We start from the raw sequence: 121,896 nt of genomic DNA, 5'->3' as shown, positions 1-121,896 counted from the left end.
GTGTGGGTTTGAATCTGTGACTCAATCCAAAATATTATTAGAATTCGTATTCCTAAGAGAGTTATCCCAGCTTGTTTGTTGTTTAACGCCGCACTCAGCAATATTCCAGCTATTATGCGGCAGTCTGTAAATTATCGAGTCTGGACCAGACAATCCAGTGATTGACATCATGAGCATTGATCCACACAGTTGGGATAGATGTCATGCATCAACCAAGTCACCGTGCCTCACCACCCGATCCCGTTACTCACCTCTTACGACAAGCATAGTCGCCTTTTACGGCAAGCCTGGGTTGCGGAAAACTATTCTGACCCGGATCTTCACTGGTCGTTATCCCATCTATAATGGTTGATTGTGTGTTATTGTGCCCTGAGACATTGTGGTTCATATCAGTCATGGGTTTGTCTGGCCCAGACTTAATCTTTTACAGGCCACAGTGATACATGCGGAATATATACTACTCAAAAGAAGTTAAAGAACACCCATTCTTTCATATTACTATAGTTAATCTCGCATGCCAAGACAGATTAACTATAGTAATATGAAAGAATCGGGTGTTCTTTAACTTCTTTTGAGTAGTATATTTAGGTGTTGTGTGAAACAACACACTAACAGCACTCGAGCAACTTGTAAGCATTTTTTAGGCCTACTTGCACGAGAACAGAAACCAGTGGAAAACTGCTTGTCACCTGCAGCTGTGACACATTGGGAAGGAAGGTACATGTGAAACTTGGGATGATTCACAGCAACTTGAAAATAACCTTGTCAAGAAAACATTGTTCCAAGTTCAGTAGACAGCCTTCAAAAATCACAAACAAGCAACATGGAGCTGGTTATTTAAATATTTTTATTTGGTATTCATGCTGTGATATTAAACTCTCAAAAACATAAATATGTGCCCCCCATTCATCGTGGGTGCAGCAGTAGAACCATGTACACCATGTTTGAGAGATGGACAACGAATATACAGTGTCATATATACAAAACGCTTTGTACATGAGACAAATTTTCCAATCACAGCATTGTATCAGAAGCATTCTTGAACTGAATCATGATTTTACTTTGGATTACTTGCTTAACGAGGCTGCTAACCCAAAATAAAACTTAGAAAGTATCTGTTAATTTCAGTTATGGAAAAAAATCAAAGCAGGCCAAAATAGAAGGAAGCAGCCCTTTGAACTGACATTCAAAAACAATTTGTCGTACATGTAATTATTTTTCTTTATTTCCCTCAATCGACAATACTTTAAGGGGATCACTTTAAGAGGAATATCATTTTTCATTCTTATTTCATTTTGAATATCGTCTGCTTTGGGAAAACAATTATGTAATCAAAATGATGAAAAAAAGAAGCCCTTTGTAAACGTAAAGATTCTACCACAGCTGTTTCATCATGTTCACATGACCGAGTAATTTTTATATCTACATTTGTAGAGGATCTGCTGAAGAAAATGATGGAAAGGAACTGTGTACAAATCATATTTTTCTGATACAATATTTCCATGACAATGGCACTTATGAGGATTAATCAGGTGGATTTGCTTTCACATTTCAAAAACGGCAAACTGATGTAAATGCTATTTTGAGTCAATACTTCAAAATTATAACAGAAGGTGACATTTCCCCCCATTCGATTCTCTCAGACTTAGACATCTACATAGAAATAACTAAAAATGCAATATGCTGACTCATCACTTGATAATTTTGTCTGTGTACAACAGGGGCAGTCGGGTATTGGTGAAATATATAACTTCATAATCCTTCCACTTTTATACTAGTTTAACAGTGCTAATGGATAAATCAATGTCATTTAATACAAACTCTGAGCTCCAAATACTGAATCAACAGTCAAAAATAAAAAAAATACCAAAGAAGACTCATTAATATTTTCTTAGCCAACTTTCGTTGAAAAAAAGAGTTGGCAGTCTAAAACAAAAGAACAATAAATAAACAGGCTTTTTTTCTGTTATATGCAAGTTAGAATTGATCACATATTTACACAAATACTCAAAAATTGTTTTAGTGTTGACAAAATATTTTCTTCAAAGTGATGATATATCAACAGATATATACCCATAAATCTGTTATTGATGAAAGAAATGATTTTGTTTGAATTTTTCAAACTTTTCATATAGGGTCAAAATACAAACCAAGAGTGCAAGCAGGCGTGCCCAGCTATAACAGTTGACATACACACCCAAACAGGAAGTAGAATAGAACTTGAAACAGTACAGCTTCAACAAGGATAGCACATGAGTAAAACAAGCTAATGTTGAACACACAAACTTCACAGAGAAACGTAACAAGTGTTTTCCACTGTCAACAATAACGTTGGCAGTTCACATAATTTGTAATTCCAGACGAGAGGAAGGCTATGCAAAGATATATACCGGGTATATTTATATATATCCATCCTGAAGAAGGATATAAGGATATTAACAACGACTTAAAACAAACTGCTACACAAAAGATTCATGTGCTCTCCTTATATGGTGCAATGTCAAACACACAAACGCCACAGACATGTAACAAGTGTTTTCCATGCATGGATGGAAAAAAATTGAAGACTTAAATTTCTATAACAAAAGAGTTGGCAGTTATGTTATTTTGTAATTCCAGGCAAGAAGAAGACCATGCAAGTATATATATCCATTGTGACATAATAAGACAAAGGTCATTTCTTAACAAACAACTCTAAAGAAACAGCTTCACAAAAGATTTATGTGGTCTCCTTATATGGTGCTTGTACAGAGTACAATTGAGACAAGGTTAGTGCTCAATAAAGATGGATAAAATATTTTAGCATATATTTTTTAGATATATACCAGTTTTTCAATGAAACATCTTGGCGGTTGATATGCTGTTTATACCCCATTTCTGGTCTTGTTGCCATGGTAGATTTGTTACAATTGTGTTGAAAAGTGTAGGCTTCTCTCCTCTACTCACTAGGGACCAACAAAGCCCGTAACATTCATATGCTATTTGCATAGTTACCAAGACAAATGGCCAGACACACACTTTACTATGGACACATAAGGAAGGCACACACCCTGTTATCATTGACCAATATAATCATCAACAATGGCAAGTCTTGTTTTCAAATGGCCATAATGTCAAAGGCAAATGTTTCCTTGACAATCAAGATTAAAAACCACATTAATATGTCATTGTTATCGCCATGCCATGGATCCATGTCGCATCAAGGTCTTAACTTTGAAATATGGCAATAACGTTTTGTTTGAAATTGGCAAGTCTGTATTCCTAAAAGTAGTCATTTTGAAAATACAACCAATAATCTGTACGAAAAAGTCAAATTATGTAAGTATCTGATTTGACATGTTGATCATGCAGGTAACAAACGAATACCTAGCACTATTTCCTTTGTACTGAATCAGTTGAGCAAATACTAAGTTCAACCTGAGGTAAAGGAAGACCTATCGGTGGACAAGGAAACTGATTGGGAACAAGGGTCACATGTTCATTCTTTAACAAAGGCCTCACTGAAAAAAGAACAGAATATTCCATGAAGAGAGGGACCAGTTATTTATGAAAAGCAAGTAGGGTGTTATATATAATAATACCCTACCACATGTGTATTATGTCTTTGCTAGTACTCCCCAAATGCTTGTCCACTTTGTGTGATGACCATGAGAGGGGGAGCTTCGGGATTCCTTAATTAAAAGAGGTTCACAATTTGTAACTTGTTTTAGGGAGAGGTGGAGAGAGTATCCATCTTGTCATTCGTAACTGGAATAACACACACACTGAACTTTTGATTTGTTTGTGGTTTGTTATCCAGCCTATTCAAATTGAAAACAATAACACAAACACTGAACTTTTGATTTGTTTGTGGTATGTTATCCAGTCTATACATATTGAAAACAATAACACAGCGACTATTAGTACAAAGTCTGGGTACGGCATGAGCCTGTAAACAGTCCTTGGTGTCTACATATTTACAGTTATACACTGAGTGAACAGATTGCAGATGGGAATTCCCATAGAAGTTTGTGAGAAGGCAAGTGGACAGGGATATGACACAGGTGTGTTGCATAAAGCAATTGATATCACAATGGCAGCACGGGAGGAATATGTACATCCAATATAAGTAGCACCTCGAGCCAATGTCTGGCATAAGAAACTTGCAGAAGTGGTGATTGTGAGAATTCATTTTAACAAATGTATAAAACTCAGAATGATCGTAGCACTACGATTTCTTTATACCAGCAATGCTCAGCAATATTCCAGCTATATGACGGCGGTCTGTAAATAACTGAGTCTGGACCAGATAATACAGTGATTGACATCATGAGCATCGAACCACGCAATTGGGATACGATGACACATATCAACCAAGTCAGCGAGCCTGACCACCCAATCCCGATAGTCGCCTCTTACGACAAGCATAGTTGCCTTTTATGGCAAACATGGGTTGCTGAAGACCTATTCTACCCTGGATCTTCAAAGGTACTTTGAGTGCTACAAATATTTTAAGAGTATAAGCACTAAGATGGCTTTGTGCAAGAGGACCCAGCTGATAAATTGTAGGACTCAGATCAGTGGCATATTTTGAGGGTATCTATGGAAACTCTTACTCAGTGACAAAAACAAACTTTCTAGTCCATTAGTCCTTATAAATACAACATATTCAATAATCCTTAAATATCGCAAATTTATATTGCTATAATACTATGACATTTCCACAAGCTATTCACTTTTGATTCTGCATAAATATCACCATCCTCAAAATATTTCTGACCTAAATGAAACAAAACCCTGCTGAAGGGCTAAGACAGACAAGAAGAAAACAAGGAATTACAATAAAACGGGTGGCATCCCTTAGCAACAGATGTATTGATGATATTGACTTGGGAAGGATGTTACATGACAATGGTAGTGCCCATTTTATCAGGAACTGAACGATCTGCCAGATTAGAGACTGTCACTGTGCGAACATACTCCCCAGGGAGCTGAGTATGAAATTTGAGTGCACACTGATTCAAAGACGGTGGCAATACTAATGTAATGCCGTGAGCATTCACTTGGTGAATAAAATCTGGTACATAATAAATGGACTTATTTTTATTATTGAGATTTTGGGAGAATATTACAATAGCTGCTTACTCTGTGACGTCCCACCTCATATCATCCCATGGGGGTGGACAATACAGCACGACTGGTGGGAGACTTCATACCTTCAACCCAGCTGGGGTAGCAAGCCTGTAATCCACTTCCCCATTTTGATAGATTAACAAGCGATTCCATTTAATGTTTCCACAATGCGATGGCTTTGAACTTCTGCAAGTTTCTCAAATATAAATATTACCACACCCACCAATCATATAAATTTCTATATTTACAGCTGCACCATATGAAACAGATTGCTGTAGTACCAATTCCTGCCCTGTTGCCTGTCTTAGATACCCTTTGATTGGTTGAATGGCCAGCAGTTACATATCTTCCCATTTGGTATAACACCCTTATATCCCTGGTACATGTATTAAGCAAGGTTAACGATTAGTGGGTGTGGTTGTTATACATTCTTATTTACTCTCGCACATATACACATGTTCTCATACATTCTCAAACACACATTGGTACAATCTTGGCTACGTATTATTGAGGAATATAACCAATAAAACCAATACATATATGAGACATAATCCATGTTTAGAGAGAGATGATGTGGCTGCTGAATGATCTGTTGTGGGCGTATCTGAAACAGGTAAAGATCATTTCAAATAATGTGATGTCCATCCTACTGACAAAAATAAAGAGGTGTTTGACAGAATCTGGGTGAAGTGTAATTTGAGGTTATAAATATCTTAATGCTTACAGCATCCATATTCACCAGGCCATTTTTTGCAGCATTTTGGTAATAAATGATCGTAACGCTTACAGCATCAATATTCATCAAAACTTTCCAAAACTAGATATTAACAGAACCTATTAGCATTTTGGTAATAAATGATCATAATGCTTACAACATCCATATTTCTTGGAACCATAATGGCAGAGACCTAGACAGAAGCTAGCAGCATATAGGGTAATAAATGATCGTAATGCTTACAGCATCCATATTCATCAGAGCCATCCTGGCAGTCAAGGAGCCCGTCACATCGCTTGTGGTGGGCCAGACACTCTGTACCACTTGCACAGAGAAACCCATCTTCACATCGCGGAGATGGCCCGGGGCTGCTCACATCTGTGAACAAACAACAAGTAAATAAAACAATAAAAGACTCGCACAAAGAGCAAAAATCATCAGACATCTGTTTATTGTTTCAGAAAGAACTTTCCCCCCTCGTCAAACGAGGTAATATGGGCCATAAGGTCAGTAGCAACTAAGGAATTTTTGTGAAATATTATGATACATTACTCTTTCACTATCAAACGCATCTCACATATTCATATATATTATGGCGTGTTTGATAGTAAAGAATATAATTTCATCATTTTAATCAGAACTTCCTGTGGTAGTATTGTGCTACCAATAACTTTGCTACACATCACATCAATGTTTCAGATTCCTAGACAGCAGTTTCTATTTCATCTTTAAAAAAGCCCAAACGTAAATATTTATTTTAATGCCACAAATATAATAATCCCTGAACGACTCTGACACTATACATCCTACTACAGTTTCAGGTCTTCTTATCATCAGTTTTGGTGAAAAAGAAGGACATCTCAAGATTTCATTTGGACCTTTGGTTCCGGTGAGCAAAAGTGTGTTATATTTCGTAGCACAACTTTAATCATATGATGGATAGTGTTATCGATGCGATAAACCAATCTAATAAACTTGGTATCACGATCCGATAAATATGCAAATTGCAGGAAGTATGTTTAAGCCCCATACATCAATGGAATGTCTGCTTGATCAATGAATTATTGTCTGACGTTCCAAAATAAGTTTAGACAGGGTTTCTCAGTGTGTGGGTGTTTCTGTGTACAAATATGGCTGCAAATCAGTTGGCACTACATTATATGATAAATGGGGCATTTCATTTAAATATTGTATTCATGTGCAGCTATTAAAGTTATTTCATTGAGTTAAAAGAAATCATATGATAAAGAGATTATTATCCTCGTGTGTTTCCGTATTATACATACTGATATCAAATATTAGGAATAAGAAATATATATTACAATTTTAATAATAATGATATCTATGAAATGGAAACACACTTAAATAATAATCTATTTATAAAATAAATTATATATATCTGTGGCAATTACTAACCCATAAAAGGCATGGACCATTTGAAACTCAATCTCCACAGAGCTGAAACAGACAAATCCACTATTATGACAAGGAGACATTATTAGGGTGTGGTCTATTGATGCATTGCAAGAGTACCTGACCTGATGGGGCTACAATAGACAGTTGATTTTTCTTTTTATAACCACACTCAGCAATATTTCAGCTATGTGACGACTGCCTGATAATACCGGTAATATCTGGTGATTGATATGAGGAACGATCCATGCCATCTGGGCACGATGACACATACCGTAATCAACCAAGTCACTGAGCCTGAGTCATCTTGTATAACCAGCATAGGTTACTGGGGACCAATTGTAACCCGGATTCTCAAGCGGGAATGGACAGATAAAACACTACTAGTTGGGTTTGATACCACCAAGACTATCAATGTAATGGGATGACACAACACTAACAAGAAAACTAAACTTTTAATGTGTTGCATCAACATGGCGGCAAACTCTTTGTTATCAGATTAAATTTACTATAAAATCGTTTCCCCAAAAAATATTTAACATGCTGTGAACTCCCACTGTGAACTCCAAAAGGCTGAGTATATGTCTGATTGAGATCAAAACAAGGATTTATCTTTTTATGAATCAGGAGTGAAAATGGCAAAAGAATCTAATATCTTGAAAATTACATTGTTAATTCAAATTTAAATATGAACATATTTCAATGAGATAAAAAAGTAATTCAGAATGTTATATCGATTCATATAGAAGAAAAACAAAATTATAGTTCAAATGCATTATTCACTAGTACCACTTTTATATGTTTCACCATTGTTTTTGCAGTTTTGCATACTGAGTTCATAAACACTGCTGGAAAACCATGGCATAAGGGTGGTAGACTATTCAGGGTTTCTATTGCCGATGTAACTATAAATATTCACTCACTCACACACTATTCAGGGTTTCCCTTTCATTATTGTGACAAACACATTTTATGAATTCAGGGGTTTCATAAGCTATACAACATAATGGGAATGTGGAAAAACAATTACACCAAACATGACTTGTCAAACAGAATTGTAGACAAAATCCGAAATGCATGAATTTCCTAAACAATTACCCATATACTCCAATGTCCCCAGATTTTTAACGGAACTGTTAAAAATAGACCACAGCGGCCTGGTGATAACCAGCGCCCCTACTGAGTACTTTACCATTTTCGTTTATTTAATATGTGGGTATCCATTCAGACCATGTATTACGAGGTTCGCTGACTTGGTTGATGCATGTCATTGTATCCCAATTGCAAGGATCGACGCTCACGATGTCAATCACTGGATTGTCTGGTCCAGACTCGATTATTTGCAGATCACCGTCATATAGCGGGGACATTGCTGTGTGCGGTGTTAAACAAAAACACAACAAAAAACATCTTTACTTCTCGCAACCAATTGCAATCTACTGTTTCAAGAATGCCTGATTGCTGATTACATGCACATATATACTGAACAAAGAAAAGTTAGGATCATGAATATTTTGGGGGATATTTTTTGGTCATGAAGAATGAACAAACAATTTCATAGCAATACAAAAACATTCATAGTCCCGAACTATTTTGTTCAGTATATTATGTGTAGTACATGTATTGTCTTAAATAGGTACATACCCATGGGGCTATCATAATTCAACTACAGAGTTCCCTCGCGATTGCGCTCTTCAAAACAGCGCTAACTCGGTCATAGCGCTCGGTAAAGCATAGCTCCCAAAATTTACTTACATTTTTCAAATGACACAATGTTTTCCCCATCTCAAAAAACATTATCAGCTGATCACTGTGAGCACGTAACACCGGAAATATCCAGTTAACAAATCCGAACTGAAGTAAGCATTTAATCCACTGTACCAGTGTAAACTGTGGATCCTGATGCTTGTGTTCCCCTACCTGAGACTGAGCAGTCCAGTGCCGGACTCTCGTCCGAGTTGTCACCACAGTGGTCGATGCCATCACACATCAGTTCCTGGGCAATACACATCAGATTCTGACACAGATATTCGAAGTAGCCAGGACAACTGCCACCTGAACAAAAGGGAATTGTGTAAATCTACAAGGTCAATTTACAGAAGTAAGTGTTCCAACTTCATTTCATAATAATGATAAGATTGTATATTTCTGGAAGAAACATTTAATTCTACAGAGCTGTGAGAGCTAAACAATGTTAACAGATGCTGGAAACAGATTTCAGGAACAGATCCTGGAAACAGAGCCATGAATAGATCAAGGGAACGGGAGAACAGCACATTGACAAATTACAGACTGTAGTTCCCTGTTGTATTGAATGGACTCTTCTGTTGCACGTGAAATGCCAACTGTTCCAAACGTGGTGTTCACACTGACAGAGCTCCAGATAACTGTTTGAGCAATTGAGTTTTTACTCTAAGGTTTCTATTTTAATTTGGGTTATTACATTTTTAACTGGGCAACCAATATTTTTTCACTCATCTATTCATCACTCTATTGGGTTTTTCCCAAAATTAGTGAACATTTAAAGATATAAAAAAAAAATGAAATAATGTTTTAGATGTATATAACTATTCTAAATATATAGGCTTGACTCTGAAAGTAAATTAGCTTGTAATTGTGTTTCGGAAATTAGATCCATTGTACGCATGCTGAAAAAGCTTCATGGGGTATTTACACGTGCTGTTTTTATACATTTGAGTTTTTCATTAAATGCATGCGTTTCTGTACGCAAGTTAATTGAAAGTAACAGGGTTTTGAATATATTTTTGGGGGGGTGGGGTGGGGGTATTTTACGCAAATACGCTGCTTATCTGATGCTCTGCACTGATATTGCTTAAGTGGCTTAGCAGTAACTCAATTACTGTGACCTACCTGCAGATATATTTTTGACGGCTGTGAATATAAAAGAGAGTTTATCTGTTGAATAGAAGCCTCCACGAAGTCGGATGTAGAGGCCCTGCCCGGAGGTGTAGAACGTCTGGGCGTAGGTCAGGTTTTTGGCTGTGTATTTGTGTTTGATTGGGCTCAGTGATGTCGTCCCCTGACGAATCTCAAGGCTGTTGACTTTTCCATACTGTAGCCAACCTGTAGAACCAAGAACGTCAATGAAAAAAGTAGAACTAACAGAATTGACTCAAGGCCATACTTGAACCGCTTGCGGTTTCACTGTAAAGAAATTATTATTAAAGTCACATTTGTCTTAAAGAGGTTATTGAAATAAGTTTTCTAGGATACTGTTCAATGGAAGACATGAAGCATGTATACTGGTGCAGTTTGTTGCAATGTAGTAGTCGAAGCGTGGATGATGCCAAGAATCATGTCAAGGTTATCTCCCTTGAATAATGAAAACCCACCAAATTGTGTTTGACGGGAGGTAGAGAGGTTTTGCTTAGAAACTGGTAGTCATCTCAACCTTCTACTCACTGCAAATTGGGGGCACGGGTGGCCCAGTCGTCTAAGGCGCCGGGATTCGCTGTGCAGAGTTGCGTCCCTTGGGCACGCCAGAAACCTATGATTGTGGGTTCGAATCCTGGTTCACTCTGATTATGTTCCTACGTTTGTCAGCACCATACCCGTGCTCGTGGGTTTCACCGAAGTGATAAATGTCTGAGACCTACATCACTTAGGGCTTTCCTCCCACATTAAGCTGACACGCTGTGATATAACTGGAATAATGTTAAAAGCGACATTAAACCCAACTCACTCACTCACTCACTGCAAATTAATTACAGGGTTCAACATTAACACGAGTCTGATAGTCTGAGACAAGCAAAACTCAGGAAGGTCTACTGACATTTCCTTGTGGACAACCACTTTTACCATCAGTAAATTGCAACTCTGTAACAAAATCACTTTTGTCGTCTAAAAAAAAGAAACTTCTAATACTGAATTAGGCTCTCATAGTGAAGACATGTTACTCAAATCACCATCACCAATTCAGACTGACATTGCTGCCACTCACCATCTCCCAGAAGGACCTCCCTCATCCTAAGCATGACTCCATCTGGTCTGTCTTCTCCGGGGTGTCTCTTGATAATCCACACACAGTCGAAGAAGTTGGGCTGGCCCGGATGTAACATTGACCCAGTGAAGTCGATCATACCTCCCGATCTCATTGCATACTTTCTACTGCAGTCTGTGATTGGCTTATCTGGCCAGTCCTTCTCTGCAAATAACCATCACTAGTTTGAGAGCAGATATATGATCAACGCGATTAGGATAGACAATCCTAACATCATGACGAGAGGACAGTCATTCAAGACAGAGAACAAATGAGATCAGAACAGTGCGGACAAACGAAATCAGGATAGAAAAGACAAGACAAGGTGAGACCAGACAAGATTCCAGCTATGTGACGGCCATCTGTAAATAATCGAGTCCAGACCAGACTTTCCAGTGATCGATATCATGAGCATCGATCCACGCAATTGGGATACAATGATATGCATCAACCAAGTCAGCGAGCCTGACCACCCGATCATGTTGGTTGCCTCTTACGACAAACATAATCACCTTTTACGGCAAGCATTGGTTGCTGAAGACCTATTCTGACCCGGATCTTTACGGATCTTGAGACAATAGGGTTTTTATGAGCACCATGACCATGCTCATATACCCCATTATTTCTCTCATTATGGTTTCTTTGTATCAACCATAGGTTTTACATCAATAGACTATTCTCTATTCTATTCTATTCTAGGTTGTAGGTGTATTATACACCTACACTTTGCATATGCTGTCAATATGAAGGTTATTGTAGTTAAAGCTTTGTTACAATTCCAAAGTGAATCAAATCAAAGTAGGATGACATGTAAACATTCTATCCTGTCACACAAATTGAAGCTGTTTGTCCTGATCCTTAACCACTGCTATTAACTCTCGGTCATGGGGACTCAGAAGAGAAAGAATCATTTAGAAACTATTCACGTCTAAGATTTTTGTGAGTGAGTATTTATGTCCTTTTCTGCTACTTTTGTCTGCGGTGATATGCAAACATTGCATCACATGTAACAAGTAACTGAACGTTTTTTCAGAAAATGAGCTGAACTTGCAGAGTTCCATCCCTTAACGAGGCACTCACCTGAGATAAACTGGTACGCAGCCTTGAACCCGGAATATTCACAGCAGCCTTTCGGGTTGACTCCTGTGTCGAACACAATGACCAGCGTGCTGGAGTCGGACACAAGCACAGGGCGCTTCTTCCGATCCAGCACCACAGAGGGGGACTTGGTGGATAACCCATCGTACAGCTGCAAGGGAACAAAGAGACGGTTGAATATTGTTGTTGTAGACCTTATGTGTAACCCTTAGTCGCAAGAGATTACAGTCCACGGGTTGGTGAGAATATCAGTTTATTCAGTTGAAGGCATAAAGAAGACGCTCCCTGTGTGTGACACGAGAGTGTAACATGCCTTCTGCCAGTCATCTCATTCGACAGTCACATGACCCTTGATTACTTGATGCTCAATCCATTGCTGTGCAGTGCAGGTGTGTGTGCAGCATAATACAGTCGTGCCTCGTTTATACGGACACTTGCGTCATTTCACAATTCGTCCGTATAAACGAATTTCCGTATAACTGAAACCAGCTTCTTACTGGAAGAGTTACTTCCCTTCAATTATGCAACTCATGACAGATGACAGAACAAACAGATACATCCACTCAATCTTTATTCATACACGTTTCAAAAAGTCTGTCATGGAAGTTTGAACTTTACCACATTTTGAGGTTTGAATTTTAAACAATAATGTGTCACTTGGTTAATTGACTTCTCACGAATCAAAGGATTACCACCAGCGGAAGGATTACCACCAGCGGAAGTGTATTGTACGGATAAATGAGACAATTTTGTGTGCATTTCAGTGTTTTGTGTATGAAAATGACCGTCCGGTTCCGGAATCTGAATTTCCGTATATACGGGTAAATTTATATAGTAATTATTTCGTTTTGAATGAAAATCGTCCGGGAACCAAGGTTTCCGGATATCTGAAGTCCGTATAAGCGGGGCACGACTGTATTAGCAATGGCAGGTGAGAAAGGGATTTGAATTGAAAGGTATACTAATTGGCTAACAAGAGGTAAACCTAATGATGAGCAAACAATAGAACAAAACACCCTTGGAAGTAAAATAGACATATAACAATATCTTAAACAGCATCATCTAGTGAGTGAGTGAGTGAGTTGAGTTTAACGCGGCTTTTAACAGTATTCCAGTTATATCACGGCGTGTCAGCTTAATGTGGGAGGAAAGCCCAAAGTGATGCAGGTCTTAGACGTTTACCACTTCGGTGAAACCCACGAGCACGGGTATGGTGCTGACAAACCTAGAAACATAATCGGGGCGAACCGGGATTCGAACCCACAATCATAGGTTTCTGGCATGCCCAAGGGACGCAACTCTGCACAGTGAATCACGGCGCCTTAGACGACTGGGCCACCCGTGCCCCCTCATCATCTAGTGTCTGTGACAGATCATATGATATTCTGGGATGTAAATAATCAAAACTGTCCTAGAAAATGCTTGAAAAAGATAATTCTGCTTCAGTCTGCCAAGTCTTTTTAAGATGATATTAAACAGCATAATCTATCACATCAAACACACATGTTTGAAGAAACAGTAGGGCCCTGGGTGAGAATAGGTCCCCTTGTTTGTTATAAGAGATGACTAAGGAACTACTTTCAATCGTCTTACATTAAGAGACTATCTACTTATTTTCACAATAAGTTTAGATAGGTGTTTCTGAAACCGTTTTCCTTTTTACAATTCAACTGAAACCTTATATATGTGTTTTTTTTATATTTTAAATTCATATAAGTTGACATGACAAATATTAAAAATGATTTTGATCTTCCAATATTCCTGAATCATGTTACACTTTTGTTCTGTGTTAAATCTGTTTAATGAATTACTGTCATAGCAAGCTAGATGTAGACGCGTTCCAAGGGAAATAACTCTTCAAGGTTTGCATGACAGACATCTTGTTACCAAGGAGTGAGCAATGCATCATTGCTGGTTTAAACAACTAATTGTAATTAAAATATTGCCATCGCGAAGTAGCTCACCTCAATATATAGTAACAGTTTCAACAGACATCTAAAAAACATTGCTGTCAAATCTATAACATACATAATTATAGAAATATTCATATATTTTCTGCATAGATATTGACATCTTCCTGAGGCAAGTGAGTTAACTGACTATAAAAGTCCAGTTTCCACCCTTGGCGAAATAGGCTGGTATTATGGAGTTACATTTTGGCTGGACTAACGAGTTTATGCATAGTCCAATCAAAATCGCGCACTGAAATCGAAATCCGGTTCGTAAAGTGTCATGCAGACTTCGGTAGACTGCAGGATTTGCAAAGCATGTGCACCGCTAACTCGTTGTCAACAGATATTTTCTAAATCTTTTCATGCTTTTAATCAAGGTGCTCATGTGATTTGATGCACTTCGCGATGTAAGACTCGTTTTATCACAATATAGATGTGGATTTCTATCTAAAGATGTCCTCAGTCAGGTTTAGAATCCTCACCTTAATCCAACCTTACACTAATCCAATCACACACCCAAAAGCACCGCTTTTTAGCGCTGAGTGAAGTACTTCTGCAAAAACAATACATGCACGCTGGCTCGTGTCAACCTTTGGCGCAGTCGCTAAGAACAAAGGGTAGCGTTTGTCTGGACTTGCAGGTGTGATCAGTGATGACATAAGTGAGTAGAACTCTTGTCTTGACCCCAGCAGTGACAATTCACAAGATGTAATTAGTGTTTGAATGACATTGTTTATATACTTTATATACAAGTGATGCTCAATAAACAGTGGTGTGGAATACATCAGCGTATGTCTCAGTTGGTATTTTTGCTATCCAAAATGTCTTATTGTTGATATGAATGCGATGTTTAAAAAATGCGAGCAAAGACCACTCCCATTTAATTCACGCTCGCATTAATTTCAAGTTAATTTTACAGTATATTGTCATTGTACGAAGAAACATGCATGCCAAACTTCAGCTTCCCCAGTCCAGTAGATTCAGAGAAGATGTTTACATGGGCAGGAATACATTTTGAGAGAAATGAAGAGTAATGTCAAGTGCTAAGGTCAAATCAAGGTCAACATGTCAAACATCACTAAAAATGCAGCATATATGTTGAACCAAACCCCTGATATTGAACAGAAATGGCTGAGTAATGGCAATAAAAGTGCTCTTCAATTGGCTGCCATGGCATCACTGCTCTGGTGGTTTCTGACAAGTTGTTAACCGACACCAGCATTGCCTTAGGACCGCTAGCCTTGCTCCAAGGCTGTAGTGAAAGACAAGTCCATCAAAGTGTTGTAATTCTATCCTAAATAGGCAAGTCTAGATAAGAGGATGCCTGACTTTTATGGGGACAACTTGTTCTTATAATTTATATAATCTAGAAATTATGACTTAAACTAGTAATTATTGCCTTAGAGACTTGTGCAAGTCTAAAAGACCACAGATCCAGGCCACAACATAAGCTCATGCTGAGTCAGGTGAGCTAAGACAGGATGCCACTGCTACACATAGCTACATAAATCAACACATGTCATCCTTTCTCGATTTCTGACATATTGAAGATATATACATCTGATAGAAAGATTACGATATTACTGTCAATTTAGATGCAGGTGGCATGTTCAAACTTGCCGGTTCCAAACAAACCTCTGATAAATCACAAACCCTTGCCCTCAAATTGGGCTTATCAGATACAAGTGATAAAAAACATAACACTTCTTATCGGTCACATCAAAAGCCAACAAATCAAAGCCATAATTATGTTTATAGAGTGAAATTTCGTGTGAAGTTGTTTGTTTATTCAACACTATAAGGAACACATTAGCTGTAGATTCAACAAGCATGACTCCCTGATGGAGGGCGAGGTCATTCTTTAATAAGATTGGCATGATCATCGCCTCATTAATGGGGGTGTTATCAAGAAGCTGAATTGTAAATCACTTGATGTCGAAAAACATGAAATCTAAAAGATATTTTACGTAAATACTTAAGTTTACAGAAGTTTTTAAACTTTGGGCGCTTATCAACATGTGTTACTGACATTGAGATGTCTGCAGATAAGACATGTTCACACTACAAAACTATTCACTTAAATACTCATTCGGGCTAAATGCTGTTCCTGCTACTATATTCATGTAACAGAGTGAGTGAGTGAGTTTGGTTTTACGCCGCTTTTAGCAATATTCCAGCAATATCACGGCAGGGGACACCAGAAATGGGCTTCACACATTGTACCCATGTCGGGATTCGAACCCTGGTCTTTGGCGTGACGAGCGAACGCTTTAACCGCTAGGCTACCCGACCGCCCCTCATGTAACGGAGAGTTTTACACTGCTTCTAGCAATAGTCCAGCTACATCACTGTTGGAGGACACCACAAAGGGGCTTCGCACCTTGTACCCATATGGGAATTCAAACCCAGGTCTCTGGCATGGTGAGCCAACACCTTTACCACCAGGCTACCACACTGCCTCCATTCATGTAATAGAATGAGTGAGTGATGTTTTACGCCACTTTTAGCAATATTCCAGCAATATCATGGCCGGGGTACACCAGAAATGGGCTTCACACATTGTACCCATGTGGAGAATCAAACCTAGGACTTTGACATGATGAGCAACCCCTTATCCAGGATGCCACTGTCCTTATCTAATAGAGGACAAAAGGATGGAGAAAAGATGGCTTTGATTTAAAATCACATATTGGGCCTGAATAGTGAGTGACAATATTGCTTTATGCTAATCAGCACTATTACCATTATATCACGCCTGTAAATAGTCAAAAGTGAACCATGCAAACCAGTGGTTGATAGCATAAGCAACAAGAAAAAATAGTGAGCATGGCTCACAAATACCCCCGACCCGCCTAGTGTGTCAGCAGTTTCAAATTAAATAGCTAGGATAGGGTTAGGGTTTAAAAAATTTAAAAAAATGGAAAATTAATAAAAACAATTTCTTTCTTTTGACTGCACCCCTCCATATGACACAGATTATATGTACTAAGTTTGAGATGAATCCACTGAATAGTTTAAGAGAAATCGCACGGACAAAGTTTTCGGACGGACGTTAGGGTTTGAAAAATTCATAAAATATGGAAAATTAATAAAAAACATTTTTTTCTTTTGACTGCACCCCTCCACATGACACAGATTATATGTGCTAAGTTTGAGATGAATTCACTGAATAGTTTAAGAGAAATTGCGCGGACAAAGTTTTCGGACGGATGGACAGACGGAACCTAACATGCACAACAGGTATAACTATATACCCCCCACCTTTTTAGGCCAGGGGTATAACAAACCATGTCATCAGGGTCCAATGACAAACTATCTGGCAGGTCACACCCTGTAACCTCCTCCACCTCACTGAAGTCAGTTCCAGTAACTAGCATGGTACCAGGGATGTTAGTCTGTCTTACAGACCCTGGTACAAATATATCAACTAAAGCCCATGCAAGTCTATAATGTTTGGCAAGTCTAGATTACTGCAGTATCAGGATGAAGAGAATCACTGGGCTCCCTTTTTATTATATTTTTATTAAGATAACTGAACAACTGTTTTTTCTGTACGATATGTTCATTTCAGAGACTATATGTTAGTCTCCAGGGATGTATTTTGGCACCCCTGTGGGGACATCACCAAGACCACACTTTCTGGGTTTTTATCACAACAAGCACCTGTCACTCCCAAAGCCTCACTTGACCTCACTAGACAAACATTTTCTGGAGCTTTATCAAAACAAGCACCTGTCCCATCCAAGACCTTACTAGACCACCCTTTCTGGGACTTCATCCAAACAAGCACCAACCATTACAAGACTCTGATCTCTCTGGAGCTGTACTGAAACAAGCACCTGCAGTCCTCACCTTGACCACACTCTCTGGTGCGATATCCCAGTCGTCAAACGTGAGTCGGACATGGCCATAGGGGTCCAGGTTCTGTATCATGTAGGTAAACGTCTCCCCATTCAAGGCATATCCTTTTGGAAAATTTGGCGACATCACTCGGCCTATGGTGGTGCCATACTCTGCTACAATCCCTTGACGTAGCTCATTCTTGTCTGCAGGGTGAAAGTGGGAAAATTACTGTCTATAGAAAAATAGAAATAACAATTTCCAGGAACTCCATTAATGGAGTAATGGCATGAAAATAACAGACCAAAAATCATACTTAATCGGAAAATCTTAAAGTATTTCTGGGTATTTGCAATGTAGGGTTCAAAGGTCATAATAAAAGGATAAACAATATGGGAACAACTAAAAGATGTTAAATCACAAAATAACAGCATGAATATTTCATAACAATGGCCCGTAGCAGGGGCAAAAAAACCGGAATAAGATGGGGAATTTATCTTATGCTACTAAAACCATTATACAGCATATCAAATTTCATAATGGCTAATAATTACATTTTCAAATTGTCTGCAATGGTGACCAAGTTTAATATTGCTCAGGTAATGTGTGAGCACACCTTAGATGCCACAATTGCTGGGACATATGGAGATGTAAAAAAATTAAGAATGACTGATGGATGTTTTTTTGTTTGTTAGTTGTTTAACACAATATTCTAGCTATATGACAGCGGTCTGTAAATAATCGAGTCCGGACCAGACAAACCAGTGATAGACATCATGACCATTGATCCATGCAATTGGGATATGATGACATTCAGCGAGCCTGACCACCCTCTTATGGGTGCCTCTTATGACAAGCATGTCGCTTTTTTATGACAAGCATGGGCTGCTGAAGACCTATTCTAACCCGGATCTTCACGGGTCGACTGATAGATGGACAAAGAGACAAGTGATATCATGAGCATCGATCGATGATAACCTGCATTACCAAGTCAGGGAGCCTGACCAACCGAGCTTCTTACAACAAACATAGGTGCCTCTTACGGCAAGCATGGGCTGCTGAAGACCTTTTCTAACCCGGATCTTCACGGGTCGACTGATGGGTGGACAAAGAGACAAAGTGATATGATACCAGTAGCTAAAAGCTACAAACGACATTTCAGCTGTATCTCCTTAATGTGAAGTAGAAATTTGTTTTGGGGATTCAGCTAAAGCTTTGGATGCCAAAACATGGTTGAAGAATGTGTGATTTATGGATGAAAAGTTCCTAAAGCATTATAACACTGTTCCCAAGATATTTCATATAGTGGTTATCTTCCAGAATTACAGAGGCAATAAATAAACAGCCACATGAAGAGCAAAAGGCAATAACATCTCCGTCTTATCTGCTCAAACTTCCATTTCAAGTTGTAAAAATACCATCAACAGTTCTTAAATAAGTTTTAGAAATCCTGCAAAAAACTTCACAAATGAGGTCAGGTCCTTGATGAAAGTGAAGTCTATTTGTGAACAAAAATGATAGCCACTTGAATTTTTACATTTACAAATACTTAAAAAATGTGATACTATGTTTTGTTTGAATATAAAACTACACACAACTACAGTTGTAGTTTAGTATCTACCAGCAGTGATGTTGTGGTGTTCGAAATGTGCCTCTGTTCACCCAGTAGTGAGTGGGTACCCGGTAGGATGAGATGGCAATGTGACTGTTAACCTTCTAGTGCCTCACAGGCAACTTGGGTTGTATACTCCCCAGTGAGCAGAGAATGAAAACGCTTTGACCGGGGTAATAATAATGGAGTGCCATCAGCATTCACATGGTGAATGGTCACTGGTGAATCATATATGGACTTATTATTATTACTACAGGGATCTACTTTGGCTTAGAGTCCTGGGGATACTCAGTAATCAAATTTGGGAGTCCCACACATTAAAATGGGGGTCCCAGGGTGATACCGTATTCGACGTAATAAGCACCTATGGCGATATTTGCTAATATATTGGCTAGTGAACAATCCCAATTAGCACCCCTTCAAATGTACACAAGACTAAATTATTCATGTATATTACATATGTTATATGCATCCTTAATTGTGGGAAATTAAATTCTGGAAAAATATATCTGTCGTATAAAAACATTTCAGGCTGTCAGCATAAACCATGGAATTAACGATCTTTCAACTCTGTTGTTTTTCACCGATATAATATTCTAATAAGAGCCCCCTATTTCTAGTTTTGAGAGGACCCTGGGTGCTTATTATGTCGAATACGGTAACTGTACCAACAAAAAACAAAATACAAAGTGTGTTCGATCACTTATGCTGACTACAAGTGGGGATTTCCTTGTTAGAACTGAAGCTCAGTGATGTAATGTTGTAAATCTGACATAGACTGTGCAAACATTGATAACATAATAAACAAATAACATTGTTAACGTGTCAAATCAAAACCACAAAATTATTTGGTGTTTTCTTTGATCTGCCAAACCAAAAGTTCATAATTTCATGAGCTATTTGTTTGGTTCCCCCTTAGTGAATTAGTAATTAAACTAGACAAAAAGTGAGCAGGGCTCACTAACTCCTACATATTTCCAAGTTCTAAACATGAAAAAAAGAAATATTTTCTCTGAAAATCCACTTATCGAAATCAAACCTTGCACTGCACCATTCCTATTGGTACAGAAACTGTACTTCCAGTTTGAAAAGAATCCATGAAAAAAGATTTTAAGTTAAAGGTTGCACAAATGTTGAAGCAATAAAATATCCAAATTCAAAACAAGAAAAATATCATATATTTTTTTCCAGAAAATACACATATCAAAATTAACCTCTGCACTGCACCTCTTCTATTAGTATCGAAACTGCTCCCTAAATTTGAAAAGAATCCATGAAGTAGTTTTCATGTTATAGGTCAAACAAATGTTTAAGTAAACAAATGAAAAAGGCCGTATTTTGTCAGAAAATCCGAATATTGAAATCAAACTTCGCACTGCACCTCTCCTATAGGTATAAAAAGTGTTCAAGTTTGAAAAGAATCTGTGTAGTAGTTTTCAAGTTATAGGTGGCACAATAAAATGTTGTCCTCGGAAGGGTGGATGGACGGAATTCCTATAACTATATATAAAACTATATACCCTTTTAGGTCAGGGGTATAATGTTTCTTGAAAGTAAGTTGTGTAGAGGTAGCAATATACTCTTAACTCTCTATACTTCTCTCGCTCTCTCTTCCCCCCCCCCCCCCCAATATTTTAAGAATTTCTACTTTTTTATTTCAACCACCTGCGCCTTAGCCTTTTAAAATACTAGACATATCAACTAGACAGCACCTCACACTCCTAGTCTATGTTCATGTGTATCAAATTGAATGAGCGCTGTTGTTGATCATAAGAGTGAGTGAGTATGGTTTTACGCCGCTTTTAGCAATATTCCAGCAATATAATGGCGGGGACACCAGAAATGGGCTTCACACATTGTACCCATGTCGGGAATAGAACCCGAGTATTTAACCACAAGGCTACCCGATCGCACTGTTGTTCATAAGAATGTGGGCCATTGGCCCAAATTCACAGCATACAATTGGTCCAACTATGCAAGGTAAGAACTTGGTGTAGTTTAAGAAATACAGAACATTTGGATATATCCTAAGATTTTTGGCATGATAAATGTACATAGCAAGGTTTTTAATTACCTTCACAATGGATAACAAATTTGTTTTGTACATATCTTTCTTGTAACATACTGTATTTAATAAACAAATCAATATAAAATGGTACTCATCCTCCACAACATTTGCATTACAGTACAAGCAAATCCTTTCATGTCTTGGAATATTTTAGTACCATTGCGTTTCTATGGGCAATGGAACGGAACTGGGACAAAGCTATTCTAAATTTTGCAATGGTAATTTGCTTCAGATATAATTCATCATTGAGAAGTGGTTTAAAAGAGGAATAAATTAGTATTTTAGAATTGTTTGACAATGAAGATGCCAGTCCTGTTCTAAAGCACAATTAAGTCTTATAAATTCTGAAATACACGCTTCTCGTAATGGAACATTTTGAGCTTGAGTGAAGCAAGTATAATCAATTTTTCCCCAACCCATGTATAGGCTACGTCTCCACTGTGTGATATAGGCTAGATCTATACAATCCCGTACTTACCTAATATAGAAAATGAAACTTGGAATTTTTGAGCTGTATCTGTTGTTCCATTTGCCATACAATGTGAAAGTTTGAGATGTGCTGATATGGAAACATAGGTGTTTCCCTCATCCGAGTCGTAGTACATATTCTCTGTGATGGCATTGTACGGGTTGTCAACTTCATGGAGGTATAGGTGGTCACACCTACAATGAAATAAACACATATATAAAACAGAGCAAAGAGAGCAATGTCAGATACACCAGCACACACAGAGCATTGTCACAGATACACCAGCACACCCAGAGCACTGTCACGGATACACCAGCACACCCAGAGCATTGTCACAGATTCACCAGCACACCCAGAGCATTGTCACAGATACACCAGCACACCCAGAGCATTGTCACAGATACACCAGCACACCCAGAGCATTGTCACAGATACACCAGCACACCTAGAGCATTGTCACAGATACACCAGCACACCCAGAGCACTGTCACAGATACACCAGCACACCCAGAGCATTGTCACAGATACACCAGCACACCTAGAGCATTGTCACAGATACACCAGCACACCCAGAGCAATGTCACAGATACACCAGCACACCCAGAGCATTGTCACAGATACACCAGCACACCCAGAGCATTGTCACAGATACACCAGCACACCCAGAGCATTGTCACAGATACACCAGCACACCCAGAGCACTGTCACCGATACACCAGCACACCCAGAGCATTGTCACAGATATACCAGCACACCCAGAGCAATGTCACAGATACACCAGCACACCCAGAGCATTGTCACAGATACACCAGCACACCCAGAGCACTGTCACAGATACACCATCACACCCAGAGCATTGTCACAGATACACCAGCACACAAAGAGCATTGTCACAGATATACCAATATGCCTAGAGTATTGACACACCTATTCTGAAACTAAGTAACCCGTACCATGACATTAACCTTATTAGGCCTAAGTGTAGTTTATGCTCAGTCATTCAAACAATTCAAGTACCAGGGATACTCTTATATACAAACAGTATAGTTCATATAGTAATATAATACATTTCTTGTTTGCTCTCAAGATTGTCTTATCCATAACATTCTTTTTATTTTTAAGCACTGTCAACAACCTACTTCTCAACTCGTTTTCTCAAAATTCAAAACCTGTCCTCTCACTGGACTTTTTGCACCTTTGTGGGCGGAACCGAACAGGTCAAGTGCTTCATTAGAATCACAATTACTTAAGTATATCTGTAAACTACTAAAAAAATTAAATAACAAAAACAAGATCTTCCCTACAAAGTCCTTTTGAACAAAAATATGAGAAACAAGCATAAATAACTGAGGTATGTTTTGTAACTGCTTAGAGATCAATAGGGGGACACTTGGAAAATGACAATCCTCATTTTATAATATGAGCTCATTTCACCAGCATGAACATCAGACCTTTACTGCTACTAAAACAACAAAGAATTCACCAAATATTGTAAATTTTACACTGTTTGAAGAGTGTAACAAAGTATTTCTAACACAACACACATCCTGGTAGATATTTGTGTTAAACAACATCACGCCATGACCCACATGGCTTGATTACTTAACATTGCTCACTTTCACAGGCCTGGTAATGGTTACTGTGGATGCTGCTGAGAGCATCAGCTGACTCAATAACACCAAAGATTAAAACAATGTCTGCTGCCATCACAAGGTGAGTCTGTGGAATGCACCAGCTGCCCTAATAAATAGGCTGTAAATGTGCCACCCTCATAACGCCTGACTGGGGAATATCACTCAAGGAATAATGGTCATGAAACATCTCAGTCGGGAAATAACACTGTAACAGCATTGGAATCTCAATGTTGTTACTTCAATGGGATGTTAACTGCAAAATTAATTGTCCGTAATATTTGTCTTGACAAAATAATAATTATCACCCACCACTTCAAAATAAATTTTGTTTTAGGGTCCACTGGTCATATTTCCTGATTATGTTAGAGGTGTAATATTTAACTGTGCAAAATAACACTTGGACCTTTTGAATATGCTTTTATATTGATAATGAACACTTAAATTTATCCATGATATATACACAAATATTATTGTATTGTTATTGCATGTAACTTGTTGACAGTGTATATCAATATTATTATCATTTAACAGTCTTTAAGGGTCAACAGTGTACAAATTTGAACATACTGAATGTAATCTTCAACTCTATATTTAAATAGTATATTTAAGGTATATATTTAAAAATCATTGCACGAATATATATTTTCAAATATTGCAAAAAAGCTCAAGTTTACATGCTTATTACATCTGATGTAAAAATGAAAAGTTTGTATTGCATTGAAGTCGAAGGCCTTTCTGTTCAAGTTCATATCCCAATTGCGTAGATCGATACTCATGATGTCAATCACTGGATTGTCTGGACCAGACATAATTACTGACAGGCCACCATCATATAGTTAGAATATTGCCGAATGTGGCGTTAAACAAACAAACAAAGACTTCAGAAAATCCATATTCTTGTTGGTAGTCATATGATTCCACTTTTCAAAATAAATGCGTCCCTAACAAAATGGACTGCCTCTGTGGTCTAGTGGATGGAATATCTGCCCAGAGAGAGGACGGTTGGATAGTTTGATTCCCCGACACATGTTAAAAGATGGTACTTGTTGTTGCCCTGCCTATTGTTCAGCATTAATAATATACTTAGTCAAATTAAAAACTTCACATTTTTAGAAGTAATCCCATATATGATATACAACGGACAAATATATCAGAGAAGGTAATTTTTAATCTTTAATGTCCAAAGAAGGATTTTAATTAACGGTGGTAACCATAATTTGTTCCAAGCACCTACGGTATTCGGTAATAACATCAACAGTTTAAATCATAAGTCCCAAGCACGAGAATCTGATGGCACACAAGTTCAGTAGCGTGTATGGCCACCATGTGCGTTGACAACTGCCACACAACGCCTCCGCATGGACCTTGTGATGCTTGTGAACACATGATTGGGAAGACGACACCATTGTTGCTGCAAAATGGTGCCAAGATCTTGCGAACTCTGTGGTTGGTTCTGGAGAGTGCGCAGACTTCTGCCAAGAGCATCCCAGACGTGTTCGATGGGATTGAGGTCGGGAGACCTTGACGGCCAGTCCATGACGTTGACTCCCGCATTCTGAAGGGAATTTCTTGTCAAAATTGCTGTCTGGGGTCTGGCATTGTCGTGTTGGAAGATCAAAGGGGGTCCAAGTGCTGCCATAAAAGGCAGAAGTTCTGGTGCCAGTACCTGGTCGCGGTAAGCAGCAGCTTTGAGGTTGCCACGGATGACAAGAAGCCTGGAACGTGCATTGTCACAGAAAGCACCCCACACCATGACACTTCCACCTCGAAATCTGTCAACTTCCTGTACACAACACTAGGCGTAACATTCATGACGGCGCCTCCACACCCTCGCCCTACCATCAGCAAATCGAAGATTAAATAGGGATTCATCACTGAAGACGACTTGATTCCAATCCCTCTGAGTCCATCGTAAGTGTCACTGTGCCCACAATTGATGTTGACGTCTGTGTAATTGAGTCAGAATCGGCGTGCAGTAGGGCCGTCGTGCTTGAAGGTGAGCAATTCTCAGATGGTTTCGAACAGTTTGCGCACTCAGTCTACCCCTAAATAGTTCATTCATGGTTGATGTAGCCGTCAAAAATCGGTTACGGAGGTGACGAAAGACAATCTGCCGATCCTCTGCATGTGACGTCACACGTGGTCGACCTGGCCGAGGGCGATCAGCGCGGTGGTACCCGTTTGCTGAAGACGCGCCTGTAAATCATAAACAGTCCGTCGACTACAACCCATCGTCCATGCGACTTCAGCTACGGACGTTCCCGTCTGCAACATGCCGATGGCACATTCACGTTGCTCATTTAAAAGGCTTGGCATGACAAATGGCCGTAAAGACTTTTGTTTTCTTGTGTTTTTTAATTTTTTTTAATGATCCGAGTATGGCTGAAAACATGTGCGGTATTAAGGCCACGTGACCAGTTGCATGTGAAAAAACAGTTTTGCTACTATAGCGCTGTGCACATGATTTTGATCGATTCACCTGCACAAAAACGGGAGTTATCTGAAGACAATACGTGGCCATTACTGTTTAAATACACAATATGGGCCCACAATGATAACTGGTCAAAATGTTAAAATTTTAGGATTGTGAAGTTTTTAATTTGGTTCAGTATATTAAGGGAATAAAACTAGCACTGGACGGCTCGGGGTCAGTACACCGTGTTTGAGTGGGGTGTTTATAATACTAAAACTGCAGCCTGGTATCTCAGTGGGCTAGCACTATAAAAACTAATACAAGCAGCCACACACACTTTCACCTCACCCGAACCTAATGATAAGGTCTGTGCCCACTCACCAGGCCTCAAAGTTTAAATTTTTACCAAGTAGCCATATGACTACAAGTATATTTTTCCAGGTAGCCAGTGGTAAAATCAAGACGCCAAGCCAATATTGAAGGTAGCCAAAAGCATTTGAAATTATCTTTTATCAAATGACTAATAAGATATGTACATGCTTATAGCACTAGTCTTGGAATTGAATATTAGTGGAAACTGTACTTGATTTTTGTTACTTGTGACTTAAACAATAATGCAATTTATGTTACTAGATTATATAGGTATATCCTTGCTTATCCACTGAGCATTGTCAACTAAAATAAAGTACCAATTACATTAATATTTATGTATTTCAGTTCACTGTCGACTTTAGGAGGAATTATAGAGCAATCATTAGCAGATGTGTTTTCCAAGATCAGCTGTTATTTAATTTTGTGTCTACAGATGTGTAGCAATAGAATTTAGTTGCCACAAGATATTTTTCAAGGTAGTCATTTAGCTACCTCTGAATTTTGGACAGTAGGCAACCTGAAATTAAGGTCGCATTGGTGACTGTTTTAGTCGCAACTTTGAGGTCTGCTCACAGGTCATTAAGATCATCAAGAATGAGGTAGAACATGAACACATGAGCTCCAAGAATTAAAAATACTCCATTCCTTTATTTCCCAACTGTGCAATACAATACCATTAATCTTCTAAGAGGAAGTAATCAGGAAACTCTTTCAATTCCGTTCAAAGTGGTAAACAAGAGTCCCTGTTACACAGCCAGTGCTGATTGAGCTGTCAAACTGGGTTTGAGTGCACATCATAAATTTTAAGAATGCCTGATGAATCTGTGTGTTGAGAAGCCCCAATTACTTCCCCAGCAGGATGCCGACAATAACCCTCTCCAGGTGATTACCCAGCCATGGGCTGAAGCACCTGTCTCCAAATTTACCACACAACTTGACACCATATCTCTTGCTTCCAAAAACACCCAATACCTTCCATCATAAAATGTTAATCTCTTGCTAACATACACACCATATCCCTTGCTTTCAGACACCAACCCTTGCTTCCAAAGACACACAATTCCTTGTTTCCAAAGAGACCTTAGCCCTTGCTTCCAAAGAAACTATAACCTATGGTTCCAAAGGCATCAAATCCTGCTTCCAAAGGCACAATAGTCCTTATTTTCAAAGACACCATAGCCCTTTCTACCAAGCCACCGTAACCTTTGCATCGAAATACACCACCATTGTTTCCAAAGACACCAACCCTTGCTTGTACGGTAAATATACCATCCCTTGTTTCCAAAGACACCAACCCTTGCTTGTACGGTAAATATATCATCCCTTGTTTCCAAATACAGCCAACCCTTACTTCTTAAAACACCAACCCGGTCTTCTAAACCCGCCCTTACTTTTAACACACCAACCTTTGCTTACAAAGACACCAATCCTTACTTTTAAACACACTGACCCTTACTTCTGAACACACTGACCCTTACTTCTAAACACACTGACCCTTACTTCTGAACACACAGACCCTTACTTCTGAACACACAGACCCATACTTCTGAATACACAGACCCATACTTCTAAACACACTGACCCTTACTTCTGAACACACTGACCCTTACTTCTAAACACACTGACCCTTACTTCTAAACACACAGACCCTTACTTCTAAACACACTGACCCTTACTTCTGAACACACTGACCTTTACTTCTAAACACACAGACCCATACTTCTAAACACACTGACCCTTACTTCTGAACACACTGACCCTTACTTCTAAACACACTGACCCTTACTTCTGAACACAATGACCCTTACTTCTGAACACACTGACCCTTACTTCTAAACACACTGACCCATACTTCTGAATACACAGACCCATACTTCTAAACACACTGACCCTTACTTCTAAACACACTGACCCATACTTCTAAACACACTGACCCATACTTCTAAACACACAGACCCTTACTTCATAACACTTCACTCCCTATATTTCCACAATGTTCCTCATGTCAAGTCTTCCCTTACCCCCACCCCGAGACCTGTCCTCCCTCCCTCCCTCCCATTCCTCATGTATAATCCATAGCATGGTGGCCTCCTAAAGAGAGAGACATTAATGTTTCAGGGAGCTGGTAAAGCCAGCATAAAGCGGGAGGGTAGAGCAGTGTGCTGAGAGATGTACATTACCAGCTTGTAGCACTCCCATCACTCACTACGCAGGTACAGTCACGGAGGCATGAATGGAAGACAACCATATAATATTCAAGGGACAATCTTTGTTCGAGACAGAACATTTGAAAGGGAGCGCCAAAGAAACATCTTTGGTCCCATCTTCATTATTGTTTAGGGCATCAAGGGTGAACAAAGTGTTTTGGAGTGAGTGAGTTGTGTTTAACGCTGCTTTTAACAGTATTCCAGTTATATACCAGCGTGTCAGCTTAACGCGGGAGAAAACCACAAAGTGATGCAGGTCTTAGAGGTTTACCACTTCAGTGAAACCCACGAGCACGGGTATGGTGCTGACAAACCTAGAAACATAATCGGGGCGAACCGGGATTCAAACCCACAATCATAGGTTTCTGGAGTGTCCAAGGGAAGCAACTCTGAACAGCAAATAGCGAAGCCTTAGACGACAAAGTTACTTTTGTTCCAGTATGTATTTGAACTATAATTTTTTCAACTGAAACTCTTCAGAATATTAATGGTTGGTTGGTCCCTTAGACTGACACATTGTACGGAAATATGCAAGTATTAATTTTTTTATAAATGCAATAAAGGAACCTAGAGTCTCTTAGAGCAGAAAATGAGGATGGTAATAATTAATTCAATAAAAAATCTGAGAAAATATTAAAACAGTTTTTTTGACTAATCAACAATGTCAGTATCAACACTGAAATTTATCAGTGATGTTCTGACATTACTGAAACATAATCAATCATAAAAAGCCACGCCACCATGCAGTAAGGGAGACAAATCTGAAAGTTGGACACAACTTGTGCGATATTCTCCATGTGTAGGCAATTAACACTTCCCATGCCTCTTGTTGACAGAAATAGCTGTGGAGCTGTGTAAATTAGGAGGCTTTTTGCCTTAAGTGCTTCAATAATTAGGGGTTAAATCTACAGGGGCTGATCCCTGGGGAGAAAATCAGTGGGTGTCTGTGTTTATACACGGTTTTATTGTCCATCTGTCATAACCTCTAGTAGTCACACCATCTAAAGTTGATCCCTTCCATATTGCAAGCTCAGTGCTACAGTTGCGATACTCTATAGTCTGGAACAGGTAATTTAAGGTACCGACGTTTACTACAATATCTGAAAAACTATCGGACCTACTCCAGTCAAAGTTGGTATGAGATTAGTAAACAGTCATACATAACTGGATATTACATTTAATGACAATCGGTGCATGAATAATCTGACTATTTAGCTATCACTATATTTCATCACTGGGCCATATGACACAGTTGAACCAATCAACTCAACTCGAAAGGGTGCACGGGAATCATGTGCGCACAAATACGGTGTTAGCGTTGGGCGTCTCAACGTGCGTGATTCCCGAGAACCTTTTCGAGTTGACTTGATTGGTTCAACTGTGTCATGTGGCCCTGTGACGCAGGGGTAGGATTATGCAGATGGCCGTTTCAATGAATGCTCGTTCCACCCGTGACGAACAGATCTGGTTGTTGATGAAATAAAGTTTTTCCTCCCTTGAACCTTTCGAAACTGAATAAGTGCTCCAGATAATTGTTCAACAACATGAGTACACGACTGGTCATTATCAGAAGTGATAAGTACTAGACATACTTTTTTAAACCAATAGGGGCTGTCGGATAGCCTAGTGGTTAAAGCGTCATGGGTAAATGACGACATGGGTACAATGTGTGAAGCCCATTTCTGGTGTCGCCCGCCGTGATATTGCTGGAATATTGCTAAAAGCTGCTTAAAACCATACTCACTCACTTTTTAACTAATAAGTACCGTATTGCTGTTTGTAGAACTGACGAGTACAAGTATGATATTGCACCGCCATCATTCAAAGACCTTGTGCTGTACATTCAGATTTTGGTGCCAAACTAACGTAACTATACCAAAGACTAGAGAATTTGAGTGAGTCATTAGCCAATGTCAATGCAGTATTTGGAAGAAATCCATTTGCTGCTGACACAAATTGATGCATTTCCGATTTAAGAGGAAGGTAATGCCTGATATGGCAAACGAGAAGTTAAATGATGAAGAGTGAGTGAGTGAGTATGGTTTTATTGCCATATTCCTGCAATATCATGGGAGGGACACCTGAAATGAGCTTCATTGTAGCCATGTAGGGTATCGAACCCACATCTTTGGCGTGACAAGCGAACGCTTTAACCACTGGGCTACCCATCACCCTGTTTTAAAGAATGTTCTTTACAGTAAATAGACAAGGTAGAGTAGCAATTAATCACTAGCGAGTTACGTCCGTGCATTTGATATATTTGTAATTTGAAATCCTTCCAAGTTTTCATCCATACAATACGATACGGCATCCACCCAACTGACCTTTACACACTGCAGAATTAATTTCCAAGACCAGTTGAAGACATGTATTCATATCTCCATGGACAACAGGGCCCATGCAGAATTAATTTCCAAGACCAGTTGAAGACATGTATTCATATCTCCATGGACAACAGGGTCTCAATTCACACCAGTTCAGCACTGTATAGATCAAATCAAGTTAAAGACTATGAGCATGTCAGTCAAAACAAGATTGCATAAGGAGACCTGATTTCCTGGACACTTACAATACCAAGGATCAAGAATCTTACTGTACAAGAACTCCCATTAGTGACAGGGTACAAACATAGGTCATGTATATGGCACAGAGATAAGAACATGGCAAATGAATATCCCTAACATAAAAGCATGAAAAGATGAATGTGTCTCTCAGATCCTTGAGAATAAATGAAAATTTAATCCAACTCAAGTCTAGAATGATTAGGGAAGTGTAGATTGCCTCATTGCTAGGCCATTGAGCATTGTTCTGAGCATTTGGATTTTAGTTTGTGTTTTGTAGATATATATTTTTCAGTAAGATAACTTTATTTTTGTGACTAAATGTGATTCCAGATTCCAGGGGGCCTGAATACGTTGATCCCCAGCAATCTACATACTGGCTGTCAGAGATCCTTGAACCCCTGGAGGTCTGAATTCCTTGATCCCCAGCAATCTACACACCTTGAACACTGGCTATCAGAAATCCTAGAATCCCTGGAGGCCTGAATTCCTTGACTCTTTAGCACTCTCCGTTGCTTGACCTCTGTCAGACCTTAATTCTTCCTACGATCAGCAAAATTCCAGTAACCACTGTCGACATTGGCTCTGATGGACAGTTACAGAGGTATGTACCAATCCTTCAGTGTTACACCATGGCCATCATAGCCAGTTAGGTAGTAACAAACTGTTATTTCCCTACCAAGTCAGGCTCTGGTCAGATAATTAACCCGACAAGGTACAAATAACAGTATTAGTGAATAATTCCCATTGATGAAAAGTAGTGGTCAGTGAAGATTAAGGAAGGGTTTCTTCTCCTAATGGCATGCCTCAGTCGCTCGTGTTGTGTTATTTGAATTCCCTGTCAGGTTTAACAAGGCTAATTAAGTGCAAGACCGGATAATAAAGGAGTAATTTGCCAGTTAATACCACACATTCCATACAGTCTCTCTATGGCCAACTAGAGACTAGAAAGAGGTGTAATAACTTAACATATTTACTGCTTGGCTAGTTACTGTAACTTCTTTACAAACAGATGGGATAACTAGGTTTTGTATGAAGCAAAAATAGAGTGTATATTGTAACTCCTTCTTGAAATCAAAACCTAAATGATATAATCTTATAATGTTTACTCAAAAAGTTACTTAATTCATTTCAGTTATTCTTACTAAAACGTCCTATAGTTTACACTTATTGAAACCATAAGAATATTTTTAGATGATTGAAAAGTTAGTCTACATATATGCAGGACAGGTATGTCAAAAAAGAATTGTTTCAGTATATATTTTTATATACATTATCCATTTTCCCTGACAACTTCAGAAGTCACAAAAAATTCTGCTATACAAGTGAAATTATGTTTTTAGGTTATCGGAAACACAAGCATAATTTTGTTTTGCCGAAAACGCTGATGTCTGTACCAGATGACACACATCCATCACAGACAATGATTCAGACTCTTTCCCTGTGCACTGACTACACCTTGTACTTCATGCCCTGAAACAGTTTCCATGGTGTAGTAGATGGAGCGGCTGCCTGGAGTGGAAGGTTGGGAGTTTGATCCCCTAAAAGAAGTTACAAGATGGTACTTGTTAGCCTAGCTGCTGTTCAGCATTAGGACTGGCCACTCCAAGGGTCAGAAGAATATGTCTTAGTGAGGCATCAATGTTGAACTGCAGGATATGAGTGAAATAATCTTGAGTGCAAAGTTAAACCCCACTCCACCTCTGTTCACCACCTCATGCCCTCAAACTTCACGACCAATTACGTGGTGTATTGGATAGAGCATCAGCCTGGATAGTACAAGGTCTGTGGCTGGATCCCTGGCCAAGTCATACCAAAAGACATTAAGAGATGGTACTTGTTGTTACCCTGCCTGCCATTCGGCATTAAGGGGCTAAAACAAGAACTGGTTGGTTCAGAGTCTGTATTCTGTGTCTGAGTAGGGTATCTATGTTAAACAGTGGCATGGTATCTCACTGGGCTAATACTATAAAACTGGCATCCATCCGGACAAGCAGTCACACACACATGTGAAGGCATGTCGATATATAAGTACAATAATCTTGGACGCGACGTTAAACTCCATTTCACCTCGCCTCACCTAAAACCCAAACCTTTCTGCCAAGTTCGGCACTCTTTATAACCCTGACAGTCGATTTACTGAAGCATATTGTAAGTGGCACATGCAGGGTTAAGTAGGGCTCATCTCTGACTAAAGTGGCACACACAGGGTTAAGGAGAGCCACTCTGCCTGACAGGTGTCAAAACAAGTCAGACATTCTGTGAGCCCTGTCAGTACACACCAACCACCTGGGCTGTGTGTAGTGGAGAATGTACCACTGGTTGCACAGATTCTTTCACACCATTGTATAACATCACTGAAACACGTGGGGTAGAGGAGCTGAAACAAATGTGAGATGGAACACTAATTACAGAATCCCTTCACCCAAAGCAGACCTAACACATAAAGTGGGTTGTCAATTTTCTTCAGCCAAGCTTGAGATAACAAACAAGATTTCAGAATATCTTATGTTGCTTCTGATCGCCAGGGGTCAGTGACCCTTGTATTAACCCTCCATTTCTGAGCAAAATTGATTCGTTGGCATGGATTTTGTTGGAGACAAAGGGTCTCAGGATATTAACATGATTTTACTTCCAATTTTTATAAGACATCCTCATGTTTCACTACTAATATCTTTTCCTAATTATTCCAGACATGTTGAAAAAGGAGTCTTTCAATGTCCTAAAACATGGACTAAGTTGAAACCTTGTATAGACTGTATACTGTGACTCTGAGCCAACCAGTCCTTGTTTTTAAGCCCCTTAATGCAGAGCACCTGGGTGCCGTTGTACAAAGAAATCTTAGCGCTAAGGTGATCATAACACCCATACCTTCACACAGACTTTTGACAGTTGTAACGCTAAGGTTGTTTTGTACAACTTCACCGAGGCAAGGTGACAACAAGTATTGGGTACCATCTTTTAACGTCTTTTGATATGATGTGGCTTGAGATCGAACCACCGACCTTCATCTCTCCGAGCAGATGCACTACCACTAGACCACAGAAGCAGTCTGTTACCATAATTGATAAGAGAGGAATATTGAAAGGATATTGAGAGAATAATAGCAATTACCATGAATACTCTTAACATAGACTGATGACATGTGATTTGAAGACATGTGTGTATTAGTTGGGCAATGACAACCAGTGGTTGATAGCATGAGCAACGGGCCAAGCAGTTGGAATATAATGACAACCAGTGGTTGACAGCATGAACAACAGACAAAGCAGTTGGAATAAATGACCAGTGGTTGATGGCAAGAGCAATGGACAAAACAGTTAGAATCTATGACCAGTGGTTGATGGCATGAGCAATGGACCAAGCAGTTGGAATATATGACCAGTGGTTGATGGCATGAGCAACAGACAAAGCAGTTGGAATCTATGACCAGTGGTTGATGGCATGAGCAATGGACCAAGTGGTTGGGATATATGACCAGTGGTTGATGGCATGAGCAATGGACCAAGCAGTTGGAATATATGACCAGTGGTTGATGGCAAGAGCAACAGACAAAGCAGTTGAGATCTATGACCAGTGGTTGATGGCATGAGCAATGGACCAAGCAGTTGGAATATATGACCAGTGGTTGATGGCATGAGCAACAGACAAAGCAGTTGGAATATATGACCAGTGGTTGATGGCATGAGCAATGGACCAAGCAGTTGGAATATATGACCAGTGGTTGATGGCATGAGCAACGGACCATGCAAATGGGGTATGATGACAATCAGGTCATACATTGTTACTATCTATCCGGATCTATGTCACATAGCAATCTTAGCACTATGACTTACTTAGTGTGTTTATAGAATAAGTAAAAACAGGTAAATGTTATAACAGTTTCATCTTCCACCGGTGTCACTAACAAGCACCTAACATCGCATCATCATATTGTTCCCAAGTAACTACAAAAATGCTGTTAGTTCCCTTCTTTCTTTACTTAATCATATACACCATACACATAGTCCTACTAAACATTCATGTGAATCACATCCATCGACAATTGATGTACACAGATGACAATAACAATTACATACAATATAATTCCTCCCAATGAAAATTGACTGTTTAATCTATTGTGGCCTAACATATAGGGTGTCCCATGGTACCATTGTAATCCTAACTCATGCTTTGGAAAGGAAGCTGCAAGTTTCTATACTCTGACATTTGTACAACAATGTTGTGAGGATAGGAGATAGTACAGTACTGTGTGTGTCTGACTGATAACCTTTAGAAACAACATGCAACACTGTTATCAACTCCTTCTGTTACTTTTATTTCATAGCAAACATTATGGTTACCTTTGCCATTTCCTCCTGCCATAACATAAATATAACACACCGCTTTACCATTTCTTTCGGGCATTAACCAATAACACATCAATTTGCCATTTTGCACGGGGATTATCATACAACAATTCACCTTACCAAATCGCACCAGGAATAACATAAATATATTTCACTTCACTTTACCTTCTATTTAGTGACTGACATATGATACTGTTCATCACTTCACTGTATTTCTTACAAGGAATAACATTCGCATCACCTCACTTCAGTGTTGTGTACAGGAAATATATCTTGCATTTCCATTACTCCTAGGGCAAAATAGAAAAAAGCATAGGATATTATGCCTAACCTGGACAATGACAAAAAGCCTTGCTGACTCATTTCTATGCAGGGGTAGTCGTGACATGCTGATGCACTGCTATTCCTTCTGAATGTCACAGGGAAAACATTTCTCATTTCGTGTAATAATGAGTGCTGTGTGAGAGATTGGGTTTAACGCTGCTTTTAACAGTATTCCAGTTATAGCGCGGCATGTCAGCTTAATGTGGGAGGAAAGCTCGAAGTATTGCAGGTCTCAAATGTCTACCACTTCGGTGAAACCCACAAGCAAGGGTATGGTGCTGACAAACCTAGAAACATATCAGGGCGAACCAGGATTCGAACCCACAATCATAGGTTTCTGGTGTGCCCAAGGGAAGCAACTCTGCACAGCGAATCGCCCAGTGGGCCACCGGTGCCCCAATAATGAGTGGTGACCTACATATACAATCCCATATTCTAGAGTGGGTATTCTATTAATTAAGCTAAGCTTAATGAAATAAACAAACTGAAAATGTTATGTTGTAAGATCAGATCTTTGAAATAAAACCTCAATAATGAAATACAATGTATGATTTAGAAGCAAACTTCTTGGTTAAAGTTCCTTTATGATGATTGTCATAGTACATCTATTTAACTGAAGTTCTGATGAGGAAAGTACTCCAAGTGGAATCCTAGCTAGCACTGACCATTAACAGTGCAAACAAGGAATTGTCCAGAACCAGGGAACAGCATAAGGTTCCCCCGCGTAATTGTTCCAGAAATTGCTGGAAAAGCATAATTTTTCCAAAAGTTTCACAAAACAAATAATAATCATTCACTGAACATGTTGGATGCTCTGAAAAATAATATATTGTGGGTCCAAAAAGAGTTTTGTTTTGTTCTTCCTTTCAGACAGAAGATGACAAATCCCCCAGCCCCCACAATAGCAAAAGGCACCACTTCAGCCCCTGGTTAATACTTGTACCAAGTTTGGATGAAAAATCTTTATTAGCACAGCTAGATAGTGCAAGCAAGACCTTGTCACAGTACATGGCAACATCATATTAGCACAGCTAGATAGTGCTCGCAAGACCTTATCACAGTCCAATGGGAACAGCATATTAGCTCAGCTAGATAGTGCAAGCAAGACCTTATCATAGTCCAATGGGAACAGCATATCAGCACAACTAGATAGTGCAAGCAAGGCCTTATCATAGTCCAATGGGAACAGCATATTAGCACAGCTAGATAGTGCAAGCAAGACCTTGTCACAGTACATGGCAACAGCATATTAGCACAGCTAGATAGTGCAAGCAAGGCCTTATGATAGTCCAATGGGAACAGCATATTAGCTCAGCTAGCTGGTGCAAGCAAGACCTTGTCACAGTCCATGGCAACAGCATAACGCAGCTAGCCGGTGCAAGCAAGACCTTGTCACAGTCCATGGCAACAGCATAATGCAGCTAGCTGGTGCAAGCAAGACCTTGTCACAGTACATAGCAACAGCATATTAACACAGCTAGCCAGTACAAGCAAGACCTTGTCACAGTACATAGCATAAGAATATTAACACAGCTAGCCAGTACAAGCAAGACCGTGTCACAGTCCATGGCAACAGCATAACGCAGCTAGCCAGTACAAGCAAGACCTTGTCACAGTCCATGGCAACAGCATAATGCAGCTAGCTGGTGCAAGCAAGACCTTGTCACAGTCCATGGCAACAGCATAACGCAGCTAGCCGGTGCAAGCAAGACCTTGTCACAGTACATGGCAACAGCATAACGCAGCTAGCCAGTACAAGCAAGACCGTGTCACAGTCCATGGCAACAGCATAACGCAGCTAGCCAGTACAAGCAAGACCTTGTCACAGTACATGGCAACAGCATAACACAGTTAGCCAGTACAAGCAAGACCTTGTCACAGTCCATGGCAACAGCATAACGCAGCTAGCCAGTACAAGCAAGACCTTGTCACAGTACATGGCAACAGCATAACGCAGCTAGCTGGTGCAAGCAAGACCTTGTCACAGTCCATGGCAACAGCATAACGCAGCTAGCCAGTACAAGCAAGACCTTGTCACAGTCCATGGCAACAGCATAACGCAGCTAGCCGGTGCAAGCAAGACCTTGTCACAGTCCATGGCAACAGCATAACACAGCTAGCCGGTGCAAGCAAGACCTTGTCACAGTACATAGCAACAGCATAACACAGCTAGCCGGTGCAAGCAAGACCGTGTCACAGTACATGGCAACAGCATAACGCAGCTAGCTGGTGCAAGCAAGACCTTGTCACAGTCCATGGCAACAGCATAACGCAGCTAGCTGGTGCAAGCAAGACCTTGTCACAGTACATGGCAACAGCATAACACAGCTAGCTGGTGCAAGCAAGACCTTGTCACAGTACATGGCAACAGCATAACACAGCTAGCCAGTACAAGCAAGACCTTGTCACAGTACATGGCAACAGCATATTAACACAGTTAGCCAGTACAAGCAAGACCTTGTCACAGTACATGGCAACAGCATAACACAGTTAGCCAGTACAAGCAAGACCTTGTCACAGTCCATGGCAACAGCATAACGCAGCTAGCCGGTGCAAGCAAGACCTTGTCACAGTACATGGCAACAGCATAACGCAGCTAGCTGGTGCAAGCAAGACCTTGTCACAGTCCATGGCAACAGCATAACGCAGCTAGCCAGTGCAAGCAAGACCTTGTCACAGTACATGGCAACAGCATAACGCAGCTAGCCGGTACAAGGAAGACCTTGTCACAGTACATGGCAACAGCATAACGCAGCTAGCCAGTACAAGCAAGACCGTGTCACAGTCCATGGCAACAGCATAACGCAGCTAGCCGGTGCAAGCATGACCTTGTCACAGTACATGGCAACAGCATAACGCAGCTAGCTGGTGCAAGCATGACCTTGTCACAGTACATGGCAACAGCATATTAGCACAGCTAGCCAGTACAAGCAAGACCTTGTCACAGTACATGGCAACAGCATAACGCAGCTAGCCGGTACAAGGAAGACCTTGTCACAGTACATGGCAACAGCATAACGCAGCTAGCTGGTGCAAGCATGACCTTGTCACAGTACATGGCAACAGCATATTAGCACAGCTAGCCAGTACAAGCAAGACCTTGTCACAGTCCACAGCAACAGCATAACGCAGCTAGCCAGTACAAGCAAGACCTTGTCACAGTACATGGCAGCAGCATAACGCAGCTAGCCAGTACAAGCAAGACCTTGTCACAGTCCATGGCAACAGCATAACGCAGCTAGCCAGTACAAGCAAGACCTTGTCACAGTCCATGGCAACAGCATATTAACTAAGCCAAACCTATGTCATAGTTACCAAAAGTGACAAAGATAAAAGAAATTAATGATTTATTTCTGTAGCTATAAGGTATTCTCGCAATACACACAAATACACAGCTAGTTATCCTTTCAACAACCTCACTTATCACTTACTATGACTGTAACAGCTGAAATACTGTATTAAAAAGTAAAATGTGTAACAATTTATGATGAAACTGAGCATTTCATTTGAGTAGCGCTTCAGAGCTTCACAACTCTGGAAACTCAGAATTTGGGTTGATTTGAAAACTGAGGGCTCAAATGACATGCTGAAACAAGGTTTCAGACATACAGACCAACACAAGGTTCCGGATGGGTCCATGCTTCTCCTTGGTATTTCTTGCATTTAGATGGTTCATAAGTTAGTTATACATTATTCCTCTGTTTTAGTTGAGAAGGCCCTGAGACTTGTCCTGCGCTCACAGTTTTACATCTTCCACCAAAGCCAAGGAGTCATGTCTTAACTTAAAAAGTATGACCAGTCACATGCCTTCAGGACATTGAAAGGCTGTTGTTCAACATGTCCTGAATAATTTCGAAAGACTATTAGTAGTGAAACAGAGGAATGTTTGATCAGTATTGGGCCTGTCAGCGATAATGTCCTGATAAGACTTAATGGTGGTATGGAGCTATTATTGGGTAAGGATTTGCCATCAGCTGTCCTTGGACTACAAGATATCAGAAACCACAAGTCCCTCCAGCTATTCTGGCAATGATGTAAAAGAGGTATGGTATTTGCTGGAATTATCAAATAGTTATCATTGTTATAATGTTATATAATTCTAAGAATACTACCTCTATTACACCCACCTTCCCCAATTATCTGCATCCAGTTAGATGTTGGGTATTTGGAAATAATTGAGATTTTCCTGCCTCGCCAATGCTCAGAACAATGGTGGAGGAAAACTATTATCCACACAACTAGTTTGGAGCAGCTGACAATGAAGAGTACTTCTGTTGAAGATTCATAGATTTTTATAGTGTGATGACAGGATTATGGCAATGATTTAAAAGAAGTATGGTATTCGCAGGAATGAAGGTGTTATTTTCATAACCATATATATATATTCTTCTACATGCAACAAAAAGTGTGGATTAAACTTGAAATTAAGTGGTCTAGTGTGGTATTCATGTAAGCTATTGATATTTTGAAATGTCATTGGACAGGGTCACTGCATATCATAGCAAGAGCCAGTCTAAGGCCTTGATCCAGGGCACATGGCATGCAGTAGTCATTCAGTGCAGTTATCAGTCAGTGTGTTAAAACGGATATCACTGGGGTTCCTAATAACTTTGGATGTTTTCTCACAAAACACCCGTGTGTGTGATTGATGGGGGTAAACAGCCTGAAAGGAGGTGATCCCTGTATGAAGGGCAAGGTAGAAAATGTCTAGGGTAAATTGAATCAAAGTTCTAACACCTTCACTAACACAAGCCCAGAAAGTTATAAGGAACAGCAAATAACGTTAATTGTGTGAGGTACAGGAACTTCAATCCTGGACCGTATCTCACCTTCAAGTAAACTAGCTATTGCACTGTCAGCTTCCGTAATAGCTGCCTGGCCGAAGACGGGCTGTTTTCGTCTTGAGCAGTTAACTTTTAGACAATGCACATCTGATGGTCGTGTTGATTTTAGAGTGAGTGAGTGAGTGAGTGAGTGAGTGAGTGAGTGAGTGAGTGAGTGAATATTGTTTAACGCCGCTTTTAGCAATGTTGATTTTTTAAATTGTATATGTAAAATATGAATAAAAATTTGGACAGGAAGTCTGGCCTCATGCTATATATGATTTTTTCCACCTAAGGCAGTTTTGCAATAATAACTTTGATAAAATATATCATTCGGCTGTCTGGTTAGATATTCTGTGAATATTGAACATTGGCAGTGTGGAAGTGACATCATCAACTAAGCTGTATCAACATCTCTAGGAATAAGAAAACTAGTCACAACACTACCTGGAAAACCGTTTCCTAGAAAGTAATTTATCATAAGTTAGCTCTGGTGGATATATTTATGGGTGTAAAAAAAGATGACCTCTGATTCTCACACTAACCCCCATCCCCATATTATAAACCTACTGCCACTGTCGTCTCTTGTAATGTAGTTATCTTGCTGTCTCACAGTCACCTTGTGAGAAGTAAAACTATCAAGTGAGGCCTGCTTGGATGTTTTACATGTGAATTGTAAGACCTGCTTGGATGTTTTACATGTGAATTGTAAGACCTGCTTGGATGTTTTACATGTGAATTGTAAGACCTGCTTGGATGTCTTACATGTGAATTGTAAGACCTGCTTGGATGTTTTACATGTGAATTGTAAGACCTGCTTGGATGTTTTACATGTGAATTGTAAGACCTGCTTGGGTGTTTTACATGTGAAGTGTAAGACCTGCTTGGATGTTTTACATGTGAATTGTAAGACCTGCTTGGATGTTTTACATGTGAATTGTAAGACCTGCTTGGGTGTTTTACATGTGAATTGTAAGACCTGCTTGGGTGTTTTACATGTGAATTGTAAGACCTGCTTGGATGTTTTACATGTGAATTGTAAGACCTGCTTGGATGTTTTACATGTGAATTGTAAGACCTGCTTGGGTGTTTTACATGTGAATTGTAAGACCTGCTTGAATGTCTTACATGTGAGTTGTAAGACCTGCTTGGATGTTTTACATGTGAGTTGTAAGACCTGCTTGGGTGTTTTACATGTGAATTGTAAGACCTGCTTGGATGTTTTACATGTGAATTGTAAGACCTGCTTGGGTGTTTTACATGTGAAGTGTAAGACCTGCTTGGATGTTTTACATGTGAATTGTAAGACCTGCTTGGATGTTTTACATGTGAATTGTAAGACCTGCTTGGGTGTTTTACATGTGAATTGTAAGACCTGCTTGGGTGTTTTACATGTGAATTGTAAGACCTGCTTGGATGTTTTACATGTGAATTGTAAGACCTGCTTGGATGTTTTACATGTGAATTGTAAGACCTGCTTGGGTGTTTTACATGTGAATTGTAAGACCTGCTTGAATGTCTTACATGTGAGTTGTAAGACCTGCTTGGATGTTTTACATGTGAGTTGTAAGACCTGCTTGGGTGTTTTACATGTGAATTGTAAGACCTGCTTGGGTGTTTTACATGTGAATTGTAAGACCTGCTTGGATGTTTTACATGTGAATTGTAAGACCTGCTTGGATGTTTTACATGTGAATTGTAAGACCTGCTTGGATGTTTTACATGTGAATTGTAAGACCTGCTTGGATGTTTTACATGTGAATTGTAAGACCTGCTTGGATGTTTTACATGTGAATTGTAAGACCTGCTTGGATGTTTTACATGTGAATTGTAAGACCTGCTTGGATGTTTTACATGTGAAGTGTAAGACCTGCTTGGGTGTTTTACATGTGAATTGTAAGACCTGCTTGGATGTTTTACATGTGAATATTGTAAGACCTGCTTGGGTGTTTTACATGTGAATTGTAAGACCTGCTTGGATGTTTTACATGTGAATTGTAAGACCTGCTTGGATGTTTTACATGTGAATTGTAAGACCTGCTTGGATGTTTTACATGTGAATTGTAAGACCTGCTTGGATGTTTTACATGTGAATATTGTAAGACCTGCTTGGATGTTTTACATGTGAATATTGTAAGACCTGCTTGGATGTTTTACATGTGAATTGTAAGACCTGCTTGGGTGTTTTACATGTGAATTGTAAGACCTGCTTGGATGTTTTACATGTGAATTGTAAGACCTGCTTGGATGTTTTACATGTGAATTGTAAGACCTGCTTGGATGTTTTACATGTGAATTGTAAGACCTGCTTGGATGTTTTACATGTGAATTGTAAGACCTGCTTGGATGTTTTACATGTGAATTGTAAGACCTGCTTGGATGTTTTACATGTGAATTGTAAGACCTGCTTGGGTGTTTTACATGTGAATTGTAAGACCTGCTTGGATGTTTTACATGTGAATTGTAAGACCTGCTTGGATGTTTTACATGTGAAGTGTAAGACCTGCTTGGATGTTTTACATGTGAATTGTAAGACCTGCTTGGATGTTTTACATGTGAATTGTAAGACCTGCTTGGATGTTTTACATGTGAATTGTAAGACCTGCTTGGGTGTTTTACATGTGAATTGTAAGACCTGCTTGGATGTTTTACATGTGAATTGTAAGACCTGCTTGGATGTTTTACATGTGAATTGTAAGACCTGCTTGGGTGTTTTACATGTGAATTGTGAGACCTGCTTGGATGTTTTACATGTGAATTGTAAGACCTGCTTGGGTGTTTTAAATGTGAATTGTGAGACCTTCTTGGGTGTTTTAAATGTGAATTGTGAGACCTGCTTGGATGTTTTACATGTGAGTTGTAAGTCCTGCTTGTTTGTTTTACATGTGAATTGTAAGACCTAGGTTTCACAGTTGAATTGTATAAACAATGTTGATTTCATAATGGTTAAAAGTCACAATTTTATAAAATGAATTGAACCTGCAACCTCACACATCATGTTTAGTATTGCAACCCACTATTTTCCCCCTGAGCCACAGGGGCAGGTGATGAAAAAGGGTGTTCACTCTTACATGACACCGATGCTGTCAACGGATTTGTTTCACACAGCGATTACTGTATTGTTTCGACCCGTGAAGATTCCGGGGGAGAATAGGTCTTCAGCAACCCATGCTTGCCGTAAAAGGTGACTATGCTTGTTGTAAAAGGCGACTAACGGGATCGGGTGGTCAGGCTGGCTGACATGGTTGATGCATGTCATCAATCCCAATTGCGTGGATCGATGCTCACGATATTAATCACTGGATTGTCTGGTCCAGACTTGATTCTTTACAGACCGCCGTCAAATAGCTGGAATATTGCTGAGTGCGGCGTAATACAACCAACCAACTGTATTGTTTCTTTCTTGCATTTAGATAGTTCATAAGGCAGTTAGTTATACACTATTCCTTGGAGAAGGCCCTAAGACTTGTCCTGCGCTCGTAGTTTAACATCTTCGCATCATAGCCGAGTTGTGTTTTAACTTAAAGGATCACTAGTCACATGCCTTCATGATGGACAGGCTTTTTCGTTTGTTTGTCTTCAATGGTGACCAAAGCTGGAAGCGGGTTTTCGTGTTGAGCGGCGTGCACACTGGGTGTTATAAATATGATATAGTACAGCACTACTGTTATTGTTTGTTTTCATCTGATGGCAGGGTGATCATGAATTTTGTTGTTGCAAATTTACGCGTTGTAGACAAAATGTGCGCGCAGGTTTTACGTTTCTATTCTCAATATACGTAAAACATATTGACATTAATTCTGAAATAAGGATGAAGGCAGTTTTGGAAGAATCTAGAAGAAGCTACGAGTTTTGATATCAAGTAAAGTAGCATGCATCCGTGACACACCTATTTCAAGTAATAAATCGACTGTCAACTCATTATAATAACTTCTAGAGAAATGTACTTACCCTGGAATGCATTTATTACTAGTCTGGGGTGTTGTAACAGTGGTGACAGTCTCATTGCATGATGGGAAGTCTATCTCAGTGAATTTTAATCGTATTTTACAGGTGCTACAAGCTCGTATCTGCACCTCACACCAGGATCCTTGGAAGGATTTCGTAGAGTATGCCTCGGGGTATCCAGGTGAGGCGATATGGCCGGAGTCTCCCTTTTCTGCACGCACAACGATGTTGCGACGACCTTTGTTACAGTAGAATGTTCCTAGAAAAAGAGGACCACAGCTGCGCTTAAGAATACATCTGAGAAACACACAGCAATAAATCACTAGGCTCCATCGCAAGATATTTGAGGGTGGAATTAGCCTTACAAATGTGCACTTTTTGAATAACGTTTTTTTCCTTTTGGCTATGCTTTATTGGACAGTATCTGTTTGCTTAAACACATAATCTCTCCCAATAGAGCACTGAGTAATGGACAAAAGAAGATATCAGTGTCAAACTGGCATGTAACAGGGCCCTTGCAAGTAGCATTCTCGGAGACAGAATGTCTAAACAATGCAATGGAACTTTTTCACACCTACATTCAAACAACAGGGTGGCCCTGTCTGGCCTACAGGAAATGTCAAATGTTCAAATGGCTGCTAACCGGCCATTTTTTTAATACTTTGACTAGATGAAATATACATTATTATGGCCAAAATGAGTGAAAAAGCTGATTTTTCAAACTTCAAGAGAAAATCTTATGACTGCCAAGTCTGAAAATTGTGACATTTTAGCCTTACTTCATTTAGTGTAGTTATAACATGGGAAATCCCAGTTGGTTTTGAAATGAATTAGATGTATCATTCATATGAACCCATCTGATAATGTTCATTATAGTAGTGGGACGATATGTGCACCGATGCATCAATGGATCACGATATTTTACTACTCGATGCAAGTATCGATCACACTCACACATAAAGTACAAATTATCAATTCTTACCTTAACTGTTTGCTTTAATGACTGTTACACTTTACAATTAATCATGAACATAAGAAGTGAAAATGTAAATATTTTTATCCATTGTGCCACACTTGACATAGCCAGCTGTAAATCGTCAGTGTGCCAGATATTTGGCCATCAGGTCTATGTAAAAGATGGCTGACGTACATCAGATAAGAGCACATGCATGTATCATGATTCTTATCGGATCGTGAGCAAGATATCGTGATATGTATCGGATCGCACGGTTGGTGTATCGTCCCAGCCCTAGTTCATAATGACTTGGAAACATTTTCCTCCTTTATCAAATAAGCCATACCGTATTCGACGAAATTAGCGCCCAGGGCGCTCTCAAAATTAGAAATAGGGGGCTCTTATTAGAATATTATTTTGGTGAAAAAAGAGAGTTGAAAGATAAATTTTGTGGTTTATGCTGACAGCCTGAAATGTTTATATACGCTAGATATATTTTTCTGGAATTTAATTGCCCATAATTAAGGGTGCATATAACACACGAGTGCGTATTATACGCGAATAAATAAGTCTTTCGTACATTGAACAATCAGAAGGGGTGCTAATTGGGATTGTTCACTAGCTAATATATTAGCAAATATCGCCGTGGGCGCTTATTAGAGCGGGGCGCTTATTACGTCGCATACGGTATCCCTCGAGCCCAAAAGGCCGAACCTCGTTCTTAACCAAACTGCCATGCATTACTGTTCACATGAAAAGATGTTTAAGAGTTTGGAGAATTCCCAATATTCGGTCCCAAATTTGCAGCAATTGTCAGTAAAAAATTCCCAAATTAGAATGAAAAATTCCCATTTAATGTTAATAAACAGTTATAACAAATATGGATTTGGGGAGTATTTCACTGATACAAGGAACAAAAAAGAGGAAATGGCATTTTTTGTATTAAATGTAATTGCAAAATACCTGTACAGGAAATATTTAGTTTGGAAATGCAGATAAATCCCTGACGATCAACAAAACATGACAACTTGTATATCAAAATCACAACGAGAAACTCATATGATAAAGAGCAGGCATATTATAAAATTATGCCTTTTCTATATGTAAATAAAAGTGTGTTTTTTAAATAAATAAAATAATAACTAAATCTTTCTTTTACCTTTATGTATTCCATTCTCAAGTGCCAGAATCTGACTGAACACAAAGATCAGCGACACTGGCTGGGATAAACCTGAAACAGGAAAAATGATCCATCAATAATCAGTCTTACAGAACCCAGAGCACATACCTATATGTAATAAAACAACCATCCCAATTCCTTTCTCATCCCATATTCATACAGCCCTAGTGGCCCAAACACTTCCACTTTTCGGCTCTCCGACATTAACAATCTTAAAGCCTTGATCCTAATTACTCAAGGGGATTATTTTTTTAATCAAACCTTATACATAACTCTATTGCAGTATTAATCTAATATATTAATAATGGTTTACTGTTATACATCTAGTTCAAAATAAGATCTTTGCTGAACAGATTTTCCAATACACTTTCTTCTCATGACATGTCTCCATAAGAATGCTAAAAAAAACCAAAAAAACTAAAAATAAATACAAAATTATATCAAACCCATTTTAACAAAACGGTAATATAAGCTGGTATGTCTCTTTGTCAGAAAAAAATCTGTGAAAAAAAAATATCCATATCTCAGCAGATCCTTAACATCAGTTCAAAAGAAATTGGCCCGTTCTGAACTGCCACTAAAAGTGTGATGAACAGAAAACAAATTAAACCATAAATTATGAAACTTGATCCCATAATCCACAAATCAATGATCACCTGTTGTCTACAAATCAATCTTGTAAAATCCAAATAATCATTTCATAATCTTAAATTACAAAACCTCCTGAATCCATTCATCGATACAATCTTGGCTATTTCTACAAACAAGTCAATGTGCCGGTGTGTACAATCATAATTAGTCTTACATCACTGCTGTTTGCCCAATCCATGTGTGTGGCTGAAATAACAGCATGCCAAACCTGGAATCTGTATAAATCAATCAAACAGCATACTTGCCTAATCAGTGTTTATTATCCATGTGCCATTCATCATGGCCCAGGAATTTATATCTGTAGTTCAAGATGTATATTACCTAGAGACCTGTGACATAACCCATATATTGACTAGAGTGACATAACCCATATATTGACTAGAGAGGTATGTTCTATTCTGTCATGCAGCAGCCAAAGCCTGAATGGTAATGCCAGGCATTATGTCTGCAGCTATTTAAAGTTTTAAATCTAACCATCCAGCTAAATCTTCAGGCACTGAAGTCTTGAACTCAACTGTCATAGTTCCTTATACTATATTTGCCATCACCAAGGTCTTGAATAATATCCAGTGTTCACAGTCAGTTTCAACTAAAGAGTTCTTGGTCTCTTTAGGGATGAGTATTGGAGGTTTAAAGTGTATCACAATATTTTGCGAAACACAAGGCCGTATTGTGATACGAATCACGATGTATTGTATAATTATACACTTTAAATTCAGCAGCAATCTGATACATTAAGATATGAATTGAAGTTCATAAATGGAACAAAACAAGATGCTGGTACAACATGATGCTTATTCAGTCAATAAATACCCAGCCATCTTGCGGCCCTGAATGCATGCTGCCGGGCAGTGAAGGCATTGGGCAAGAAAATAACATTAAAAAATCACTATTTGACGTCATCTGATATATCGAGCATGAAAGAATTACATTGTGATACATATTGTGAAAAGAATGGACCTCAATTTACCAATATACCGATAATACCACACACCCCTAATCTCTATACATTGAATGCTAGGAGTCCTTTTCTTTATACATTAAATGTGAGGGGTCTTTAAATCATTCTAAGAGTTACATTTTCACTTTTTCTTCCATTCAATGAATCTTCCACCCAATCGTCCTTAATGAAAATGAAATGTGGTTGTGTATAACTCACAGAAGTCAAATGAGGCCTACTCCTAGCATGAACTATGTGACCCATGAAGACCCAGGGTAGAATAGGTCTTCAGCAAACCATGCTTGACATAAAAGGCGACTATGCTTGTCGTAAGAGGCAACTAACGGGATCGAGTAGTCAGGCTCGCATATCACTTTGTCTGTTTGTCCATCCATCAGTTGACCCATGAAGACCTCGGTTAGAATAGGTCTTCAGCAACTCAAATGGCACTGAGGTCTTGAAATTTTATTAGATCATCTAACATAAAACTATGCCCATTGGTGTCAAGGTCTTTTGACTACCAACTAGGCTGTGTCCCCTGCTGCCAACTTTCAGATCTGGTAGACCATCAAGTAATATAATTTCCACTGTGCAAAGGTCTTGAATCAGCTAGACCACCAAGGCAGAATATGTCCACTACTGCCAACGTTCGGATCAGAAAGACCACTAAGCAAGATCATGTCCACTGTGCCAGGTATTGAGTGAGTGAGTGAGTGAGTTGCATTTAAGGCCACTTTTACAGTTATACCACGGCGTGTCAGCTTAATGTGAGAGGAAAGCCCTAAGTGATGCAGGTCTCAGTCGTTTACCACTTTGGTGAAACCCACGAGCATGGGTATGGTGCTGACAAACCTTAAAAAAAACATAATCGGGGTGAACTGGGATTCGACCCAACAATCATAGGTATCAGGCATGCGCAATGGAAGCAACTCTGCACAGCAAATCACAGCCTTAGACAACTGGGCCAGCCAAGGTATTGAACCATCTAGACTACCAAGGCAGACTAAATCCGCTACTGCCAATTTAGGATCAGATAGATCTCCAAGCAATATTCTTTCCACTGTGCCAAGGTCTTTGATCAACAAACCATCAACCTGTAAACGATACACAGCAACCACGATACATGGCATTTGATATGATAAAAGAGAATTCAATCCATGTTTCTAATTGAATAAAAGAATAACCTATGTCCAACAAATCATTGTGCTATAATTCTGACATATCAAGGTGCCAAGGTCCTGGATCAGATAGATCATTAAGCTATACCATGTCAACCATGCCAATGTCTTGGATATGATAGACAATCAAGCAATACCATGTCCACTGGCATCAAGGTCAGGTAGATCATCAAGCAATACCATGTCTACTGGCATCAAGGTCAGGTAGATCATCAAGCAATACCATGTCCAGTGGCATCAAGGTCAGGTAGATCATCAAGTCATACCATGTCTACTGGCATCAAGGTCAGGTAGATCATCAAGCAATACCATGTCCAGTGGCATCAAGGTCAGGTAGATCATCAAGCAATACCATGTTCACTGGCATCAAGGTCTTGGATCAGATAGACCATCAAGCAATACCATGTCTACTGGCATCAAGGTCAGGTAGGCCATCAAGCAATACCACATCCACTGGCACCAAGGTCAGGTAGGCCATCAAGCAATACCATGTCCAGTGGCATCAAGGTCAGGTAGATCATCAAGCAATACCATGTCCGCTGGCATCAAGGTCAGGTAGACCATCAAGAAATACCATGTTCACTGGAATCAAGGGCAGGTGGACCATCAAGCATTACCATGTCCGCTGGCATCAAGGTCAGGTAGATCATCAAGCAATACCATGTCCACTGGCACCAAGGTCAGATAGATCATCAAGCAATACCATGTCCACTGGCATCAAGGTCAGGTAGGCCATCAAGCAATACCATGTCCGCTGGCATCAAGGTCAGGTAGATCATCAAGCAATACCATGTCCAGTGGCATCAAGGTCGGGTAGATCATCAAGCAATACCATGTTCACTGGCATCAAGGTCAGGTAGATCATCAAGCAATACCATGTCCAGTGGCAACAAGGTCAGGTAGACCATCAAGCAATACCATGTCCACTGGCATCAAGGTCAGGTAGACCATCAAGAAATACCATGTTCACTGGAATCAAGGGCAGGTGGACCATCAAGCAATACCATGTCCGCTTGCATCAAGGTCAGGTAGATCATCAAGCAATACCATGTTCACTGGCATCAAGGTCTTGGATCAGATAGACCATCAAGCAATACCATGTCCACTGGTACCAAGGTCAGATAGACCATCAAACAATACCATGTTCACTGGCATCAAGGTCTTGAATCAGATAGACCATCAAGAAATACCATGTCCACTGGCATCAAGGCCAGGTAGTCCATCAAGCAATACCATGTCCACTGGCATCAAAGTACAATTGCCAGACTTTGTTTTATTCTGAAAAATATCAAAAACTTGATATATAACCTTGTTAAACTGTAAATCTTCTGAACTGTATTCGGAAAACTTGAAGAAATGTTCCTAATAATTACATGGGTCCCATCTGTGTTCCATGTTTATCAAATGTTGGCCAAGTAGCTAATGCAACCCTAGTAACACTGAAGACCAAAGGTTTGATTTCCCAAAGGAGCACAATATGTAAAGCCCATTTTTGTTTTTTTTATGAATTGCTGGAATATTCGTAAAAGGTGTGCAAGTCACTCATCCACTTACCCACTCCAGATGCTACAGAACGTTTCACTAACATAGGGACATGCACGTGTCTGCACCATGTGTACACAGGGGTCATACACAATCAGTCACAGGTTACACTAATTACATTATGCATAGTCTGATTATAAGGTCAATTTGATGCAACTTTTGAAGGCCTGACTCGATAAGCCCTGCGTCCATGCATGTCTCAAACGTTATGGAGAGTTCTCTCCCAGCTCCCACACAGTAGGGATGTTAATGCTTTGAGGCACTTGTCTGAGTACAAGTGTCTGTGCCTAACCTTTAAATCTAATACCCAAACAGTCCTTCTGCATCATTTCAGAGGTTTTAATTGGCACATGTGGACTCTTATTAGCTAAGCCTACTGGACTGAAATAATTTTAATAGAGTAGCTTTCGATTAGTGGATGAAGTCACCCACTGAGTGTTGTGACCATTCTGGTACTTCTGTGAATCAAATCAAACATGCTTCTTCAAACAAACTAGCTCAACTTTTGACTAATTTCATATTAAAAGTTGAAAAGTAATTAAAGAAATAATAAAGAGTAACTTCTACACATAGAAGGAAAATGGGTAGACAGGTAGTAAAACCCTTCTCATGAAATGGATGCTGCCATCAACACATGTCAGTCTGTGCACTTCCTGTAGGTAGGTACAAAAAGAAGGAATACATGAAGAGATTCATTAAGGAACTGATCAAGTGATCCTTGATATGATGTTTCAGTATGTCCCTTGCGTAGTGTTCATATTGAAACAAGATCTTAATACTGCATTTGGGCGGTTTTTGAATGGGGGTCCAAATAAATTCAATGTTTCAGTGAGCCCTGTGTTTATATTAATGGTAATTTTTAAGTATGCCCTTGTATGCAAGGGTGTCTGAAGATCATACTCTAAAGGGACCCTGCTCTTCAAAATGGGAATGCTACAAACACAAGTTATAGTCAATAATGTTCAGCTTTATGTTGCCTTCAAATACTGAATCAGTACTAAAGCAATGAAAATGTAGAACACAAAGTTTTCTCTGAAAAAACAAAACAGATTAAACGTTGTGTTTGTGATGGGTGCCACCGGTGGGGTAGGATACGCTCACCTTTTCAGAACACTCTGAACACTCTGGTTTTAGCAAAAAGTAAAACAGGGGGGGTACATTAAACACAGTTTTTTATTTGATAGACAGTTGTTTATATCTGAAGGTGTCATAAAGTCCCAGGAACTAACTGAATATCATAATCACATTAATCAATACTCCACTCCTCAAGCAATAAACAAACTTGGAGAAGGAGGACATAAGATAAGATTATATCATATCTTCCTTAAAACTGGTAAACTGATAAACTATCTTCCTCCAAACTAGCCATTCCCATCAACCAACAGTGATTAAATAGTAGATGTGTTCTTAATGCACTTAGAGCTCATTAGTTTCAACATCTCCTTCACATCCCCAGAAGTGTCGGGCGATAAACTGTAGACAAATAATCTACCTGTGTGATAAAATCTCGTATCTGGAGGTGGTAATGTTCCAGCTATGCCCATGTCACAACACAGGCGATAAGACCATAAACTAAGTCAATAAGGGAGGGTTGCTGCTGCATGCTTCAACTTGGTTTGTGCCTGTCTTGTTTGTTGGTTGTTTGTTTAACACCCCACTCAGCAATCTTCCAGCTATATGACGACGGTCTGTAAATAATCGAGTCTGGACCAATCCAATGATTGACATCATGAGCATCGATCCACACAATTGGGTTGGTTTGGTTTGTTACTTTACACTGCACTCAGCAATCTTCCAGCTATATGACGATGGTCTGTAAAAAATCAAGTCTGGACCAATCCAGTGATTGACATCATGAGTATCGATCCACACAATTGGGTTGGTTGGTTTGTTATTTTACGCCGCACTCAGCAATATTCCAGCTATATGACTGCGGTCGGTAAATATTCAAGTCTGGACCAGACAATTCAGCAATTGACATCATGAGTACGATCCACGCAGTTGGGATATGATGACATGCATCTACCAAGTCAGCGAGTCTGACCACCCGACCCTGTTAGTCTCCTCTTACAACAAGCATAGTCACCTTTTACATCAAGCATGGATTGCTGAAGACCTGTTCTACCCTGGATCTTCATGGGTCTTGTGCCTATCTATTTCACCATTGAATGACAACACTGTTGTGTATGACAGCAAACAGTTACAATGTAAAACATTGTAATATGTTAACAAGTCCATATACAAAACCAAACCAATGAACAGAGGATGTTCACTTCCATATTTAGAAAGTTTCCTTCAACAATCAAGCTGGACTCACATCAAGTCTCTTAAATGAAAATATTTCACAGGAAAAACAGATGCGAAATTATCTTAATCAAATATAATAAAAAGGAGCCCAGAGATTCTCTCCATTTTCAGAAGCTGCAGTTATTTAGACTTGCACGGGCTGGGTTGGATAGGTTTGTTTCAGGGCCTATATGACAGACTACAATTTAGCATAAACAAGGACTGAAGAAAATACAATTGAATAAGCATGCTTTTATAATTCATAGGATAAAATTATATTGCAATGTGCAACTTCAGCCACAAAGGGAAGGTCAGACTAAAACATACTGATATTAATGCGGCATGCGCCAAACCATCCAGAATTATGAAAAGCAGGGTTACATATAACAAGTCATAAGTCATCTCTCTCTCTCTCTCATGTCTTGGGGGGGAAGATGTTTTGGCCAAGATTGATATCACAAAGTGAAACCTACTCAGTTCCCATGATTCCTCCTTCCTCCTCTTCATCACAAGGTTAATCCTTTTCGGTAGACACAACACTAACAAAAGATCAGGAAGATATCTTGCAGAGATCCGTGTTAATCCAGGCGCAACAACATTGACCACACCTGTCTGACATCGCAACTTCTACAACATGTCGACACAGAGTGTAGCAAATCCACCAGCGTATCTAACACCACTGGTATTTCTTATGTTTGGGTTCCCTACGGAACAGAAGGCTTGCTTGCACTGTAGGGCCCAAACTTCACTGTAAAGTGATTAGTTGCGGTTGAAATAAAACCTGTATTTCAAATACTGCCACAGAGTCCTACTCACCGAGACTGTTGGAGCTGAACATATGGCCAATGGTTTACACACAGACCGATGGTGCAGGCTATTTTGTCTCTATACAAAATCCATGTACAAGCGACAATCTGTGATGCGAAAAAGAGCATGTCAAAATAGGATGAACTTAGGTTCCATATGTATTTCGGTGCAGAAAGAACTGGGAAATCGGCTGGTTTATCATGAAAATCTGGATTTGAGTGTGATAAATGGGCAGAAGATTTCCTAGAAAATTGATGGCAATTATTTCATTCCACACTGATGCAACGTGCATCTCACCGTAATGAAGCTGAACACCTGGTAGAGTCCTGGGTGGTGCTCACAGCCTGGTCATATGGTAACACTAATAATGCTTAACATCTAACTTATCAGCCATCGTGGAAAAAACAGCAACCAACACAAAAAGTAACACTAAAAATATGAACAAATGGATCTATAGTTACATTGTATAGCTCTCATTTGGTTGAAAGCATGCGAGCATACAAGCATAGTGGCTTTATGGGTTGCATAGCACTGACTGCTTCAACAGACTGTCCAACATAAATCAGGTCTTTCAAATACTGTAGGACCTTGTTGAACAGGGCAGTGTGGTTGACATTTTAGAAACAGGATCATAGGCAATACCGATCTATTTTCTTGTTTTATTCACCCTAAAACTAAATATTGTTTTTCGAAGATGGTGATTTATTGAAAACATGCTCTTCTGTTTATATGTCTTTTTGTTAAAACTTTTATTTCATGTGTTTAGATAATCCTAGGTCATATAAAAAATATTTTGTATTGGTATGTTGTATTGATCCTGACTTATTATGGTGAAGGTGAGGTGAGGTGAAATTTGGTTTAACGTCGCGTCCAAGATTATTGCACTTATATAGCGACGTGTGACTTATTATGTATCTGATTACTAGTATATAGTTTATAGACTACTGTCACTGTCTTTACTGTTTCTACCTTTGCGGAATATATTATCTTCTATCTTGAATCTTTCAACAGGTACTTTTTAAGGCATCAACCTCAAATCAAACTGACAACTTTTTTGATATTTCTTAACTTCTGATAATTGATGAAGAAATACATGAAACTAAAATTAAACTAGACTTGATTCATTAGGGATGTTTATTGCCAGTACATTACCCAGTGACTGTATGTATCAATGCATTGGTTGTATTGACGCCCACAGCCTAAACCCGACATTATCAAATAGCAGCTGACCTCTACTGCGTTCAGAAATACATTAAGAAGCAAAACAAAAAATAAGAGAAAAAGAATAAAAAGTTGTTTATGCATGCACCTTTTCATAAAAAAGTTTCCATTCCAGAAAAATTGGCTGTTTGCTGCACGGGACCCCCAGCATTGTGAGTTACAATGCAAAAACTTTTTTTTTCATATTTAGCCAAATCACAATCATAAACAAACTGAATGTTTACATACCGGTTAATCTATTTGTTTTTCAGGGACCATTTAAGAGCTGATATATATTTCTTAAATTGGCTGCGGTAACATCTTCATGAGATTAGCCGTCTCAACACTGCAGACAAGTTTCTAACAACTTAAATACGGAGATGATCTATGTTATTCGAACACGTCTAGAAAAACAGAAAAAGTAAAGGGTAGGTTAAATAGGGACATCATCAGGAGGAGAGATGCAATTTAACAACTAAAGTGTGCACAGTGAGTGTTGTTTCTCTAAGCAAAGAAACCCTGAGAATTTTCCGAAACGCTGAAGACTCAATAGGCCATTTAACTGTTCAATAATTACCTAGATTTCCTGCAGGCACCATGCTAAGGGAAAGGTGCTTTGTCTGCTCTGAAGCAAGCACCTGCTGTCTCTCTCTATGTAAATGGTTCAGAGATGACCGGTAGGGGCAGGTATAAAGATCAGTGACATTTGTACATGTGAGGAAGCTACCTATATACTATACACACTCCAGCTGTAGGCAATAGACAAAAGGCCTAGACTGTAGGGGGCAGGTACTGTGGATACACACCGTCAGACACTAGGTTCTTGTTGGGGCAACAGCTTACTTTGACTACACTACCACACGGCTAAATCACTGGAGCTCCTTCAGTAATGAGCCTGCCATTTGCTTTAGAAAAACAGCCATTTCTCTAAACGCATAACCTAGTGCAATTGACATAGTAGCTCTGAGATGATTGTGTTTGCTTTCCTGAGTGATCTTCTACATGTTCGTTTGCCAAAGAGATGGTAAACAAACAATAAGCAACACAACATGTAATTTCAACATGTTTTGAAAAAATACATACAATCTAATTATGATGTTAATAATACAAATAATATACTGGTAATAACAAAGGTATTCCATCAACAACACACTTCAGGTCAATTTGATAGATAATACAACAGAAAAACCATTGCATGTTTTTATCTGCCAGTTACTCCAGTGAACACAGATGCTGTCATGTTTCTTGGGCGATGTTGTCATCTGCACAGAGTGCTGTGTAATAACTTGTGCTTGTATGACATCTTGCCCACCTGCTTTTGTTTGTGTTTTGTTTGTTTGTTGCTTAAAGCCGCATTCAGCAATATTCCAGCTATATGACAGCAATCTGTAAATAATCTGATAAGACCAGACAATCCAGTGATTGTCAAAACAGTACATATTCACATAAGGTTTGGCACCACTTTGCCAAATGGAATTGAATTCTACAATTTTTAAAGAATACCGCTCGTTAGTAATTTCCCATGTCAAGTTAATAAAAAAGAACCAAGATGACTTGACCACTGTTGTTCCTTTGGGTTTTCTAGTATGCTCGTAATACAAATTAAACGTGTCCTCAAACAGTACCTAATGAGTGAACCAGAGACAAACACTTTCAAAGCCAAGTCGTACATCCTAGTGGTTTAAGTTGCAGACTACACACCTAGAAAGGCAACTCAGTAGGTCCACACACGGAACTGGAATAACAATCCCAACTATATTTATACACCAACACCTATCCACAACCCTCAATAGCTTCTGACATTTAAATAAAAAGTCATAATGAAATTGCAAGAAAGTCCGTCTCATGAATCATCTGGCTGATGACGGCAGTGTTTACAACACTCTTCATGCACAGAAACCTCTACATCAACATTGTTGGACTGTATCCATTTAACTAACGATCCTCCCTAATTACTACACAGCTACCCCTCGCACACCTCTGAAGGTGATTGGCAGCCAACAGGCGGAACACATTACCAGGGATGTTTTTATTTCATGTCCGACTTGGTTACTGAAGAGGAGAAAACATGTCGGCACAAATCCCTCATACTTCTCTAATTCCTTTCGGCCATGTCACAGAATCAAGACACCTACATGAAAAAATCAGTTCATTTCGGTTCCAGTTTTATCTCTTCAATGTTAAATCTAAAAGAAGACTTTTTGATTGTTATAGATGCATTTTCCTGCTGTTTAACCATTCTCAATCACTCACTGTAAATTGCAGTTGTGATTGTTTAGGTCTAAAGGAAGCTATATCTATCAATTTGGGGTAATGGTCCTGAAGAAGTTGATCTTTGAACTTTTTATACTCAAATACATGGAATAATTCCATTTAAATTAAAAACAGAGAAAATAAATCCAATATGCCTCCTTCCTCCTAGTTTAACTACAATTGATTTGAAGCTTCAGTTTCGATAAAGAGAGAAAAATATCATGATATATAACTAAGGGCACTTCATTAACGTTGCAAAATCAAAGGTTGGGGTTCCAATAATATTTACAAAAGGGTGGCAATATATTTCTGGCCGGAAAACCTGACAAACAAATACTTAGAGAATGTATTGTAAACTTCAGTAACATTACCACAGCTTGACTCTTGGCACTACTCTTTCAGTCACATACTGTGACATGTCTACCGACGTATCACAATGCTTTGACTTCCCGTCTGTAGTCACAATAGTGGTGTGTACTTCAGAACAAAAGATTACAAAGACCCCTTCATTTAATCTAGAGATGTCAGTCTGAATAATGCTTACAGGATATCTGCCTGCACGATTTTATTGTGTCTCACTGAAGAGGCTCAAGCTTTATAGTGAAAGATATGGTTTGAGTACATACAGCAAACACACCTGCAGACCTACAACAACTTTCACTTCTCCCTGAATCTGCCTTTTCAACCTACGGAAACTATTATGCTCAACAGATGCCACATCACAAATAATTTCCGTTATAATCAAAGAGTCCGAGTTAGTTTTTGTCATTGTGTCATGGTAGAATGGCGGTGAACCAAGAGTTGTGTCAGTAGTACAGGAACAGCCAGAATGTTGGTGAATGAGCTGCCAAATATTGCAATGATTGCAGTATGTTCTGTTTTCATTCATGTTCAATTATTGGGTAAGGATATGAATTTATGGATGAACAACTTCTTTATTACAATTAAGAACGACGTTTCGGTGTAGGTTCTAACACTGTTATCAAGCAAGTCAAACGGTGTTAGAACCTACACCAAAACGTTGCTTTTAATTGTAATAAAAAAGTTGTTCATTCATAAATTCTTATCCTTACTTAGTACTCCAATTTCTAAATGCTTATCAAAGAAGTTCAATTATTGGCCCTAATCTTCACCCAAAAAATCTTTTAATACATTGGTAACAAAATCCAAAATATCCCAAGAGTGATAATATTGCTATCAGTATTCTCATACAAATACATTATCAGAAATTGTTTGTTTGTTTTTTGTTTAACACAGCTCTCAGCTATATTCCAGCTATATGACGGCGGTCTGTAAATAATCGAGTCTGGACCAGGCAATCCTGTGATCGGCATCATGAGCATCAATCCATGCAATTGGGATCGATGACATGCAACCAAGACTGCGAGCCTGACCACCTGATCCCATTAGTCACCTCTTACGACAAGCATAGTCACCTTTTACGGCAAGCATGGGTTGCTGAAGACCTATTCTACCCCGGATCTTCACGGGTCACGTTATCAGAAGACTCACTGTCCTGCTATATCAATATTTCAAGTTTTGATGACAGTCCTCCCACTTCCTATTCTCTGGTGAGGGCTGTATGTAGATGGAGACACGAGTGCGTTACAGAGCCTTGCAAATATAGTACCATATCCAAATGTCTTTCCCATGCTTGATCACCTGCCTTCTAGAATTCCCATGGGCTACATACCTCACCGACTTGTTCACTTAATTGAAAATGTGATACTTGGTTCCCATATTGAAATATTTATACTAAAAAGGCAAACATTTTTATTGTAGAGATCAAAAAGAAATTGCTTTTCTGGGTCAAAACATCAAACACAACATGGAGGTCCACAATACATGCTAGGGGGTACCTACAAAGTCTTCAGCTGTTCCCCCGTGTTCCTGCTTTGGCCAAATACTACTCACGCTACATCTTGATATGATTAAACACGCTGATCGTCGCAACATGATAGATGTAATATTTGTACAAGGATAAAAAAATCATTTGTGTAACTTTTTGAGCTGTTTGTATGTATGAGAGATGAGAACCTTCCTCCATTTTGTTTGCTTTGGGAATTGAAGCAGTACTTTCAATATGTAAAATGGATGTCTTTGAAGGAAAGTTAAGTCATTGGATAAACAAGAATTAATTGAATATGACGAATGGAAGGCAATGTAAATATACCCTGAGGGAGGCTCCTTGTAAATTTGCTCTGACTATATGGGCTTTATTTTACTCAGGAGTCAAGATAATTAATGTAACACTTGTTCGTATGATCTTAAATGTACACATCGGCTCGATACAGTACTTGGATTAGGCATCTGTTTGTATCTAGCTTACTATATTGACATTACAGTCACTGGTCATTGGCTAGTCCAGTCTAGGAGTCACTCAACAAAAACCTGCTTGAGTGGTACACTGAGAAGACTTTCACATGATAGACAAGGTTGAAACAAATTATTCTTATTCAGCAGACCATAAATATTTTTGAAAAAATAAAATCAGAAAAACTCTGAATGACAATCCATGCCAGAGGGCACAGTGATGATTGTTTGGTCGCTTGTTCATGTAACGCTGCACTGTAATATTCCAGCCATGATGGGAGACGATAACATGCATCAACCAAGTCAACCCAATCCTGTTAGTCGCTTCTTACGACAAGCATGGGTTACTAAAGATCAGCACCGTGAAGATCCGGGTTAGATCCATGCTCACCGTGACCATGCTTGTCGTAAGAGGCAACTAATGGGATCAGATGGTCAGGCTCAATGACTTGGTTGATGCATGTCATTATATCACAACCGCGTGGATTGATGCTTATGACATCCATCACTGGATGTCTCGTCCAGACTCAATTATTTACAGACTGCTATCATATGGCTGGAATATTGCTGAGTGTGGAGTTTAACAAAAAATATAATGTCACCGACCATCCGATGTGACTGAGAAACTTTTTACATTGCATTACCAAATTTTCAGCCTTTACAACAAAAACAATAAATTGCACCTCAGCAACATAGTTAATATCAAGTTTTGTGATGAAAGGACAGACAACTTTGCATAATGACATCGGACACATCAAACCCAGTTCTAATCCCCAAGGGCTGGTACTAAATGTCAATATGCATGTGAATAACAAGGGCACATAATGAACTAAGTTGGAAGTTCCCCTGGAGTATGTTTGATCAGAGTTGAAGTATGGGAGTACTATAAGAGTCATGGTGCTAAGATCCTTCCATGGAAAGTGTCCATGATCTTAACTTTGAACACATAAGAGCAGCAAATCATTTAAACATGCAGGGTATGGAGACAGCTCACTAATAAATCCTCACCCTCCAGCTGTCAGTACTCTTACAGTGAGTAATTTAAGTTAGACTTAACGCTCTTTCAACTGTATGTTTTGTTAACACATGTCAGTTTGTTTGTTTGTTGTTTGACACCGCACTCAGCAATATTGCAACTATATGAGGGCGGTCTGTAAATAATAGAGTCGGGATCAGACAATCCAGTGATTGACATCATGAGCATTGATCCACGCAATTGGGATACAATGAGATGTATCAACCAAGTCAGCCAGTCTGACCACCCGATCCTGTTAGTTGCCTCTAACTTTGAGAACTTTCTCTAATATAGATTATGCTTTCATACCTCCCCCTGGCAAGTCCCATAAGCTGTTCTCATTAACAAACAATGTGATAACAACATAGACGTAAATAAAGATATGCCAAGATTAAAGTGGTATAGGCCGAATATGCTATTCTAAATACAATTCGTTTATACAGCCATAAAACAGCTTAAACAGTTACATTTGATAAGGATTGAAAGTATATATGACTGTCAAGATTAATTTATATGAATAATAGTATTTACTTTTCTCACAAACATATGTCATGCGATTTCTCACTACTGTGAAATGAGTGGGGGGAATCCCAAAAATCTTTCTTTGCCCGGGGCACTTAAAAACACTGACAAAGAGAGGCGTTTACTTAAACCATACAAACACGTAGTGCATTAGTGAACAAAACTTTGTTCAAACATTGATGAAACGTGAATTATTTGATAATAGTTACATAGGCAATCACATACCCTTTCCACCCTGCTGTTTTCTGTAAAAACAATCTGCATTATATAAAAGAAAATGTTGACTGTGATGTATATTTTCAGTCTATATAGGGGATGCATATAACCAAGTCAACAGGCCTGATCACCCGATCCCATTAGTCACCTCTTGCTTGGCCAGGTTGCTGAAGACCATCGATTCATAGCATTGCTATCATGTATGATGTATACATATCTGTACCAGGACAAGTATATTGTTTGTATTTTAGTGTCGCCCTTTTTCCAAGGCATATCATTTATGTATTATTACACACATCTTCCAAGACCAAGACACCAGGGACGTAACTCTTTGCTAGAATTGTATTTCTGCCTCATTCAGACTGCTGACTAAACGAGACTTAAATCTCAGTCCCACGCAAGTCTGAATTAGACAGATTCCACTCCAAGGTAAAACATGAAAAATACATTTTCAGAGAATTTCAGTACATTAAGTTTGAGTGTGCATGTGATGGTTACTCAACTGCCAATTGGACCAGTCTGGAGCTTATATCCACTTCTCAGCTTTTGATAGTATGTTCTGGGCATCCAGGGGGAGATTGGTAAGGGTAACTGGTTGCTAGGAGATGTCACGTGAATAGTATTAGATATTGCCTAGACACTCACATATTTTCAACTTCATTAGAGTTGAATATATACTTGTGTACATTTCAATATTGCTCTGGAAGTCTCTCAATAAATATATCCGAAAACTCCCAAGCAAGTCTACAATATTTGGTTAAAGTTCCAGGAAATGAGGGGCGGTCAGGAAGCCTCATGGTTAAGCGTTAGCTCGTCATGCCGAAGACCCAGGTTCGATTCCCGACATGGGTACTATGTGTGAAGCCCATTTCTGGTTTTCCCCTGCTGTAAGATTGCCGGAATGTTGCTAAAAGTGACATAAAACCATACAAACTCACACACTCCAGGAAATGAAGGGATTATATGGTCTCCTTAATATAACACATTAAAAGTCAACCTACTTAATTTCTGAGAGTGAAGTGTGTGGGAGGGAGTAGGAAGCCATACAGTCCCACTTTGAGAGCATAGAACACCAACAATGGGCTCCAAGTACTCACCTGGAAACTAGAGCTAAGGTCTCCTGTGTGGACAGTACTTGAGTTGACGTGTGTCATTAGGTGGTGAACATTTACAAGCTGCATAATCTTGCCTTTAACAGACAGTTGAGGGTCAAGCACATTTCAGTGACTTTAGAAGAACAATACTTTGAACAAATTTCAGTTGTATCACAAGGTGGAAGCTTAATGTGAGGGAAGACCAAAAGTAATGCATTTAACTGTGACAGCTTCTAGCATCACATCAAACATGTGATATTATAATAGCCATAATTACACAGTTGCCATAATTACATCGCTGACGACTGCCTCCATGGTCTAGTGGAGAGTGAGTGAGTGAGTGAGTGAGTGAGTGAGGTTTTACTCAGCTTATAGCAATTTTCCAGCAATATCACTTGAGGGGACACCAGAAATGGGTTTCATATATTGTACCCATGTCGGAAATCAAACCCCGGTCTTTGGCGTTTTGGGCGAACGCTTTAACCACTAGGCTACCCGACCGCCCCGTCTACTGGAGACAGAATCTGCACAGAAAACGGAAGGTTGGTGGCTGGATTCCTGTTAGCATCATGCCATAAGATCTTAAAGATGGTACATGTTGTAACTCTGCTGTTTGTTGTTTAACGTTGCACTCAGCAATATTCCAGCTATACGACGGCGGTCTGTAAATATTCAAGTCTGGACCAGACTATGCAGTGATTGACATCATGAGCATCGATCCATGCAATTGGGATACGATGACATGCGTCAACCAAGTCAGCAAGCCTTGTCATCTGATCCTGTTAGTCGCCTCTTACGACAAGCATAGTCACCTTTTACGGCAAGCATGGGTTCCTGAAGACCTATTCTACCCCAGATCTTCACTGGTCTCTAACTCTGCCTCGTCATTGGCATTAAGGGGCTAAAACAAGGACTTGCAGTCAGTATAGTACTGTGTCTGAGTAGGGTGTCCATGTTAAACTGCAGCATGGTGTCTGATTGGGCTAGCACTATGAAACCCGGACTAGTATGGACTGGTATGATTACACGCATGCACAATCATACACATCGCTGTAGTGCAATAATCTACATTCACATGATCTCCCTTCACACAGCTGACACCTAAAACAGAATTCTTTCCTGAAATAAACTGCTCATCGTGAAGATTACCATAGGACTAGTAAAAATTAAAGAAATTTGGAAGGTCTGGTGACTAATAAGAGCTATTTTCCAATATTGACCTTCAAATCAGATGCTAAAAAACTTGTTAGATTCCGGCTATAATACGACCCACTTCTTCCCCCGATATAGACTAACATTTAGTCTCTGAAATCTTATATTACATAATATCCTTCTTGACTCTAAAAATAAAAATAAATTCCCTACACTGATTTGTGGAATAGAGCTAGCATGATCTGGCTAGACTTGCTTTTGTATGCATTTCTAGATTATTATTTTTTCATAAAATAAATATATTCCACGGTCATGGTGCAGGACTAACCCCGATACTATGTCTTTAAAACATGTTACTCTGTCTCACAGTCCCTGAACCACATTATTTTCCCCTCCGCCCAGACCTTACTGTTTTGCTTATGATAGCCATATATGAAGCAAATCCTGATTTTCTGCAGGTTCTGAATCTCCCATTTTGTCGGTACAGATTCAAATACTATAGCATCACATCTCACGGACTCCAAGAACCCCCCAAGTTTGAATACTGTTCAACAGGAAGACAGATATGGCATGCATGAGTTACCTGTCAAGACGTGATGCCCTCGATTTACTTGAACCATGACTTCAATATTGAGGCAGAGATAGTCCGACAATAACAGAAGTTAGGTGTAAGGGTAGCCTTGCTCCAAGTCTACTGAATGAATAAGTCCATGGGTGCATAGTAATTATATGCTTACAATAGGCAAGTCTAGATATGTGGACAGTAAAGACTCCAGTCACTTACAGGGACAACTTGTTCTTACTATTTACTAGTGCATAATCTAGAAATTAAGATTTAAACTAATAATTATTAACCAAGAGACTTGTGCAAGTCTAGTGTAAGGGGGGCCATGCAGGATTTTTATATGTTTATCTCTTTAACACCTTTCATGTATGATTTGAATGAAAAGATTCCACGGGATACAGTACAAGCAAAACAATCGTATCTGGTTTAGCCAAAGACGACAAAAACATTTGGCATGGAATCTCCATCTGGGCATGTGTTGTCAGTCATGAGCAATTAGCTGCGACCATGACTTCTTGTATTCACCAGCGTTCTCTTTCCCCCCAAAACAGTTTTTTGAGAAACAGAAACCATGACTGGAGCTATGTGATGAACAGCAAATAAATAAAGAACAAACAAAAACACTTCACCGAAACACACAGGCTTCTGAGGACAGAGGAACTAATTTTTTTATAGAATATATTTGCAATCTAAACCACACATTTAGACATAAACAGGACACGATTCAACTTTCACATCTAGAAAATATGTTTTCCATAATTCTGGACATATGTGTTGATATCAGATAAAGGAATACCAGGGTTAAAAAATATAGTTTGTTTTCACAAGTCCAAAGAATTACATGTGTCTTCTCCAGAATTACCATCTACTTCAAGGTAAAAAGTGGTAGTCCACAAGGAAATGTAACCAGTCCTTCCTGAATTATACTGCCGGTTGTCTCAGACTAGCAGACTTACCGTATATGACCGTAGATAAGCCGATCTCACAGATAAGCCGAGGTATTAACTTGGTACTTAAAATCTGGGGGTATGTCAGACTTCAACCATTTACAGTAAAGATACAGGAGTGTCTCGCTAAATATAAACATACAGGGCAAAATAGATTTTGTATGTATCAGACATAGCAGGGACCATAAAGTTTCACTGACTTATTATATATAATGTATGCATGAACAATTTGTGATAAAACCCACATATTTGTGATCAAAACCAATCTCATTAAAATCAGGTCTTAGTTCTCGCTACCGCTAAACTAAGATCTGAGGACATCCCCTTACGGGTCACGTCAGACTGACCTTGCGCAAACTTTGACCGACCAATGGGATGACCAATCAGAAGGAAGCTTTCTCGTGCTTTACGGGACTAATTTCAAATTGGTGACTACACTTCGAAACATATTTTGACAAATTCTCGATTACAAATTTGAAACCTGAACAAAAAAACATTCTGGAATGGCTAATAGATGGTCTAGATTGTAAGGATTCAGTCGTTAAACCACTACCTATCGTTCGGAATACCCCATGTTAAAGTTTTCGAGGTTGCATGAATAGAAATCAGATTCCGACTGTCACTTTCATAATCTGGTAAGCGACGCTCTGATTGGTCAGATGAAAGGTTGTTCTGACATGACCCCTGATGGGATGTCTTCAAATCTTTAAGCGGTAGCGAAAACTAAGGTCTGATTTTAATGTGATTGGATCAAAACATACAACTAACAAGAAATGTCTGTACCAAGAAAAAAACATAAAGTTATCTTTAGTTCGACACAAATACATTGCAATACAGATACTTCCCAGACAGTGTAGTTACACCTTCTTAATATTCATACTTTATGTATTCTAATATATGCGTGACTCAATCCATCATAGGCATACAAAGTACAACTTTCCAGTTTCTACAACGGGAATTGTATCAATATTATATCTTTAAGCTCAAGATAGGATATTTTTCACAAATTCTGGTTTTCCTTTCATCTATTGCTTAAATAATTCACGTTGTACATTTGATATAATCATAACCAGGGCTATGCATTCGCACTTTTGTGTATTGTCGGATACTTTTTCTGCATGGAACAATTTGACAATTCACTATTGAGGTTTTGTGAGATCTCGCTTTTTCCATCAGAGAAACAATATGTTGACATTTAATTATCAAACTACAACAAATATTACTTTTAATGAGTCAATGTATGGCAGTTATGATATTTGTATCCATTTCCTGTCAACTAAGGTTTGTTTCAAGATGTCATAAGCGGTAATATGATCGTGGTTGCTGTAAATAACGGTGAGTTGGTAAAGCAGACCTCATTGAACCGGGAAAACGGAAGTTGTAAGTACTGGATAGACACCGAAATGTCAATATTACTGAATGAAAGTATGATAAAAATTTATAAAATAGATTACAAACATGAGTCCAGATATACAATTAAACACTTTTTAATACGATGGTGTTAAACTTCGTAATTCATTATGGATTTGTTGATAATCTATTTCCGATGACAGATCATGACGAGACATAGTTTTAGGTTGGGGGTCTGGCTTATCTACCACACATAAAATTTTGATACAGATTTCAAGGAGCAAGTTAATACCTCGGCTTATCTATGAGCTTGTCTAATCTACGGTCATATACAGTACCAGATAAAATCAGCTTGTATTGATAAAGTGTATCGTAACTGGAAATGTATATATACAAAGAACATTTTATTTTTAAAAAAGATACATATAAAGTACAGAGGACCGATTTAGCATATCTACATCTGAGTGAGTAAGTGAGTATGGTTATACGCCGCTTTTAGCAATATTTCAGCAATATCATGGCAGGGACACCAGAAATGGGCTTTACACTATCTACATCTGAAGTTGTACACATGTCAAATAAGAGTGACAAACCCCCTTCCTTCATAATCAGAAATCTCTGATAAGAGCCGAGTCCTTTGTACAATTCCAACTAAAACCTAATGAGCAGCACTCTGCATACTGAAATGACATTACTGAGCTAAACAGGATGCCATACCGTACAGCAAACGGTCCGAGATTTAAAAATCAATTAAGTTTCATGTAAATAAATAGTCATTTTTCCTCACATTAAATAGAGATTATTTATCTGCTGCTGCCATACATAATCACTAGTTTGTTGGGAAGGCAGGGAAGATGATAGCTTTACGAGTGATACAGTCAAAATGGGAACATCTCACTTGCAGCTCTCAACGCTTTTACAGATACAGGTTAGAGGGAACAGAAAAAATAATCTATTCCTTACATAATATATGGGAAATAAAACTGCTGTTTATTACCAGAATGTAAATAAATGGATAGAGGTATTCTGCTGCTTTAATGTATAAGTGAAGAGTGATGGTCCATTACGAATTCAGTTGTATCAGAAGCAAAAGAAAACCATTTTACATAAATCTTTTCATTTCATTTCATTTTTTCAAAGAGTAAATCTTGTGCTAATTCAGTTGTGCAACTGTGCTGTAAAATATTTACAAGAAAGTTGCACATGATGTTCACAAATATACTCTTTTCCAGAGTTAACAAACTTAACAGAATTGAAAGAATCCACTTTTACATTAACCTGTGCTTTTACATGACAGTTGAGTAGAAATATACTACTTTCCTGACAGCTACATATACTACTTTCCTGACTTAACAAGCTAGATAACATTGATTAAATGCATAACAAAATTGTTAAAAATAATTTAAAGGTAAATAACTACCATTAACTATGTAAACATGAACGAAAAACTTTAACAACTCTTTTCAATTTCAAATAGAAAAGTCTCCCTAGTTAAAGGGTAATAGTATTTACCCCACAGATTGCCTGGTAGTCCCAGGAGAGAGGGCCAGTCCATGATCAAGTGAGCGTGTAGCCTGGAGCTGTATGGTATCCTGACATGCTCCTACAGTGAGAGGGAAGAATGGCACCACTGACTGGCACGGGAGGCAGCAGGGCTCTGAATGACAGCTTCCTCATCACTGGCCACTGAGGCAGACAGCAGCCCTCATGGGAACTACGCATACGACTTGCTGGCAGTGGAGTGGGAGGCACAGTCCACTGTGGCGGGTGGGGATCGAGGGCGTCAGTAGATGTGGACATAGCGCTGGAGTTATATTTACCTCAAACCAATGTTGCATATAAATCTCCAAGAGAATAATGTACATGAGGGCTGTTTCTATGGTTGAAGTTTCTAATGAAAGCGATTGATTTTTAATGTGTGATTGTCGAGACTAATTATTATGTCAGAATTTGAAACACTCAAGTCATACACATACCCATTTAACAAACATGATGGTGCAAATTGTATTTCTGTTTCATCGGATGTGAAGGAGTGCTTGACTTTTGTGAATATTGAGCAAATGTCACTGACAGAACAAAACTGACACAGGGTCCCCATGTTGAGGAGAATCCAACAGATGACAGCTAGTGAAAGCATTATCCACTGGGCCATAACAGGTGCTTCCGATTGCCAACGCCGCCACCTTGGCCATTGAAAGCCTCCCTTTCTAAGCAGTGGTATTTATCTATAAAACCTGTTTTTATGAAGGACAAGGAGCACCTCAATCTGTGCCAAAAACATTTGAGTCTATTTAGTTTGAAATTGACAGTTTTCAGATTTTAATAATAATAACAGGCCATTTAAATTGGTCATGTTTCCACACTACTCAGCGACATGCTCAAAGTGCTATTATTATCCCTGTTAGTAGATCAGGGTGCACTCAAGCATCATTCTCAGCTCCCTGGGGAGTACACAACTTCAGCTGCCTGTTAGGGACTAGAAGGTTAACAACCACATTGCCATTTCATCCTATCCGGTACCCATTCACTGCTGGGTGAACAGAGGCACATTTCGAACAAAGTCACCATCACAAGGAGACACCACATCTGTTACATGTGCTTCAGTGTGAGGCTTATTTCAGTGTTAATACAACTCGATCCCGACCACTCTGGTGATGTAAAGTGTATCAAAAGCATCAAGACATCAAGACCAAATCAGTGGTGTGATGTCACATGTTTATGTCTAAATGTTTGTTTGTTTGTTGTTTAACGTCACACTCAGCAATATTCCAGCTATATGATGGCGGTCTGTAAATAATCAAGTCTGGACCAGACAATCCAGTGATTGACATCATAAGCATCGATCCACGCAATTGGGATCGATGACATGCATCAACCAAGTCAGCGAGCCTGAACACCCGATCCCGTTAGTCGCCTTTTACGACAAGCATTGTCGCCTTTTACGGCAAGCATTGGTTGCTGAAGACCTATTCTACCCCAGAATCTTCACGGGTCTTATGTCTAATTCTCATACATACAGTAGCAGATATTAGAACATATACCCTTGTGGGTAGACATGCACAGTAAATACTCTTGATATTGTTTGATTGTTTCTTGTTTAACGCCACACACAGCAATATTACCTTTGGCCAGTAAATATTCAGGTTTTGACCAGACGATCCAGTGATTGATATTGTGAACAATGATTCACGACATTGGGGTATAAAGACATGCATTCAATTAAGTCACCTAGCCTGACCACCCAATCCAATTAGTCGCCTCTGACAACCAGCATAGGTTGCTAGGGACCTATTCTAACCCAGAATCTCCATGGGGCCACAAAATGTAGTGAGATTTAATTAATGACGTCTATTCCTGATCATCGTACATTAGTTTTGTGGATCTGATATAATTTCATTATTAATCTCATGTCATTGAGTAAGATTGGACTCCAAACAGAAGTTGCTATGTCTTACATGCCTACCGCATATGACCACAGACAAGCCGATCTCATGGATAAGCCAAGATATTAACCTGGTCCTTGAAATCTGTATCAAAATGTTATGTGCGGTACATAAGCCAAGCCCCCAACCTAAAACAATGTCTCGTCAAGATCCGTCTTTAGAAATAGATTACGAACAAATCTGTATTGAATTACGCAATCCAGTTGTTAAACACCATCTGTAATATAAACTGTTACTGTAAATCTGGCCTCATGTTTGAATCTATGTAATCTATTTTATTAATTTGAATCAAAATTTCATTCAATAATACTTACATTAATTTCCCTCGAATACTTACAGCTTCTGTTTCCCTTCCATTATGTCTGCTTTATCACATACCGTGACAGCACCAACTCACAATTACTTACAGCAACCAAAGACCATGCATGCAAAGACATTTTGCACGTGCCTCGAAAAACGTGTGAAATATCCGAACTTATTTAACTACTTAGTACACAATTTCTGAGCACTTGATCGTCTTGTCTCGCATTCAATGTACAAAGTAATCGTTTGTGTGCACAGTCTACAAATAATTATGCTGTTCATCATTTGTGTGTGCAGTGTTGTCAAATAGTGTGGACATTTCCCCCATTTTCAATCCACACACAAAATTAGGCCGGTCTCTGACTGCCTGATGGGAAAAGAATTCGGAAAAACTGTTCACAATCAATACCATATTTGGCAAGTCTCTCATACAGATGCTGAAAAAAATACCCGAAACATCCCATGCAAGTCTACAGTACTTTGGCAAGACTAGATTTCTTCAGTTGAAAAGATTCTCTGGGTTTTGAAATAACTTAAGTTACAGTGCCATGGCATGGATGATATCATAAACGCACAGTTAATTCAAAGTTTGCCTGGAGGCCACACTTGTTTTTCAAAATACCTTGTGATGTTGTATGTTATACGAAGCCTGTGATAAACGTTTTTTTGCAAAATTAATCTGTGCAAATAAACATGCCACGCACAGTATGATTTATAAAACAAACCTGAGAATTCCGAAATTGAACAGGATGTTACCAATCTCAATGGAAAAGAAAGAAAGCTAACTTTCAAATTTACAATGGCTTATTATCTAGCTCATGTTGAAATGAAGTTCATCGGGTTTGAAGAGTATCAAAAGTATTCTTCTCGTTGGAACACTTACTTCCAAAGGCCATACCTAAACACAGAGGCGGATCCATGATTTTGAAAAATGGGTTGTGCACATAATACCTCGGGCACAGTTAACATCTTTGGTGTCTTAATAAAAGGGGGTGCAAACCTCCTGCACCTCTTCAGCAACCTATGCTTGCCATAAAAGGCAACTATGCATGTCGTAAGAGGTGACTAACGGGATCAGGCTCACTGACTTGGTTACATATCCAAATTGCGTGGATCGATGCTCATGATGTCAATCACTGGATTGTCTGGTCCAGACTAGATTATTTACAGACCGCCATCATATAGCTGGAATATTGCTGAGTGTGGCATCAAACAACAAACAAACAAACAAACAAAGAAACAAACATAATATAAAAATATCAAATTATAAAATGGTTCACCAGCAATGCGTCCTGCCCTCGGCTATGCCCATAACTGTTACTCCCCTCCCTCCCCCTTCACCAACTTCATCAACTAATTCAATCAACATATGATCTACTTTCCTCCAGATACTATCTGCCTGACAACTAGCACCAACCTCCCATTGACTGACACTGACAATATGCACCGAATTCAATTAATGGGTCATAGTTGTCAGAACTCGTTTGAAACAGTATATTGCCATGTCAGCACAAAAGAACGAACCTCATAATTATGACATAAGTAATAAAAACCATCCGAGTAGGGATCTGACAAAACTCCCAGCGGTTTTAACAAGAGAATAACAACTGAATCAACCATCATATTTGCAATTTGGATTCTCGAAGGAAGAATTACTCCGGTTCTATGTTCCAGACTGAACAACAATCTACTAGTGGAAAGTTAGGACTACCTGCACATTGACCATGGCTCCCAAGGGCTCCTTGCACCTTGACCATAAGGCTTTCCAGGTCTCCTGACACGAAGGAGCCATCACACTCTATTACAATTACTGTGCGGGATATGATACAGGCCCAATTCATCAGCAAAGTGAAGACTCTGCAACTTTCCTACATCCATTCCATTTCATATTTTACATACTACTCCCCTTTTGATGAGAATATTTCGATTTTTACATGATACACGAATATGATTCGCATAATATGTCAAGTGTATATTTATGTGTAGCCCATTTCTGGTGTCTCCCGCTGTGATATTGCTGGAATATTGCTAAAAGCGGCGTAAAAACCATACTCACTCACTGCTGTTATATAACTGGAATACTCTTCAAAGTGGCAAAGCGGCATTAAACCCAACTTACTCACTCACTCACTCTGGTGTGTATTTAAATAAATCTGACATATCTCATGATCCCAATCGAAGGTTTAGTGTCCATATTCACCATTGAAATTCACATGTGTTGCTGTAGTAACACTTTCTTAAAAGCGATTTGTCACATTTGACTTCTGTGAAAGTATTGCAAAAGTCACAATCGCTATTTTCACCTAAGACGTGCAATATTATCAATACTGTTGCAATACATTATTTTCCAACACGCTTGTGATTATATTCAGTATTCAAAATTAAGGGGGCCTGGGTCATGGAGATTTGCTCCTTTAGTATCTTAATTCAGGGACCCCCCTCAATATTCAAGGGGCGGTCGGGTAGCCTGGTGGTTAAAGCGTTCACTCGTCACGCTGAAAACCCGGGTTCGATTCCCGACATGGGTACAATGTGTGAAGCCCATTTCTGGTGTCCCCCGTCGTGATATTGCTGGAATATTGCTAAAAGCGGTGTAAAATAAAACTCACTCACTCAATATTCAACCGGTTGCATTGGGTCAGTAACCAGAACCCTTTGCCAATGATGCTTCATTTCAAAGTCTGTCATTGCACTGGTTCTTTATCAGGCCTGTCCAAAACATATGTTTGTTTCCTATTATGTGGAAAAATATAAGAGGGTAGGTAGGTAGGAAAATTATTTTATTTTGTTAAATATTTTACATGGCAAGTCTTTCACTTTGAGTCTCTTGTTGCATGGATGACTACAAAAAAAATTTTCACCAACGTCAGATATTCAATCAATCTTTAAACAGGGAAAAAGGATTGAATGAAACATGTTGAAATCATATTGTCAGCACTGAACAAAATGATGAAAAACATCAAGATAGGGTCAGGGGATTGTCTTTTTTAACAAATCGGAGTAAAATTAAATAGGATAGGGAGTGAAACGTAGGTAGGGTCAGGTAACCGGAACCAGGCATATTTTTTTGATACGCCTCATTATACTCATCCTAAAATATTGTTGATGTAATGTAATTGTTTTCACTCACTCACTCACTCATTACTGTAAATATGTTGGTTTCAGTTATATTCCAGCAATATTGCAACAGGGGAGACCAGAAATAGGCTGCATGTGGGGAATTGAACCCAGGCCTGCAACATGATGAGCAAACACTTTAACTACTAGGCTACCCCACCGCCCTGTAAATAGAACAGCAATTACAGCTCTGCTGAAACACTTATTGCTTTCTGCAAATTTCAAAGTTTTCTTTCACAAAACAATACTGGAGTATATTCCCCATGCTGTGTGTGGTACCTGGTTGATATATACTGGGCATGTATCAATGGATAACCCAGTTCTCAATATGACACATTGAATAATTTGGGCACTATGTACAGTGACAGAAATAAACAGTTCTTAATTTTCCCTGACAAAGACATAATAACAAGGGCAAAAGTGAGCGTGGCTCACTAATACCCCCAACCCGCCTAGTGTGTCAGTAGTTTCAAATAAAAATGGATAGGGTTAGGGTTTGAAAAATTCATAAAAAAATGGAAAATTAATCAAAACAAATTTTTTCCTTTGACTGCACCCCTCCTTATGACAGAGATTATATGTACTAAGTTTGAGATGAATCCACTGAATAGTTTAACAGAAATCGTGCGGACAAAGTGTTCGGCCGGACTGACGGACGGACGGAACCTTGGTATAACTAATTAATGCTTCTAAACTTAACTAAATCATAAGCAACAATGATGATTAACTGCTTTGCATCTCGTGATGTGTTGCAATGAGTGTCCTTGTTGATATGCTCTGTAGTCCAACTATCTTATGGCCTGTGATAATTTTGACTTGTATGACCTGGCACAAGTGGCTACGAACTGTAAAACCTGTAGTTGAGGTGGCCTATGTAATATAAATCGCCAATCATATGCCCTGTAATATATACATCTGGTTGACATGACCTGAAACCTCAAGTTGATATTCCCTGTCACATCCCCATTAATATGCCCTATAACACTGTAGTTAATATGCTTAACAAGTTAGTTACAACTCCCTTAGTTGATATGCCCTGTAATACCTTAGTTGATATGCCCTGTAATACCCTAGTTTATATGCCCTGTAAAACACTGGTTGATATGCCCGTAACATCCTTGTTCATACTGTCTGTAACACCCTGGTTGATATAAATGGGAAGGGGGTGAAACTAGGGAACTACAACAGAGTGTGGAGCCTCGTCATGGTAAAGACGTCAGGCACCCCTCATAAACATGTCAAATGGTGAAGTAGGCAAAATTCTTCAATTTGTTTTTGACAAGAGTAATGAGTTAGACAAGACATTTCATTAGAGACATAATTGCGTTCTCCTCCTTCTCTCATCTACAAGCCAGTCCTCTTCCTCACGCACTTCATAGGGGGTGTCTTGCTCTGCTCTTAGATACATACAACATTTGTAAACCATTTGTGAAAAATTACTTAAAAATATAAACACATAAATATACTATCAAAAGCTCTACACAAACTGGTACATTATGGGAAATTGTGTGTTATGCAGTTCTTTCCTTATGTCCCAGATGTCAGTTAATGTAGCATAAATACAGAGGACCATTAGTCGAGAGCGTTTATCTGCATTTTTAGCACTAAACTTCAATGTAACTACGAACTGAATAAAAATGCAAGTTCAATCCAATAGATTTAGGCCATTATGTCAATAAGAATGACTGTCAATAAGTGACGCGAAAATGAAATTGATACATTTATATCATCAGCGTCTAAATAAACACAGCAAGACAAGATAAGATACTCACAAATTCATATAACATAATCTTTGTTTGTGAGTAGTCAAATACACACTGATGGACCTCTGGTACTTTTCACTCAACAGACTCTCCAGATAAAGTATCAAGGGGATCTACTCAGACCCCAAGAGCATGAAGGACTACCACTGATGTGATATTTTATGTTTTATGTTTAGTCGTATCATATCCCGATACACAAACTCCACGATGGCTCCTTACAGCGCCCTCTGTGGAAGATTCCACACCTGTCTGGTTGGACCTTGTATGTTCCACAAACCAGCATTCCTACAGCATCAAAGAGAAGACAAACCCATACTGACAAACAAATTATAGCTTCAGAAAAGGTTTCTGTTCTGCTACTGTTCCTAAGAGGCTAATCAGTAAAACATCATTTCATGACGATTACTTAAAGGTTTCTTAATTTGTTGTCAATGCAGCAGTCAGCAGTGTTCCAACATTGCGAAGGCCTGGAAATAGTTGAGTCTGGACCAGACAAACCAGTGATTGATATTGTGGACAATGATACATGCTGTCCAGGTAGCCTGGCAACCTGATCCACGTAGTAACCTGTTACGGGGCAGCAGAGATTGTTGGGGGCCTCAGGGTTTTATGTGACTCACAAAATGTGTGTCCACTACGCACAATTGTAGAGAATGGACACAGACAATAAATATACTGCGTCCTGAGTGACAAACAGTAATATTCACTGTACCCACAGCGCATCAAGAGCAGTGATGGGTGTCTGTCATTAGACACATAAATCATGACCACTGTGAACATGATCAATAGTAATTATAAAAATGTACAATAAACTACACCATTTAATTAATTTACAGGCCTCTCATTCTGCCTGCAAGGTCCTCTGGACCTCCACTTTCATAAGTCAAGGTAAAAGCCTGGGACCTATTTAATCCAGAATCCCCACAACAACATACAGAAAGAGATACCCAAACATCAGTGATTGACCAATCAGGTAACCCATGTGTGTCATATGTACTATATCATCATCATCGTCATCATCGTCATCATCATCATCAGACATCTCAGACCTGCATCATTTAGGGCTTTCCTGACCCATATTAAGCTTACACACTGTGATATAACTGGAATACTATTCAAAACGGCTTTAAACCTAACTCACATCATCATCATCATCCCCATGTTCATTAATACCACAATTATATATTCATCATCAATATTCGATTGGTCCACAAGGCAATGCCAGTAAGTATCATTATAACTGGGCCAGAAACCGAGGTTATCTGACTGGTTAGTTTGTTTATTATTTAATGCCACAATGCAATATGTCAGCCACATGACAGCAGGCTGTAAATGATCAACTATGGACCAGACAATCCTGTGACCGATATGAGCAATCATCCACTGGGAAGGGTACAATGAAACAATCAACAAAGTCACAGAGCTTCACAACCTGTTAACATCATGTCGCCTCATACAACAAGCCATCTTCCCGAGGCAAGGGAGTTAACTTAATATAAAAGTCCAGTTTCAACCCTTGCCGAACTAGGCTGGTATTATGGAGTTACATTTTGGCTGGACTATGCATAGTCTAATCAAAATCGCACACCGGAATCGAAATCCGGTTCGTAAACTTTCATGCAGATTTCGGTCGATTGCAGGATTTGCAAAGCATGTGCACCGCCAACTCGTTGTCAGCACATATTTTTTCATGTTTTTAATCAAGGTGCTCACGTGATTTGATGAATTTTGCGATGTAAAACCTGTTTTATCACAATATAGATCTTGATTATCGATCAGATCGTCTTGACCGGGCAGCACCATTTTGTGGGAAGCAAACGCAAGTGATACGAGGGGTGCAATCTGATTGGCCCATAGGAGAGGCTTAGAAGAGAGATAACTGGTAATAGCCACTGGTGGCGCTACGATCGAGCCCAGTAATTCCAGCCTAGTTCGGCAAGGGTGGAAACTGGACTTTTATAGTCAGTTAACTCTCTTGCCTCGGGAAGTTGACAACAAGCACAGGTTGCTGGGGACCTAATCCTCTTAGTGAGTGAGTGAGTTGGGTTTAACGCCGCTTTTAACAGTATTCCAGTTATATCACAGCGTGTCAGCTTAATGTGGGAGGAAAGCCTAAAGTGATGCAGGTCTAAGACGTTTACCACTTCCGTGAAACCCACGAGCACGGGTATGGTGCTGACAAACCTAGAAACATAACCAGGGCGAACCAGGATTCGAACCCACAATCATAGGTTTCTGGCATGCCCAAGGGACTCAACTCTGCACAGCGAATCGCGGCGCCTTAGACGACTTGGCCACCCGTGCCCCCTCTAATCTTATCAAGAATCCAAAGTGATCTGTGGAACATGTGAAATATGAATCTCCTGATTTTATTTACCTTTTATAGAACAAAAGGATAAAACTTTTAGGATATTCAGGGTAAAAGGTATGTAAACTGATTTTGCATACATTAAATAATATTTGTAGGTCCAGTAATTATATGTTTTTAAGGCCCAGGTTCTGTTTAATATTTGAAAAATATATACAAAGATAAATGTTGAACATTATCGTAAGTATTGGTCATCATCATCATCATCCACATAGACATTAGGCCACAGCTATTTATTTGTTGTTTCAAAATTAAGCATGATTGAGAGTATGAATATGGTTTTACGCTGCTTTTAGCAATATTCCTGCTGTATCATCATGGCGCGGGAAACAGGTGAAGGTGAAATGTGGTTTAACGTCGCGTTCAAGACTATTCCACTTACATAGCAGCTTGCATGAGGGGAACAAGAAAAGGCCTTCACACATTGTTTTGATTTGTTTGTTTGTTTGTTGTTTAACGCCACACTCACCAATATTCCAGCTATATGACGGCGGTCTGTAAATAATCGAGTCTGGACCAGACAATCCATTGATTGACATCATGAGCATCGATTCACACAATTGGGATTGATGACATGCATCAACCAAGTCAGCGAGCCTGAAACTGTGTCTTCAGTGTGATGAGAAAATGCTTTAACCACTAGGCTAACCCACCGCCCCTTCAAAGATGAAGCATCCTTAAATTTTACAAACAGCACAGAACTACCTGAACAGACATTACCAAAACAAAAAAAACATTCAGCAAAACATGATTTATATATTCTGGCAAACACAAATTACCAATTCATTTCTTTACAAACAACCTCTTTAAGGAAACCTTTTTATAAACACAAAAAAAGTTGGCAATAAATTTTAAATGTCTGAAGTAAGTACAAGAAAGAAAAACAAACTCAATTTTGTTTATTTTAACAAATTAACCTTTTTCTGCACGTGAGAAAATCTGTATATCAAGTTCATGAGAAATATTCTGACAGATATGGCCCCCGAAACACCAGCCTCTCTTCGACATTTGCTCACCATTGCATTATCAGTCATGGAAAGAGGTCCATGGAGCCATAATCGTCTTTGTAAGGTGTCACTCCCTGCCGTAAAATAAGACTGATTTACTAGATCACGACTCCTGGAAACACTCCATTACTTAACGCACCAGATATTATTTCCCACTATTATCTATTAACTTTCAATATCAGAGTAGGAAAATAAACTTAACCACCGTGTGTCCCTGCCATGTTGTTCCTAGATATAATCAGGTGACATATTTCCCCAGGGAATCAGAGTTTGAATTTGAGATGGAGATTCTGAACTGTTGCATGTTACTTAGGAGAGTCACTATGCCAGAGACACATATTACTGTAGTGTGATACACTGTCACGGAATAACATTAATGTACAACAACTGTTTCATATAACAAAACTGAACCACCAGAGCCAAGAGCTATACAGCCCCAGGGATTGCAAACTGTTGGAATTGGCTATTTTGTTCAAAATTGGGATTTTTTTAAATTCTTATTTTCTTAAATTCATAGTGTGTTAATATTGCATTGACAAACAAAGTAGAAATGCATCTACCATTATATTTATGCAATATGACTGTGGAATATATGTATTATACATAGAGGTTATCACGCTTGTGTGTTTGGGGACGCTAAATATTCTGTATTAGGAATAAACATTCGCCAAGGCTTGCTAAATACATATTGTTTACTTCTTATACAGGATATTTACCATCCCCAAACACACAAGCGTGATAACCTCTTATCATATAATGTCATTCTTCAATTCTGTGCTCGAAAATCTCTTTCCATCTCTCACAAACATTACCAAAACATTGTAATTTCCCTGGAATATGGTGTGCATTAATATGTATTACGTCAGAGGGTAAGTGATGTGTCAGTCGGACAGTGACAGTAGCCAATATAGTTCCAACAGAAACCTGTTTCTTATACAGTGGCATAACTACATATATACATAACAATTGCCTACACAAATTGTTTTCACTTGCTTTTGCAGCAATCCATGTCTGTCCGATAGAGTAACTGCCCTTTATCAAAGGGGAGCTACTCAAACCCTAGTCTATGAAACGTCATGGCAACAGTCGGACATTGCTGACAGTCGGCCTGTCCTGTCATAACGTTACGAAGTGTAGTCAGATGTACAAAACGAAACAAGGTAACAATTCGTACATATTTCGATCAAATCCAACTGTTTTTTTCTTCTGTGGAAAAGGTTCCAAGCCGCAGAGGTCTACAAGAACAGATATGTAAAGTGATCCCCCTTGGCTAGTGCCCTCACTAAATCGTTTCACAAATTATATCTCCAAAGTTGCCAAAACTTGTAAAATGCCTGAGCTAAATCACAGTTAGACACTGATTTTCAGTATATTAGACTATTCTTTTCATAATGATAGCAATTATCCCTGTAGTTTCTCTATATTCCTGACGGTTAATTCTGACTCCTTCACAGAACGAAAAGGGCTACGCCATGTTTGTTTATAAATAGTGAAAGTAGTCCCAACTTGACTTTTCATATTTGCATCTCTTTCCGCATATGATCCCAACGTATATCGTTTTTATCCGTTGGCTTTATATTACCGAGAAACCCACCCATTATATGATAATGTGGAAATATGTATTATACTGTGGAATATATACATTTTATGAAAACAAAACCAATCTAGATACATGTATATATAAAAGCAAGTCTAGCCTGCTCTAACCAGCTCTATTACACACATCAGGAAAAAATATTTAAGGAAAAATTATTGATTTTAATTTTAGAGGAGAGAAATGTATGGTGTAATAAAAGATTCCATAGACTATAATTATACTAGTCTAATATCATCAGTGAAATACAAACCATACAAAGCCATATTAGTTGAATATTATGAGCTCAGAAATTATTTATTCCAATTTGAGAATTTGCAGACTTGGGGCCAGATATCGGCCTCTGAGCAGATCTAGATAAACGTCTGAAAAAACAGGTTATTGGAACTATGGAATTGGGAGCACTTGTGGCGTTCCCTGTGCAGAGTTCGAATCCCAAATCCAGTCTGATCAGACCCGTGGAGATCCGGGGTAGAAAAGGTCTTCAGCAACTCATGCTTGTCGAAAAAGGCCACTATGCTTGTTGTAAGAGGGACTAACGGGATCAAGTGGTCAGGCTCGCTGACTTGGTTGATGCATGTCATTGTATCCAAGTTGCGAAGATTGATGCTCACAGTTAATCACCCAATTGTCTGGTCCAGACTCGATTATTTACAGACCGCTGTCATATACAGAATTACAGAATGCTGTCATATAGCTGGAATATTGCTGAGTGTGGTGTTTAACAACAAACAAACAAAAATCTGATCATGATCGTTGGTGTTGTCAGCTTCACACCCATGGTCGTAGGTTTCACTATAGTTGTTATATAACTGTCTAAGGCCTGCTTCACTGCAAGCTGCCGCATTAGCTCCATGATATGATGGAAATACTACTCAAACACAACTCACTCACAGTCACAGAATAACAGTGATTTATGATTGTATCACATGGATATAAAAATTATTCCAGATTTGTGCTGCTGAGTGAAAGAATGTCGTATCATACTGTAGTTAGCTATGTTTCAGTTACAATACAGCTTCACATCATATATTATCAAAGAAGTCACAACGTTATTTTTTTGTCTTTGAAAGGCATTTAGAAGTGATAAACATTAGGAAGAGAATTTATGGATGTCAATTTCTTTATAATGAGGAACACAACGTTTCGCAGTAAACTCTTCATCATGGACATATATATGCTCTCTGCCTCATAGCATTCATTTACCTGATGAAGGAGTAAGAATATACTTGGAAACATTGTGTTCCAATAATAAAGAAGTTGACATCCATAAATTCTCTTCCTTATTTTTTCAGTTAATATCCTAAATTGTAATATTGACAAGTATTTGTCACAAAGTGACGAAATGTCCCCCGCCTGTATATACACCATAGTTCAAAATATGAAGACAATCCAGCGATTAGTTCTTGAGATATCGCGGCAACACCGTTTTCCAACTCCAAAAGCAGATTTGCCTGCTGTGACCTTGAAAACCGACTGGTGTCTGCAGTGTCTGTATATACACCATAGTTCCAAATATGAAGACAATCCAGTGTTTAGTTCTTGAGATATCGCGGCAACAAACAGGTGGGACGTACGTACGTACGGACGTACAGACGTACGTACGGACCCGCGTGAATACTATATCCCCCGCTTCGTGCTTTCGCACGGCGGGGGACAAAAACAGATACTGATTGAAGAAAAGAAAAACTGTGGCTCAAAATTATAACCTTGCGTGCACTTGTTTATATATACACGTCCATTTACCAGGAAACAATTGCACAGTCAACTTGAACTTTGAGACTTCTCAAATCTTCCAGATTTCTTGGCATAAAGACACCTGAGCCTAAAATTAAAAAATTATCCCAATGTCCCAGTGTATAATGTATATATATTTCATAAATGATATATATTTTTTTCATATACATGAATCATTAAAAAAGGCTCCTCATCTTTCAAAGAAGGAGTAATTTATTCATCTAAGCTTTCATTAGCTGAGAGGACATGTTGGTGGGAGAGGGTCTGAGGAAACTGGCTGCATGCATCAATAATTTTTATATACATGAATCATTAAAAAAGGCTCATCGTCTTTCAAAGAAGGGGTAATTTATTCATCTAAGCTTTCATTAGCTGAGATGACATGTTGGTGGGAGACGGTCTGAGGAAACTGGCTGCATGGTTCTCATCAGGGAGATGTATTGCAGACAATGGTCAAGCGAGTCTACAACTCTGGTCTATATCATGTAATTAGCACTAATGACAATACATACATAATACATACTGGTAGATAAAAGTCATATATCACGTCCCATCACCACATGGTGAAAGGTCTTTTAAGTCTTGACTGAGCTATGCTGGTGGTCAAGGAGTCCGCGGCTCTGGTCTATATCTTGTAATTAGTACTAATGACATTACACTTAGGTGATATATACCGGTGGACATAAGTCATATATCACATAAAATTACCACATAGCTGGAATTCCTGCGAAGTCTTACAGAAATGGAATAAACCAACTTGTATAAGTTGACTCTCTGTACAGCAATAACATGCAAAATATATCAGTATATTTTTAATGTTAATATTACATACGTAAACATGATATGTCTGGTGATGACATGTCTGTACAGTCTCAATTTACAATGAGTTTGCAATTTAAGTAAACATGCCTAAATCAGGAAGATAGGGCGGATATGTGTCTGGATTAACCTGAATAAGCGTGTGTCTACAAGATGTTAAACCTAGCCATATCTGTAAGCATACTTTTGCTGCAACAACACTTTTAAACAGAAGGAAAGTGTTATGCATTAACAGCCCATGTGTCAAACAGGAAAATGTCAAATACTCAATTCTGAAGTTCTGACACATGTTTTGGGCAAGTACATTTCTCGTTATGAAGTTGTAAACAATTCACTAAGATTATTATCCAGCATAGTTTAATCAGCAAAATGTGTACCTATGTATACTGTGATTAATAATACTGACAGACATCAACAAAACTACCACATCATATTAAGTGCATTTCCTTTAAGTACTTCTCAGTAACATAAGAACACTGAAATAACATATGCTGTAATTAACTGCCACGTTTTTTTTCATGTGATATGGTTCATCACAAGTACAGAAGTCTCTCAAATGATAAACACACCATCACAGACTAAACCTCAGATTAACCTTAAATATCTCCTAACTCTGTAGCGGTGCATATCAATGTCCAACATCAACTGAGTAATATTTTTTTTATAAAACATTAGGCATTGTATATGTCAGTTTCTAGGTTCATACATTAGGCATTGTATGTGTCAGTTTCTAGGTTCATACATTAGGCATTGTATGTGTCAGTTTCTAGGTTCATTCATACATTAGGCATTGTATATGTCAGTTTCAAGGTTCATACATTAGGCACTGAATTTGTAAGTTTCTAGGTTCATACATTAGGCACTGTATATGTAAGTTTCTAGGTTCATACATTAGGCATTGTATAAGGTTCATACTAAGGCACTGTGTATGTCAGTTTCCAGGTTCATACTAAGGCATTGTAGATGTCAGTTTCCAGGTTCATACTAAGGCATTGCATGTCAGTTTCTAGGATTATACTAAGGCATTGTATATGTCAGTTTCTAGGTTCATACATAGGCATTGCATGTCAGTTTCTAGGTTCATACTAAGGCATTATTGCATGTCAGTTTCTAGGTTCATACTAAGGCATTATATATGTCAGTTTCTAGGTTCATACTAAGGCACCAATTTGTACAGTAACAAACTTTCTGTAGCATTTGTAACTAACTGAAAAAATCAAACATGTGAAAACGATTGCTGGCATTAAACCCAAATTGGGTAAATCTCATGATCTGTACTTCATTTTATGTCTGCTACTGAATCAATCTTTACTTTAAAAAATACCTTGTTAACTTTTTGCCTTAAGAATGCAGGAATGGGCAGTATTTTATACCTATTTGTCACCTAAAAAGTATGACATTAACTAACTTGCACAAACACCTTGTATGTTATTACATATACTTCTTATAAATCATTACATTAAAAACATGTGAAATGTGCTCCCTGCCATCATTTGGTACTACATCACATAAATTAATCACGAAAAACATATAATCAGAAAAGCTGCAAACACAGCTGTCAACTTTGCAACAGGATAATGTACAAAGAGGCTGAGTAGACAAACTAACAAACATTTGTCAATTTCCTCCAACATGACGTTTTAAAAGCCAGAAGAATTCTGCGATAATATCGCCCTTGCGAAAAACCATCAAGAACCTATATTGGTAGACCGGCTTTGCTGTTTGTGCTATCTCTCTTTTGTTATCGCTATGGTAATACTTCAATAAGACACATAGCTGGGCTTATTCTGTGTGGGAGAGATTTAGGTATGGATATGACATTTCAGCAAGGGCAGAATAGTGCAGAAGGGACACATATTTCATAATGTTAGTGTCTGTTGCCTCCTTCATGGTGCTAGCTGTTAATCACACTATCTAAATGGGAAAAGTGCTACATACACAACACTACCATGATGGCAGAATCAAATAGGAACACCTACTCAGCTCCTAGACATTAAAGGCCTTATTGTTATTGGTTTCATCTGTCTGCTAAATGTCAGCGTGATATCTGGCGTATCATATTAAGTGACTCTATATGAGCGTATCTACCTCTTGGTGTATATATATATTTATATACTCTGTATAAGTGCCCACTGTGTGTAACCTGACTGCTCTGGAAAGAATTCAATACAAAGATATTTATCTACTTCCAGATCAACAATGATACATACATAGAGAGCTGGAACTATGTCTCTTTCAAACATTTGATTATCATGATACTCTAGGAAGAATCTGAGTTACGGAACAATATCGACCTTGGGTGATATGATCATAATGCTTATCAGGAACAGAATAAACATTGTTTGAAGTAATATTTTGCTTATATGTGAAACAATAACAAAAAGCTCTATGTGGCTCTGTAGCTCACCTGGAAATCCCTGCTTGTGTAACTGAGACATAGTATCAAACAGTTAGGAAAATGTCTAGACAATGAAAAAGCTAAAATTCAAATTACATAACCTGGCACATACAATTCATAGTTCTGTCTATGTCATATTAATAATATGTCATCTTAACATACCAAAAATCAAAAAGCACCTTATTTCCATTTAGGTGCTCAGCATCTATCACTTTACCTACAAGTGACTTAATAAAGTACCATTTTCAATAAAATAGTAACCACTTATACCAAAGTCTTATAGTTATATTAAGTTTAAAACAAATGGCGTTAATGGTGGTGGCGTATTGAAGACCCGAGTTCAATTCCCCACATGGGTACCAAGTCAAAAGCATATTGCTGGAGTATTGTTAAAAGCGGTGTAAAAGCATACTCACTCACTCACAAATGGCATGAAAAACCATTTTAGAACATATTAAGTGTTCCATAACAATTAATACGACATGCTTCTCCATGATAATATAACTAGAATCTTTAGGACTTTGGATAACAATCAGTTAATGCTCATAAACATGACACAACTGGACACATGTTACTGGATACAAATGTTTATCAATATTTTGGAATGTGATTGACCAAAGACAAACTCAGAAAAAATGTGAAAAGTGAACGTAATATTGTAATAGTAACTGTTTACTATTCAAATAATAATTGATCAAATACAGTACACCAGGCAAACCAAAGAATGTCGGGCACATGTAACTATTACAGAACCCTGCATAAAAACTACAAGGAAACAAGTAGAATTTTCCCAATATTGACTGCATTAATCAGCCATTCCCACAATGCAATACTCAACCAGTCCAAGCATGCACTTCTGAACCTTCCCAGCATGCACTGCTCTGTGTAAATACAGACATCTGCTTCTGCACATATCCCCATTATGATGTCATTTCTCTTTGAATGCATCAGATATGTGCTGAAGACCTGTCAGTATTTCAAGATTATGAGTAAATGTTTCACACATTCAACCAACCTCTTATCTAATGATCCCCATTATGAATAAATGACTTTTGATGTTTGGGAAGCACAGTTTGATAATGTTTGAACATCCTGATGTTTCTGTCTGTCCGTAGAAAGCATTTCTGATGAGCTGGCAAAGACTACAGATTGATGATGATAGTTTGTGATAACTCTTTCACAAAGTCAAACTCCATGTTTGAAATCCATGACAAGTGATTATTTTTATAACGAGGCACATGAAATACTTATCTTGTTAGCAAAGGAACATTTAATTTGTCTTGATTGAAAACAGTCAGGGAGAATGATAGCACAGGTTTTAGCACACTGTAAATAATACCTCTGATTAGACCCACTTGGAATGTTTTCAAAAATAACTCAATTACCCCCTATGTACAGGAAATGTCACATGTCAAACATAATACGTGGGAATGTTCTTCATATGATTCTAAGGAAATATTTCTAAAGCAAGTCAAAACAAAAATAACCTAAGACGGCTATTGTTTTTATATCATTGTAATAGTTTTAACTTCAATCTTGTCAGTTTCATCTAGATTCTATCAATTCAACTCATGACAGGTCAGAATTTAACCTCAGGTGTACCCAGCTGTAGAATGGGAACCCGGAAGGACAAGTTGATGAAACACATTCAGGAAAGCAGAACTTAATTCTACGCAGAACTTAATTCTACGCTCCCATCAATAATTATCATCATCACTATTTGTGTAGCAGGGCATGGAGTCATCCCACAGATGACATCCTTACCTTGTCAGCTTGCTGACGGGGTTAACCTCTTTGGTCATGTGGACCAGGCGTCCGACCTCGAATCAGAAGGTCCGTGGTTCGAATCCCATCACGGGACTCGGAAATTTTATGGCCGCTACAAATTCAATACAGTCGGATAACGCAGATGTTGCTGAAGACCTATTCTACCCTGGATCTTCACCGGTACATATAAGTGATGTATCATATCCCACCTGTTGTTATCTTCTGAATGACAACACATGGAGTATGAATACACACCAGTACTGAAGACCTATACTACCCTGGATCTTCACCGGTACATATAAGTGATGTATCATATCCCACCTGTTATTATCTTCTGAATGACAACACATGGAGTATGAATACACACCAGTACTGAAGACCTATTCTACCCTGGATCTTCACCGGTACATATAAGTGATGTATCATATCCCACCTGTTATTATCTTCTGAATGACAACACATGGAGTATGAATACACACCAGTACTGAAGACCTATTCTACCCTGGATCTTCACGGGTCCATATAAGTGATGTTTCATATCCCACCTGTTGTTATCTCCTAAATGACAACATATGGGGTATGAATACACACCAGTACTGGAGACCTATTCTACCCTGGATCTTCTCGGGTCACAAGTGAAAGACTGACAGACAGATCAATGGACAACTGAACAATTTGAAATTACATAAGCTTTCTGACAGGAGAGACCAAAACGTATTATTTTGGAGAATTTAATTACACTGTGTGAAGAAATAAGAACGTTGTAATAATTCTTGTACAAATATGTTTTGAAACTGCAATATCAGCACGGCACTGAGCGATACGCAGGTTGATTGATGACCAGGCACATTAAGGGTTAAGATATGAGCATATGTTTGAAAGGTTGTTTTGTGGTGGAGAGCCAGGTCAATATGCTTGCTGAAAACTGGCTAGAGATGGTGTCAAATATTGTACAAGTCTTGCCTTGTTTGTTTGTTGTTTAAAGCCACACTCTTCAATATTCCATTTATATTTTGGCGGCTGTACAGATAAAACAGTGATTGATATTACCATGTCCCATGGTGTCGGCATCCTATGACATGCAAGCAACTGAGCCTTTGAACCTGACCACCCAATTCATTTAGTCACCTCACATGACAAGTATTGCTGTTGGCAACATAATCACACCAAAAATCCCATGGGGTCAAGCATCTTTTTTTTTTTTTTTTTGTGTTGTTTAAGCCTGCACTCAGCAATATTCCAGCTATACGACGGCGGTCTGTAAATAATAGAGCCTGGACCAGACAATCCAGTGATTGACATCATGAGCATCGATCCTCACAACTGGGATATGACGACATGCATCAACGAAGTCAGCAAGCCTGACCACCCAATCCCGTTAGTCACCTTTTATGACAAGCATAGTCGCCTCTTACAACAAGCATAGTCACCTCTTACAACAAGCATAGTCACCTCTTACAACAGGCATAGTCACCTCTTACAACAAGCATAGTCACCTCTTACAACAAGCATAGTCACCTCTTACGACAAGCATAGTCGCCTCTTACAACAAGCATAGTCACCTTTTACGGCAAGCATAGTCACCTCTTACAACAAGCATAGTCGCCTCTTACAACAAGCATATCCACCTCTTACAACAAGCATATCCACCTCTTACAACAAGCATATCCACCTCTTACAACAAGCATAGTCGCCTCTTACAACAAGCATATCCACCTCTTACAACAAGCATATCCACCTCTTACAACAAGCATATCCACCTCTTACAACAAGCATAGTCGCCTCTTACAACAAGCATATCCACCTCTTACAACAAGCATAGTCGCCTCTTACAACAAGCATATCCACCTCTTACAACAAGCATAGTCACCTTTTACGGCAAGCATGGGTTGCTGAAGACCGGTTGTCAAGTGTACCACAAAATAGTACCAAGGTGTATTATGTGTCTCATGCACGTATCCTACAGTGGTACTTATGTACCATGTTTCCTATTCATGTATCGACTACAAGACATTGTTCCTGAGCACCTCTGCTGTAACATTCCTGAACTGATGGCTCCCCAACAGGCTTCAGCCATTTGTCATGACACTGACTGTTTTAGAACTAGTTTTCTTTATCAGTGTTTGCCAGAGTCACAATGGCCTTAATTTATGTTGGTAGGCTGGGTATTGATACATAAACTATACAGCCCCAAGAAGTCCTGTCATTCTACTCATGGACACTTTCACTTGGAACCATCCTCTGGGCATTGGGCGAGTGAGTTTGAGCGAGCATTGTTTTACCAATATTCCAGCAATATCACGGCGGGTGACATCAGGAATGGGCTTCACACATTGTAACCGTTTGGGGAGTTGAAGCCAGGTTTTCCGCATGTAGAGCGAATACTTTGACCGCTAGGCTACCCCACCATCCCTTAGGCATGTGCATGCAATAAATGTGTTTAAGGTTGCCAAAACAAACCATTCCTGAAAAATACCAAATTGAAATAAATTAGACCACAAATATATTATGTTTGGTGATTTTTACAATTGAGGTATATTTTTATATATTTATTGTCACATTCTCTGTGTTGATCACGAAATACCAAAACATGCATAGAAATATTTTAATGGATTTGAGATTCTCTTAACACACAACATAACACATTATCCCTTATTTCGGTTGAATGTCTAGCAATAGTTTTACCAGTCATTATCAGCTTTTGGAGCAACGAGCCTTCAGACAGCCCATGTGGGAAACAATGTCCAGTTGAAAGTGGCCCAGGGGTTCTTGGCAGCCTAGAGTCTGCTGAGGAAGGTAGTCGGCCACTCTGCAGTGAGTTACTAGCCTCCCCATCAAGGAAGATGCAGTCCAGCTCACACACAATTGCTGTAATCTCATGGGTCATTGGCTCTGTTATTTCTCACCCTTTCATGCATGGGAATTCACTGTTCCTTGCTTTGTCACTGTTCTACAGACCAGATCATAAGATCTGGAGATACATTGCCAGGTGTTGCCCCTCCAGTACTTTATTGGATGCTATAGCACTCACAGTTGCTCCTCTCTTCACACATATTTTAAAACTAGCTTTAACAGTATTGTGCGCCCAAAACTGTACAATCAATTTAAACCAAAAAATATTAATAATAGATCAAACTGATTTAGATATCATATTTGTTTATGCCTTAACAATATATTAGTGTTTCCCAAATTAGTACCTCAAACATTATCTTCAAAAATAGTAATTATTGATATAAACTGAAGATGACATTTATTTACCCTTTGAATTTGCTTTAACAGTATATTCCTGTGACCCACAGTAGTATATATAACTTTTAACTAAATATATTTAATTTATGGATACACCTGACTACCTGTAATTATACTTTGTGCATGTACTTGTCACCTGTTTTGTGGGTTCTATACAATATATAATTCATACAGGGATTTTTCTAGCATTCCAAAACATGTGCCCTTGACAGGCAATTTTGGGGTATTTTAACATTCCATGCAAAACAACAATGAAGAACTAAGCATTACAGCCCCTTCCTCAAATTGGTTAGTTCAAGACAAGTCACCTAAACAAAGCTTTATATACTAATATTTGTTATAACTGTAACATGAAATGGTAATTCTTTTCTTCACAATTTGGGAATTTTTTTACTGATTTGCAGCAAACTTGGGGCTGAATATCAGCCTCTGAGTCGGTCTAGATAAATCCTGGTCATATCTATATAAATATGATAAGTAACATTTTATTATTGGAAAAAAGAACTGTTACAGATACAAAATCAGGCAGATATCCTAGTCCACCGCATCAAGATACCATCCCACAGTCAGAATTCCAGTTGACATTACAAATAATACATGTATACATGAACATGCAACAAGACACCGAATTTGAATTTCAAAGTTTTTCGTCTTAATCACATGTGCTCAACTTTCTGAAGGTCTTCTAACTCTTCTGATTACAAGCAACCTCTTTGGCTGTCAGATTTGTTTCCCCCGACCCCCCACAGCGATCAAGATCCAGCCATTCCCGCTACTTGTAACCAGGAAAAATCAGCCCTCTCAATTGCTGTTGAACAACGCGATCGTCCTCCTCATCAGCTAATCTAGGTGTTACTTTGGTGTCGGAGGAGCGATCAGAACTACCAGGTGAGACTTCTCCTGTACGACCAGGCATCCATGGCGTATGTAATATCAGTTAATTACTCCACAGAGGATTCTGTTATGTAGCGTTGGGGCTTGTGCACCAATCAATCTGTCATGGTCTACTAGAAGTTGGATTTCATAATGTAGAGTGCTTCTGTAATCATATTCATTAAAACAAAAAAATTCTATGATAATATTCATGAAAATACAAATAAATACAGTTTCAGAGTTAATCTTTATATAGTAATATATACAAGATAAGTCTGACTATCTCAAATTTTATTGTCATTAAACAATATTTTTAAACCATATCAATTAAAGAGGGAACTGTGCAAGTACAGCGAAGCCTTGTCAAACTGTTTCCTTTGATATTTCCCAGATTCTAAGATCTTAAACTTACCGGTAACTCCAGGGGATGATTTAACTGGCCTGTTGGCCTGTGGCCACTTAAAATTACAAAGGGCTTGCTGAAATGCAAAGTATATACAGTGATCGCTCGCTATTGCGCTCTTCGATAAAGCGCTACTTCGGTTACTACGTGCGGTAACGCATGGCTCCCAAAATTTATGTACACTTTTATTACTGATAGTTTTACACAGACATAATTGTATTGTTGTTCGTTGTTCATTTGCACATAACGCTTCTCATTGCATAATCAACCGTTTATCGCTGAATGGAGTTCTAATAATCATGTAGCATGTCTGGATAGTCAAAATGTCCCCCCTCCTCCATGTATATTTAATTGTTTTAATTGGATCATCTCTATAGACAACCGGCCGCTATTTTATAATGTTGTCTACAACCACTTCTTTATTTGCTCATAAATCGCCATGCAATGAGGCAAACGGAAGCCAAGGTTTAATCTCAGAGTGCAAGTCAAAATCGTTTTAGGGGTGAGGAGTTCTAAAAAATGTTAGAGCCATTTAGTTGTGGGCCAGCTGGTTTGGAAAAGGGCCAGTAATTTTCAAAAGGCACAAGCCCTGCTGTCTACATACAAATTTGTTGTTAAATCTACCCCTGTAACTCTCTTATCAATGTATTTGCAACAGGGTAGAGTGAGGGTGATGATCAAGGACAAAGGTGATGACTGAGGAAGGGAGCAGACTGAATTATGCAATAACTTGGATAACAGAGTACTAGTAATTACAGAGGTCCCTCGTTTAAGACAGACCATGTCCGATGCAATTCTCTATTTTGACTTGTACCAATGTTCCCAGGTTTTATTTCCGAAGAATAATTGTCTTGCCTTTGCATGTGTTTGTGATAGGTGCCACCAGTGGAGCAGGATAAACTCACCTTTTCACAAACAGCTGGTATCATCACTATTTGATAGGGATGCATAAGTCAGAAGCGAACTCTTCTTTTAGCCATGATTTCTTATGATTACGGAAATGGTTTTGCTAATTATGTCATAAGCCATCACAGAAATATTTCAGGAGGTACCAGTATTTGGTAGAATTAAAGCAGGGATAAGGGTGGTCTAGAGGTCAAGGTGACATCATGAGCATCAATCTGCGCAATTGGGATACAATGACAATGCATCAACCAAGTCAGCAAACCTGACCACCCAATCCCGTTAGTCACTTCTTTCAACAACCACAGGCACCTTTTATGGCAAGCATGGGCTGCTGAAGACCTATTCTAACCCAGATCTTCATCAGTAGTGACTTAGGACTTTACTCCAAAATTAACAAACACTTTTTCCTGCAAATTGTGGTTGTGGCGGGTTCTGCCAGTGGAGCAGGACATGCTTACCCTTTTCACACACACCTGATGTCATCACTGACTTTCAGTGATCCATAAAAATTTAATATAAACACTATTTTGAAACTTTTCTGTTTCTGTAGATAATCAAGACGGATTTTTCTCTGGCATTGACGTTTTATATTGAAACTGAAATAATGCATAAAGTTGTGTCGAACCCAACTCACTCACTCACTCAAAAGCTTATACATGTAACAAATACCATGAGAGTCATACCACATGCCATGACAATACTCCAATCGGCACTTGTAAGATAATGATTTCAGAAACAACCCAAAATTTACAACCTAAAAATCAAATAACGATGGACCATTGCATATGGTAATGTTTTCTCTGACTTGGCATTCTTGAGTTTGCAAAATCGGTTCAATTAGGATGTTTTTTAAGAGCTGCATAAACAAATGACAGCACACATGCTGATTCTGAGGAAAAGAGACAATCACGTAACTATCACTACATCAAATTATTGCATTTAAATTCAAATTTTCTGATAACCAAGAGAATGGGAGTTTTTATAGCTGATTGTCTAACTGGAAAAAGTGGGTAAATTTCAAATTAGAGTTTGAGAATGATATCGTTTGGCATGAGATCGATAAATCATGTCTTTACGTGACTTGTCTCCGTGGGAAGGAGAAGTAATTTTGTGAAATCAAAAGCACCGTATCAAGCACTCTCACTCTTGACAATAGTGAATGGGAAATGAAATTCAAGTCAGACACTGCGTCGGACAGATAAGATGAATTCACGTTTTCAGTGAATTTCTCATGTAACCCGAAAGTGATTCAGCTACCCATAGTGATTCAAACCCTTGTAATGCGACTTTAGTTTTTAGATTTAACACTGTCCAATCAAAAATTATCATGAACCAAAAGGGCTGCCTGTGGCACAATCACCATGGAATGACTAATAAAATTATCTGATTAAAGAGTTTCACCAATATTCTACCATTTTATTGGCTGACATTTGCTGTGTAATACTTTCCTGTCATTTTTCTCTATATTTTTTTAAAGTTATAAATGCATTTCATTTTTATCTTCACAACAATAAAAACACTAAATGGTTGATTATATTTCTGATGACATGTGTTATTGGTAATTCTGGTTAGATTTAAAAATATAAATTGGTAAAACTTTAAAAAAAGAACGTGAGGGCAACTTGACCCAACATGCAAAAAATAAAAATAATTAAATTTGCAATATGAAATTTAGTTAAAGAGGACATGCAGATGTGAAATATTCTCCAGGACCTTTTTTTCCTCCAATTAAATTAAAGGTCGTGAATGCTTTACAACAGCAGACAATGGCACTAAAACACGGACACATTTCTCAACAATACGAAATGGCGACAAAGTGTTCTTCAAATGCACAGTATCATCACACAATCGGCCTTGGAACTGATAAAACGCAGCCCAACAGTGTGTAAATCGTCTTTAATTTCACACTTGGTCCATTAAAATTTCAGTTTTATAGCTGCACACTATCTGTTAGAGAATGGAAAAGCCTGGAAATGCAAATGGTGAGTGTTCTGTGAGAGCGGACATAACTGTGCTGCCTTGAGGTGTGGAGCCAGGGGACATCTCAACAATCTAAACACATATAACAGTGGTAGACGCCATTGGTCATACCTACTTACCTTGTCTGCATCTCATTTTGCAAGTCGTTTGTTTATGTAACATAACTAATGATTCAGAGAAAACCACTAGTCCCCCTAGATTTCTTAGAGTGTGAGTGAGTTTGGTTTTACGCTGCTTTTAGCAATATTCCAGCAATATCACAGAGGGGGACACCAGAAATGGGCTTCACACATTGTACCCATGTCGGGATTCGAACCCGGGTCTTCGGCATGAAGAGCAAACGTTTTAGCCACTATGCTACCCGAATGCCCCGAAATTTCTTAGAGTAATTGATTAGTGGCCATGTCTATCCCAGCAAAAGGTACTCTTCCGACAAACATGAGGTACTGGTACCTATCCTGAACCGAAATACCCACTGGAGCTGCTTGAAATAGACCCGCAAAGTAACAATATTCAGATAATCCATCATAAAAGGACAAAAATTAAAAGCTAGTATTCACAAACATGGCTTCTTGTCCAGGTGAAGTAGCTTAGTGGTCACTCCAAAAGCCAAAATTAATTACCTCTGAAGAACGTTTGAGGTGAGGTGAAATGTGTTCAAGATTATTGCAAATATATACTGATGTGCGTGCGTACGTGCTTGCATATGTGCGCTAGTCTGTACTACTTCTGGTGCCAGTTTTATAGTGCTAGCCCACTGAGATACTATGCAGCTTAACATGGATACCCCAATTAGACACAGCATACTGACTCCGAGCTCACCAGCCCTTGTTTTATCCCCTTATGCCCAGCACCAGGCAGGGTAACAACAAGTGCCTTCTTCTATCGTCTTCAGGTATGACGTGCAAACCATCTCGCCACTAGACCACAGAGGTGGTTTAACAATGTCCAAAGCCGTTTCTGTCATCAAACAAAGAACTGTCTTCCCACATTATCTTCTCCACCAAATCCATAATTACTCTAGCAATCTGTTTAAATTATTAAAGCAATTCTTTAAATTGTCTGTGATAGTTTTGAGACATTCCCTATCAGCATTTACAAGGAGCACTGAGAAGTGCCATTCAGTGCTGTTTATAAAGGATGTGTTTTTAAAAAAGATTTGATTTGCGGGGCTAACAGTAAACTTGTCTGGAACATACCCCCTAGTGATAAGATCTGCTTCAAAATTAAAGAGTAGGCAAATGAGCTAGAAGTTAAGGTATTAAATCTCATGGCCGATTTTCCGTGTAGGGAGAGGGGAATCAAGCCCATAATCCCCTATCACTCTCTCTGATTTATGTTAAACCCTCGACAGAATTGCACATCGGCCAAATGAAAACATGCTTTTGGCGTCAGTCTAAAGTACTTACTGAGTTTTTATTAGTCAAGTAATATAAATCTGGCTTTCATAAGGATTGACAGATCTTAACGCTAAATACCATCATGGATATTCAGTTTCATCTTCCTTATCCACTAAATCTACAGATGATATCATTAATGAATAACATGGGGACTGACAGGACATGCTTACCCTTTTCCCAAACGATTTTCAGTGATCCATTCATACAATTTTCATTACTATTTTGCCTTTATCGCCCCATGGAATCTGTTTCAGCAGATATTCAGGATTGATTATCTTCTGGCATTGAAGTTTAGAATGAAGGACACTGTTCTGCCTTAACTTTTCTTACCCAGAGTGAGTGAGTGAGTGAGTGAGTGAGTTGGGTTTAACGCCGCTTTTAACAATATTCCAGTTATATCGTGGCGTGTCAGCTTAATGTTGGAGGAAAGCCCGAAGTGATGCAGGTCTTAGACGTTTACCACTTCGGTGAAACCCACGAGCACGGGTATGGTGCTGACAAACCTAGAAACATAATTGGGGCGAACCGGGATTCGAACCCACAATCATAGGTTTCTGGCGTGCCCAAGGGATGCAACTCTGCACAGCAAATTGCAGCGCCTTAGACAACTGGGCCATCCATGCGCCCCCAGAGTACATGAATGAGTGAACCATGAAGATCCTGAGTAGAATAGGTCTTCAGCAACCCATGCTTGCCGTAAAAGGCGACTATGCTAGAGGTGACCAATGGGATTGGGTGGTCAAGCTTGCTGACTTGGTTGATGTATGTCATCATATCCCAATTGCGTGGATCGATGATCATGATGTCAATCACTGAATTGTCCGGTTGAGACTTCATTGTTTACAGACCGCCGTCATAAAGCTGGAATATTGCTGAATGCGGTGTTAAACAACAACAAAAACAAAAAAACAAACATGAGTGAGTGAGTTAAAATTCAACGTCGCATCAGCATTATTTTCATGCCATGTTCTTTAACTTGTGTTGAGTAGTATATTACAACTGACTGATCACATGTATAATTCTTGTTTGCTTGTTTAACGCCGCACTCAGCAATATTCCAGCTATATGATGGCAGTCTGTAAATAATCGATGTGTTGCTGAAGACCTATTCTCTTCCCAGATTTTACCATGTTTAAATCTACCCAGATCTTCACAGGTTTAAATCTAAATCCAACATATTTCAACAAAAAGAATTTGTAATGATAAATGTGTTACAAGTGGAAACCTTTGCGAGATTACCCAAAGAATCTGTCAAAAGAAGCCAAAGACCGATTCTTTTTCAAATGACTGTAGTTGAGCTGTCATGACTAGCGGGTATAGCCTCCCAATTGTGGGTGTTCTTTAACTTGTTTTGAGTAAATAACATGATAAATATAACCCAGGCCCATTCTCTACCATAGCTTCATTTGAGTTCAGTTTGAGTGAAAAATGAAAAACAATAAAATGGCACCGTTCCTTTGTGATTGAAACAAATGGCTACATCACCAATGCTCGAGCTGCCGAGTTGCATGCTGTCTCCCATACAACTGTGAACATCCTGCAGCCTAAGGGCTTCCTTTCCCGTCTTGATGTTCAGGAAAACATCTTTTACAGTTAAATGTTAGACCATAATATCTTCCGATTCAATTAAATAAATCAAGGGCTTGCTCATAACAGACCATTATTTCAGATGCAGATCTATGCTGGACTATTCAAAAAGAGACATCTTAATTTGTTGCTATTTTCAAACCTACAAACAAGAGAAATGTTGTTCTATGCTGGTGATACGAGAGATGGCGATAGTGGCGTAACTTCCAAAAGGAAGCTATGGCTCAAGGGCATTTATCATAATAAAATGGAAATATAGTTCGCTATACATAACTGAGGATAGGTCCAAGACTGTAGAGCGAGTGAGTGAGTGAGTATGGTTTTATGCCGCTTTTAGCAATATTCCCGCAACATCACAGCGGGGGACACCAGAAATGGGCTTCACACATAGTACCCATGTCAGGAATCGAACCCGGGTCTTCTGCGTGACAAGCGAACGCTTTAACCACTAGGCTACCCGACCGCCCCCCAAGACTGTAGAAGAGCATTCAGCTTGATAAAATGATACAGCACACTTATGACACATACAACCCATAAAGTTGAATATATATATCACAGAACTGGTCACTCACCTGGGGCGTGTGTGAGTATGGTTTTACGCCGCTTTTAGCAATATCCCAGCAATATCACAGCGGGGGACACCAGAAATGGGCTTCACACATTGTACCCATGTCAGGAATTGAACCCGGGTCTTCGGCATGACAAGCGAACGTTTTAACCACTAGGCTACCCCACCACCCTTTTAAGGTATAAGTCACTCACCTGGAAGGGATACCACAAATTTTGTTCATTATGGGATTTGAACCCTGGTCATTTGCATGGTGAGCAACCCCTTTGACCCCTGCGCTACCTCATCACCTTAATTTGATAGTGATCAGCTTACGGGCAATAATGCTGGTTAAGGAAGGGATAACTAAAGCAACTACATGATCCTTAGAGAAACCCTTAAGTAAGGTTTGAGTGAGTGAGTGAGTGAGCGAGTGAGTGAATGAGTGAGTGGGTGGGTGGGTTTGGGTGAGTGAGTGAGTGAGTGAGTGAGTGAGTGAGTGAGCTTTCAGCAACATTCCAGCAATATCACGGCTAGGGACACTGGAACATGGGCTTAATTGTACCCATGTGGGCAATTGAAACCAAGTCTTCGTCAGGACGAGCCAACGCTTTAACCACTTGGCTACCCCCCTTAAGGTTTAAGTCTTGGGCAGACAAAGCATTGCTGACAGTGTTGGCAAAATGAAATATTTGTCACGTCTTTACACACAAGTGTGCAACAAGCCTGACCAACCATCATGCTGAGACCCTTGTCAAGTACTACGACCTTTTGCCTTAGGTATCATCATAATTATGTAAGCAGTAAATGCCTGTTGTTTACAGAGTGGTCAGACATATTTCAGCAATATCACGGATCGAGCCTGTGACCGATATAATGAGCAACACTGCACACTGCCACACTCCCAAGACACAAAAATCAGCCAGGTCACACATTGTGATCACCCAATTCTGAGTTTAAACAATGCTTACGACAATATTTTGAATAATGCTGACGGGCATAAAACAACATTCTTTCATTTTCAAGTATTGAAAACTGCCAGATTCCAGGCCAGCATCTACAGTCAAGTCAAGTCTATTTTTCTAACACTGTGTATCAAACCATCATTTAAATGCTATTGTTTTAGCAGTTTAATCTGAGCAAGGAATTCACAGTCCACTGACAATGCCAGAGCTCCAGATAAGCTGCGTTTCTGCGTAAAATACGCATCAGAAATGCAGAAATACACAGTAAAATAAAATCAAAGTGTATCAAATACGCAACGAACATTACAGATAAGCTACAAAATAAAACTTGTGTGTATCATCAAAATATTGTGAAGTAACCGTGCGTATTCGATTAGCAAATCGGCAACTTATTTTGAAATTATAAACGGGCATTCCGTCAACCTTGCCAAAGTCCACGATGACAGTTACATCATGATCATTTGCCATCACACTTTCTTGTGGAAGTATCGTGGTATTATGAGTCCTATAAAGCTCTCGAACCCACACGAAACCAGTTTGCAGGGACTAGATGAATAGTGTTTTTAAATATTTAACTTAAATACCCACATCTGTAAAAACTAGTGGGTAACAGAAATTTGAATACGCAGATAGAATTACTGATACCCAATGATTTTAAAATGCATGGGTAAAATACCCACAACACCAAAAGCTTATCTGGAGCTCTGCAGTGCATATTGGAAAGTAAAAGTAGGTCAGTATGCAAAATTATGTGGGAAATTATATACATTGTATCAACCATAACATGGTTTAAGTCGGAAATCGCTTCAATCTGTTGATTTCAGAAGTAGAATCAACTCGCTCGCCCCTTCAGGCTTATTGATTCCACTTCCGGAATCATCAGATTCTCACGATATTTCCCTAACAGAATGCAGTTCTGAGAAGACTATCAGACATGAATCCTCTGCACATCTTCTTCTAATCAAGGACCACCCTTCTACAACTAAAATGTGAGGCTGCATGTCCTGCGCTGTTTTATTATCAGACGCTATCATTTTCTGCCAATTGACTGTTGATAAGAAACAAGATTTTATCTAACCTTTTTGCAATCTCACGGCATAAATGTCACAAAAACAGAGATAATTCCACCAAATGACATAGTTTATGCTCTCAGTGGGTGCAGTTTGGTGTTCTGGGGGGGCTTTATGTAATCTCTGATGTTTCTGAATATCTTGGACAGTACACTGACAATGAAGAGATTTTTCAGAAAATGCCAAACACTATACTTATTGCAGGGTTTTATGTGACAGAAATGTGCTTCCAGTATGCATAATTGTATAAAGTGGATGCAGGAAAAAAATATATTACCGAGGGACGTACAAGAATATTCAATGTACTAAATGCTTGACAAGAAATGAAAAGTTCCTGTAGTGAGTGAGTATGGTTTTACGCCGCTTTTAGCAATATTCCAGCAATATCATGGTGGGGGACACCAGAAATGGGCTTCACACATTGTACCCATGTCGGGGTTCGAACCTGGGTCTTCGGCGTGACGAGTGAACGCTTTAACCACTAGGCTACCCGTCTTCAAGTCAACTAAGCAAATAAACAAACGCATTCAACTCTTAATAAGCGTATTTTGACGCTGCACCTAAAACAAATACATGACTGTTATAAAACTGCACTGCTAAATACTTCCTTTAAATATGTGTGAAAGAACAATTTTGTCACAATACAATACACAGCATTCAAAAGTAATGCCAGTCTGCTCGTCACACACAATTAAAAAAGGGTTGAGGACAAGTAATTTTAATTCCTGTGACTGCAATCACATGGATATAATTCTAAACCTGTTCACAATACTTAAATATTGCTAAAAAGTGGAATTGCATATAACTGACAAAAATGTAAACATCATGCACATTTTTGCCATAATTAGAAAGGAAAGCTTAAAGTGATGCAGGTCTCAGACATTTACCACTTTGGTGAAACCCACAAGCATGGGTATGGTGCTGGTGCTAAAAACATAATCGGGGCAAACCAGGATTCAAACACACAATTATAAGTTTCTAGCGTGCCCAAGTGATGCAACTCTACGCACCAAGTTGTGGAACTGGGACACCAGTGCCCCTACCAGTGAAATGAGGTCTTCTACACATGTCCTTTGGACAAGAATTGGAATCTGGAATTTCTGAGGCTAAACATGTATCTGGATAGTAAAGCAGCAATTATAATACAAATTAGATATTGCATTCGGTCTTGAATGAAACTTACAGATATCAAATCTATTTTCATACCAGTGTCCATGCCAACCTAATATATACTACTTTAAATCGATAAATTACGCAATAATGACTGCATCTTGGCATAATACTATGATGAGACACTACGTCTTTGGTAAACCCTCTATCTAAGTCAAAGGGTGAACACAGACAAGTTCACCTCTTGTTTAACTGCTTTCAAACTGCACCCAAGATAAATGACAAATGTCACTTTCCTGAAAATATAATTTCTTTATAACCAGCACCTGTTGTAAAACCTTTTTCTCTATAGCATATCAACTTGAAACATCTACTGTCTTAGGCCAGAAAATGAGATATGCATGTTTTCGCTTCCTCTTCAAAGATTTATTGATGTGCTGTTTGAGATGGTATTTGAGATATTACTGGCTGGAATTCTTTGAACTCAACTACCCGACACCAATATGGATTCACAAAGAGCTTCCAATGACAGTCTAAACAGTCTTGACATGTTTATAAATCTGTCACATGTTCGCCTATTGGGTAATATACTCAAATAACAAGAACTAAATGAAGAAAAATGAGTGGGACTAATAAAATCATCTTGTTTACATCAAACATAAACAATTTGTAAAACTGTCAATCTTCAATTTTATCAAAAGCTTCCCTCATCATACTCATATTTGTCTGTAGAATTTAGAATATTTGTTGCGCCTTATGAAATGAGTCATATCTCTAGGCAGGGCACTGATGCATTCCTAGATTACATATTTACCAAGGAAGATTATTATGAGGAATGAATTGGATTCTTATATATGGGAAATGTTCAAACAAGCAAATTAAAAAGTTGAAGTTGTATAAACAGGCAGACAAAAAGTTTAATAGGCAAAGCCATAATGAATGAAATATCTGATTACAACCCTGATAAGTTACCCAACATAAAAACGGCTGTAAGTAATAATGTCTGGACCAAATCAGTTCACATCTGCAGTGAATAAATTCCCCAAAATTTCAGTCAGACAACCAGAATGGCAACATTGCAAAGTTACCAGACCAGATAAATGTTGCCAGTCCAACATTTTCTAGGCTAACATACAATATTAATAAAAGGGTCAACATAAGAATAGTACTGTTTAATGTAGTTCTCAGAAAATAATAAACTTCTGTATTGCCAACTTAATAACTTTAATCCCCGACCATCAGACGTGCAACTTTTCAAAACTGACCGTCCATCAACACAACAGACCGTCTCAGTCCCTCTTGATACGCCCCCTGGCAGTTTTGTCAGTCAAAAATTGCAAAATGTGTTGTAATTAAGTTCACGACTAAGAATAGCCGCAATACACATGTGTCTACAACAAGCTTTTCCCTTTGAACCTGCTCTGAAATATTTATAGTCAAGACATTTCCACGTGATTTGACGTAAATATGCATATAGCGGTACGTATCGTATTGTGACCTTTGTATCTTGAAATGTATCATATCGAGACTTCGCTGTACTGTTTTACCTCCAGTAATTATACATTCTCATAATTCTATAAAGAAACCCTCAAATCTCTTAATTTCAGAGCTGAGAACAGGATGAGCTTGTGCTCATAGAGAACGGGTTGAGGAATGGAATGGAGTGAATGTTTTATTAAATATATGCTCTGCAGTCTAAGGTCAGTAAGAGAGACTATGCTCTTACAATTAAGCATGAGGTACTTTGGACCTTTTCTGACCTCAAACCCCAACCAGGACGCTGGAAACAAATGAACTCAGAATTATTGGATTTTAACTTATGATGTTTGTAAGGACAATAACACCACAAAAAGGTTATTCATTTATACAAATAATAATTCTTGGTATATGGCTCAAGATGAGTCCTCGTCACATATGGTACCTCTTGATACCTTTGAAATTCTAATGCTGATCACCATTGTGGGTATTCCATGTTAGAATAGGTCCCCAGAACCTGTGCTGATCGAAAGAGGCAACCAAATGGATCAGGTGGTCAGGCTCAGTGACATGGTTAATTGTGTTTCATCGTTGCATACAAAATTGATCAATGGATTGTCTGGTCCAGACTTGATTATTCAAAGACCACCATCATATTGCTGGAATATTGCAAGTGAAGCGTCAAACAACCAACAACATTTTTTGTTGATGATACATTGTAATGTGAAGGTATATTGTGATACCTCTGGGTACCGCATGATCATATTGTACGGGTTACCTCTATATAACTATCAAGATGATGATGATTCATTCTTACATACATATTGATACCCCTACATAAATGTCTGCCACACCATCTATCCTGAATCAGGCATATTTGTGTCCTCTTACACATTCCCTAGACACTGCATTCAGAGGTGCAACCAAATCCAACGATATGATACTAGTGTCCTACCACTTATTTCCTTCCTCGTATTTGATGTTGATCAATGGTAAAATGTTAAATACATTTGTTGGGTGATCCTGTAGTGATTTGAATCCTTGTCCAAACACGACCATGATTTCTCCACAGGATCCTACAAGGATGTCTGGCAGTATCAGTACAAGGGAAGTTTATGCACACAATAATGTATCTCTCCATTATTTACACAAGATAAGCTGTAGCAGAGTTAGATAACGTGTATGTCTGCAGGACACCAAGTCTCGTAGCTCGCTTAAGTCATGCTGGATGCACCAGTGGAGACATGATAATAAATGGCTCTCCTGCCTTGTGGAGAAGGGCCTCTCAACAACTTCAGGGCTTTCTCAATGATAGTTAGTGGTGAGGGAAATTGTTTTGGAGGAGAACCTACTAGATAAGTCTTGAATTGGTGCTTGAATCATCATGAACAGGTGATGAAGGAAAGGTTGTTTCTGTTTTTATACTCTTATCTGTACGTCTTCATCATTTTCACAAAAAATATTAATTACCTAAATGGGATGGGCAGTTTAAGATGATAAAAACTTATCCTGCAGACAGAAGGTCTTCTAGTGTTGGGGTATGAGATAAATCATAACAGCATAATAGACACTTCTATCTTTGTCACTTACTGATGAAAGTTGGCAATGATAAAACGTCACAATCTCTATGAACAGGGCACTTTGTATTTCAGCAACAGGTGCCCCTGATGACAGAACCAAGACCTGAACACTAGGGATCACATTCCAATTGTCAAAACTAGAGGATCGGTTTGGCAAGGTGACGAAAAATCACCAGCAAATGTGGCACTCTTATCTTCAATGGCTGACAGAGTAAGTGAGTGTGAGGTTCTAGATACACCAATGTCTGTTAGTTAAATGAATAGCAACTCACCCTATAAGCTAACAAGAAAACAATCTCTTTCCCCCTCCCCCCATGGGGCACATTAGAATTTTGTTTGTTCATATAGTAGTGAATACAAAGCCTTAAGAAGAGATGAGCACTAGAATCACTTTTTGTCATCAAGATTAAATGTGAAATTAGTACAAACAAAAGGCCCCTTCTCCGGGGGGGGGGGGGGGGAGAAGTAATTTATGGACCAATTCTCAAACTGAGTCATGATATGTATCTCTTAGATAAGTTAACGTCAATAGTTTCTGGGAAAGCTTCTCCCCATTGCAGACACTATGCACATTGTAAAATAACATGGATCAAGGGCAGTAACTGTGTATGCTCAAAAGTTAAAAACATCTAGCATGGGCTATAACTCTGCAAAACATAATTTACGAGTCCACTTTTCAAATTTAGTCTTGACAAGTATCTCATTGACAAGCATGCAAAGTTTCATTCATGTAGCGTCAGTAGTTTCTTAGAAAAGTTGTCCTCATTGCAGACAAAATGCACTAAGTTGAAAAGCAAGGAGCAAGGGCCTTAACTCTGTAAAAAAATGAATTTAAGACACCAATTTTTGAACTCATTGAAGATCATGGCCAGTAATATCAATGTGTAAAATTTCATTTCCCTAACTTAAATAGTCTTGGAGAAAATTTGTCCCCTTTGAAAGAAGACGGACCACGAAGGGACGTGGTGGGGTAAAATAAATATTAGCTGCTGCTGTTTCTTGTCATGGTTTCAACTGTGTGCTATGATGAGGGGTGTGGGCCATAATTTCTTTGCAATAATAATCTAACATAAGAGGTGAGGTGCATGAAATAGGGTTTAAGGTTGACCAATCGAGAAAGAAACATGCTCTTTTCAAAATTATCCACACAAAATGTAAATGGACATAAAAATGAAAACAGTATTTTGCTACACAATCTCAAATAATGAAGAAATTCAATTGCATATGTTTTTTTTATCTATAATTTATTTTCCTGATATAAATATTATTATATCTTAACGTCATGTTCATGATTAATGCACTTGTATGGAATTATATTTACTCCCAAATGTAGTCAGTTTGAACAATGCCCTATGGGGGTGTTTTGTAAATAAAGTTCTTGATACTTTATATAGTGTCGTGCAAGCCCACTGAGATACCATGCCGCAGTTTAACATAGATGCCCCACTCAGACATGGTATACTGACTCCGAGCTGACCAGTCCTTGTTTTATACTGTAAATGCCAAGCACCAGGCAGGGTAACAACAAGTACCCTCGATTAGCACCTTTAGGCATGACATGGATGGAAATCAAACCACCAACCTTCTGCTGTCCAGGCAGACACTCTATCCAGAGACCACTGAGGTGTTCACAACATAAGAAAAATGGTGTTTGAGCATATTGGTGTTTCAGCTAATATATAATCAATATTGACATTATTTAGTTCATTCAATATTTCATAATCATTATCTGCGTATCCCCTGAAATACCATGATTACTTGTCTGTTTGAATGTCAATTCCATATTTTATTATCGTATTATATTATGAATTGTAATTAATGTGTATACAATTGTATTATATTCCAGAATAATTTCAGAATTTAACACAGAGTAACTTTGCCAAAAACATATGACATAAATATCTTTCATAAAAACAAAAACATTAATAAGTAATTCATCAAGTGTCCTAACCAATTTATATTTGCCCAATCACTTCCTCCTGAAAGCTTTTTCAGCATGGGTAATTTGTTATGACCAGAATATAATATATGTTGTCTGGGCGACGCTATTAAATGTAAGTCTATGGGCTTTCCCCAGTTTCAATGCAGCATAACTGCACTACTTTGGTTGTGCATGCTGTAATTAAGAGAATATGCTTCAAGGATATTGCCATTATCACTTTGCACCATCTCCAGAATGTCTCCATAAGTAGCAGAATGTCCTTCATGACATGTATTTCCCATGTTTTTCAACATGACTGCATAGATAAGATGTAATGACCCAGCCACTGTAGCCTTCCCATGACTATTTTCCATCTGGAAGACATGGCAGAGAGAGGTGTTCCTTCAAATGTATATTCACAACATAATAAAGTAGGTTTCAGGGATAAAAAACTGCAGAAAATTGTGAGGATGGAAAAGAATTGATGGCAAAGTGATAGAAAGGGTCGTGCATAATGGGCTTGTCTATTAGCACTGCAATCCTTGTGCCCCGGTATGTAGCAGAAACATGGCTACCCGTCTTGACTGACAACACAAGTGATGTAGGAAATGCATCTCTCGAAGACGTCTGCTTCTGTAGAATTAGCGTCTGCTTCAGCAGTCTCTGTTTGCTGCTTCTTGTGTAGACTCTGACAAGCATTATCTACTGGTAAATACTTCTACTGAAAGAATCTGGCCTGTTTTTTATTGGGGCATCAGTAATGATGGAAAAAAGGTCCAACTGACAGAACAAGTTCCATATCTATTAACAGTGTCGTCTGACGATGAAAGTTACAAATTCTTCCTTTATGTCTGTTTCAAGCCTCTTGTAACATCCAAGGAAAGTTTGGTAAAATCTACAGAATTCTTTTGACTGTACATGATACATTGAATGCATTTCAAGCGGAACATCAAGTCCTGTTGCGTTACACACCTCCAACAGGCAAAAGGAAATTGGGTTGTGATACACACGTACTGCAAACAGCCCCATCAAATCGCTTCAACAGATTCCCTGTTTTTGATGTTTTCCTTCAATAGGTACAGGAGTGTTTGGAAAAGAATCTGACCTTGTGATGAGCCGTCTTCACAGACTCATCAACCCTCCTGTTTACCCAGGGAGGTTCTCTTTTTCTCATCTCTAAAAATCAACATTAAAACCATACTTCTGAAGTTGTTAAAATGGTACCTTACTATCATGAGGTTTTCCTGCTAAATACCCAGTTCAAGAGTCTCAAGTTCCAGAAATCGGGCACCAAACTGCCTTTTCTCATTTGAAAAAAGGAGGTATTTTGTAATAAATAATGTCCTTAGCAGCAGTTTTGACACATACCAAAAAAATAAATTTTCATTTTGCCTGATCTTTTTCCTATTTCTACTTCAGGCAATTAATCCTGAGCTAATTTGAGAAAGCAGAAAACACCCATTGAAACGCTAGTCGCATCATCACTCCCAACTATGATTCGATCAAGCCAATGCTAGTTTTACGGATTGCACTAATTGCATTGTCATACTTCATCAAAAAATAATTAAAATGACATTAGAAAGTGAACTGCTTGTTTCTGATGTTATCAAGTATTTAAAAAGTAGCATACATTCTTTCTAAAATGCTTAAGGTAGGATTAGTCAGGCCAGGCCAAAATTACTTGTTTTCCTGATAATTTGACTGCCCAAGAATTTTTTTTTATCAATATATTGGTCTGTACATAAATTCTAGGTACTACATTTTTGGATTCCCAGTTATTACAATGGGGGTATCTACAATTGTAGAGCATGCTGCTGGTTGGATATGTGAAACACATGATAATGATATATTCGATATAACCTAGAAAGGTGCCAAAACTGTGAAACACATTCAACAGAAAGTCAAATGCTAATGATATATTTGACATAATCAGGGAAGATGCTAAAGTGAAAAACACATTCAACAGAAAATCAAAATTTAATGATAATGATAGATTTGCATAACCAGGGAAAATGTCAAAAATGTGAAACACATTAAACAGTGGGGCTGAAACGATACACCAACTGTGCGATCTGATACATATCACAATACATTAATCACGATTTGATACATATCACGATACTTGCATGTGCTCTTATCTGTGGTGCGTAAGCCATCTCTTTCAAAGACATGATTGTCAAATACCTGGCACACTGACGATTTACAGTCGGCTGTGTCAAATATGGCGCAATGGACGAAAATATTTACGTTTTGACTACTAATTTTCACTACAAGTTAGAGTTTGATGTAACCAATCAATATATATTTCTCAGTGTGCGACTGTGATCGACACTTGTATCGAGAAGTTTAAACTGCGATACACCAATGCATTGATGATAGATTTGACGTAACCAGGGATCATGCTCAAAACGTGAAACACATTAAATAGAAAAATCAAATGATGATAGATTTGACGTAACCAGGGACCATGCCCAAAACGTGAAACACATTAAATAGAAAATCAAATGATGATAGATTTGACATAACCAGGGATCATGCTCAAAATGTGAAACACATTAAAAAGAAAATCAAATGATGATAGATTTGACATAACCAGGGATCATGCCCAAAATGTGAAACACATTAAATAGAAAATCAAACAATAATAGATTTGACATAACCAGGGATCAACGCCCAAAATGTGAAACAAATTAAATAGAAAATCAAATGATGATAGATTTGATGTAACGAGGGAAGATGCCTATTCTATGGTCAATAAGAACTGACCAGAAATTTATATTAATCTGTAATGTGCATAGCCCAAATCTTCAAGCCTCTAACACAGGTGGGATGCTACCTAAGACACCAATATGGCGCGAATGCTGCCTTTAGAACAGGTGGGATGCCGCCTACGACACCGATATGGCGCGAGTGCTGCAGATTATCTCCTGACTTCTGTAACAAACACGCTCCTGGATGAGGATATGTTGCCTCCCTTGTCACTTGCCATTGCCGACAATCACAATTTACATGGCACTCTGAATGCTAAAATGTTATCGAAATGTCAAATGTCAGTGATAACAGGATTTGGAAAACCTTAACTTCTTCCGTATTACCAATTTGGGAGCATTTCCTTCGTGATCTCTCGGTACCCGTGGCAACACAGATAGCAGAATCACATGGAAATGAACTGAGGAGAGTTACATTGATGCGTGTTTCATTCTGCACAGATTTTTCAAGTTTCCTACAAATTAGCATTCCAACTGGCAGATAGAGACATGTAAAGATATTAAGTCCATAAAACTATCCATGATATTGAGGGTTGATAGAGTTATCTTACTTCTGTGAAGGAAACGTCTTTACTTTCACATACAATCATGTTAAGGGAAGTTCCTGTTTTAATCCTCTTGTGTAGAAAATGACTGAACACAACAGCCAATCTAGTGAAAGAGAGGGTGAGTGAAGTGGATCAGAGATGAGAGGAGAAGATGTGGAGTGGATCAGGGTTGGTTGGTTTGTTGTTTAACGCAGCACTCAGCAATATTCCAGCTATATGACGGCGGTCTGTAAATAATCGAGTCTGGACCTGACAATCCAGTGATTGACATCATGAGCATCGATCCACGCAATTGGGATCGATAACATGCATCAACCAAGTCAGCAAGCCTGACCACCCGATCCTGTTAGTCGCCTTTTACAACAAGCTTATTCACCTTTTACGGCAAGCATGGGTTGCTGCAGACCTATTCTACTCCGGAATCTTCACGGGTCCGAGTGGATCAGGGAGGTGTGGAGAGAAGTACATTCAGGTCAAGGTTAGGTCTTGTTTTAATAATCTTGCCTAGAAAATGACCGAACATAAGTCACTTAAGTGAAAGAGAGGGTGAGTGGAGTGGAGAGGAAAGGAGTTGAGGAGAGTGAAATTGAGTGGCGAGGAAAGGAATTAAGAGGAGCAGGGAGGAGTGAATAGGTGTGGAGTGGAGTGGCGAGGAAAGGAGTTGAGCGGAGCAGGGAGGAGTGAAGTGGATTGGAGTGGAGTAGCGAGGAAAGGAGTTGAGCGGAGCAGGGAGGAGTGAAGTGGAGTGGCGAGGAAAGGACTTAAGCGGAGCTGGGACGAGTGAAGTGGAGTGGAGTGGAGTAGCGAGGAAAGGAGTTGAGCAGAAAAGGGAGAAGTGAAGTGGTGTGGCGAGGAAAGGAGTTTAGCGGAGCAGGTAGGAGTGAAGTGGTGTGGAGTAGTGAGGAAAGGAGCTGAGCGGAGCAGGGAGGAGTGAAGTGGTGTGGAGTGGAGTAGTGAGGAAAGGAGCTGAGCGGAGCAGGGAGGAGTGAAGTGGTGTGGAGTGGAGTAGTGAGGAAAGGAGCTGAGCGGAGCAGGGAGGAGTGAAGTGGTGTGGAGTGGAGTAGTGAGGAAAGGAGTGGAGCAGAGCAGGGAGGAGTGAAGTGGTGTGGAGTAGTGAGGAAAGGAGTTGAGCGGAGCAGGGAGGAGTGAAGTGGTGTGGAGTGGAGTAGTGAGGAAAGGAGTGGAGCAGAGCAGGGAGGAGTGAAGTGGTGTGGAGTGGAGTAGTGAGGAAAGGAGTGGAGCAGAGCAGGGAGGAGTGAAGTGGTGTGGAGTAGTGAGGAAAGGAGTGGAGCAGAGCAGGGAGGAGTGAAGTGGTATGGCAAGAAAGGAGTTGAGCAGAGCAGGGAGGAGTGAAGTGGTGTGGCGAGGAAAGGAGTTCTTCAAAGGAGTAGAGAGGAGCGAAGCAGAGGTGAAGAAGTGGGCAGTTTCATACTGAGATGTAGTCATATCACAAACTGATACTTGACCAGCGGTTGACAGCATGAACAACATTCATTAGAACCTCTACCTCTAACAACACCTATAGATACTTGGCACCTTCTCTATCCAGGAATCAATACCAGCAGTATGGAACCCCAACAAACAGTTCTCACCCTATCACTACCATAACTGACTTTCCTATTATGCCAATACAATTTTGTCCATTAAATTAATTAACAGTACAGCCTTGACTACATCCATGAATTGTGACTGGATACCGACAGCATTTATGTCTTTTAAAAGATAAATATTTCATATGCACCAAAATAAATACATTCCATTTTATAATCTATAGTTTGTGAAGGACAACCTACTAAAAAAAATATAACATTCAGCATTTGTTAAACATGAATTTGGAAATACAAAGGGATTTGTTTTTGATGATTTACTGACAATATCACCCCAATGAAATTGAAAACAAATCCTTATATGGGTATAACAAGTAACTTGGTAAATTGATGATAGTGATAGAAATGCTTCTTTTGTTAAATGCAACTTTCAGGAATGAAAGATCTAAATACATGGCTCTTGTAAGTGACTATAATGAAGAATGTTTGCAAAACAACTGCATGCAACGTGTCCCAGAGGAGAAAAACACTGTTATATAACGGAACAAAATTTTGAATCTGACATTTACAATTCATCAAACAAATGACTGAGATTGATAATAATGAAAAATCCCATCAAGAATGATGGCATCAATTGCATACGATGTCCATCCCCGTGGTACAAAACCTTCATGTTTAAATTGCTTTCTTTAAGAATGGTACGTAGCTCGGGTCAGGGTGACATGGGGGCAGCCAATACGGCAAACTGTTTTCCATCATGTCCAATATGCAGATCATTGCTGACAGGTTCCAAATGTTTATCACATTTTATGCATATATAATGTATATCACATGGGAACATTCATGTGGTAAGGATTTACATTGTCATTGCTTTCCATGCATGATTTCCATTAATTACTGCCATATTTCTGGCTGAAAATGTCACTGTGCCAAGGGCCTGAGCTGAACCCACGTGATCAACCAGCAAATAGTCATGATTTTGAACATACTCATTGTTTTATGTCATAAGTTTCTTTCAGCAAATCATCAGATATTTTCCATGACTTTAGGGTAGGAGGTTAGGAAAATAAAAATAAAATTCATGTGTTTGTTGTAAGAGATTTTATTAAAATATTTTAGTGGATGAAGTGAAAACAAGGAAAATCAGTATTTTTTATATGAAAACCTCCAACCTTTTTGACCTTCTTGGAATATTCTTCCTGAAATTAGTTACCAAAAACAAACACTCAAATTTTATATGTAATTTTATTCTGCCTTAACAATGAGTGAGTGAATTTTATTTTATGCCACTTTTAGCACTATTACAACAATATCATGACGAGGGACACCAGAAATGGGCTTCACACATTGTACCCATGTTGGGAATCGAACCCAGGTCTTCGGCTTGATGAGTGAACACTTTTACCACTAGCTACGCGACTGTCCCGCATTAACAATGATAAAAACACAAACATGTCCACATTGTCACTACTGAGGGAAGCCCTCTGAGCAGTCACAACATCCCCGGCTGTTGAAAAGACCCTCTCACTAGCCACACTTAAGCCCAAACTTTAGATTTTAGATGACTTGGGGCTGGTGACAGCATGTCATCTGCCATGCTTTCAAAGGGAGGTCACTCTAATCTATTTTCGTTTTCAAGTGACAGTCGTCAAAAGTTTCAAACAAATGCATTTTTGGACATTTTCACTTCGTCGATATGAACGCAAGTCTTTTAATTTTTTTCGCCAACGAGGTAGGTTATTTTTGTTAATTTTAAATTTATTACAAAAATGGAATGAACCGAATCGAAATCTAGACATTGTAGATCGAAGATCGAATCGAGACGACAAGTACCGGTTCACAGTGCACCGAACCGAACCGTTGCAGCCCTACACATGGGTACAATGTGTGAGGCCCATTTCATAAAAGCGGCGTAAAACCATATTCACTCACTCACTCATTTTGGTGATAAATTTAATACAGCTCAAGTTGCTCAGTGAACACAACTACATATCAGCAGACATTGCTAATGCACTTGTGAGCTCAATGTGGGAAGGACCCGTGAAGATCCAGGCTAGAAAAGGTCTTCTGCAACCCACGCATGCTGTAAGAGGCGCCTATGCTTGTTGTAAGAAGCTCTGGTGGTCAGGCTGCCTGACTTGGTAATGCATGTTATCATCTCCCAATAGTGTAGATCGATGCTCATGATATCACTTGTCTCTTTGTCCATCCATCAGTCGAATAGGTCTTCAGCAGCCCATGCTTGCCGTAAAAAAGCAACATGCTTGTCATAAGAGGCGACTAACAGGATCGGGTGGTTAGGCTCACTGACTTGGTTGATGCATGTCATCGTATCCCAATTGCATGGATCAATACTCATGACGTCATTCACAGGATTGTCTCGTCCAGACTCAACCATTTACAGACCGCCATCATATAGCTGGAATACTGCTGAGTGTGGCGTTAAACAAACGAACAAACAAACCTAATTGGGAAAGAAATGTTGATATGAGGTCTTGGTAAGTTTATCCCTTTGCTGAAATGATACCTTATACGTTTATCCCTTAAAGCCTGTAGGGGCGGTCGGGTAGCTAGTGGTTAAAGCGTTCGCCCGTCACGCCAAAGACCCGGGTTTGATTCCCGACATGGGTACAATGTGTGAAGCCTATTTCTGGTGTCCCCCGCCGTGATATTGCTGGAATATTGCTAAAAGCGGCGTAAAACCATACTCACTCACTCACTTAAAGCCTGTATGTACTTGTATGGACCTGTCAACCAATGATCAGGGTGCATCTGGGAGTTAAACCTACAATAACTGTGCATGGGCGGATACAGCTTTTTTGAAAAGGGGGGTGCACAATTAAGATCTATTTATTGTCTTTGGTGGTAATTTTTTACAGAAATAAAGATTTTTTTCGAAATAAAAAGGGAGGTTGCGCACCCCTGCAACCCCCCCTCTGTATCCGCCCATGCTGTGTATCAATCAGCATATCCTGTCACATCTAAGGAACACAACTCTATGCAGGAGTAGCACATCAATAAGACTGGGAAACAATAGAACACACATATTCCTTTATACCAACCAATAATTTCCCTGTTGTATTGGGAAATGCTGACACATCATTCTGATCCCATAAACTTCTTAGCTGTTTCTAACAACTGGTTCTTAAGATTCTTAATTTATGGCACCTGGGAATTGATTCTGATTAAAACCCACATTTCCTTTTGACATAATCGGTTCAAAGTTTGTCCTCTTTTCACATTTCATTTTGTCTTTCATCATTCATCTAAAGTATAAAGATTATCACATTCATGAAGATGTGCAGGCCCTACAGTAAATTGGACCTTCTCTGTGCACCAACTGGTCCCTCTGATATGTCAATATGCAGATTGTAAACTTTGAGGTTTGTATTCTAGCTCCTGCACTGAGTGAGTGAGTGAGTAAGGTTTCACTCCGCTTTTAGCAATATTCCAGCAATATCATGGCGGGGGACACCAGAAAGGGCTTCACACATTGTACCCATGTCGGCAATCAAACCCGGGTCTTCGGCGTGAAGAGCGAACGCTTTAACCACTAGGCTACCCGACCGCCCCCTCTCCTACACTGACTTTAGATGCATTCATATTTGTTCTTTTATCGATAAACAAGGGTTTATTTATGATGCTTTCAACCAGTGGTAGTCCTGCACCATGACAGTGGAATATATATTTTTTAGGAATATATTTTAAATAAAAGCCTAGGCAAGTCTAGATCAAACTAACCATTTCTAGTTTGCTTGATATGAAAACAGCAGAAGAGGAGAGGTTCTTTCAAAGAAAGAAAAAAGGAACAATTTTAAAGACAAGTTTTCACTGACCAAGTGTTAGTCTAAACCAGTAGCACACTATATTTTAAACCCAGACTTGTGACATCTGTTGCAAACTGATAGACTGTATTCACCCTGCTCCAATAAGCTGCCCCCTCATCTTCAACTTCTAGACCAATCTATAAGTCATCTTTATCAGTACTTATACTTAACCTGGAAATGTATGTGACATTCCATATTTTCCTGTGTATATTACAGATTAATAACAGCAGCGTGTACATAATTGCCTAGTAACTATTAACCAGTAGGCTACCACACTACCCCAACAATCAGTCAGATTTGCAGAGCTACCGTCCAGTAATCCAAATCATACAAAGACACATATTGATGAATAGATAATGGTAGAGATCTTTTTAGTTTGACCAACATAGCAGTAAATATAGGGTATCCAAAATTAGCCATTTTTAATTCACAAATGCATTTCACAGAGTAATATTAATAAACATATAATCAGTTATATCACCCTGGGGCATGTACTACATCAGATATTCCTCACCTCAAGATAATGCTATCAGAATGATGCAAAGTTTTTCTGTCATTATCTAATGTTAACACGTAACTACATCATAAAGAAGTTAATATAAGTGAGATGTGCTTGATTATCAATAACCAGAGCTACTTTGTATTGAAGCTTCAACTTCAAGTCTTTCTGGCTGTCTGCCAGCACGGAGAAAGATCAAGTAGCAAATAGCTACGATCTTCTCTTGAGAATAACGCAATCTCCAAACAGAAAACATGCACTTCATGCATCAAACCCTGATTTGTCATTGTCACACAGATGTCCCTACAATAGGATCAATACTCACTAATTCCTACGCAGTTCCAAAACCAGCCCATGGTCCATATTCCCTAGCATGTGATACGAGCTGTTATAGCACAGGGTGTTATGGCAGGAGCAGTGCTGTTTCTCCCTCCTCTCTGCCAAACATTGCTACATTGTTTATAGAATGGGCCGGAGTCTTATCTATTTTGCAGTGGCCTACATGGGAATACTATAGGACATTTTAGTTCTCATTGTGAACAAGACTTGTAAACACCCCTCTATTAACAGATGCTCTCCAAGCAGATAGACTTTCACGTCCTACCCCCCAGAGTGTACAACTGAGGCCTACCACTGATGTGGCATCCTCGTTAAATGAATGTCATCAATTAAGAAAATGAGATTTTAATACCTGTGGTTCCCTTTGTCAACAAGCATCCATGTAAAAAGTTATTTGACTTCTCTGAATTGGGCATAATTTACTGCTTCAAAAAGTGGCAAATTGCTCTTACTAGGATGTGGAGTTTGAATTTCTATAAAAATAAACATTTTGAATGTTTCATAGGAGCATAGAACTTGTCAACTGTACCCTGTTTCTTAAAGGAGAAAATATGGGTCCATCACACAAGCTATTTACATGTTCAACATTTATTTCAGGGCATGACTAATCACGATAATGAAAATTAGAATTTCATTTGTGGAGATTTGCGTCCTAGCAAGACTTTCTCTACCAACTGAAAATTAACGTTCTTCTGGAACTTGATTCATGTTTGTCGCTGTGCAAATATTTGACATCTGAAATCGGTGGTAACCTGTCTTGCTAAATTTGTCATCATTTCCCCATGGGCTAGTTCATTCCTGCAATTTATCGCATTATCCTTAGTGTGAAATGCACAAAGCATGTTGAAATGATTTCTTTATGCAAGAACCATTGACGCCTAGCATGATTCGAGGCAAATTTACACAAGAAATCTGTATTTTTAAAGCCAACATCCATTACCTTATATAAATATACAGATATGGCAGGAATGTGTGGATTTCCTCTGACATGCCTGCCAATTCATTGATAACTTACTTAACTGGGGGCAGTTGTATACCGATAAAATGGATTCTGCAGGGTGGTGAACATTTCCTTGACTGCTCTCCGAGACATGCATTAACAAGTCAGGTACGGATTTCTTTAAAGGGTCTCTGCTACTGCTGTGTGGGCACTAGATTTGAGATCAGAAACAAGCAGCTGAGAATGAACATTGCATTGTGGGAACAAGTCTAAACACATGGCCAGGTGCAGACTCTCTGAATAAAAAGACATGATATATTTAGAGACAAGTTATCAACATCATTATCAAGGTCAAAACAATAAACATACAAGCTATTCATGGATTTCTTATATTTTAATAACTCTGGAGACTTCAAAACCCGGAGTGGGAGGCCTTATCAACAGAAATAAAAGAATGCTAAGACCTGTTAGATTGAATGTAATTTGTTGTTGAAAGAAATTTTCTTGCAACAAGTTGTAATATCAACAGAATACTCTTTCTAGAAATATAACACCTTTGTCAAATACAAAACAGCACAATATAATATTTACAAAACACAATTTCACAGGGAAACTGTGTGAATAACAATGATTGTTTTCCCAACTACCGGTAAATGAGTGAGTGAATTTGATTTAATGGCTCTCTTAAGATTATTCAGTCATCACAATGTGTCACCTTTATTTTGGTGAAAAGAACAAAGTGTTAATGCAGTAGACACTTTACTAGGACTGGTATGATGCCGACAAACCAAGAACAAAGCAGGGTCAATCTTGGATCCGAACCTTAGGCTAGTGGATCCTGTCACAGTTAAGGGATACAACTCTGTTTGAAAAAAAGTTTGGCACCTTAGACCATTGGGCCACCCATGATGCAAGTCTTCATGGAATACTGACTTTCAAGAATGTTTTACTGTTTTGGGTGCAATGTTTGTGTGCTGAACTACTAGGCAATAAATAACTTTAAGTGGCATTTAGAAGCTCTTGTTTATATAAAGTTAGTCATTATAAACTGTTTATTTTTCTTCAAATAAATTATGCCCCTTTAAATCCCTTCACATGTGAATCATCCAAACCTGCAGTAAGGTCCTTAATGTTTTTACAACATCAACATTAGGTGAAACTGGCACTGACAAATTCCACCTTCCAGGTCAGGTTTCCCTTCCACAAACCATAGTTTAGGAACCCAATCCTACCTGGGTTTTACCAACTATTAGTATCTTTCAAACAACAAATGTTTACATGTGCAGGAGAGAAGCAGGATACATGTTTTCCAGAACCGTCACCTGATAAAATCAGGAGGAACATAATCAACCTGTTCCATAGTGAACTGGCACTCTAGGTCTGCCTGGCAATAGCCAGTGAGGGATTAACCAAAGTATAGCAGGCAACTGTAGACGGACGATGCTTCGGGAGTGCATGGAACATGAGTATCCAAATCCTGAAGCAATATCTGATCGCCAATGATATTCCTACACAGTAGTCAGCATGTCAGTTACTAAGACTGAGAGTGAGTGAGAGAGAGTGAGTGGGTGGGTGGGTGGGTGAGTGAGTGAGTGAGTGAGTCAAAATTTAATGTCACATCGGCATTATTTCAGCCATATAGCAACAAAAACAAGCTGATATATGTACAACTGCTTCATGAATACAAAGTCATTCAAAAGCAAATTTGTCAAACATATTTTTCATAACAATAGTGAGTGAGTGAGTGAGTGAGTTAAAAACAATTCATCAAATTGGCAATATTACAGCCATGAAGTGATGAAAAAAGGTATTCATCGTAAGATATCTGGGTATCTTGTTAGGAGGTGAGTGGGTGCGTAGGTGAGTTACTGTGGTGGATGGGTGAGTATCTTAGAGGGTGAATGGGGGAGTTTTGGTTGTGAGTGTGAGTATCTTGTTTGGAGATAGCTCAGCAATATCCCAGCTATATGACGGTGGTCTGTAAATAATCGAGTCTGGACCAGACAATCCAGTGACTGACATCATGTGCATCAATCCATGCATGCTTCAACCAAGTCTGCGAGCCTGACAACCCGACCCGACAAGCATAGTTGCCTTCGCCAGCATGGGTTGCGGAAGACCTATTCTTTCCCAGATCTTCACTGGTCGGGAAAGGGGGTAGGTGAGGAGGTGAGTTAGTGTGGTGGATCGGTGAGTATCTTAGTGGGTGAATGGGTTAGTTTTGGTGGTGGGTTTGTGGGTGAGTGAGTTTGGGTGGTTGGTAATCTGGTGATATCTGAGTCAGTGGGTGTTTGTTGTTTATCGCTGCAGTGATCAATATTCCAGCTACATGTCAGCAGTCTGTAAATAATAGTGTTGTATTCTTTAATGAGTTGGTTACTTTGAGTGGGTCTTTCTTTGAGGGTGGGATGAGCGAGATGGTGAGTTTCAGGCTGTAAGTGTTTTTTGTTTGTTGTTTGTTTGTTGTTTCAACGTTGCACTCAGCAATATTCCAGCTATATGACGTCTGTCTGTAAAATAATCGGGTCTGGACCAGACAATCCAGTGATTAATATCATGAGCATCGATCCACGTAATTGGGATCGATGACATGCATCAACCAAGTCAGCGAGTCTGACCACCCGATCCCGTTAGTCGCCTTTTACGACAAGCATAGTCGCCTTTTACGGCATGCATGGGTTGCTGAAGACCTATTCTACCCTGGAATCTTCACAGGTCAGGCTGCAAGTGAGTGAGTCTATGAGTGAAAGTTGTTAACCACCACAGTCAGCATTATTCCACCTACATCATGGTGGCTAGTATTGATTTTTTCAAAGAGGAAATTTCAGCTGTTAATTGAGTGAATTAGAAAGTTAATATTTTCATGATTGATGCAGCCACAATGAAAATATGGAAGGCTTTTCTTTCATAAGAAATATACATGTAACTGGCTTGATGAAGAAAATATTCTATTTATAAATTTAGTTTTTGAACTTTTGTAATAAGTAACTGTTGACTTAGGGATTTCTTACAATGACTAAAAAACTGTGATTTTCCAAATTAAAAAACCTGAAGCAAGTTGATGAAAACTTTTGATATGTTTTTTTTTCAAACTGCAACCCCCCCCCCCCCCCCCCCCCCCCCCCCCTCCCAAAAAAAAAAAAAATCAATAAAAAAAATCATAGTTACGTAACCTATAAAATCAATAAAACTAAGTTCATAAAAATATTGTTCAAGGGTAAATATCATCTGCAATATTTCAATACATTTTTATAAAAACCTTGTAACTTTGTTACTATATAAAAATTATTAATAGTGTAGAATTATCGTCACATGGTTTGGATAAACTAAAAACTACTTTTTCCTGCATATCATCATGTTACACAAACATATCTTCACAGCATAACATCCCTGGTAATGAAATTATCGCCAATTTTAATTTGGATAAAGCTGATCCAGTGTGTGGGTGTATTTGGATGCCACGCCACATCCTGGCGTCCACGACATCTTGATTTCTCTTCGTTTCCTTCAGAAGAGTTTACTTGGCGATGTTGAGGTTCATTTAGACTCACTCAAGCAGAAGAGAGTTTTTCTTGTCTTTAGGATCGCTTTAGCATGGAGGCCAGCCAACACAAGACAACTGGTGTATGGCAAAGGGAAGTAATAAAGTACACAGGATCAATATAAAACTAAAGCAGGTTTCAAAGTCTCAAAGTATTCTCCAAGTCATTTCACGATAGATTGGAAGGGCTAAGATCATGTGACCAGCTGGGGTTCTTTGAAGCGCAGCTCTGTTGGCTATATATATAGGTAAGTTTTTTTGAAAACAGAATACATTTTTTTAAACTACAAGCCATAATGTTTTGCTGTACCCCAACAGAAGCCAAGATCTGCACACACTGACCCTGTATAACGCAACACAATCTCGTCAATCTTCCAGCCTTTGGTGAAACCAGTACCACATTCTTAGGGGCACTATGTTGAGTTAGTGAGTGAATTGCTTGCTGTTTTGAAGAATATTTCAGTTACATAATGACACATGAGCTTTAAGTGGGACGAAAGTTTGACGAGACGAAAGTTACCTTTGTGGCTCCGATGCTCACCACTCTGTGGTGCAACCACACTAAGGATCGTAGTAGGGGGATATCTAGGATTCAAACCCACAACCAGCCCACCCTGAAGACAACATGACCCCGTTTCACAAAGTGACCATAACACTATGATGATAGTAGCTCCTATGTTTTAACATAGACTTAGGACAGTCATAGCACTACGATCACTTTGTTTATGTGTTTGTTTGCTTGTTGTTTAACGCCACACTAAGAAATATTCCAGCCATATGACTGCAGTCTGTAAATAATCGAGGCTTGACCAGACAATATAGTGATTGACATCATGAGCTTCGATCCAAGCAATTGACATACGATGACATGCATCAACAAAGTCAGCAAGCCTGACCAACCAATCCTGTTAGTCAACTCATAACAGGATTCATTACGACAAGCATAGTCACCTTTTATGGCAAGCATGGTTTGCTGAAGACCTATTCTATCACGGATCTTCACGGGTCCCCAGTACATAAGACATACTTGACTGATAAAGGTACCATAATCTGTACCAAAGTGCCACACTGAAGTGAACACAGAATTTGAAATAGAATATCAACTCTGCCTACAATGTGATGAAGGAAAAGTTTTGTTTTATATATCTGGTTAGTGTTTCGACTACATACTGGTAGTTTATGCCAGGGATGTGAATGCAGTCAATTACTATTCTATTACATTGAAGAATAACAGGAAATGGAAGGAATGTGTCTTTCAAACACCCGTTGGTCATGTGGCTGGATGGTATAAAAATAACATACCGAAAAAAAACGGATTTTGGCGTGACTATCGCACACTTTAACCACAAGGCTAACCCACCTCTACACCCTCTTCGAAATTCCTGGCCTTGTTAGAAGTATCTATACGAAATATGTTCTGCCCTTCCT

At 38.9% G+C, this 121,896-nt stretch overlaps 2 protein-coding genes across 2 annotated transcripts; both read right to left on the bottom strand.

Annotated features, from left to right (window-relative positions):
• Positions 1–859: 859 nt before the first annotated feature.
• LOC139454373 (suppressor of tumorigenicity 14 protein homolog) lies at positions 860–68,689 on the bottom strand. The gene is made up of 12 exons (XM_071236032.1): positions 68,589–68,689; positions 47,025–47,096; positions 44,914–45,169; positions 22,289–22,473; positions 18,143–18,336; positions 12,321–12,489; positions 11,202–11,405; positions 10,112–10,324; positions 9,161–9,295; positions 7,244–7,285; positions 6,071–6,205; positions 860–5,716 (listed from the first exon to the last, which is right to left on the bottom strand). Exons 1-12 carry the CDS (start codon positions 68,629–68,631, stop codon positions 5,610–5,612), a joined length of 1,755 nt encoding a protein of 584 aa, XP_071092133.1. The 5' UTR covers positions 68,632–68,689; the 3' UTR covers positions 860–5,609.
• Positions 68,690–110,381: 41,692 nt separating this feature from the next.
• On the bottom strand, positions 110,382–111,221 carry LOC139453809 (uncharacterized). Its single transcript, XM_071235270.1, has one exon. The coding sequence runs from the start codon at positions 111,219–111,221 to the stop codon at positions 110,382–110,384; it is 840 nt and encodes a 279-aa protein (XP_071091371.1).
• Positions 111,222–121,896: the final 10,675 nt, after the last annotated feature.

The sequence above is a fragment of the Haliotis cracherodii genome, unplaced genomic scaffold (assembly GCF_022045235.1).
Source record: "Haliotis cracherodii isolate W230 unplaced genomic scaffold, xgHalCrac1.p SCAF_10, whole genome shotgun sequence".
Classification (NCBI taxonomy): Eukaryota; Metazoa; Mollusca; class Gastropoda; order Lepetellida; family Haliotidae; genus Haliotis; species Haliotis cracherodii.
This window is presented reverse-complemented; position numbering and strand designations above follow the sequence as displayed.

Excerpts from the sequence above, each read along its gene's own strand:
- LOC139453809 (XM_071235270.1), bottom strand. The coding sequence starts at position 111,221 with ATGACTACATCTCAGTATGAAACTGCCCACTTCTTCACCTCTGCTTCG.
- LOC139454373 (XM_071236032.1), bottom strand. The coding sequence starts at position 68,631 with ATGGACTGGCCCTCTCTCCTGGGACTACCAGGCAATCTGTGGG. Across the intron at positions 18,337-22,288 it reads AGTTTCATTTTCTATATTAG|ACAAGAATGAGCTACGTCAA; the intron begins GTAAGTACGGGA and ends TTCACCCTGCAG. Across the intron at positions 11,406-12,320 it reads TGCGTACCAGTTTATCTCAG|AGAAGGACTGGCCAGATAAG; the intron begins GTGAGTGCCTCG and ends GGTTATTTGCAG.